At 41.5% G+C, this 144,179-nt stretch overlaps 1 protein-coding gene across 1 annotated transcript; it reads right to left on the bottom strand.

The window, feature by feature from the left end:
• Positions 1–7,661: 7,661 nt before the first annotated feature.
• On the bottom strand, positions 7,662–79,561 carry Dcdc1 (doublecortin domain containing 1). The gene is given in 21 exon segments (XM_085696728.2): positions 7,662–8,285; positions 10,956–11,106; positions 20,375–20,551; positions 21,769–21,905; positions 28,154–28,255; positions 28,971–29,102; positions 32,308–32,509; positions 34,170–34,373; positions 38,351–38,533; positions 41,137–41,304; positions 43,520–43,613; positions 48,837–49,037; positions 50,607–50,628; positions 50,631–50,743; positions 54,000–54,159; positions 55,824–55,959; positions 57,479–57,578; positions 60,867–60,959; positions 63,364–63,542; positions 70,390–70,512; positions 79,417–79,561. Coding segments are annotated over 20 exon segments (2,718 nt in total). The 5' UTR covers positions 70,426–70,512; positions 79,417–79,561; the 3' UTR covers positions 7,662–8,157.
• Positions 79,562–144,179: the final 64,618 nt, after the last annotated feature.

Here is a 144,179-nt window from a genome sequence, read left to right on the forward strand (position 1 = left end):
TTCTTTTTGTAGTAGACAGTAATTATCACAGAGACCCACACTGGTCTGTTTAGCCCTAAAGGTTACTTTTATATTGTACCCCCCTCCCTTCAAGGCTCAGGGATTGTCACAGAGGAGGAGGCAGAGAGATCCTAAGAGCCAGAGGAAGTGGATGACCGTAGTGGAGCCGTGTTTTCTGCATGCAACGGGCAGGGCAGTCACACATATGAATTGACAGTAGCTGAAACTGCATGCACAGGACTCCCAAGACAGACAAAGTCCCAGCATGGTGGAAGCAGGTGGCCAGGAAACTCCATCCTCATTGAGGAACTGCTGGCAACTGATGGCTGCTGGGAGGAAACCCCACTTTCTTGAAGGATGTGGCCCGCCAGGGGCTATTCGTGCTTCAGCAGGTACCACGGCATCCATGTATACACAGGCAGCAATACCAAGTGGGCTCTGTCGAGTATGTCAATGACAGGAAAGGAGAGAGAAGAAGAAAATGGAGAGGAGGAGTGTACATGAATCTGGAGAAGGATAGCGGAACTCTGGGTAGGGGAGGAACGGAACGGGGGTGAAATGAGAGTGGACTTGAGCAAAATACATCGTGTGCATGTGTGAAATTGCCAATTCTTAAAAAGGAAAAGAGACTAGCGAGGAGAAAGACTAGGGGCAGAAAGTGTGCCATGGGGAGTTATAAAGTGTTGGTTTCATCCCGATGACTGATGACTGGCCTGAAGACAGCGAAGGTAAGTAATTTCACAGCCAGAAGAACCCTAGGAGTCCCGCTTCAGCCATAATAGAAGTTGCAAGTGGAAATCAGCCTCTGTTGTAGCTTCAGTTCCCGAATCAAACTGAGGACCCGGTATGTGGCTCCCATCTGAGTCTGTCAGGCACTGCCGTTGTGGTTTACATAAACTTTCCAAACACATAGCTTTAGTTATATGCACAGATGTGGATCATATAAACTTTTCATGTGAACTATGCTTTACCTACCAACACTTCTCCGTGGCTGTCCTGCGGCATGAGAAGGGGTTATCCTCAGTGGAAGGCTAGCCTAGGATGCGTGAGATCACACATCAAACGAAACCAAACAAAAGCTATCAGAAACAACAGAATATTGGGATGGCCGTGGGACACAGCCACGGGCTCATCTTGAACAGAGGCCTCCGAGAAGCTTGAGTTCTAGGGCTGCTGTGTTTCTTCACTGCCCTGATCACCCTGGCAAACCTCCAACCCCCCAAAGAGGTGGAGTATTTTGTGGACTTGTATCCTGAACATCTGCTACAGTTTCCCTATTAGCTGCCCTTATTAGCCACTGGAGCTCCCAATTATATGTTGATTGTGTAGTGCGGTGACAAAACCTTTTGTATGTTGTGGGTGTTGACCAAGGCAGAGGTGTTAAACTGCATCTCACACATTCTTGCTGCTTCAAAAAACGTGGCCACTAGAAAATGCTGAGTGACTCGTGGTTCCTTTCCAGTCCTGCTAGACAACCATACCCTTCATCTTCCTTCACCCTTCCGTGGCTTGGTAAGAGATCCCTCAAGGACCACGTGCTAAGGACCTGGTGCTCAGCGTGGGCATTATTAAGCGTTCTTTAGGAGGTGAATCCTACCAGAAGGAAGTGAGGTCACTGGGGGCCTGGCAGGGGATACTAGGGCCTTCGCTCTTTCTGGTTTTGCTTCCCGTGTGCCATGAGGTGAGCAACTTTGCTTTACCATGTGTTTGCTCTGTGATGCCCTACACAACCCAGGGCAACAGGTCCAAGTGACCTTAGATTGACACCTCCAAAACTATGAGCCCCAAATGAATCTTCTATCATCTAACTAGAACTTTCTGTAACAGTGCAATGCTCACACAGGTCTTCTGAGCATGTCAGTCTCTTTCCTGAATATTATCTCTGTTTAGGAGTGTCATTGATGTGTCATGAAGACTTAGAGAAGGCTTTCTGTCATACATTAAGTAGCTCACCCCTCACCTGGTCCGTAATTATTCTCTAACTCATTTTGACATAAGAAAATTTTTGATCAGTTTCTTTATTACACAGAATTACTTTATGGGATGTGTAGAACTTCTGAGTGTCTCCTACCCACACAGCATGTGCTCCATGGGGATGGAAATCCCATGTGTCTTATTCACCTTTGCATGTGCAGTACTTTAACAGAAAGCACACACAGACATACATACACACACGTACACACAAACATACACAAATACACAAAGACACAGACACACATGCATGGCTAAATACACGACTCATGAATCAAATCTTTAAAATACTAATTTTCTTTGCGTTTTCTACACAAAGAAAGTGGCTTCTAAAGAAGTGGCTTGGACTGCTACATTAACGGAGCCAGACAAACACTAGAGAGGATAACCTTCCCTGCCCAGGTAGCTCCTATACTGAATGAAGGCTCTCAGCTAGGGAAAGCAGAAATCCTGTTTTCATTCCAGATCTTTCTTTATCTCTCTTCTTATAAAACTGTATTTAAAAACCGTTTTTTTTTTTACCGACTTCAAAATTACCCTGCTTCTTGTATCTGTCCCATGACTCTGACATTATTTCTGCGACCTCTGAAATGGCACTGTTATTGTCACCGAGGCTGCCTAATTAATATGAGAAGCGGTCATGCCTGTGATTTTGTTATTCCTCCCAATATCTAGGTCTAGTCCCAGCCTCTTAGGTGGTTGGTTCTGTCCCAAACCATTTAAATATGGACATAATGGCTAACACTTGCAATTTCAGCACTATTGAGGCTGAGGCAGGAGGATTGCTGTGAAGTCATGGGGTGTGTGAGCTCCACAATGAGCTCTACACTAGCCTGAGTTAAGTGAGAGACCCTGTCTCAATAACCCAACTTAGAAAGCTGAAAGACTATCTCTCTCATTGTTTAAAGAAATAACAATAAGCACACACATGGGCAATTAGGTCCAGTCCCTCACACTCAGCAAAGGGTCTAGCAGGGACTGGACAGTGGTCTTCAGGTTGGGACTTCCAGCTTGGGCCACCAGCTCACAGTAAACAGCACACTCCTCGGCAAGCCCTGAACTCCTGACAAAGCTCTTTCAACTGTGGCGACTTCCCATACTTCTCAGGCGCCAGATAAAATGTCATAGGCAGGAGCTGGGGTCATGACGTCTACCGAGGGGCCTAGAAATCTGCATTTCCACCAGGCTTTCCAGGTTCTTCCGTGTGCACTAAAGTATGGAAACTATTAGGGAAGCATCCCTTGTTTAGTCACGGGTTCTGGGGAGGATTTTTATCTCTTTATTTGTGTATCCGCTCATGTGTGTATGCATGCTTGTTTGGACATGCACCTGTAAGGAGGCCAGAGGACAACTTTGGATGTTGTCACTCAGGAGTTGTTTACCTTATTTTGAGGCAGAATCTCTTCTAAACCTGGAGCTCACCAATTAGGCAAGATCAGCCCTTCAACAAACCCCATCTCCCCATCTCCAGCACTGGGATTACAACTGTACACCACCAAACCCAGGTTTAAACATGTTCTTTGTTTCAATTAACATAATCACACCCATTTTTCCCATTAATTTTCCTCATATGTCCTTTTCTCTTATGTCTCTCCCCCCGCCTCAAATTCATAGTCTTTTTCTTTGATTATCTATATATATATAGATATATGATATCATTACATATATTTGTACATACAGGTGTGTATGTGTACAAATACATACATACAACCTGACAAGTCCCTTTACTGTTGCTTGTACGTATCTGATTTAAAGGTTGACCAGTGATCTTTGTTCTCTGCATTTTAATCAGTTGTGGCTTTCTGTAATGGGTTCTGTCTATTGCAAAGAGAAGTTTCTTTGCTGAGAGGGAAGAACTACATTTATCTGTGCACGTAAGTATTTAGAATGAATGTAGCTAGGAATCAGGCTGGTTTAGCAAAGTGATGGTTGTAGGATCTCTTCTGAGATCCATGACTTCACTAGCCCCGGGTAGTTGCCTGGGTTTCTGGTGCCAGGCACAATTTTTCTCCTGTTGAGCAGGCCGTAAGTCCAACTGACTGCCAAGATAGGACTAACGCTATTGCACCTTTAGGGATATCTTTCCAGGTGGGTCATTGCTATGGCCCACACCCAGCTTTTTTACATGGGTTCTAGGCATCAAATTCTCAAATCCTCATGCTTGGAGGGCAAAGGCGCTTTTCCAATTAAGTCACCTTCTTAGCTAGATTTAAATTTTTTGGAATAAAAAATCAGACTTGAAATTTCTTAGAGGACAAAAGACCAAAGACTAGGAGGGGTAGGGAAGGGGAGGGAAAAGAGTGATAGGAAGACAACAGATAGGATTCAAGTCTCACACTCTGGGAGGCACTAACCTGAGAGCCCCAGCACATTCCCATCTTCAAGCTCGCCCCTTGAGAAACACAGCCACCAGTGGTGGTCCTGAAGTTGGTCCAGCTGGCCAGGTGTCATGGCTGCACTGACGCTCTTCAGCATTCACATCTGTGCTTCGGCATCAAAGTTAGCGTTCAATCTGTCACCTCTGCTGTACAATTAACTAAGGAGTACCTCGTCTGACAGCTTGGTCAGACCTGTCTATCCCGAAGCTGTCAGTGCCTGTCTTAGTTAGATTTCTATTGCTGTGAAGAGACACCATGACCACAACATCTCTTAGAAGGAAAACGTTTAATTGAGGGAGCTCGCTTACTGCTTCAGAGGTTCAGTCCATTGTCACTGTGGCAGGGAGCCTGGTGCCATACAAGCAGACGTGGAGCTGGAGGAATAGTTGAGAGTCCTACATCTTGCAACAGGAAGTTGACTGAGATGCTGTGTGGTATCCTGAGCATATGAAACCTCACAGCCCGCCTCTACAGTGACACACTCCCTCCAACAAGGCCATACCCATTCCAACAAAGCTGCACCTTCTAATAGTGCCTATGAGATTATGGAGGCCAATTCAAATCACATTCACATTACCACACTATCCTTCGGAAACCCTTGAGATTCCAGTGTTTAATGAACCACGAACAACAGCATATTCAATTCAGAATCACCATCGACTTACCTTATGAGCATAACTTTGGGCCTCTGCTCTTTTTCTCCCCTCCCACTCAGTAGCATGGGGACACCAGCACTTCCTCTCTCCTCCTGTATTTCTGTTTGTATAGGTAGCACAGTGTGACAGCCTGTAATACTTTTGCATTACAGGCTGGGAGAATGAAAAGATACTGTGGCTTGAGAGTGGGAACCCTCTGAATATGTTCTGCTACTTGGAAGGTCCACTGGCTTTTAGCAGCGTCAGTTTGGAGTGGGCTGTGTCGAACCTAATTTGCAGTTGCTTATGACTTTGCAGCCTCATACCAAGCCATGCAGGCAGAATTCTGGTTCGTCGTGTTGAGAATGAAACTGCTGTTTTCTGGTTCAGGTTACCTAGCCTTGGTGGTGGTGGCGGGGGGAGTCTGTTCAGAGCCAGCAGGAAGCTGGAGTCCCTGGCCTAATAGACACAACTGTCCAAGGGCCCAGATTCTGTTTAGTTGAGAAGATTTGCATCTGATTTCGTTAGATCTAGAATGACACAGACTTGTACGCTCTGATCATATTCTCCTATATGATGCCAGCGCCTGAACAGCTCAGTGGAAAATCACAAATCTCTCGGTGATATCCAGCACATTAGAGCTGTCCCTACGTTAGCCTACAAAGGTCACAGCACCCAGGGGCCATGGTTTCTAAGGGAATTTGTGGCAAAAGAGGACAAATCTACCTTCATGTCTTCTTGGGTTTGCTATCTCTTTGTTTTGTTGATCTGTAAAATTGTATTTAGTGAATATGAGCAATCAAGAAAAAATAGAAATTCGTAGTAACTACATTGAAATACCTTGGCGATTTGAAGCATTGCAGAGTCCTGTCTCACAAAGCACACAGACGCACTCAGGTGGAAGGTTCAGTTACAGTCATGTAACTCACATGTGTCCTGCGTGTTATCAGCGCTGTTAGAATTCTAGTTCTCCTGAAAGTAATTGCCAGTGCAGGTGTCTGTGGTTGACTCCTGGCTCACCTGGTGAGCCAACAGGGACTGTGTTTCCGGCGAAGGCTAGAGCCTGGAGGGTTCGGCTTTAGTATCTGGTAATAAGTGGCTCTCAGTTGATAAAAAAAATACTGAAATCTGACATATGTATGAAATTGATTCAAATTTGATAAACATGTCTCCAGAGGAACTGACTGCATTTATTAGAAGCTCAGGACAAGTCACTGAGTTAAAATAGCATTTTCCTGCAGTCCTTGCGGAGGGGTAATAACTGCTCCCCAGGTAGACTGAAGCCAGTCAAGAGAGGCAATCAGAAGGGGAAGCTCTGAGCGTTCTAGCTTTATGGAAGTCAGTGCTGACTATGAACGCTGCAGATATTCCAGGCAAGCTGTCATCCCCAGTGTGAGTGTGACTGCCTCGCTAGTAAGATGTGATGTGTTGATGGCTGTTAGGTTACATCTGAAATCCCATTTGCTGGCAATAGAGAAGCTCACTTAAGGCTTTTGCCTGATGTCTCCTGGTGCTTGATAGGACGTTGTGTGATATTCTCAATTTTCGCTTCAGGCCCGTTCCCGTGCAACAGCGAAGACTTCACAAGAATTTGCACATTTGATCTAGGCGAATGATACTGTTTTTACAGCAAGGCAACTTTTCCCTGGCAGTAAATGATAGGTGCTTCTGCACCTAAAGCAATGCATGTGTTTCCACAGAATTTTGAAAAAAAAATGTTTATTTTCTTCATGGGGGTTGTGACCAAGTCATTTCACCGCAAGGAAAGACCCAGTTGGTGGGAGTCTTGATGGGCCACTGTCAGGCCGTGGGCAAAACAGAAAAAAGAAAAGCAAAGTAAAAGCAACGTGTGCACACAGCTGCCCTGGGCCACCTTTGCTTCTGTCACATCACACGAGAAGTGTCTGCCCCAGGGAGAAGAACTGCTGCTCACCTGACACCTGAGATTTGGCCAGCACGGTGTCCCAGGCAGCAGGGATTTTTTCATCCAGCCCTGCTGATCTGCAGACTGGGACTAAATACCAGGCCTTTTGCAGTTGCCAAGAGCCCCCTTCAGTAGAAATGACACATTGTCTTTCTGTACCACGTTAAAGTGGGGAATTGAGCGGGGAGCCTGGCTGTGCTGTGGTGTGTGTATACATCTAGCCGTTCTGGCAGAACCATGTCTGGTAAGGAGGAAGACAGGGAGGAGGGGCGGTTCCCTGACACATCCCACCAGCAACAGAAGCAAACTCAGGCCTGGCACCGACTCGCCTTTTATTTTTTAAATGGTCTTTCCTCTTCCCAGGAACAAATTAACAGGTAAATTCCTCTTGTCCCATGGAAGTGGCATTAAGACTTCAGAGACACACATATTCACACCTCTCTTCCTTACATGAACTTTCTTTGAAATACTGTGTTTAGATCCTTCCTCCGTTTTTATATTGAGGATATAGTCTATGACATATATCATATTCTTACTACCAATCAGTCACTATAACCACCCACCTTCAGTCTCATGAGTGACACCTAACTGTGCCCCGAGAGAGGCCTGCAGAAACTGTGGAAAAACTGGGGAAGAAGAGACACCATTGTGTGGTTTTGGTAGCCACCAGCCGTTCCAGTTTTACTGGGTATGTGAGGGATTCTAACAGAAGCCCCAAAATCAGAGTAATGAAGCCAGAAAATGCCACTTGAATTCAGGGTCCAATGGTCAAGAGTCACTTTATTATCAATGTCCTAACTAGCTAGCTAGCTAGCTAGATACATACATACATACATACATACATACAAACATATGCATAGACGTATGTTCCTTGATACTTACTTTCCAGCAACTTTTATTTTCTCGAAGCAAGTTCACCTAAGCCGGTCATCTTCCTTGCATTATTTGTCTTGTTTCGTTGCCGTTCCAGGAGCAGACTCGAGGCATCCAAAGCTACTTCACATACAATGTGGAAACTAATAACCTTTGAAGGAGACCGAGGGAGCTGGGGCATAGCTCAGGACGCTTGACACACCGCTCAAGTGTATGTCCAACAGCTAGGTTCAAATCTCATCGGAGGGTGGGAATAAAAGGGAAGCTATGTACAGGTTAAAAGGGACAAAAACGGTGATGGCATAACTAGCCCTTGAGAATCTACACATAGCTATATCCAGAAAATACAGCACATGATATGGAGCTCTTCTTGAAATTAGTTGTATGACTGCAGGAGAGACAGAAGCTTCGTTGATGGGGATACTACAATATCTGTGGCTTCGCGGCCCTGCTGCCTCCGGATTCTGGCATAATTCGCTTTGATTTCCACCAGCTGCTTCTTTTCTGTTAAAAGAAAAGCACATAGCTATTCAGAGACAGGTCAACGTGTCTATAGAGTTCAAGTATAGAATTAACGTGCCAGATGATGAGGGCATCCAGGCCCCCTCGGCGATCCTTGCGTTTTCAGCACACACTTCCTGTGCTCACACTGTCAGGTGCGTGTTGCTGTTCTTTGGACGTCTGTGCAATCGGGGGCACTAGAGTGTGGTGATACCTTGTTTGTGCTCTAACAAATAAAGCTTGCCAGGAGATCCGAGTGTGGAGCTAGCCACTAGTTAACCACAGAGGCCAGGCAATGGTGGCACACACCTTTAATCCCAGCACTTGAATCTCATGCGTTTGCTCCCAGTAATTGGGAGGCACAAGCCTTTATTCCCAGCACTAGGAAAGATGGAGACAGGAAGAGAGACTACTGGGCAGAGAGAGAAATATAAGGTGGGAGGAGCCAGGAGTCCAGCCTCTTTCAGGTTGAGGAGTTGACGGGATAAGAAATGGCTGTGGCATGCTCTTTTGTCTTTCTGATCTTTCAGCATTTACCCAGATTTCTGATTCCAGGTTTTTATTCTAAGACCAGTTAGAGTTCACACTACACTAGAGAGGACTTTCTTCCAAACAACACAATGTCTCAACGGGAAGTTCACATAGGGGTGTGCTACAAAGACCAAGTCCACTGAAAAGATGGGAATCCAGGCACTGCGAACAGCACTTGGCCTTTACTGCAAAGGACAGAAAGTATTCTTAACAGTGTTGAGGATGTGAGAAAAAGACACCATCCAGAATGCTTCTGTTTTGTTTTGCCAAATGAAATTCATTTTAAAAATCAATATACTACATCCTCCTGTTAAATAATTTTTGCATTATTATGTATGAAATAATTAATTATCATGCTTTGAGATACCCAGAATGTCTTATTTTCTCACACATCCTTTAACTAGTAGGTCACAGGAAAAAAATCACATGTGGAATGATTAATTAGCTAAACATCTCATAATGAATAAAATACATCCATAAACATTTCTCTTTATTTTTCAAGTATTTGGAAAATGTAGATTCCTGTGAGATGATACTTTTCTTTAACTTCATGGAAACAACAAAATGGCTTCAAAAAAAATCAGGTTTGAAGAAATAATTAAATTTGCTTCTGTGACCAATCATACTGCCCAGAATAGACATGACTCACTTCTGTGACCAATCATGTGGCTTAGACAGTCATGATTTATTTACTGGAAAGAATTCAGGCGATTGGGGGAAGCCACAAACCCTTCACCAGGAAGGTGACATGGAGCACAATTTCCACAGGCCAGGAGCCAGGTTTGTCTTCACAGAAATGTGTGCTTATAAAACGGAAGATTTGAAAATGAATGTTTGTCTGCACAGACTTCTAGACGTGCTTAGCAAAGAGAAAAATGGTGGGGAGACTACTATTAGAATTTCTCATTTTCTCTCTCCCCCTCACAGATTTTACTGGGGAAGATTTTACTGGGGATTTACTTGCTCCCGGGAAGGCAGTCCGGATTTTCCTGGGGGGGGGGGGGGGGGTTGGACACTCTTTGTGATAACTCTCCGAAGCAGGCATAGCTTCATTCAACAGTCAGACCCAGCGAGCAGAGCACTACGAAGCCAGGAGGCAGGAGGCCCGTGATGAGAGCAGGAAAGCTGTTAACTTTTACATACGACAACAAACTTTGCCGTTTCTGAATGCATCTAAGTGGCCGCATGCATACTGAGTTGAGGTGCCAGGCAATGGTGGAGAGAAAGAAAACAGAATATGAAGAAAGCAAAGCCTGGGACTTTGTTCAGAAGGAAGGATATGCTGAGGGGGCCTCTGTGCCATCCCTCCGAACAGTGCTAGTGTTCCCAATAAATCTGTGTCTCCCCAGTTTTTGACAAGCAATTCTATACTTTAGTCTCTTCTGGCCTAAATGTGAGGATATTGTCTCCAACTGTCTTAAAACCTTTCCGTTCACCCAGCTTATATATAAACATAGTAATTCTATGGTTCATTTTTAACAGAAAAACTGCAATATTTTTATTATAGGGATATCAGATCATTTTCCCTAATATTTTAATTTTCTTTATATAATAACATGTCTTTTGGAATTTTCTAAAAATTATATTTTTGCTAGTATCTTCCTGGGGGCTTGAAATTCTTCAGGATAAGCAGTATAAAAGACTAGAGCTCATTTTGTAAACATGTTCTTTCCATTTCTGTCGTTTATCAATGAAAATAATTAGGAAATAAGGAGCTTATTAAAACTAACACAAACTCACTTTCCCCAGAGAATGGGAATCTGGAAACTGAGAAATTACAATAATGAAGCATTGTTTCAATTGATTCACATAGTAAGATGGCAACAGGAACCTCACTTTCCTATTATAACTAAGGAAATGGCTTCACACCTGGGTATCAATATCTCTGCAAATGGGACTGCGTGGGGCCCAAGGCTCACTGAAGCTTGGTTGAGTTCCTTAGAGTAAACCATGCTGACAATGGTTTTTCAGGCACACACAGATGTGAACGTCACCTTCATCACATGGAATAGCCCAGCATGAGGAGCGTAATTACTAAAATCATTCAACAGTGTTCAGAGTTCAGCAGGCAAGGACTCCGCAAAGAAGGCTAAATGCTTTAACTCTTCAAGACCTTGATAACAGAGGAGGTGTCACCCATACCTTTTGAGGTTATAAAGCCACGTCCTGTAGACACGCAGACAATCATATCCTTCTCTATGCTGTCCCATGACTGAATGAGCTCCCCATTTGAGGTGTACAGGGTTTTGGCTGGGTGGGACATTTTCAGACGGGCAGTGCACTCATCCAGCAGCTGAAACACAAAGGGACAGCCATATTTGAATGACAAATATCTCAAAAATAGTTATTAAAACTCTTTTTATTGAGACAAGGTTTCATGTAATACAGGCTCTTAGCCTCCAACTCTTTATGTGGCTGAAGATGATCTTGAACTTCTGATCCTCCTTCTTCTACCTTTCAAGAGCTGGAATTACAGGCGTGCACCACCAGGCTGGGTTTCTGTGTTACCGGTCTCAGGGCTTCATGAATATTGGGCAAACACTCCACCAATGGAACTGTATCTCAATCCTCTAAAGCAGTGGTTCTCAACCTTCCTAATGCTGTGACTCTTTAATACAGTTCCACTGAGTCCCAATCATATAATTATCTCACTGCTATTCCATAACTGTAAGTTTGCTATTGTTATGAATTGTAATATAAATATCTGATATGCGGGATATCTGATGTATGACCCCCCCCAATTGAGAACCACTGCCCTAAAGAATTGCTTTTCAGGGAATTCTATCCTTACTTAAACATTCATTCAGTTATACTTTTTGGACATAGGAAGTAAGGAGGGCATTGAAGAATGGCACACAGAGAGTGTCTGCTGACATGCTTTAAAGTGAGGGGACTCCAGTGGTCTTCGGGGAAGTTTCCTTATAGGCATAATTTTTTTTTTCACAGATGAAGGCATCTTGATGTTTAAGAAATTTCTAAATACAACAAATCTTGGATTAGTCTGGACATGACAAAATAGCTTCATTCTTTTTCCTTTTTTCCCCAATTTTTTGCTTAATGACCAAAGAACTAGACATACAAATAGTGAGAAAACCCAGACCCTATCCTTTGTTTCATAAACAGAAAGTCTGGAAAATTGATAGAGGCTGTATATTTTATCAGTTAAAACACTTAATAAACATAGAATCACTGAATGAGAGAAATCTTAATATAGAACATACTTTGTAACTGAGATGATATTCAAAGCAGGTTCCAGAGTGTAAGAAGTACCTTTTCTCAGTGGGTAGGAATTATTTTATCCTTAGGAAGCTTTGGTCAATCAAATAATGAAGAACTCAATAATAAAAATGAGAGCATTTAAATGAAAAGGTAAATAGTAAACTTTAGAGCATTAATAATGTTTCTGTTTACTAAAATTAGACATCCAGAAAATACAGTGGATGAAAATTTATTCCCAAATGAAACCAAACAGAAATAATTATTTTTAAAATGTGAGTTCGTTTTATGAGACCTATACAATTTTACTGATGGACCAAAAATCTGATTCCATGCACATAAAACTGCCACAAATCTGACTGTGAAAAGTTGTCAATCACAAAAGTTGTCAATTTTCATGAAGTTGATTAATAGTCTTGTACAGCTGCAGTCAAAACGCCCATGTGATGATTTTATAGGGGGAAAAGGACTTCCATAATTTGTTTACAAGATGCAATAAACAATAATCCTGCAGTAAAATACAATAGCGAAATGAAATAGTGAGTAACTGTCACTTTCAGGAGCAAACTATGTTATAAATTGCCAATAGTTTTAAAAGCATTAATTCTGCAGCCCACTTAGCAGCAGGGTGATCTCTACAAGAGTGTAGTGCCTTCTAAACCGGCATTGCAGCCCCACAGGGACCAAGGCTAGCCAATAAACAAAGCTGAGAGAATCATTTTAAACCAACAAAGATGAAAATATTTTCAATTAAATTTTCACCAGAAAAGCATCCACATAGTTGTTAAAAGAAAAACAAACATAAAAATTTAAAGTAAAAAATCCCCGAATCTTGTTATAACCTTGATATAGTGAAGAATTATCTAAAAATCTTAAAAGCAACAAATAAACATATCATTGATTACTTCTTGTATGTTTTCTAAAAAAAGAAAAAAATAGACAAGTGGAAAGTCGGATGCGTGCCACCACAGGTCTGATAGTCACATGAAATGACAGAAAAAGAAATGTCTCATCAATATGCAAAATGTATCCAATAGCAAACTGCAGAATTTAATAAGAGACCTGGAGAACTCATGGTGTTATATTGTTCTTCAGAACAGAATGCTCTGAATGAAGAAAACACAAAACCTGTCAATATTCTCTGTATAAGTCACTGAGACAAATAAGGTAATATCAGCCTTTACCATCTCTCTTCAGTCATGTGTGTGTGTGTGTGTGTGTGTGTGTGTGTGTGTGTGTGTGTGTGTGTGTGTGTACAAATGCACATAGGTGCCCATGTGTGGAAACCAGACACCAACCTTGGATGCAATATGTCACTTCCCACCTTTTCTTTAACATAACTTTTTTATTGATTCTTTGGGAATTTCACACTGTACACCCTAATCCCATTCATTTCCCAATTCTTCCATGTTTACCCTCTGCCCTTGTAACCTCTCCCGAAAAAAGAAAATTTACAAAAAAGAAAAAGAAAAACTTTTCGCTTCTCTGTCCTTCCTGCCTTTCCATCATATATTTGTCATAGTGGCCTTGGGCGCTGTGGTGTGTCACAGAGTAGACCCTTTTGTTCAAACAGATTTACTTGCAAATGTTCATTGTAATGAGTTGTAGGTCTGGTTCAAGACCACCAGCTCCTGGTATGCCATCAATACTGGACCCTCACCAAAACTTCTCCCAGATATCCTGCTGTTGCCCTGAGTCTTGGAGATTACTGAGTCTTGGAGATTACTGTGGTTACACTTCACACACTCCAGCAGGTCATAGATGGAGTAGATGCTGGAGTGTGCTAACTCAAAGCCTTGGATGTGGGCCAGGATGGTTGCTGAGTTAGTCAGTATGGGCCAGCTCTCCTTGTGGTGAGAGGTGAGACCAGTTCTGCCTTGTGGCAGACAGCAGGGGCTAGGGGGGGAAGCTCCCATGCTATTGGGGCCAATTATGAAGGTTGGGAGCTCTTCCACTGAGGTGGCTGGTGAGAGAAAGGACCTGTTCCCCCATGCCAAGGCCATCATGGCCAGCTCTCCCATAGTGTCCAGTGATAATATGGGCCACTGACATCAACACAGATTCCAGCTGCTGTAGGACCACAGACCCAGATAATGGCCCTCAACCACAGCTCAGTCCAGACATTCCATGGTACTGGTATTGCCCTGTGGCAACATGGCCCTTGGACACTAACAGTCTTAATTTCCACTTCAACCATCTTTGAAGATGAAACCTCAAAGAGACACGTGAGGTTAAACATGGGTATGAAGGAGGGGCTTAACCTAACAGGGATGGTTTCTTTATAAGAAACAACAAAGCCCCTTTTTCTGTCACACAAAGAAAAGGTTGTGCAAGAACAGAGCTAGAAGGGGGCCCTTAGCAAGCAGTGGGAAGACGTGTTGGCAGAAGCAGGAGGTTGCTAGTCACGCTAGAACCACAGTCAGAAAAGCCCCAGTGAACAGGAAGTCAAGCTATCTATAAACTCTCATCCCCAGAGACCTACTTCCTTCAGGAGGTGGGGCCTCCTGAAGGTTCTACAGCCTTCTCAGACAGTGCCACCTGCTCGGGACCAGGTGTCTGAAGGTTCTACAGCCTTCTCAATCAGTGCCACCTGCTCGGGACCAGGTATCTGAAGGTTCTACAGCCTTCTCAGACAGTGCCACCTGCTCGGGACCAGGTGTCTGAAGGTTCTACAGCCTTCTCAATCAGTGCCACCTGCTTGGGACCAGGTGTCTGAAGGTTCTACAGCCTTCTCAATCAGTGCCAGTGTCTGAAGGTTCTACAGCCTTCTCAATCAGTGCCACCTGCTCGGGACCAGGTGTCTGAAGGTTCTACAGCCTTCTCAATCAGTGCCACCTGCTTGGGACCAGGTGTCTGAAGGTTCTACAGCCTTCTCAGACAGTGCCACCTGCTCGGGACCAGGTGTCTGAAGGTTCTACAACCTTCTCAGACAGTGCCACCTGCTCGGGACCAGGTGTCTGAAGGTTCTACAGCCTTCTCAGACAGTGCCGCCTGCTAGGGACCAGGTGTCCAAACACCTAAGCCTGAGAAGGGAAAAACCACAACACATCGCAAGAAGACAGTCATCCATCTCCCTACCCCTTGATGTAAGTGTCGTCTGCTTACCACACCCATCAACGCCAACACTCATGCCTGTGCTTGGCCCTTCTCCGCATTAACACTTCCTCTGCCTGAGCTGCTGATGTATCACTCCTTTCTCAGGTTCTGTCAGAGGAGGCAACAGACTCCTTTGTGTTGTTGTCCATTATCTGAGGGATAAAGTCTCCTTCCCTTGATGGCTGAACTGAACTTCCACTAACCCGACCTTCATCTCATTTGTTAGCCCTTCTCCAAGGAGGTGATCAGTTCCCTTATCACAGAAGAACAATCTGACTCCATCATAACAAACCCAGAGCATACAAACACACATGAAAGAAAAATAAAAGTAACCCATGATCCAGCCCAATCAAAAATGAATACTGGGAGCAGTTAAGTCCTTCCTCGCTGCTTTCAATTTACAGTGTATGTGCATATAGAATCTAATTCCATGTGCCTTACATTATGTTTATTTTACTTAGTGTATCTCAGCCATATTTGTTGTTTTTATTCTCTCCTAAAGTTCATTTTAATTGAGTTATGATATTTTTTCCTATGTGCTATAATTCACTTAACCAATTTCCGATTGATAAGCTTAGAATTGCTCCTAGTTTATCTCTATTGAAAACACTTCTGTGATTAATATCTCTAGCAAACAAACTTTGTATAGGTTCACGAAATGATCTTGGGGCGGGTTATGGTTCGAGTGTGAAACACCACCCCACAGTCTCATGGGCTTTAACACCGTTCCTCAACTGGTGGCTGCAGTTAGAGGAATCTTTAAGAAGCAAGGCCTTGCTGGCTGAAGTAGGGCTCTAGGGATGGGTCTTTGAAAGTTCTCTGCTTCCTTATCTGCTGAAATGCGAGAAACAACATGTACATGTTCCTGACACCATGGCCTCCATGATGGAGCGCTGCTATGACGGACTTAACCATGTGCTTAAACCAAGTCTTTCTCTCATAAGTGCGCCTGCCCATTATTTTGTCACGGTGACAAAGAAGCTAATGTAGATACATTCCGAAGTGCATTTTCTTATGAGATGTATAACCAAGTGTGTCTTCTCTAAAACGTTCAGTTTCCATCAACATGAGAGTGCCTATTTCTCTGTACCCAGCTAAAGCCTGAATATATTTTCATACTCTTTATCAACTTGAGGAGACAGCCTCGAAGGAGACAGATTAGAGGCTACTTCTCTGAGAGCTGGTGAAAGAGAGATTAAGAAGAGTAAAACAAAAAAAAACAGGACTTTATCTAAAGAAAGGAACAGAGACAGGCTGATTCTGAAATTCACAAAAGAAGTAGAAGGTCCTGGAATGAGCAAAGACAGTATAGTATGTACAACGGTATACTCAGTATAGTATGTATACTCGGAGGAGCCAGCTGAACACAGCCGCCATGGCACAGCCTTAGTCAAGAAGAGGACTCAGAAGCTGTCTCCAAAAGGTAACCCGGATGAAACAGTCAGTCCTAGCCCCAGAGCAAGCCCACAGTCTTCACAGGCTTTAGTCTAGCTACAAGATGTGATCAACCGTGGGGAAAAATCCAATCTGATCACATCATGTGACTCAGAGGTCAGTGGCCCAGGGCTATTTTGAAACAGGATGTATGGTTAAAACCTGGCTACCCTAAGGACCTGAGAGCAGGGCACATCCTCAGGATAGGGAGCCTTGATTTGGTCGGACACAGAACCCGTGTGGAAGAAGGCTCTGCGAGGCAGTGGTAGAGTACAGGCCATCAGTGAGCTGAAAGATGAAGGTAGCAGGGGGCAGGCTCTGGCTGGGAAGTACACAGAGGAAAAACAGGCCCACTGAAAGTGACCCAAGACAGATCAGATCCAAAAATCACCCTGGGGTTTAATAGCTCTGAGCCAGCAGGTAGGTCAAATTCTGGGACCAACTCTCTGTCATCCTCTGACGTTGCAGGGGTTTATACCCACAGGGCCAGCAACCCTCCTGTAGGGTGTCTGGTAGACAGGAGACCCTGAAAGTACAAAGGCAGGCAGGCTTTCTGCCTGCACTCACCACAGTACTGAGGTACTAGATTCTTCCATCAAAAAGTGGGCTAATGAATTGAATAGACCATTATCAAAAGAAAACATATAAATGACCAGCAAATACCATATGATGTATTTTATATCTTTAGTCACCAGGGAAAGAAGAATAACTACCACCAAGAAAATAAATAACAGCAAGCATTGGAGAAGATGGGGGTGGAGAAGATGGGGGTGGGCAGGAGCCTTTATATGTGACTGGTAGGAATATAAAGTTGTGAAACCATTATGAAGATCAATATGGAGGGTCCTCACAAAACTGAAGTTTGAACAAAATGGCTCAGCTATTCCATACACAGGTATACAGCCAAAGGACACTGAGTCAGCACACCACAGAGGTACTTACGCCTCCACATTCACAAAAGCTAGTGAATGGAACCAACCTAGGTGTCTACCCATCAGCAGATGAACGAATAAAGAAAATGTAGCACATGCGCACAAAGAGATATTATGCAAACATAAATAATAATGAAATTACGACATTGGCAGAATAACGGATGCAACTGTAAATCATATTAAACAAGTTTATGACAGACTCCAGAAGGCAAATGTTGCATGTTTCCTCAGACATGGAACCTAATTTTTAAATTATATACGAGGATGCATATATGTATGTGTCTATGTTTGGAGATCATGGAACTAGAAGGGGTCAGGAGAGGGAAGTAATGGAATTTAGGGGATACAGAAGTTAGAGAGAGCACAGAGTACACGTGAAAGGGAAACAAATGAGGACTACTGTGAAGAACGGGGACCAGGGGAGTGGAGTAGAGAGAGAGGCTAGTGGAGGGGGGAACTGAGAACAAAGTACAACACACATGTATGAAGACACCCCGAGGGCTGGCAGGTGGTGGTGAAGGCCTTTAATCCCAGCACTCTGACGCAGAGACAGGTGAATCTGTGAGTTCAAGGCCAGCCTGGTCTACAGAGGGTGTTCCAAAATAGCCAGGGCTACACAGAGAAACCCTGTCTCAAAAAACCAAAAGCTAACCAACTGAACTAACCACCAAACAAAAAAACACCACCACCACCATCCAAAAAAAAAAAAAAGAAAAGAAAAGAAAAAAAACTCCCTGAAGAAATCAACCCAATACTTTTTATGCTAACTTAAAAATTAATTTAAAGATAGTAACAAAGACCAGTATATAATTTATATTAAAGAAACCTGTCAAATATAGTCAATATTGCCAAGAATGTCATTAAAGCACATATACTTGTTTTGACATAATGGATTGCTTTGTTCTAGAATATAATAATCTACATTAAATAACGTGCCTCTGAGTGTAATGAGTCTTTGTCATCCTGACATCATAATTTAATGAGATCCTGTAGCACATGCTCTCCCCTAGTGATGTTAACCTGTCAATTACACAGTGCTTTCAAAGTTTATAAATGTCTACTCACAGACATAAATTAAAATGATACTTCACAGCTTCTAGCCCTGTAACTTCCATATATAAAGTTCATGAAAGTTATATGATCATGGAACCGTAGTTAGGGAGTGCCTTTCATTCTGGAAGAGTGTGAGCCGCATGAATCAGAAAACCAGCTTCTGACTAGATAGACCCATACGTCATCTTTGGAAAATTCCTTGTGAGTTGCGTCACACTGTCTAATAGGCAACTTTCCTATTATCCACGTTCATTTCTCTGTTGGCTAATCACTGCCTAGTCTTTCACGACTTGATTGCCTTTAGTTACCAAGGCTAAGAGCTCTCTCAGAAGCAGCATCAACATTTGACTCTTGTTTCTTTCTTTTTTATGTTTTTTAATTAAAAAGATTTTTTTCCCATTTTACATACTAACTTTAGTTCCTCCTCCCCTCCTCCTACCATCTTCCCCCACCTCCCTCTGGTCCCACTCCGGTCCCACTCCATCCACAGCTCGGAGCCTGAACTGGCCTTGACTACCCTAATTGTCCTCAAAGAGTTTACTACACCCAGTAAGGGATGGGAGCAGAGGCAGAACTCCCCAGCCCAGCACTGGGCTGACTGCTTCTGAAGAGAACAGAGAGAACAGAGAGTGGCCATTTCAGCCACTCTTCAGAGTCTCTCTAGGAAGTCGGCTTTCACTTTTTTGAAAATAACCATTTTTTTCTCGTCCAGGTATACAAAGCATTTTCCCTTTATTGCTCATCGTGAATGTTGTACATTTTCACCTCATTTTTCAAGAGCAGCAAGTTAGCCATCAGCTTCTGAGATGTGACTGCACTCAGGATTCTTTCAGTGAAGAGAGGCTTTGAGCCTGGAGCATCCCTGCAGGCCAGCTCAACTGAGATGCCTCTGCAATCCCAGAACCTTCATCGACTTGGTGAACTTCCTAGACCTTTCTATTGCATCTTTCTATTGCACCCCACCCCTGCTCCTGGCATTATTTCTGTCTCTCCTCCCAGGAAAGTCTATGCTAATCCTTCACAGAGGAAAACAGGCAAAGCAGTGTTAGCATCACCATTGCAGCCAAAGACTTTAGGAATGTCTAGTATTTTGCCTAGTATTTAAACCTACTTGCCCCTTGCTTCTTTTCCACTTAAAGACTAAGACCAAAGCGCCAAACTTTAGATTTATATTCTTCAAATTGGAAACAATTCGGGGGCAGCTGCTTGCCTCCTCAAGCCAGAGCTTTATCTCTGGGAAGCAGGAATTCTGTCGGGCCAGGATAGCGGGTCGTGAGACTACGACAGGCTTTCTGTAAGAACCACAGCCGCTCTTCCGTAAAGAACATCTCTGGGGAATAAGTCACAGCAGGGAGCAGAACGACTCTTTTGTGAGCTAGATTTAAGATGCATGAGAAAAACCATTTTAAGTAAAATAAACTGGGTCCCACTTAGCCCCGGCTGGCCTCCAGCTCACCATTACAGCTAAAGACGACCTTTAGCTCCTCGCCTCCCGCCTCCACCTCTCAAGTGCTGGAATTAGAAGCTTGGGCCATCATTTCCACTCGTAAGTGATTTTAAAGGGCAGTCTTGGTCTGGAGTGTGTGCAATTGGCCATGTGTCCTATTCGAACACACACACACACACACACACACACACACACACACTCTTCAGATAACGTTAGACATGTGCACACAGGTGATCACGTTCAATACCTGACCAGCCTTGTAGGGCAGTTTTATTCCCATTGGACAAATGAGGGAAGTTCATTAACTTGCCTGATCTGCCAACCTAGAGAAGTCAAAGTCGGGGTCTGATTCCAGGCCTGTTAGACATTCACATTAGACTTACCTCTGAAATAGTGCTGGCCCAGGCATAAGCACCGTTGTCAGGTCTGCCTCCATTCTGGTAGGCCCACACTCGTTTCACGCACGGAACCCAGTGCAGGCTGCGCTTCTGGATTACTTTACGTTGACTTGCAATCAGAGAGCACCTGGGCTGTAGTTCTTGGCCTTCAGAAAGTTGCACCTGTTAAGGAAAGCCCAGAGAATATTTCATATGGAGCACGATTTGGTGTGCAAAGGGAATCTGGTGGAAGCCAGAAATGCCATGTAATCACAATGTATACCAATGTATATGTATTCTAGTAAGTGTGGCATGCCCAGACCTCTCCTGCCATAAACTTGGGTGAATTCTCCTTGCTTCCATGAAGCTACTGGGGTAATAACAGAGACAAACTCACTTAGATAAAGCATCTAACTAATTTGCAATGCTGAGAAATGAAGGGCGATATGTTTCTGGATGTGTGTGTGGTGTTTCTCCTACAGGAGTCGTCTCTTCAATTAACGAGTGAGGTTTTGATGCAGAACCACAGCTCCGTTTTCCCTTGCTCAGCGATGCTTAGGGGACTGTGTGTAGCAAGTCCTAGCTCCCTAGTTTCTGAAATGCAGCTGCCACCTTCTTGCTTTGCCAAGCCCTCGCCTGGCAGCCCCTCATCCTACCTCAAGCATATCCTAGCACAATGCTTGTTTACTCATTCCCTGACTGCGGACTGATCCTTCTGAGCTTGGCAAGGAGTCAAGTCTCCAGCAATGTCAGCTTCCTCACTCCAGGCACCCTGATTTAGACATACACTTAAAATTTGCACTGAACACATGTCGTGAGTTGGATAAGCCCCGCTAAAATAGCGGCAAAGAGTTGGATGAAGAATTTCCCGAAGCATGCAGCTTCCCCCAGTCTCTATCGCTGATCCTGCCTCAGCAGCTGACCTTTCTCTTTTCAAATGTTTTATGTCCGGCCATCTTGACTGAGTAACCAATTGGCCGAAACCACTTTTTCATCTTCTTCCTTCTAAATATCTCCATTGTGATCGGCATTGTGTGGCTTGCTCTTTTTACATATGGAGTAGCACCCGCAGGAATGACGACTAATGAAGCCATAAGGTTCAACTTGACTACACTCAGTGTAATTACCTCTGTACATATCCACTGGGCCTTTCTCTCCTCTTTGCTAAGGTCATAATTTCTGGTCTCCATTCAAATAAAACAGACGTTCATGAGAGCTGGCTGTCTCCAGGATAGCTACTCTCCAAATGCCAACTCGTTGCTTGGCATATGGTTATGGTGGTCATAACTGCCTAGCTGCTGAGAGCATATTAATAGCGTGATGTAAAAATTCAACACGATACTTATCCATGCTGCTAGCAGGGGCAGAGTCCTTCATGTCTGGGACCCCAAGGAGCATACCTCGGTCTCTCGTATACGCTCCATGAGCTTCATCTCCTCTTGAGTCTGCTCGGTCCAGCCTCCCTCCATCACGACCGGCTGCAGAGGGCTTTGGGTGGGCACCATGGTGGCTGGCTGACAGGCTGTCACACGCCGCCCTGGAAAGAGGTACCAAAAGATGTTGCTTCTGAAGGTAGGTTTCCAAGTTTTAGGGGAATTGGACTGACTTTCCAGGCAAAAATTGTTCCACCCAGGGGCAGTAAATAGGCTATAAAATACTAAAAATAACGTAAAAGCCAAGATGACTAAGGTGATAATATTCAGCAATATTCAAGTGCAGGGCTTTAAATGGCCGTGACTGTACAGATGGAAAAGGAGGAGAGCGTGCTGACTTCCACCTGGCCCCGACACGGCATCTGCGATCTGGTTCAGCAGTAATTTAGTCAAATAGAATTCACGACCTCACTCCACTCCCATCATTTCTTCCAGTCTCAGAGCATATGTTTTGTTCTCTCCACTAATAACAAGCCTTCCCCCACAATTAGCCTCACAGCCTGGGGATTAAGTATTTCTACAATAATATTAACAGAAGAGATGGGAGCCCCGTTTTCTTTTCTATCTAATAACACCCCCTGAGCACAATTTGCTTCTGATGCCTCTGCGGAGTCCTTTTCGCTGTTGAAAAGCTGGAGGAAGAGAAAGTATTTGTTGGAATACTGTGTTCTGAAGAACTGCAGGCATAAATTATTAAGTGTGGTGACTAGGGTGTATGCATTACTTCACGACCACTTTGAATCCTTATATAGGATTTTCAGTCATGCTTATACGGTATCGCTTTCTCTCTCTGAGTTGAAGGTGAGTACGGCTCCGAGTCCTCTACTGCTTTCTAAACTTCTGAAATAAACAAGTTATGTTTCATGTTGTGTATTTTGTGCTTCTTTCAGTGAGCCCTTGTTTTAAGTTCAGTAAGGAAGGAAAATGGTAAAAAAATGATAATACCTACAAACTGTGAATGTATAAACGATATATAGATAATATAGATAACAGAAACTCAAGCTTCCATGAAGGCTGAGGCAGAAGGATGGTGAGTTTGAGACCTCTCTGAGCAAAAGCCAGGCTAGCCAGAGCAATTCTAGCATACCTCAAAATTTAAAAAAAAATCTAAATTAAAAAGGGTTGAAGGCACAGTCCAATGCTGTCATGCTTACTTCACACATTCAAGACTCGGGATTCGATTCCCAACACTTAATAAACAAACTGAGAAAGGAGGCTTTGGCAGGAGCTGCTGCCCTAAGGTTCAACAAGGGTCTCTAAGGAGGCCAATCCGCAAGTAAACTAGAGAGCTAGGAAAATGAATGAAAGTCTCAACTTTGCTGCCAAGACCCTGTCAATTTGAAGATTCTCAAATGATGGCTACAAACAAAACTCTTGAAATAATTCAGGACTTGCAGAGGATAAAGACCGTGTGTCTTTGCAGCTAAAATTGATGAGACGATCTAGCAATAAAAATACATGATGGCAATGACTTCTCCGGGAAGCAAGCACACAACATAGCTCATCACACTGCACGTGCTGTCTGTGAATGTAGAAAAGCATAATCCAGAGCGGTCGGTAGGTCACAGGGACGGCATCACTAGGTAACAAGCTTTGGACCACAGCAATCTTAACACAAATTCATAAAAGTCAGTTTTCATCCAATTTTATTCACAGAGTGCAGATAATATTAATTTATGAAACATACATTTTAATGGATGATACCCTAACAAATATCATATTTAGAATGCACAGTGGGCATTTAAATTTTGTTCAGATACACAGAGTTCAGCAATAGCTTCTCATTTACACAGCCGAAGGGCAGTAGCTGAAAAATGGAACCTGAGAACTAGATTACACGGCCTTCAGTTCTGTCACCTTGCTTCCAGAGGTCCTAAGCTAACAAATACATTAGCACCATAATGCTCATGAAAGTGCACAAAAGGCTTCAGCCAGTGGAAAGTTTTTCATAAGCTATTGTAATTTACATATGTAAAGATAGCATAAACTGAAGCCAAGCAAAGGGGTTATGTATAAATTATTTTATTTTTTGTTATGGTTTATATATATTCTACTTTATTTTCCACGAAACTGGGGTTAGCGATGAGCTGGCTGTTGGGGACATGAGACTGGGGTTAGCGATGAGCTGGCTGTTGGGGACATGCCTCTTTCCTCCTCCTACCGTTCCATCTGAAGGAGGTGGAGCTCTACTGACAGCAGATGGCTTGTCCCACTGGAAGTTGGGAAAAACAAGCAGAGGGTTCCTCTCCCATTTTCGGTTTTCTCTTAGAAGCTAGAGTGTGAGTGCTTTGCTGCTGTTTCACATGGCTCTGCTCATCAATTCTCCACCCCTTATTGGGGCACCCACCCTTTTCAATATCTGTGTCTGGGAAAGGATTTTGGCTATCAGAGCCACCTGGTTCATATGCAGCAAGGGCGATACTTGCTCTGATTTGTAATACTTAGATTAATTAATTTAAAAAGCCACGTTAGGAAATATATTTTCTTCTCAGAAACGTAGGTATCATTATTTATTTTCTACTTTGTGTTAATCATGTAATAACTATTTGACAAAAGCTACACAATCACAAAATTGTTACAAAATAATTACTATTATTAATAGTACTGATCATACTTACAAATAAAAACCAATCAGCTTAGTATAGTTTTTTGTACACAGTATTTGCTGCAATGACCAACAAACATTTATACCTCCTGTTCTAGGCAACCCTCAAGATGTATAAAATTAAGCAGTGGTCAATGCCTACAATCCCAGAATTTAGGATTCTGAGACCAAGAGATCATGACTTAGAGACTCTTCTCCTTCCCTCCTTCTCTCCTTCCTTCCCTCCCTCCTCTGTCTCTGTGTGTGTGTGTGTGTGTGTGTGTGTGTGTGTGTGTGTGTGAGAGAGAGAGAGAGAGAGAGAGAGAGAAGGGTGTGGGGGGAGAGAACAATTAATAGGTACTGCTGTTACCTGAGCTAAATGTAGTAGCATTTCATTTGCATTTCAATAAATAAAACTTGCCTGAAAATCAGAAAAGTAAAAGAAAAAGCCACACTGGCCAGCCTTACAGACCAGGTACTAGTGATACCTTTAATCCCAGTAGCCAAAATGACTCACATCTTTAATCCCAGTAGCCACACTATCTTGCCATAGATACCGGGCAGTAGTGGTGCACGTCCTTAATCCCAGAACTAGAGAGGATTATAAAACAGGCGGAGACAGCTCTCAGTCTCATCCTGAGGTTTCCTGGAGGCAGGATCACCATTTTCGGACTGAGGTCAAGGTAAGAGCCAGTACCAGGCTACTTTGCTTTTTTGGTCTTCAGTTTGAACCTTTATATCTGTCTCTGAGTTTTTATGAATTGTGCTTCAGCTAAGACTTGATTACCATTTATCCTGATAATCCTTGTAGCTAGTATAGGCTTTTCATGAGAGAAATACATATAATTATGCGTAACAGCAGAATACATGCCAGTTTTTAGGGGGAGACAAAAATTAGCATTGAATCTGAGGAGAAAGTACATCTGTGGATAACTCCATAATGGACATCCACTAACAAACATACATCAACTGTTTAAGTGTTGGTGCTGTGGATGATGCCAAACTACATTTAAATGTCTTTTTGCAAATTACAGTTAAAGTTGAAAGCATAATGGTAAACCCAGAATTCAGCAAAGGCAATTTTTCAGATGCTGTTTTCAGTAATGTTGCTTTCTACCAATTTAAGTCAGTAAAGAAATGAAGCTTGGAAGATTCCCTGCAGTGAATGAATTGAAATTCCATTCATTTCTTTTTCAATCATGCTACGACTAGTCAGAGACACACTAGACGAGTAGAACATTTCTCATCTGAGGAGGATAGTCCCAGGAACAAAGAATTACCATAATATCTTGAGGGCCATGGGGGTTCAAGATGTGACAAATTGCTTTACCCCAGGATTAGAATGCATTGTTTGGGGTACCCCTGGAAAAAAAGTAAAAATAACAACGAGGGAGAATCTAAGAGGGTCAGAGGGGAAAAACTTGAAGTAGAGGGAATTAAATTTTCTCAAGATCCCCAAATTTTGAAAGTATATGATAAATCTAGAAAACTCCTGGGTGGAGTGAGCAAGGAAACAGGAGACCTTATAGACAGTGGGATCATGGAGGCCCGTATGAACGCGGCCCAGACTTGTTTCTAAGGGTGCTAGGGAGCCTCAGCGGCCCTTATATCTGGGCTACCTTAACATCTTTGTGTTTTCACACAATCATTTCAACTCTAGAGACTCACCCTTGCTCATAGTGCCTGAGTACTGAGTTGGTGGCCTAACTGCTGAGCCCCTGTAATCTTGGTTCTCTTTGAGGTTGGTATGTATAGCCTTAGGCTGCAACATCTTTGTTATAGGGGCTTACTGAAACTGATGGCTGCCAGAGTGATCCCTCCCATCCATCTCTGTCTTTATTATAATCCCATCTGCATGCTAAAAGACAACCTTCTTGTGCCAGTACAGTTGGTAGTTGCTATGGTAACAACCTGAAGGAATCATAGGAGGGAAAGGAAATGATGCCTGAGTTCCACGAAAATCTCTGCTCATTCCCAGGAAAGACAGGACTGTTTCTCACTCGTGGTTCTTCTCCTTCCTCACACCCCCCTCCATCTATCTTACTCCATCAGTCATTTCCCAACTTTAAGACTTTACTTGAGGTTTATCTCCCATTTCTCAGGGTCTTGGTCAAGAAGGAAAGCCTTCTTCAGTTATGAGTTGGTGCTCAGTATTATTCTTAGTTCCCAACTGTGAGTGGGGAAAGGGACCCAATTTCTGGAAAACAACAACATGAGAGAAGCTGGGAGCCATCAGATGGATGCTGCCGAGACTTGAAGCTGGAAGACCAGTTAGTTAGATAGAAACTGTTCCACTAACCCTGTCATAGACGCTCTGTTTGAATTTGATAAAGGCGGAGAAGACTCCTCCAGTTAGCTTCTCTGTAGCTATGATAAAACACTGACCAGAAGCAACCTGGGGAGTTGATCTGGCTTGCAGTTTATAGTCTTCCAGAAGGAAAACAAGGCAGGAACTCAAGGCAGAAGGCTGAAGCATTAACCATGAAGAAATGCTGCTTGCTGGCTTGCTCCCTGTGGCTTGCTCAGCTTGCTTTATTATAAAATTTAGCAACACCTAGCCAGCGGTGGCATAGCCTCGGTGGGCCAGGCCCTTGGACACCAGTCACTAATCAAGAAAGTGCCCCACAGACATCCCTTAGGCCCAGCTGATGGAGCCAGTTCCTCAGTTAGGTTCCTTCTTCGTGGGTGACTACTTTTTGTCAAGTCGACAGAAACCAACCAGCTCATAGACTTAAAGGGGTTGAAATTCTTTAGAGCTCAATGCAACTCAGGGCACAAGATTTTCTAAAGACTCACTTGGGCACAAGTGGCAAGGGGGTGACAACAAGGATGACTTGCAGGTTCCTGGTAGAGAATGTCTGGATGGACGGTGGCAGAGCTTCTGGTAGCGGAGACTAGAGAGTCATTGGTGCTTAGGTGACATAACAGCTCGAGTCTGAACTTGTCCCCGAATACTCAGTCCACAATGTCTAGTAGCAGGGATAGCAGACATTTGGAGTAGTCACAAAAAGTTTTTTTACATTGGCTATCCCAAAGCCAGGGCTGCTTTTACATTGAGAACTATATGTGCTGTTGTTGAAGCAAGACTCAAGGGCTTAAGACACAAGCCAATGTTTATAATCAGGAGCTGAAATTCTGTGATTACAAAGATTGAAATGCATTCCTTCCTAGACTCAAGCCCACAGGACACTGATTCTCTCCGAACAATCACCTGCATCCCAAGTGCTCGAAAAAGTATGAAGTCAGGAACCTGAGATTCTGCAGGGAGAACGATGGAGGAGGACACACACTGGCCACTGTTAGCTTTGACTGTGAAAAGCATATCTCATGCTGTATTAAGAGGGTCCTTGGCTCACTGTACATGACCTTGAGGATTTCAGTACTGCTCTGTTCTAATTGCTAAAATGAAAAATGTCCCATAAATAAACATTATCTCCAGTACTAAAATACCAACGAATAACTGCTTAAATATGTAGGTCTTGTTTTATTTATTCCTAAAGTTTCTATAGTGTCAGTTAAGGGAGCATTTCAAACGCAAGGACAGACAACCCTTACTTTTCTCAGTGCAAATGCAAGTCATGGGGTATTCCTTTTAATATAAAATTTACAGATATAAAACCAGTACCTAATGGCAATGCTAATAGATTTTACACCTTGTTCTAATTTACACAGCATAATGTTTCTGTAACACGTATTGGCTAACTATTTGGTATCAAGCAGTTGTTCCATTTGGAATTAAACACAATGACTAACCTTATCCACACTGACCTTTCAACTGCCGCATCTTGTGTCTCATGGTGTCTAAATCAGTCAAAATTTGGTCCTTCTTTATCCAATTTTGTTTCTTTAATTTTTCTGAGTTCGGTGAAACTACAGTAAAGAAATAATGTTTTGCATAGTGCTCTTTTGTCAAGAATAACTTATCATAGGTACCAATAACTTACAAAGCGCTTTCAGCTTCAAGAGACAGATTGAGTTAGAAAGATGTAATTAAAAGAGGTAAGGGCTGTTAAAAGAAGCTTCGTTTGGAAGATGAGAAAGCTTAGGGCATTTCTGTATGGAACAGAGGCGGGCTAGGAAGGCAATCAAAACTGCTTTATTGTATAGATTTACCATATGCAATAGCCATATTTCATTTTCTGCTTCTACCAACTGTTTGGTAGTGATGAAAGCCTGGCTTGGGACCATTCATTTTTTTTAAACATCCACCTACTGCCTAAAGGGTACAATTCCTAAAAATGAAAATGTGCAGACAGGTCGTCCTCAGTGTGAATTAAACTCATTTGTTACTTTCTAATGGATACCATTATTCTCCGCCTTATAGACCAAGTATCTCTTTATCAACTAAATTAGACATTTCTCTGTGCAGAATAATCCATTCCAGTAAGAGAAAAACAAGCAATTGTGTAAATATGTGTATATAGCTGTCTGTGCACGAGTATTAATTGACTGATTGGCTCTCTGCATAAATACAATATCCTTATGGTGACATTATACATACTTAATTCACTTCTTCATGACATAAAACTTATTTCCCCCTTTTTATACATGCTGTCTAAAAGGCAGCAAAACAGAAATGCCTTACCATTTAGAGGCAGGAATGGCTCACCACAAGACACCCAAATTGCAATAGGACTTTTGAGGATCTGAGCAAGCAAAGATTTATCTATGCCCTCCAAACAATCCAATCCGTTTCCCATTCTCATTCTTGAGTGTTCTGGGAAAGAAGCAACATGTTTACTCTTGTCAGTTAATAAGGAATGAATATCCTTTATGAATTCATTTGCTCAAACTATTTTCTTCTTCATTGATGACTTTCTTCTTTTTTGATGACTTTCATAGTTATTATGAAAACTGGAGCCAATTCATGCATTTAGTCAGAAATGTCACAGACCACCGAAAAATCGAACATCCTCCCAAATACTTTAAAATGAAATAAATCTATAAGAAGTAACTGAAACGCGTGAAGTTTAGTGGCGTTGCGGGACCGCAGCAGAACGGGGTGATTTTAGCAGATGTGTTCTTCCTGCTTCCTGCCCTGTAAGCACCGTGTCGAACAACTTCAGCTATTTCTTTAAAGTTCTTCTGTGGAAATTAATGGCATAATACCGAAACTCAACTCCATCCAGGAGCAGACCGCGGATGGTGCTGCCCTGCCCCAGGATGTGTTTTAGAATATGGGAGAAGAAAGGATGCCGTAAATAGATAAGCTCTGGTCGTCCTGCTGAGCGCCATCCTCCTGGCGGTCATGAGCAATGACTTCACTCTGTTCCTCAAGGAGACGTTTAAAAAGAATTCGAAAGACTGCGTTTGGGATGATTACCTTTATAACACTAAGTAGAGGGAGAGCCATGTGCTTTGAAAACCATCCAGGCACAAGTTGTTCAAACCATTGTTTCTTAAAACTCATGGGAAAATCAAACAACATAATATACACAATTACAATAAATAAAAGTCGTGACTGTTTCAGAGATACCAGCCAAGCACTGGTCTAAAATATGTTTATATTCACAAGGACCAAATATGAATTATATGAAAAAATATTAAATATTTATTCAAGTAAATATGCATACAAACATGCATATATTGCATATTTACCCATTTGTGCTTTGAATGTGTTCATTCATAAATTAAAGTACAGAAAATTAATGGTCGACATGATGTTCTTAGAGGGTAGGATTCTTTCACTGACTTATTTATTCATTTATATGGTGTGTGCATATGTTTGGGCATGATTGCCTGTGTAGGTACATGTGTCAGCATGAGGCTGGTTTGGGAATATCACCCTCTATCATTATCCATCCTAATTTTGAAACAGGCTCTCTCACGGACCTTGGTGATTGCTCTTTCAGTGAGATTGGCCGTATAAGGCCCCAGAATTTACCTGTCCGCATCTTTCAAGCCTAGGGTTATGGATGTGTACTACCTTGGGTGCTGGGGACCTGAACCCAGGTCTTCACGCCTGCACAGCCAGTATTTGACCCACTGAGCTGTTTCCCCAGCCCTGAGATGGGGATTTAAATAATACCATGACATTGGGAGAGCTCCTTTTCTTGTGGCTGGGACCAAGCCCTTTCTAAAGGAGCTTCGCACAGACTTTGTCTCTCCTGTCTATCAACTTTCTGCCAGGTGACAACCAGCACCTCTGCCTTGTGGGAGATACAGCTCTTGATCTTCCCAGTGAATCAACCCTGCCAGTGCCTAGATTTGAACTTCCTGGTCTCTGTGAAAAACATATTTTGGTTTTATAATTGCCTCATCCACTAGAAAAGAATATTCCCAGAGCTGCACAAAGAAACACAGGCTAGTCTGTAGGTTCTTTACTTCGGCAACTGGGTTCAAGATGATCTGAATTGAGTGCGTGAGTACATTGGGGTTGGAGGTTCACTTAGTTCTTATTCTGACTCAGGTGGTGACTGTGTCTTGTCCCATTGGTGGAAGCTAGGCCAAACCCCACAGCCTGGTTAATTCACTGCTGGTGAAGAAAGCAAGGGTGTGGTCAAGTCTCAGAAATGTCTGATATCCAGCAGTGGGCAAACAGGAACGTACTACGTTTTCACAAGATGGGGGAAATTTATAGACTATTGGTAGGTCAGCCATCTCTGATGAAACAAAATGTTTCTCACACTGTAGTGTTTTATTATAATAGAACAAAAAGGGAGAAAACAAAAATCACAAGCAGATACATTCTGTTGTGAACAAAAGCTCCTGAATAGAAACCAGGTCTACAGAGACAGACTGACTAATTAGAACGTCAGTACTGGGCAGGGATTGGAGAGCTGCAGGTCCAGAGGGTAATCATCTTATCTCGGGCTGGTTCCAGCCCTCCAGAACGGCCATTCCTCACCCACCCGTGTCTGAACTAACATTGTGTGGACAGCAGTAAAAACATTTTAAAACCTATTAACAGGCCAAGGCCACTAGCTTGCACCAATCCAAAAGCTAAGAATGTCGCCAGAGAGCATCTTGGACTTATAAAAAAGCTTACTGCATCGCTGATGTACCCATCAATGTATTTTAAACTTGCCTTGATATATGACTTTCTTTGTCCTGTAAAACCATAAAATGGCTTCCATGTTGAAACATAAAATTTGGAGGAACATAAGGCTATGTTCCCTAGCTTTGACTACTCAAAATAACTCCAGAATAAACTATCTCTTAATCCCTTTAAGATAAGTTTTTCTTCTTTTAATCAGCATTTAATTTCTTTGCTTCTCATGAAAAGTCTGTAAGGAGAGTGATTATTGGCAAATCTAGGTACAGATGCGAGGACTGAGGTCGAGATGGGTTCAAGACCTTGACCTATGCCATTCAGCTGTATCTGGCAAACCTGGGATTTGAAACCTGCTATTCTGACTCCCAGACCAAAGTTTATAAGCTCTAAACCATGACTCTCAGGATCAAAGCAGAAAATCTCACACTGAGAGCACACTGTTGTGCCACACCTGGCAAGAAAGGAGCATCCACCAGAGCTTCTAGGGCTTCCCAGAGCAGGGGGAGCAGCAAGGTCAGGGAGGGAAAACAGGGCGGGAAAAGTAGAAGACAGAGACCTTCCCATCAACAGTGGGAAGAGAGCGGCGCTGGTCTAGCAACAACTTCCTCACTACTCCCAGGTGATTTGGGGTCTGAGATTTAGAACAAAACAATGTTAGTGCTTTACAAAGTAGTTAAATTTCCTACTGTTGTCAATTTTATGAATTGATATATTGGTTCAGTTCTAAAACTAGAATATATTATTTATTTATTTACTTTCTTATTAAGAAAGATAAGGACACTACGAAAATCTCACTTTCTCCGAACCACTTACAAAAGTCACTGGTATAATTTTGAAATCCTTGCTGTGGTGATTGAATGAATCATATTTAACTTTTTGATAACGGAGCATAAACATCACCAACTAATGCCCATAGAAGCTAACCAACCTTCTGTATTTTGAACAGCTGTCTCTTCTGTCTCAAGAGAATCTGTGCTTCTCTTTTGTGCCTCAGGGTGTCTCTGGGTGAGGGTCTCACCTATGGCCCACAGAACCAAGCCGCGCAAAGTGAGTATGTTGGTTCCATCTCTGGTGTAGACTTTAGAGGCTGCTCTAGAGAGTCCAAGCCGTTCCGTGCACTCTGCAAGAAGCTGCAAAGCATGAGTTGTAAGTAATGGATCGGAGGCACGTGAGAGCTGGCTGGGCAGTTACAAGCACCTACTGCTTTTGAGAGAACCCAGGTTCTGCTCCCAGTACCCGCATGATGGCTTCCATCTGCAGATGACTGCAATTTCAGGGCCCTTGTGTGACCTCTGAGGGTCCCAGACATGCATGGAGTGCCCTTGCATGCAGGCAGAACACAGAAAAATAAAAACAATTTTTAAGAAACACTAACAGGAAATAATGATGGCATTGAAATTATAACCAGTTGTCAGTCACTGTAGAAATCTGCAAAGCCCTTGTTTTCAGAAAACAGACCCTGAATAACTGGTGATGTTGATTTTTGAGTACAGGCAAGTTTTACATCTGTTTTCTCTAAGTTAATATGAGCTACACCTGGCTTTGAACATTCCCTGCTCTGGAGCTGAAGCCCAGCAGCTTATATACGGTGATACATTTTTCCATGAGACACTCTTGCTTAAAGTGTGTAGCATAGAAATCTCCTTCCATTTTGTCATATTATAAGATATAAAGTTGTAATACTGCAAACTGGTGAACAGTTTTTAATAAACAAATAGTTAACTTTCTAACCCAAACTCTCACACATTATGCCCTCCATTTTACAGATGGGAAAACAAATCTAAAAGCTGGCCTTGTCGGCCAACAAGATATTTCAGACTTAGGGTGCCTGCCACGGACCAGAAGGCCTGAGTTCAATCTCTGGGATCCATGACTGGAAGGAGGGTATCATCTCCCTCCAGTGGAAAGGGAAAGACAGGAGGCCAGTCTTGTAGCCTTGGGTAAATCTTGGGGTTAACTTTTGTACTTTGCTTTGTTCATTGAGCAATAGTTTTGTTTTGAAAAAATCTACTTTTGTTTTTAATTATGTCTGTGACTGTATGTCTCTGTGTGCCCATGACTTCAGATGCCCCAGGAAGCCAGAAGTGTATCAGATCCTAGTGAACTGGAGATACATACAGACTGTGTGGGCTACCCAAACTGATGTTCTCTCTAAGAGTAGTAGACACTCACAAACGTTGAACCATCTCTCCAGATCTGAACAACAAGATTTTAATAAGAAAAGCCAATTGTTTCTAACCCCAGAGGTGAGTGACAGGAAGGGGGTGGAAGAAGTTGGCAGAAAAAAATCACACTGTATAAGCCTATAAAATAGGTTATTAAAAGTATTAGGAGGGTTGTTGAGACAGAATCATCACTTTGGGGGCTCTCCTGTCATGACTACACAGTCTCTAAGGCAGTCACATAATCTCTAACAATTTAAGCACCCCCCATTTAAAAGTGAAGCGAAAGATCTTATCAACAAACACGTGCTCAGATGCTCTGAATGAGAGACAAATTTAATGTCCAAAATGAGGGCTACTAAAAAACAAACCAAACCAACCAAACAAAAACCATTCAGGTGGCATTAAACTTGCAGTGCAAGGGAACAAGGAGGAAAAAGACATTCTGTTCACCGTGAGGGTGAAGATAGCCTGGTGGTTCCATTTTCCATCCTCCTTTACACCTTTCTACTAGGTCCCTTGAAAACCAAGGGCTACTTGCTGCTCAGCTTTGAGGTACTTCTTGTCCAGAACTGCCACCACCATTACCTCTAAGGACACATATAGCATTTTATTCATAGCCACTTACCCCATGGAATGTTCCAGCCATAATCAACTTCCCGTTCCGATATCCATCCCCATTTTTGTATGCAATTACTTTCACTGCCTTTTGGTAGGAAGCTACCACGCCACTCTGGGATGTAGTGCATGTGCGTGCCTTCATCCATAAAGATGACAGACGCTCTTCGTAATATCTCAGAGTGTTTTCAGCTTCATAAGAAGATAAATCAGCCTTGTTTGTTTAAAAAAATAATCATTTACACAAATTGCATTGTTTCTGCTTCGTTATCTTGGCATATCTCTACTTCCCTTTTAAAGTCTGCATATGTATGTATGCGGGTGGACCTATATTTTTATAGTGTCTTCTTTATGTACTCTTGATACCTGGTGTGGAGGAGGAAGAGAATTGGGCCAAAATTCCTCAGTTCTCTTTCTAGTCCTCTCACTGGCTTTTGAGAAGTTGGTCTGTCTTTCTGACTTTCTTTTGTTTTCTTTAAATGTTGCTGTATGTTTGTTTGGGTTGCAGAAGAAAGGAAGCCAGGACCAAAGAGACCCTGGGATGGAAGTATGGGGATATGAACACTACAGATACTTTCTTAATGAACAACTCTAGAAGGAGGCCATCCATTGGTGGAAGACGAAAGAGGAGGGTAGGACATCCCTTAGAAAGCTTTCCCCAGCATCCTGACTAGGAGCCTGCCCAGATGCACAGGCACTGGCTGAGCTACTGTGGCATAGAGGAGTTCTTCCCAGTTACCTCTGCAAAACCAAATACCCTCAGGCTTCCTGATGACTGCTTCCTTTCTCCTTCCAGGTTACTACTTAGGGTGAATTCACTGCAACCTGTCACTGTCCACCTTTAGTATAAAACTGGGTTTGGGAGATAGAGGAGTGAGGACTGGAGTCAGGCAGGTGACACCTGAGGGGCACACCAGCCTGGCAGGCTGCCACATTTTAGGATTACCTCCTTTTTATTCTGTTGTTTAAATCCACCCCTCCCTAACCCCATCCCCATTTCTTTTACACTGTGATGTAGGAGTCCCCTCTGTGTGCTATGATTACCATTAATGAATAAAGAAACTGCTTTGGACCTATAGCAAGGCAGAACTTAGGCAGCAGGTTTGGTAGCAGCATTTTCTTGGGTGGGCTCTGTTTGCTAGAAGCAAGCAGAAGCATGGCTTCTTTTTTTTAAAAAAGAGAGATCTTACTGATTCAGTGGTAGTAGCCACTTGCACTTTCAAAACAGCAGTTTCCTGGCTGTGGGCCATGCTGCTAGCATGAACTCTGACTCTTTTGGGAAACTGAACATTTGAATTGGGTTTGTGAGCAACATGCTACAGCTTGCTTGGTGACAACATGGACCAGCTATGTACCTAGAGATGGGGCATTGTGCATGACTACTCAGGTGGGGCAAGCAGATAGTAACATATAAACCCTTGTAATGGTACAGCTTAAAGTTTTAAAAGCACTTAGCATTTTAAGAAGTGCTCCTTAAGCATGGGGACTTTGGGAGAGGGTTGAGGGGGAAGGGAGAGGTAGGAAGGGAAGCTGAGAAAAATGTAGAGCTCAATAGAAATAAAAATAAAGATAAAAGAAAGGTAACTCCATGTAACAGACCATAGATTAATAGAAATGGTTTAGTTTAAGCTGTAAGAGCTAAATTAGTAATAACCCTGAGCTATTGACAAGCAGCTAAAATTTTAAAAAGTGCTCCTTAACAATAAAGAATTACAGATACACAGTAAAACAGATTCAGACTGACAATGTTAGATAAATGGGCATAGGCTTAGAGGAGAGTAGACAAACAGTATAGATAGTTGAAAAAGAAGTAAATGGTTTTTAACAAAAGGATAAAGTCTTTAAAGGACAGAGTACAGACAGTCATAGATTAAAGTAGTAAAGATAATAAAATAAATATTAAAAAGGAATAGAGTAAAAACAAGCCGTGTAAAGATGAAATTCACAGAGAGTCTGGATTATGTATATTATTGTGTTATCTTTGAATTTTTTGACTATGAATGAGCTAAGTGCAGAGAGACATTTCATTAAATGGGCTGTTAAGCTAAACCAGCATGTATTATAAAGGTATCATGACTTCCAAATTTGGATCTAAATATATGTTGCTTTGAAAAAGAGGTTCTTCTCTTGTTTCCACAGAGGATGAGAACCTATGGAGACTGGTGTGGTTTGATGGAACAGAATCCCCCAAAGGTCTCCATGAACACTCCCAAAAATTGCTACATCCAACAATCAGCAGAAAGCAGTATGGAGAAAACTACACCCATATTCCCAAATCTTATCTATAAATGTTTCTTTTACATTTAAAGGGGGATATGCTATAGAGATTTGCATTGGTTTATTGATATAAATTTAAGGTCTATTTTGTTTATATATATATTTCTGCTCCTGGTTAAGGTATTGTGATTGGGTGGGTATCTCATTTAAAAATGTAATGTATAAAGAAATACAGGTAAATAGAGAATCATTTATAATAGTCAAGCTTGTAGTCATGCTAGTTAGATTTTCTAGATGTACAGAGTATTTCAGATTCTTCTATCCAGGGATTCTTCAAATCTTTTAAAGACTACAGAATATGGCATTTAAAGTGTTTCAAGAATTTAAGACTTTTCATGACAGTGACACACATGTGCTCCTGAAAGCACCAAATTACTTCAAGAGAAAGATGGACATTGAAGAGCCTCCTTATGGAGTTGGTTAGCCATTTGGGCAAGAAACTGCTTTTGCCTAGACTTCTTAACTGGACATGCAGGACCTACATAGAAATGACTGCTGAACTTGCCTAAAGGTGAGAATATTCTTCAGGGTTCCTGCTTCATGAAAGAGTTTGCTAGACATTCTGCAGGAAACAGCAAAAAGTGACTGACAAACTGCCAATATAGGCAGAACTGTCTTTGAAATTTCCTGCTTCCTGAAAAAGTCTGATGGATACTATGGGCCTGTAGGCTGAAGATGGATGCACCAACAATACAGAAGAACTTTTTGGGTGACTGTCCAGGTAGCAAGATGTCTCTATCAATTCTAGAGTTTCAGAAATTGCTTACAATGCACTTCCTGTTCACTTAGGTAATGTTATATCCTTCTGGAGTCTTTGGTGGAGTTGAAGAATTTATACTTATAGTTTTCCTTAGTTATGATAAAAGATAAAGTAGATATAAATATTGTAACAGTAATTCTTGTTTGATACTTGCTTGTTATATGTAACTTTACTATATTAAAGTTAAAAATCTTCCTTTTTATTTAAACAGAAAAGGGGAGGTGATGTGGGAATCACCCCTATGTGCTGTGATTACCATTAATGAACAAAGAAACTGTTTTGGACCTATAGCAAGTCAGAACTTAGGTAGGCAGGGAAAGCTAGACCAAATGCTAGGAGAAAAAAGGGCAGAGTCAGAGAGAAGCCATGGAGTCACCACCAGAGTCAAGCTGGAAACTTTAGCTGGTAAGCCACAGTCACGTGGTGATGCATAGATTAATAGAAATGGGTTAAAATAATATGTAAGAGTTAGCCAATAAGAAGCTAGAGCTAATGGGCCAAGCAGTAATTTAATTAATACAGTTTCTGTGTGATTATTTCAGGTCTAAGCTAGCCAGGCGGCTGGGAACCAATAAGCAGCCTCCTTCAACAACACTGCTCAAGTTGAAGGGAGGATTTTTCCTTTCTAAAATGGTGTCATTTTAAATTAAGGTCACAGAATGTGGCAGAGTTATTCCCTCACCGTCACCCCTAGGGCTTCTAAATGGTATTAGGCATGGATGCATGAATTCTGCCACCTAACCTGAACTGCTACTAACAGCAATGTGTCAAATCCTCCCTGAAATGCACCATGCTCATAAAAAAAGAGCTTCCCCTATCGACATAGGGCAAATGCTGCTGTGCCAAGCAAAGACTCAAAGTCACCTCCCGACCTAAAAGCTACACAAAGAGAAAGGAACGGTGTGTGCAGCCTGCAGCAGCAAAAGTACCCGATTCACTCCAAAGGCTGGACAGAACTATTAGAAGACAATGCAATTTAAATTGCAATTAAAATAAAGGAATCAATGTTGGCAGGATGGGAAGGTGCCTCTGAGGAAGATGAAGTGGACGCGTGGAGGTGAACCTAGATGTGAGGCCAAGCTAAATGCACCCAAATTTCCAAATAGTTATAGCGTGGGCAGTAGCAGAGCTCAGCTGGCTAAGTGGGGAAGTACCTTGGCAATGTTGATGACCTTGAATGGCCTTCGTGGCAAGGACTTCTGCTCTGAGCCAGAAACACAGAAGAATGGAGCGCCCGGAAGCAGCTGTTTCAACCCCTTCTCTGCTCGCATGGACTGTCCGCAGGCCTGGCAGAGCATCATTTTTTTCTTTCCATTGGGTGAGAGGTAACAGTATCCCTAAAACATCGGAAAAGATGCTTCCATGTGGGGCTCCTAAACCATACGGGCATTTTTGCAGAATTCTTCACAGCATGAGGAAAACACATTTGGCATCATCAAATGCTAAATTTTAAACCACAACCCAAATGCATTATTATGCTTCTTAATAATTAAGTTTTTTAAAAGTATTTATTTATTTGGTGTGTGTATGCTGGGAGCAGGGCACATATGGGTGGAGGTCAGAGGACACCTTGCAGGAATTGGTTCTCTCTTTCCATCATGTGGGTTGCACGGACTGAATTTGGATCTTCAGGTTTCTAAGCAAATGCTTTATCTGCTGAGCTAGCTTACCAGCCCGAGTAATTAAAAAATTTAAAATTATTCCTTAACTCTGCGATGACTATTCAATACTGGGAACCCTAACTTTTATACCAAATCAAGATCTCTTTGAAGAATGTCCAGTGCCTCTTCGGGAACAGAAAAACTACAATATAACATCTTGTATATAAGGGACATCTTGTTGTGCACAGAAACTAATCAATCCTGGAGTTAAGGAATAAAATTAAAAAATGCAAGGGCAAAAATAAAAATGTCCCAACTGACTCAAAGAAGGGCAATTTGAGACTAGAAAGAATGAGAATTCAAAAAGTTTCACTGGATTTGTGAAGCTGCAGGGTGATTGGTAAAGAAATTTCCCCAGACTATCTTGATACAAAATATATACCTTTAATAAACAGAAGTAAGACTTACAACAGCTTACACCAGAATTCAACCCATCCGTCCGGACACAGGAGCCAGGCGAAAAGAGAGCTAGCAGAGCGCGTTTGCAAGGTTTATAGGCAGGCTTTTGCCTGAGGGCGGCACGCCCCGAAAACAGAATATGATTGGCTGAACTCCCCTATCAGATTTGAGTATATAAGCTCCCAGGAGTTCATAACAAGGCTATTAATACAAGTAAAGAACGAAGGGGGAATGGGACCTCACTTGACATCATGCAAAAATAATCGTGGTTGGTAGGCATTGACTTGAAAACGTGGTTGTTAGTGTAGAAAATAATTTCTAAAGGTGGCTACAGTAAAACCATTCCAATGCTGTTTACATGTCCTTCCGACTGGTGACATTACCGACATTACCGCTCCTGGTACGGTGCTTTTCTCCTTCGCTCCTCTGTGTCTGTGAGCAAGCTATGTCCTTGACATTGGCCTAATGACTGCCGATGTAAGAGGCAAGCAGGTGCCTGAAAGCAGCTTGCACAGTAGCGCCTGGGTCTATAGCTACAGTTGGAGCCCTGAGGTTACACGGAACTCACTGGACCAAGCTTCTTGGAAGTGGAACGGTTGGAGAGTCAATGCATGTGGGAGACTCCATCTTGGACTATCCAATCCTCATACACTAAAAATCCACAAGATGATGACAGCCACTTTTGCAGCCCTTGTCAAGACCAGCAGAGTTACCCGGCAGAGCTCAACCCAAATTGTCACCTCACAAGGAATATACATTTTTTTCAATTAATGTACTATTAAGTGGATGTGCAAGAAAGAATCACTCATTTACCTGCCTTTCCTTTCAAACTGTATTTATGACTACTGAAATATTATAATGAGGTAACATTCTTGTTAAATTTTTAGCTAATTGATGTGGAAATAAAATTGACTGATTTGAAGCAAAATGATAACACTAGATGACTAGACATTGAGGAATTTCCAGACATGGGAATGAGAAGAAATTCCTTCAAACCATCATTAAAAACAGAAGTTAGGTATAGGCTTCAGAGACCTGAGTATCTGATACACACATGGGAATCTGTGAAGGCTCTGCAGAAATGGTAAGCATAGGTTTAACGACAACTTTAGTGTGCATCCTATTTACAGGGATCGTGGAGAAACAGAACCAAGCCAAATGGCATCACAAGACAGCAAATCCCAAGGCAGAGCATGTTGCCTGCCTATGGATCATGCTGTGAACATGATCCCACCTGAGGGCCTTTTCTCAGACTTGACTCAAACTACCAACGACAAAAATGAATTTTTAGGACAACCTAGAAAATTTGGTAAAAAATAGATTTTTATACTGCCCAAATGTCACTGTTTATTTTAGTAATTCTGACAATGGCATGATGATTTATGTCAAAAATGATCAAAATTATTAAACTGCATGCTTAATATAGACGTAAAATAATATATCTGGGATTAGCAAAAGTGTGCAAATCTTAATGAATGTGATGCGTAAATCAAGAATCACTGTACTACTGTCTGCTTTAGAATATGTATGAAATTTTCCACAGTAAAACAAGTAGTTTTAGATAGAGGGTGTAATTTATTCTACTTTCATAATTCTCTTTCATTCTTTCCTATTAAAAATCCCAGAGTCTAAGTGATCTCATCAAAAATCAGTATTCATGCCAGGCATGGCGGTGCACACCTGCAATCCCACCCTTGGAGGCTGAGAGAGGAGGGTTGCCAGTCAGAAGCCAGCTTGGGCTCTGTAGCAAGACCTTGTCTGAAGCAAGCAAATTAGTGTTCAGCCTTATGAACTTCAGCTTTCCCACGGGGGGAAAAAACCTCCTGCTTTATTAAATGACCCTATTTTTCTTCCATCTTTGGGAAGAGGGAAGTACTTACGGGTTGATCAATGTTTTCTTTAGTGACAGATGACGTACAAAGGCCGGAGGAATTGGCTGCTGTGATTTTCCGATCCAGGGCAGTGCTGTGAAAGGCTATGAATGTTCTCGTATTTGCCACGTAATGCCACTTTTGATTGGCAGCCCCATTGCTGTGTGGCTTGTATTTCTAAAAAATGAGAGAGTGACAAAATATGGACTCAGAGAGACAGGCGAGTTTTTAAGATGGAGCAGCAGGCGTTCTTTACTGGATAAATCTAGAAATACAGACAATTACTCATAACTTACTGTAAATGATAGTTACTGTCGATATTTAGGAATTATACACAAAACTACATAACATTAAACATACTTGATTCACAAAAGCAAAACCCAAAAAACAAACAAATTAAAATTTTGTAATTCCACTATTTTTGATTCTTAACACTATTTTGTGATTTTTTTCTGACATTTTAAAAGGACATTAATTATTTTTTAGAAAAATTATGCTTAGGAAATTAGGGAAATTACTAAATAATTGTACCTGCAGCACATTTTTAAAAACATTCTCTGTAATAAATAAATTGGCAGAATTTATAATAAATAAATGTGCATGTGTTTTATCTGTGTGTGTGTGCGCACGCGTGTATGTTTCTGTATGTGTATGTGTGTGCGTGTGTGTAAATTCATGAAAATATTTTAGGAAAAGTTTTTAGAATTATTATTGATTAGATCATTTAAAAGATTACGATACTGACCAAAAAAAGCATTTTTAAGAAACATTATTTGACTTTTTGCTTTCCCAACTGTTTGTGAATTTACCTATTGTTTTTATGTTCTTGCCCAACATGCACACACAATATCTCCCTAAACACCAACTCACTAAATGAAAAACACAATTTGTCGACATCTCGATATGTGTTTGACTGATATTCAAAGAAGTGAGTTTTTAAAAACCCAGCTTTTAAAATTCAGCTAAAAATGCAATAGAAACAAGATATGTGTTTTAATTCTATTGTTTGCATTGCTATAGAATGTGATTTTGTTATTTAATTATAGCATCCTATGAGTTATCTCAAGTGGAAGTAAATAGACATAAGCCGGCAGGTTAGCACCAGAAAAGCATATCATGATGCCTCAAGGAACTTTATAATTTATGATAACTACTGCGCCTGCCAAGATACAAGCAGCATTAAAGTTCTTAGCACTAATTAAGTGGGTCAGACAATGGAGGTCCCTCCGAGATCTGGAAAACCAAAGGCTAAATTCTCAAGCAACACAAAAAGATCTAGTGGCATTAACCGGAAGTGACTTGTTTCTACTTATAGAAACTTATATGTTTTTTCATGTACATCTTATTTAATACATAAAAATTGAATCACTGGTAATGGGAAGATAACTTGGAAGTTAGTCCAAATTACCTTATGATTAAGTTTATTCCTTATAAAATAAGACACATTGGGGGTGGCATTCATATCTCCAACTGTTATGAAAATGAGTAGGGAACGGAATGTGCAGCCGTGTGAGCCTTCACCTAGCTGTGGCCCATGTTGAAGAGGCACCTGATAGGAAACATGAAACGCTATGTGTGTTGTGTCTTCAGTACAAATGTCTAGTTCTTATTTATCACAAGGACAGAAACCTTAATTAAGCGAACTTCAGAATCTATCCAGATTGCTGTGTCCTGATTTGGGATTCCAAACTGCAAAACAAGTTTCCTCATTAAAAACACAGAATAAAGCAAATGTTATGTGGAGATGATTATGCCGTTTGATGGGAACCAGGGTGCAGCAAGGCGGATGCAGAGCTGGGACACTCCTAAGCTGTTCCTTGGCCTATCAGGGAGCATCACACGTCCATTTGTAAGTGTTTGGTTCTAAGGAAGGGCAACAGAAAAGAGCTTCAGGGTCTCTGCCCCAAACTCAAATGAAGCCTGCGTTAGAGGTACTGCAAGTGAGTTTCTTAGCAGAATTACCACTGTGGGCTCATGACCTCCCAAAAGAAGAATAAGGTCTTTTCCTCCAGTATCTATGCCATGGGGCCTTGCCTGTGCTCCCCATCAATAAATTTAGGTACACCAAGGAGCCATCACTCCCTGAGGTTGCAAGCTTTTGGAAATCTGTAGGGACAGTTTCTCCTGCTTGCCAGTGTGTGACTGTAATAACTGTCCCCACTTTTGACTACCAGCAAGCCTATATTCACCATTGGCCAGAATGAAACCAACTGAGGTATCTCAACATACTCAATTTGAAGTCCACGCAGGGTATTACAAAAGAATATTTTAACAGTGACATTCAAGACAACATTTTATGACAGCTATCCCTTTGCTCTGTAACAAAGGGCATGGAGTATCCCTGTAGCTTCCTGAAAGGGCATGGCTTCTTGTTGGCCTGTGTGTATCTTACCTGAATGATAACTGGATAGCCATGGGCTTCATTCTGAGCCTTGGTCATAGACACTGCCAGCACAAGGTCAGGGTTACTCACCAGGTGGAAGGTCCTTAAGAAGACAGAATTAGTCCCACTAAGTAACAGATTGTGGTTAATTTAATTTAATATTTAATGTAATGGAATTTCTATACATTTCTGCTATGTAGAAACCCAGGTTTCTTTAGGTCTCACCAGCTTATCAGAACAAATAATATAATATTATTTATGATAGTCTGATATAGATATTATCTCTATAATAATTTATGTAGAATGTATAAACAATAGTTTGTGTTTATCATGGTTTAATAATTCCTCATAATCTATGTACCCTATGTAACTTATGGTACGCTTTCTGTCTCTAGATTCTACCCACCCTGATACATCTTTATCGCCCATGCTGCTATTACTGAGAAGCATTGAAGATGAGGAAATGGAGTTTATAGTTTTACTGCCTGTGATGGAACCCTGGGTCCATCTCTTAGTACTGTATGACATTCACAAACTCCATGTTTCAATGTATCCATCTGTACACTGGAGTAATGTGCACCCTGTGGGAGTTGAGTGAGTCAATGCATATAAAAGTAAATACCATAAGGGAAATCATTAGTTGTAATTGTGCATTGCTGTGGCTTTTTAAAGTATTTTCCTGGGGCTGGGTTGATGGTTCAGCAGTCGAGAGCACGTACTTCTCTTACCGAGGACTCAAGTTCGGTTCCCAGCCCCCACACTGACGCACGACCACCTGTAACTCCAGTTGTGGGAGCTTGGGTGCCTTCTCTGACCTTCACTGGCACCTGCACTTATGTGCTCATTCCTACACGCAGAGACACACATAATGAATAAAATAAATATTAATATATATTTTTCTATTATTAAATTCTCATGTTTCCAAAGGAGAGTTTCGAAAACCCAAGATATATGTTGAGCATTTTAAAGATTTTATTGGTGTGTGTACTTGTATATGTTCATGTGTGTGTGTGCAAGCCTGTGGTGTCTAGAAGAGGGAGCTAATCACCATGGAGCTAGGGCTGTAAGCCATCCGATGTCTGTGCTAGGAACCAAACCCCAGTCCTCTGGGTTCTTAACTGCTAAGTCCTCTCTTTAGCCCCTATGCTAAGCTGTTTTTTAAGATGTATTTGTTTGTTTTCATGTGTATTTTGCCCACATGTTTGTCTGTATGCCATTTGCATGCCTGGGGCAGATGGAGGTCAGCAAAGGGTGCTGTATCCTCTGAAAGTGAAGGTATCGATGATTGTAAAGCACTGTGTGTGCTGGGGACAGAACCAGCGTCCTCTGTGAGAGCAACCAGGGCTCTCAACCGTGGGACCATTTCTCTGCCCCTCGGTTGAAATTTGAAAGAGATCTTGGAGCTAGTACAAATCCTGAGAAATTAATTTAAAATTACTTAGTGAAAATTATCGTGTCATTTTTCTTATATCACTTTGAAAAACTAAAACGAATATTCAAACAAAAAATTATTTCCCTGGATTTCATCTCTGTTTTTCTGAACATGGTTACATTAGAGACCAGTGGTGTCATTTCTGTCATTGAAAATATAAGTAACCTACCTTGAATATAAAATGTAATGGTGAGAATAAAAGGACAGAGAGAAAATAAGAATATTGTATGTATATATATACATATATAATATAGAATATATTTTTTCTAAAGTCTTAAAAACGTTCAGAAAGCTTATTCAATTTTCTGAGAATAAAAACGACACACCCTCATTGTAAAGAATCACAACGTTCTGGAAAATAGAAAACTTAAAATCCATCATAAGGGTGAAAGATGGTCATCTAATCTTACAATCTGTTTTCTCCTCCATAGTTAGTTAACGGGGTGCCACTGAATTTCCAAAATGGATATTTAATTTTTTGAAATGCCTCCTCAGCATTTGTCAGGGCTTTGTCCTACAAGACCTCACCTCTGTGGGCTCAGCTGTTTTCATACATGTGTATTTCTTACATGTGTCTTGGCACTCAATAATATCCAAATGATCAGATGATTGCTGATTTCCTGCAGTGACCCCGAGATGTCAAGATCAGCTACCTTAGCGTTCCACATTTTATTACCCAGAATAGATCCACTTATGACTTAATACTTGAAACTGCATTCATCTTGAGACCATTGGGGCACATTGTTTCCACCTTGCTCTTTTGTATATAGGGACTTCATGTAGAAGTTTCATAAGCATACGCTTCTTATAGAAAGGAAATACTTCTCTGCTATCGGCAAGTACCAATGAATGGTACTGTCAAAATAGGGGAAAACAAAAGCATTATAAAAGCCAGCTATCCCCACCAACTACCTCTCATTGTCCCATGTCTTGACATGGGATAGTCTCAAGATGGTCAAGCTGTAGAGTTTCAGAAGACTGAGACAGACTTCGGTGTTGCCCACGGCTAGAGCTTTCGGAGCTGCTCGTAGCCCATCAGCTAACAGCTTCAGGCAAATTTCTCTTCCTGTTTTTAACTGCCTTCCCTGCTCCTTTCTCTCCAGCACTGAGAAGAATCAATGACCGAGCTAACCAGGATTCAGAGCTACAGACATCTCTCTCACAGTGGCCATAGAAGCACTTCCAAGCTTGCCCAAGTCAGAGTCACATGGTCATTCCCCTTATGTTCACCTGCACTCAGCCATGCCTGCATCCAGATCTAAGAAAAATTCTGGGTTTTTAAATGGGGGTTCTCTGTGTGTAAACGTGTGTGTGTCTATAATTGTTTTGTGTGCTTTTACTTTGGCCCATTTTCTCTTGGTCGTTTGTTTGTTTTATCCTATTCTAGTTTGTTTTTTTTTTTATCTTGTTTGTTTTCTAAAGGGAGAGAGGAAGAAAGGATGTGAAGTTGGGTAGGTGAGGTGTTGGGGAAGATCTGGAAGGAGTTGGGGGAGGGAAAACCATATTAAGAATATGTCATATGAAATAGTCTATTTTCAAATTTTAAAAAAAGGCAATCACAGGAATTTTACCACAATGCAGAAAAACAAGTCAGAAAGATTCACTAAATATAGTGCACGCATCTTTGTATTCTAGGAGTCTAGCTCCAGAGGAACAAGAATCTTGATCTTTTTAGTTCTTTGCTGAAGTTCCACCCCTAAAACCATGCCTTCAATGACCCATAGCCTTCATCTGTGGTGCTCAGGATGCAGGATGGTATTTCAGTTTTCCTAACTTTGTTTACAGTTGCTTTGTATTCTAATATGTGGTCAGTTTTAAAGGAGGTCCATGGGTTGCTGAGAAGAAACTGTTTTCTTTAGTGTTTGGTGGAATACTCTGTAGATGTCTGTTAGGCCCATTTGATTTATGATAATTTCGAACTCCAGGGTTTCTTTATTTAGTTTTTGTCTGGATGGCCCGTCTGCTGGTGAGAGTGATGAACTGAAATCACTCACCAACACTGTGTCACGGTCAGTGGGAATTTTAGATGGAATAGCATTTCTTTTATGAAACTGGGTGCCTCACATCTGAGTTTGTAAATGTTAAGGGCTGTAACATTGTGGTAGATTTTCCCTCTAATGAACACGTAGTGTCAAATGAATGAGTGAATTGTGGTCCGTATAACTAGCCATTTGCAGGAATAAAAGTCTATTCTCCTAGCTCCTCATCACAGACAGCATAGCCTTGGTGCATGGGGTGAAGAAAGAGGCCTAGCAGCTCCATCCATCAGATCACTCTCCAGCTCCCTTAACTCACAACCTTGTTGTCTGTTGTACTCACCCTGGAAATAACAGAGTAGAGCTAACTCCTTTCCTGCCATGCCAGGATTGCTGATGCTGCCTCCCAAAGCTTATTCCGTCTCCCTCAAAGCACAGAGCCCAAACCATGGGCAGTCTGCTCCAAGAATACAATGAAAGTCACAGCTCCTTCCTATTAAGAAATATGTTGCACAATATAAAAAAATATATCCTGTACATTATGCAAAAGGCTGAGGGGTTCACTAGAGCTCCATGATAGGTCGTGGTGGAATTTTAGGTAGAGTAGTCCAAAAACTAGGAAGTTATATTTTCTTGTTAAATTAATGTTCAGACATACACATAACAAAGAGAAATGTGTGATAAAACATGAACCGAAACACTGCCAACATTTTATCTTGTTCCATCTATATCTCAGCTTTTGATACTTTTCTATTTACTAGAATTTATGATTTATTTATTATTGGTTCTGTGTTTACACAATAAATGCATGTCTACTATATGCATGCACATGTACGTTCAAGTGTCCACGGAGGTCAGAAGAGGATGTTGGCTCTTCCAGAGTTTGAAATAAAGACAGTTTGGGGCCCACTCTTCTGTGGGTGCTGGGAACTGAGCTCCGGTCCTCTGCAAGAGCAGCAAGTACTCATAACTGCTGAGCCATCTCTCTAAACCCTTGCTAGAATGCCTAAAACAAAGCTCATTTAACATCTCATATTTTTATCTCTAAATACAATATAAACTTAAGTGTCCAGGGCCCTCTTTTTATCTTAACACAGCCATTGACCAATTATGATATACAACACGATTAATAATATTTTCTTACTATAATCAAGTAGCCAAATTGTCTGATTTCTTCTGATCTTCTCAAGAAAACATTTGATCATTTTGAATATAGAGCCAAGGTCAGACACTGAATTAGGCTAATACATTTGATAAAGCAGGAGTCAATGCTCGCTGTATGACTAGGAATCACTTGTTCTTTTTATGAATGTGAAACTGGGAAGACGCCCATGTGAGGAGAGACAGGGAGAGGGATTGAATAAGCAAAGGTCCCAAAATACTTAAAAATTAGGAATACTTTAGAATTCATATCTGATTTCTTCCTGTCACAAAGAGAAATGAGATGAGTATCTAGTCTTGAGGCAATGGCCAGGTAAAACTAAGAAATAAATGATGTCTTATCTAATCTAACAGTTGTTAAGTTGTGGGTAGCTTACCTAAATTTTTTGTTTATGTCTCTGTCTCTTCTTTGACAAGAATAAAGAATTTTCACCAAGTAAAATAGAAAACCCAGTCCCTCAATTATATTCCTGCTCGCTATGTGGAGAGCAAGGCAGAACTCCGAGGGTCTTATTCGCAGTTGGATGGATATTATGTGTATTGAGTATTTGCACAGACGCCATGTGCACTCAGGGTCTGTGGAAGCCGGAAGAAGGCATCAGATCTTCTGAGAGTGGAGTTACAGATGGCAGTATACCACCATGTAGGGGCTGGGAATTGAACCCAGGTCCTCTGGGAAAAGAACCAGGGCTTGTTACCACTGAGCCATTGCTCCATCCAGTTTGGTGTATAAAACCTCACAATTCAGCGGGTTTACCTGCTTTCTTCCTTATGTGTCCAGCGCTGGTTCCCATCGTCAGATTTCTTCTCCACCAAAATGACCTCTGTGCCTGACCGGGGTTTGGAGCCCTGTACACCCAGGACCAGCTGAGGAGCGGCAAAGCTAATGATTCGCCCATTTCTGTATTCAAATTCCTGATGATGCAGCTTCTGCAATTTACTGTGCTTGGGGAAATGGCTAAGGTTAAGAAAAGCCTGTTAGTGACCTGAAAACGGCCCAGGAAGTGTATGCACTGGAGATGCTAAGTCCTGCTGGTCAGAGCTGCCTGTGGGCTGTATGCTAATTTGCAGTGATAAATAGAACCGAAGGACACCAGTGAGGCCATTGGTGATGTGCTTTTAAGTTGGAGTGGAAGGTGGAACCCTGTGGCTGGAGAGATGGGTCAGCAGTGATGCGTGCCGGCTGCTGCTTTAAAGGGTCTGAGCTTGGTCTGCAGCACCCACATGCAACAGTTAGCTCACAGACACCTCTAACCCCAGCTCCAGGGATCCAACACCCTCTTTTAGCCTCCACCAGCTTGCACTTACATATGGCACACTCACGCGCGCGCGCACACACACACACACACACACACAGAGGGGGGTCAATTCAAAAAAAATGTAAAGTAGAATCCTGAATTCATTTTATAAATGAAATAAATATTTATTTAAGAGAACATTTGAAAAAGTTGCCAGCTAAGAGAAAGGAAGCTCAGATGGAAAGCAGTATAGCTAAGGAAGAAAAGGTGAAATTCAAGCAAAATAAGGAGGCAGAGAAGAGGCATGCAGAATGAGAACAGAGAAATAACTGTGTTCTGTGCAAACTGAAATATTTTTTCTTCTTGCTGCTGGATTCTGGGCTCCAAAATTTCAGCAAAGAACTATCATAACAGAATAAGGAAACGCCAGGAAGTTAATTTAAAGAAATCTCTTATTTGGGCTGGAGAGGTTAAGAGCATTGCCTGCTCTTCCGAAGGTCCTGAATTCAATTCCCAGCAACCACATGGTGGCTCACAACCATCTGTAATGGGGTTTGGTGCCCTCTTCTGGCCTGCAGCATACAGACATACTATTGTATACACAATAAATAAACAAATATTTTTTTTAAAAAATGGTCTTATTTAAGGACCATAACATTAGGCAGATGTGTGACACATCACCAACATCGAAATACACTGACATATTAATCTAAAAGCTCTACTAAGCCTCCACTGTATGCGTGCTCTAATGGTAATGGCTAAATCTGTGGAAATTGGTTAACTCACATTTGCTAGTAGGCACTATAACATCAAGCAAATATCTAAAGATTATGGAAAAATACAATATATGTTATATTCCTAACATTTTACTGGATGACAACCAGAACAACAATGTTTAAAAGGAAAAATTGTATTTTCCTAGCTTCTTAAGGTATTAAGAACATCCTAGTTAAGGGTTTAGTAAGTTACCCACACGCTCATCCAATGAATACAAGCAATCAAATTCTATTCTAAGTTCTCAGGAGTCAAAGGTGGATGGAACTACCGGTTGGTAGAAAGAGTCCATCAGATACCCAAACATCATGTCAGCCTGCACAGAAGGAGCTGAGGGGTAAAGAACGTGCCCTTCCTACTAGTCACAGATGCTGTGATCGGCATCACAGGAGAAGAATGTGCATGCTGACACACACAGTCGCCAAAGTAAAGATGTTAAGAAATGTGCTTGTAGCAGCTCGAGGAGAGCTAAGACCAGACAGAACCTTCCAACAGCAATCCCATGCGAACTTTACCTGTGTTTCTTTGGGGGCTGCCCATTTTCTTTGGAAGGCTGTCACCATCAACAAGGTTGTACGAAGGGTCCTGCCAGGCATACTTGGGCATCCTGCAACAGGCTTCCAGGCGGAGATGGGCTCTCGCATGTGAATCTCTGTCAAGATGCAGGGGCAAAGTCAAGTCTAAGAGTGCTGATGTATATGTTCACAGAGTCTCCAGCTGTAGCCTGACCACAGCCTGCAGGATACTGGCACTTCTGCAGATCATGTTTTCATAGGGGGGCCTAGATTGGGAAACTCACTAGTGCACCTCTATTGGTAGACTCCTAGAAATAAAATCCCCCAACGCCGTAGTCCACAGCATTCATTATTGCTGTTTTAGTTAAGAATGTGGGTCCACGTATTATATTTCAAAGTTCTATCAAAGCCATTCAACAGTAGTTTGAGCAACTCAAGAGTGGACAGGAAATGACAGTCCCCACACTGGTGCTTAAGTGGCTCCTGATTTTGTACAAAGCGGCATAGCTCAGATGACCAGACTGCAGATGTTTACTCTGAAGATGATATTATGGAATCTTCCTCTCAATAGAGGAATCAAAAGTGACTCAAATCAGAGCTGCATGCCTGTTTTCCAACTGAGGAAAACACATGAAAACTTTAGGATATAACAGTGATTTTTAAATCTCAAGACAAAGGGGCAGGAGTAGCAGCCACTGTTCAGATCCGTGGATTCTGAACTCCAGGTTTTTCTTAGAACACATTTGCTTTGAGTAAGATCAGGACACAGCACTATGAAGACTGTTCTGCTGAGGGAGGTATAAACACACAGGCAAAACAGCATGCATATTTCAGTTCTAATATGTGACTTGGTAAATGAAAGTCTTTCTCTGGGATAGGCTGTGGTCGTCAAGGTAGTGGTGATAATTTGGTGTAAGCACCAGCATTATTAAACGACCGAATTCTTCCAGGGCAACTCTGGTGTTAACACATCTGGCTTTGCACTTTTCAGTGCCAGGGCCAGTGCTGCATATGGGTATGAGATTGGAGGGCAACCAAGGCCTCTTTCAGAGCCCAGGCAGCTTCCCTGGTCAGCATATCCCCAGTCGTTGAAAAGACGCCAGTGCCATCTTGTGTTTGAAACAGAAAACTCAGCTCCTCCACCCTCACCACACAAACTGTGTTCTACAGTCTACTGGGAATTTACCAGCCTTTGCTAGTCCCGGCAAACCAAATGCAGTCAAGTCAATTCTAGAAAAGCATTTCTAAAATCTATCTTGTTTAAATAATTAATCAACCAAACCTCTTATTCATAAGATACATATTCCCACTAGTTATTTATTCCTTTCACCAATATTTATCTAACTTCCAGTATATGCCAGATATAGAACTCTTTGTGCTGGGTACAGTAAAGAACAAGGCAAGCAAGGTCTTGGTTCACTATGCTCGCATTGTGTTGGGAAGAGGAAGATAGCAGACAAGGAAATGCGTAGCCACAGCTAGCTTCCCTGTGGAAGAAAACAGGATACTGCAGCAGGGAGTCGCTGTACTGCAATCTGTAATGCTTTAGAAGTGAAGCCAGACCCCTCTCCGAGGCCAGCTCAAAACTGAGGGCCCAGACGAATCCTGCTATTGAGGAAGAACATTCTAGTCAAAAGTAAATAAATAAATACAATTGAAAAAACCAAGAGAGGATTTGATTCATTTGAGGAACAGGAAGATGCTGACATGTCAGAGTGGGTAGTCAGAGACGTGGTTCCAGACAGAGCTCAGGAGTTAGGAAGGCACAGTCTCGGCAACACTGTGAGGAATGAGTAGGTCATCCCCACGTTCTGTGCTCTGGACTTGCTTCCCATCAGCAGGGATGTAGACCTAGTGCCCAGGCTCTTTCCCACACTGCTCCTTCCAGGCTTTCGCACACATCTCTCCACAGAACCCAGCAATAAAAAAAGCCTGCCTTTCAGCCCTGAAAACATACATACAAATAACATATGGACTGAGTGGGTTATATTTAGGAATATATATGTACATGCATACATGCATGTGAGAGAGAAAAAAGAGGTCATGAGTTTGAAAGAGAGCGAGGAAGGGCAAATGGGGGGTGTGAATGGAGGGAAGGGGAGGGAGCAATGTTGGAATCAAATACTAATCTCAAAAAGAGAAGAAAAGGTCCCTTTTAGATTTATGTTCGCAGATCTTGCTTGATGGATACCCTTTCTTAAATCACCTCAGTTCTCACAGCTAGATCCTCCAGAGACACAGAACGGGGGAGTCCAGAGAAATCACACAGGGACTCCAAAGATGTCTGACCGGTCAGGGAGGAAGGAACATGACAGAGGGTCATGAAGGTTATGTATCAAGGAAGCCCAATGGGGGCATTTGGGGAGAAGGTGACTGCGGCAGTGGGGGGGGGGGTAACTCATGATGGGATGGGTGTATGATAACACTGTAGCCAAACCCATGACTTTTCATGCCAACTCAAAATTAGATAACTAAAAACACAATTAAATAGATACAGAAGACATTGTCATTGGATGCAGCTCAAAGAACTAGTGAAAGTTATGTTCAAAGAGGGACAGCCAGGTCCATTGATAAGTGAGGACTGAAGGCCTGCCAGCTAGAAGTGGAGTTCACCACATGGAAGCATGAGTTCAAGGGGCAGAGATTTCTGAGAGTTAGTCATCTGTCTTAGTCAGGGTTCTCTTGCTGCGAAGCAACACCATGACCAAAAAGCACGTTGGGGAGGAAAGGGTTTATTTTGCTTATACTTCAGCATTCCTATTCGCCTCTGAAGGAAGTCAGGACAGGAACTCAAACAGGGCAGGAACATGGAGGCAGGAGCTGATGCGGAGGCCATGGAGGATGCTGCTTACTGACTTGCTTCTCATGGCTGCTCAGTCTGCGTTTTTACAGAACCCAGGACCAGCATCCCTGGGATGGCAATACCCAGCATGGACTGGGTCCTCCCCCAATGATCCCTAAATGAGAAAATGCCTTACAGATGGATCTCATTGAGGCATTTCCTCAGCTGAGGCTCCTTTCTCTCTGATGACCCTAGCTTGTGTCAAGTTGACATACAAAACCAGTCAGTAGAGTCATCAAAGCAGAACGAGCTGCCTTGTGAGCCAGTGGCACCCTGGACTCAGGGAATCTTTGAGACCCCGGGTCACAAAACCTGCCTGGGGTGTCTTTAAAAAGAATCATGGCATCGTAGCTGCTTTGCTGAAAGGAGCTGCAAGTGACGGTTAATACTCTAGGTGCATTAGTCTGTCAGAAACTAAGTGAGTGCTGTGTGACAAGTGATGGAGCTTCAGGGACATCTCTGAGTTCCCTGCATGGGCTCCACACTGCCTCAGGTGGAAGAGCTGCGGTCACACAGCACTGGCCCCTTTTCCAGCCACAGTGACGACTTACAGAGCATCTCTGGGAGCAATTCCTGGTATTAAAGCATCGTTTTGTATCTGAGTTCCCGCTGCTCCTTTCTCTTGCTTCTCTTCCTCAACAACGACTACAGGTTTATGCACAGCGAGCTTGCCCCCAGACACAAGGTCACTTCGGATGTCTAAAACGAGAGCTGAGAAGAAATGAACCAATTGCAAAGACATATTAGTCATGACTGAAGAGCACCAGGAATTCAAAATTACATACTCAATGAAGTGCAAAACCTTCAGCCTTTGGGCGTTCTTTAAACTAAGAAGCTGGACTTTAACTGGATGCTTGCTAATTCTTTCCTCTTGAGATTTACTTAGACAATAATACTAATAGTAGGTATTTCCGAGGTTAATTTAGTGATTCTCTATTCCAGTTATTCAAATAAGCTATAGATTTTCATATACGTCTTTAGATTGTTCTCTGAGATTCAGACTCAAGCATGAAATCCAGTACTGCGAAAGGTATATAAAACTGTGGAGGATAATGGTTTTTCCTTACTTTGGTAAGGGAAAGGGGAAGTCCACAAGGGAGAGAGAGAGATACTACAAGAAAAACTCAAAAGTCCAAAGGCAAGAGTAGGGGTAGGGGTGGCAGACGTCAACCACATGCTGTTACGCTGTTCCTCTGCCGCTGTCCATCTTGTTTGTTGAGCCAGGGCTCCCTATGGGGAACTGAGGCTGGCTGATTAGGCTGGTTCAGCTGACTAGTGCAGTCTCCGTCTCTGTCCCCAGTGCTGGGAGGGCAGGTTCTTGTAAGCACGCTTGACTTTTCACAAGCATGCAGGCAATCAGCCCCAGTGACTAGCGGTTTGCTGACTGAGTTGACTCCCCAGATGCTAACGACAGTTTTTGACATTCAAACAGCATACTGTCCCAAGACGACAACTATATAAGCCAAGAAATACAGCACTGGCGCATGCGTTTAACACAAGCCTTTCTCTCCTACTTAGTGTATAAAGAGTTTACCTTTCAGTATTGCCCTGCAGGGACAGAGGTAGAAGGCAGAGAATACTAGAAACCAGTGCAAGGAGATGTTTTTCCCCTTATAGGTGTCACTGTGGAAACACTAGGGAAACATCAGGCCTTTGTGACATGACCTCCCCCGCCCCTGCATGGCCACATGCATATGGACTTGGCTTTCTGGACATGCAGCTGACCTATCAATTGCCAAGAAGCTTTCTGGAAAGTTCCTAAAGTGATTGACAAACAAGGATAAGGTAGCTCTCTAGCCAGAAGTAAGCCAGCTACCACTTCCTGGTTCCAGAGAGTAAGACAGCAGGAAGGAGGCTGAACCAGGGAGGAAGCACATGGCCCACTCCCAGTCCTGTCTGGGCCAAACGATCAAGCACAGGTGACTGCAGACATAGACTTCAGCCTGGGAACTCAGGAACAAGATGATCTACGTCCCAAGTTCTTTCCTCTCAGCCAAGGGAGGGCTCTGCAGACTAGAAAGTTCTAAAGCCCTGCCTAAGAGATTGATGACATAAACAGATGGTACAACATTAAAACATGATTGGATATCTAATCCTCTTTCCTTGATGGGAATGCATGGGGCTCACAAATTACATATCTGTAAAACATAAAAGGAATTATGTTGAGTTGGTTTTTTTTAACCGTTGGCTCTTCTGAAGTATAGCAGGTAATAAAATATGCAACTATGTTAAATATACTTTAGTGAATGAGGCTAAAGAGCCATAAAGCAAGATGCAGAGGTGAGGCATGGACTCTCTGAATAAACATGATTTTAATATAAAGCCAGGTCATTAGATGTGTTGGGGTATGCAAGTAAGGTACTGCCAAAGCTTACCTTCCTCCTTGCACAATCTGCAAAAGGTTTTAATCTTGGAAACGTCAAACTCAAGGCTCCTGAGGAGGACTTGCTTCCTTTGTTGAGCGATGGAGAGGTCAGGATTAATCCAGGCTTCTCCACATGAAACGTATACCTATCAAAGAGATGTGTCTGGGAGCTGGTGTGGAAGGGATTGAAACAGCTCAGAGTAGAAGCAATCCCAGCAGTCAGGACCATATGGAGGGTGAACAGCCAAACTGCAGTGTCATGGACTACCACCCGGTAATGAAAAGGAACCAGCCACTGACAAAGGCACTGGTTCTGCAGAGTGCATGGCAGGCGGCACAGCCTTAACTGCATGCATAGACCCCAGGGCCTCTACCATGGCTGGCCAGTGATGCCAGCCTCTCATGCAGCACAGCATGGAGCAGGGAGAAAACAAAACAAAACAAAACAAACAAACAAACAAAACCATTCCACATCTTTTTTGCAACTCCTATAAGTCTATAGTCATTTACAAATAAAAAAAATTTCAAATATTTTTTTTTAATGGAAAGGAAGGTAAGGGGGAAGAACTGAAATGAAGGGATAATCAGAAGCTGGCCAAATGTGACCATGACCCAGATGTGAGCTGCCTGTACGTTTGGTAAATACAGATTTCCTGGGAAAGAGACTTGCCGATTTGTTTGTGTGGAGTCAGTGGCTAGTGTTTCCGTAGAGACCACATAGTCACCAAAGCCTAGGATCTCCAGCATCATGTACAAATAGAAACATAAGAAACAAAACTCTTAGAAGCGATAAGAGTTCGCATTCCACATAAAATCTACCGAAACGAAAGCAAGGCCCCTTCACCTGCTGCCTCTCACACTGTTCACTGAACATGGCTTTCAAACGCTCAAGAGGTTCTCAGATTCAGAGCACTAGCCAAGTTGCTGTATTTTATTTTGTTTTTGTCGCATTTGTGTGCATGCGTGTTGTTTTTCCTTGAGATGGTGTTTTCCTACACAAATCAGACGGGCCCAGAACTTACTATAGAGCCAACAGTGACCTTGAACTCACAACAATCCTCCTGTTTCAGTCTCTAGGAGTAGTGGGGTTACCAGCATGAGATTTTTATTCAAAGAGCTACAGGTGTCAATCAAGGCAAGGAATGTTTCCACCTACGCAGACATCTCTAATTCCAGAGAGGAGGGGGTGGGCAAGACTAGGCCCTGCAAGACTTTCCATTTCTCAGCTTTCTCTAGACTCCAATTAGAGGGTATGAAAATGTATACTTTTTGTTAAATCTGAGAAAGTAAGGAAATTAGTCATTTATAAGGAAATCATTAAATAGCTATAGATAGACTTCAAAAAGAGTTAAGGGTCTTGCTCTTTCAGCAACAGATGTAGAAACCAGAAGTGGTGAATAACTGGCCTGCCTTAGGCTCTGTAGTGAAGGAAAAGGTAGGCATGATAAACACATATGTATTGATCGTCTTGAGTCACACAAGCCTGACCCACTGCCTAGGAAGACTGCAATGCTACCGGTCAGCATTGGTTGTGGATGATTGACACCTTAGGGGGACTTCTGAGAAGGAGGAAGCATGGCGAGCCCGGAAGCCTTGCACGGAAGGATGCTCTTCTCAGCCTGTGCTCATCCACTCACGGTTCCAGGCCCACCCTCCCCTGCTTACCAGTTCATCTCTCTGCAGGTCACTCAGGGAAAAAATTTCCTTCCCCCTTTCATCGAAAAGTCTCCGGGCAGCAGAAGGTAAATCTAAAATTTCAGTGCACCTGCAACAAGAGATGTAGAAAATAATGTTGCATACAAGCGGCTTCCAGGAGTGAGGTAAGAAGGCAGAAGAAACCAAAGCCTGGCCATTAATGGCGACTCAAGAGCCAGCGTGTCCTTTTGACTCTCAGTTCCTGACTCTGGTTTGCGGACTTAAGAAATCGAAACTTTCTCAGCCTGTGTCTTACCTACATGGGGCCATTTCTTTGGCTTTAACTCATGTTCATCCTCCTACCTCAAATACGTTTCTTGGCTTTTTCAGTTGCTCTCCAAAGTCACCAAAGCCACACCTGCCATCAAGCAGTTCCTCATCTTCCTCCCCCAGAAGTGATTGCAACCAGGATGTTGGCCTAGTTAAATGTTATCATTGATCACTCCCCAAGCTTCACACAGTATTTTGTGGTCACTGAGATGAATGCCATACACTCTTGACTCCTGGAGGAGTTGCCTACCCGGTCAAGAGTGAGGACAGGCCATCTACTGGCTCTCAGCATGGTACAGTGGGTACTGTTGTGGGCAATGGTCAGTGTCTCTCAAGAGCAAAGGAAAACAATGGATCCCTTCCTGCAGGGACTTTACCTAAGGAAGTGACATTGGCTTGGACTTGAAAGCATGAATCGTTCTTTAAGAGGGGGTGTGTGGGTGTTAACAAAGGGAGAAAGAAGAAAGGGGGCAGACAAGACTGTGGCTGGGGAGGGGAAAGGAGAGTACAGAAGGAAAGAGGAAAAAGGATCAACATTAATGATATGTGAAAAGCCCATAAGGGGAGCATATTATTTTATAGGCTTACTTAAAAATACAGACATACATACTTTACTCACATATGCATGTATACAGTTCAAATGTAGTTATACAACGTGGGGTGATATTTTCCCCAAGAGTCATAGACTATCTGACAAAAACCCCTATTACAGGCATTGAAAACCCTATTTTTGGCTAGGGGTTCCCAAGAGACCCCGAAAACAATATAGACTATTGCGCTAGCCCTAGATTTCTTCGGAACGCAAGGGTAAGGCCCAGCTACAGAAGACACCTCACACTTCAGACACAACTTGAAGGAATCCAGCTGTAACTGCCATGGAAGCCTCCTCTTCGTGTCCAGCTCTCATAATATCAGCAGGAACTTTGCAAGGCATTGATAACCCCATCCAACTATAAAGCCTTGGCTACAACAAAGGCTTGGCCAGTAAGATGCCTTCAGTGGGACTACTATGTGTGTGTGTGTGTGTGTGTGTGTGTGTGTGTGTGGGTAACTAACAGCTGTCTAATTGAAATTAAAGCCCATTCAATAGGAGGGAATTCATGCTTAGTATTGTAAACCTAGCGAACCCCCTATGGCTGGAGAGGTCATGGGCCCTAGAGGAGAACCCACTACTGCCATTTTTCTACACCAATATAATTTCTTACTGCACTCACTCTAAATACTAGACCTCATACCCAAAGATAAGTGCAGCGCCCACCCGTCATCAGAGAAGCTTCTTTTTGAAGTAGACAGAGGCTACTACAAAGATCCACCACTGGGAAAATGTCAGAGGGTAAGTGACAAAGGGTGTCTAGCCCTATTTGGGAGATGTACCATACAACCTAAGGATCAGGAAATGCCATGGAATATGGGGGCAGAGAGACTGTAAGGGTCAGGGAACATGGATGCCTGCTAAGATGGTGTGTTCTAGATCTGACCATGATGCAGCACTCATGGTATAGCAATAGTATAGTTGCTTAAACAATACCTGCATAATGGCCATATCAATTAATACGCCAACACAGGTGGGAGAAATTCCAGAAGGTCCCACCCTAGATGAAGAGTTATAAGCTAATCACTATCTGCTAAGAGCGGCAGAATCAGTTTTCTCCATGGATGAGCCCCCAGATAGGCTATCTAATACTAAGTTGTCATCACTAAACACATGTACATATGAAAAACAATAAAAGGACTCAGTAGGGGTGTGTGTGTGGGGGGGGGGTGTGTGTGTGCAAAACAATAACAATAATAAGAAAAGGAAAGGTTGAACTTGACAGATGAGAAGGAGGAGTTGGGAGGGAAGAAGGAAGGTAGAAATGAAATTCTCAAAAAATAAAAAAATTAAATTAAAAATAAAATAGAAGAATTAAGGCTGGGCCAAGGTGTATGAATGGGTTGGGGGATCTGACGAGCCTATAAAGAAGATAGCAGCAGCTTGAAGTATTCTGGATTCTAGAATAGCATACCTGAGTTCTAGTTCATGGAAAGTCACTGAAGGGATTGGAGCATAGGTTTCCTTGCCTTTAGCTATGCCTAAACCCTAGGGAGGGAGAAATAGAGCTAACAGATGGGCTGGATCATTCATTTCCTAAAGAATATTGTTGGGATGAAGGTCTTGACATACACTGCTGATGCTACATGTACCACTGTAGGGAGCCAGAAATGACTTTGTGCTCCTCAGCAAGACTTCAAACGAAACATTCTAACTCTTATTTCCTACATCAACATTCAACAATTAAGCAGATAACGAGACCAGTGATGTCCTTGAGGTGGTCGTAAAAGGAAATAAGCCAAGTACATCGTCTCACGCTCAATTTGATGAAGTGGTGTACACTGAGTGAGATCCCTCACGTGCAACAGTGGTGGGATCGCCCTGCTTCTGTTTGGCTGAGACCACAACAGCTAATGCAATGCCTTTTCATCTCCTGCACTGATATCCTTGCATATCTGCTTGGTAATGGCAAAGCCCATGGGAGAGCAACATTTGTCCCTCACTCGTATTTTCCTAGAGTGAATTCTCACCTGTGGGAACACCCAGCGTTAGGACAGTTGAGTCGCAGGAGAAGGGATGGGTGGCTAATTAATCTGTCTTTACCCTTTGTTCTGTTTTGAAGTCCTAGCTTTGGAGCTGAATTTGGCCCTTCTGGGCAGGCTGCAGAGGGCTGAGACAGGCAGTTTTCTGTGCACTTCTTCCTCTTTCTAGTTTCCATGCTAGCCAGAATCAAAGTGTAGAGTAGGAAACAACTGGCCTCTAACACCTTATAATGAATATGTCTTCCAGACTCAGATTATCTAGATTTAAATGCCTGGATTCTGTTATTCTGGTTTCTGGAATTTTCTAATCTTGCATTTTTGAGGGAGATTTTATAAATTGGCTTTGTCCTCCTTTCACAATATATACTATATATATTTTATATATGATTAAAATGTCTACAATCATTATATTCACAATTTATGTATAGAAATGTTTTGTGTGCTCTCTGTTAAGTGTGACTACACAAGCATTCTCATGTAAAACACACTTGCATTTCAAATAGTAAACATTTACCTCTCCAAAAGGTGGTGAAATTCAGTCTGGTTTCTTTCTGCTTCAGAATAGTTTGCAGCATGGCTTTTCTCCTTTCTTTCAGCATTAACATTTCTGCAAACAATAATTCAAGGCATGCACATGTTATGTGACACGGTTGATTAGTGACAGCATGTCTTAATGTGTGGGAAAGTGGTGAGACCTTAACTGATAATGATTTGCTGCCAATAATCTGCCTTTATTTAAAAGATACAATTTCAAAATTTTATATAAGTAAATATTAAACTTCATGTTTTATAATTAAATATAAATTTTCATACTGTATACTGAATGATATGGTGCGCTAAAGAAGCATATATTCTGTGAAGGATTTGTAAAAAAATATATATCTGCAATATTTCGAACCTTTTTTCATGGTGCTGAAAACTCTAAAATGTAAATAAATGAAACTTAAAGATGACATTCATTTTTCTCTATAGTGTTTTATTTACTTAATGGTTTTATTATTCTAAACAAATTTTAAATGATGATGATCAGAAAAAGGATGTTGATAGAGATATTGGAATGCTTAAAGATCTTCCTTCAAATCTTCAAGTCAGAGACCTGTTCTGTGTAGTTTTATAAACACTGTATTTTAGGAAATGAAAAATGGATCAAATATGGTTAATCACTCATGAGTGCTGCTGTGGCGCCCCCTGTAGGCCTTTAATGGTTGTATTAAAGTGGCTCTCTAATGCTTTAATCCTTGATGTGACAGAGCAGGCAGCACACAGACAGAGGTAAGCAACAGCACAGCAGGTGATCACGACGCCGAGAGGCAGGGCTGTCTTCCTCAGTCTTTGTCAAAGGTGGTGTCAACAGTATCGGCAAACCCTCCAAACCATCTCAGTGGGTTGTTACACAACCGAAGGACAGCAGGTAGCCAGAGCAGGATGGCGCTAAAATAGATTTCTATCTCTATTCTAGCATAATACACATGCATACAAACATACATACATACATACATACATACATACTCACAATAGCTCAACTTTATAAAATAAATAATCTTATGTGAATGTGAGCAAATATTTCACGTGTCATTCAAATCTTTTCTTCTGGAAGATACTGAAGTTGGGTCTGTTAAAGAGAGCCCAATAAGATGCCAGTACACAGACTCTAATATGTCCCTTCTTGAGTATGTCTTTCTAACTAAACCTTTTGTCAGCCAGTATTTCCTCACAGCTCTGGGACTTGCTATAGATGACCCTGCACAAAGCTGTCTCAGTCAGCAAAGGAAGACTGAGCTCTCCTTGGGAGAATAATTTTGTCAAGTGGATGTCAGGTTATTTTAATTATTTGGGCAAAAGTAATTTGGGCTGAACAAAGTGGCGCGTTACTATCTGCATACTTGACAGCTCAACACGTTGTTCGACGAGCAGAGCATTCGGACAATGGCCAGTTCACATCCTCTCTGCCAAGATAGATGTTCAAATTTGCTAATCTCTCAAAATACTTCTGAATTCCTTGAGTGAGCTAAGCATCTTACACACTAAGGTAATAGATGCTTTTTGTGTATAATTCATAATTACAATTAAAGGTACAAAAATAAGATTAAAAAAGCATAAATGTAGAAAGGGGAAGAAATGATGTGTTAGCTTCGGGTGTGAGCGAAAAGTCACACTCTCTTTAAGGGCATTACCCTCTCATCTTACATTGAGCAGAATGAGCTAATTATGAGATGTATGCGTCAAAGATTTCAATTTCAGGCTTGACTTTACTTTGAAGATTAATTTTTTACTTTATCATCTTTACAGGCAGTTCAGTGGACAGCCAATCTGAAAGTTACTCATTGTTCAGTGATGTATGAAGTATATTTAATCGATGTGAAGAGAGTAATATTAAACTATTATCAGCAGCCTCAGATATCCTAAAGATCTCAGAAGAAAGGTCAAGAGGTAACATTGCTGGTAATTATATGAGAAACAATGTGTTTAACTCATTCTTCCCACCAAAGCTCTCCCACAATCCATAAAATCGAAACATACAGCAGGCGATTGGTCTCCAGTGGTAGAGAAACATAGGCTGTCTGGGATGACTTATTTGTAGATCAGTGTTCTCCTAGTACTTAAGAGAACTGTGGTCTTAAATAATCCAAAGATAGATGAATAGTTACTTACAATAATCATTAAGCAATTTAAATTCCAAATTTAACAAGCATATTGTAAATTTACTTGTATCTACATGTGCTTGTAGAACTCGAACAAAAGCACTACCTGAAAACGTAGAGAGAGCTGTTTGAACTGCAGCCACTACTCCTGTCTAATGCATTCTTCTGTTCGTGTGTGGAAGAAAACAGAGGACAGTTCAAGTTCCTGATAAAGAAACTAAAGAAAACCATGTCTGTTTTCATCTTCAAATGGGACCTTTTTTGTACATAAATATATAATCCTTCCAGGAAACATTGAAGCTGAAGCCTGGCACCTGTAGAAGCTGGGAAGTGTCCTGGAAGGTCAGTGGGAATGGGTGTTGTACTTACTGTAGTCTCCATCTCGGTGAGACATCTGGGCCCATAACAAGGGGTCTGCTCTTTCTCCTGTCTCCATTCCTCAGGATTTGGAGTCTCACAGGGACAAACTGCTCTGGTGTCTTACAAACCGGCCTCTTCATGGCAGGGCTGTTTGGCACCAGTAGACCTTCTATTGGTCAATCAAATGCCTTCAAAAATGAATGAAAGAACAATAAATAATATGAGTCTTGTGGACCTTCAATTCTTCATCCGTTCAGCAAAAATTGGACATCTGAGCCATTCCAAAAAACTGTCGGTATTTTTTGCATAAAAAATCCAGTGATTTTTTTTTAAATTTAAAATTGATCACTTTTTAAAAAGTATCCAACTTTTTAAATTTAAACTTGATCATTTTTTTAAACTATCAAAGGAAAGAAGCATTCTAGAAAAGCAGAAGTTAGTTAACCTCAAGTATCTTTGGTTTCCCTTCTGTGTGAAGTATTTTTAGCCAGTGTGAAGGAAATGAAGAACGTGTGAAAAGGAATTTTACAATAGCCTGAAATTATATCATCTTGAACTCCATGAAGGCGGCAGAGCAGACTACACGGGCGGGGGGAGGGGTATTAAGAACCAGACTAAGATGATGAAGTAATAACAAACACATTTCAAACATTTCCTTTGCGGAATTTATATTATTTGTGACTTTATATTACTTGACTAAACTTTTACTCATATCATTAATTCACCCACTCTTCAAATAATTACTGATTATTTATTTGGGGAACAAAGTAAAATCGTAAGTTGGACAGAATAATCTATACATTGAAGAACAGCAGAGCCTTGCTTAGACATCAGCTGGAAAATCCTGGTAACGAAGGCAGGAGATACAGGGACCTCATAAGAGGAGACCCTGACTCAGTAAGGGCTCACCACAGTGCCGAAGCCTTAGGATATAGTTGTAATACTGGGTCAATCCAATTGGGGTATTTTGTTTTGTTTGTTTGGGTGCTGGGGGCACAGCGCTGTTGGTAAGAGTGCTGGCCTCCATGCACCAAAGGATTGGTAGTAGCGTGCTTATCAGATACGAGGATGAGTGGAGCTGATGTGTGGGAAATAATGAAACTAAGGTTGGCTCAGGAGCACGCTGGGATGGCTGGGGATCAAACTGCTATCTACAGAGATTGAGAGGAGCAAGCAGAGTAAACGGAAGAGACTGTGGTCAAAGACGATGTCCAGCAAAAGACAAGCTTGCTGTTACCCGTCCTTTCCTTCCTCTCTGTCATTCTTTCTTCTGTCCGTCCCCCTGCATTAACTCACCTGGAGACATCATGCCCATTCTGAAAACTGTCAGGATCCACCCTGGTTTGTGAGTGCCATTCTCTTCAGCATGCCAGTTTGTCCACCATGCCCAGTATACTCCATCTGGCGACACTCCTTATCTGGTAAATCTCGGTCGGTATCCTGTCTTCTTTGCATATTGACTTTTGTTGACCCTCTGCCATTTCTTATACATTTAAGTCAGCTTTTCAAAATTTGTTTGGTGTACAGATGTTCTATGTACACTTAAGAAAGTCCCATTTTGCTACGTTTTTAGGATGTAAGATGGGGCATGGTGATAGCTCAGAAACTGGAGGAGAACTTAGCTTCAATCTGAAGCATCTCCATTAAAGTGCTAGACAGATGTTGGGTCGTACAAAACTCTTTTAATTGTATTTGTGTTTATATTACTTGTGTTTTCATCATTTATGTGTCAATTACATTCATTAATTTTCTCATTTAAATTTAAGCTTACATTCCCGCATAAAGGTCAACTGACATTTATTCAAACCAGCCCCTGTGTATTTCAGTGTCTATAGATTGCTGAATTCAGTGAGCTAAGAGTTTCCTTAAGATACTTGCAGATATTTGTAACTGGAATTAGCATACAAAGTTCTTTTAGTATCCTCATCAGTGGTGGTATCAATGTTTTCCTACTCTTGTGAAATGAACTGGAAGATATTTCTTTGCTTTTTGTTTTCTGAATTTTTTGTTTGTTATGAGCTTAGTTCAACGAATCAGAAAAATGAGGCCATGGTGGAGCTGTGGGTTAACTTTTTTCCCATGGCTGATGGATCACTCATGTTGCCTGTCTCCTTTTAATTAAATTTGTGTTGCTCTCAGGAGAGTGTTGTGTGTGTGCAGTGGTGTGCTAGAGATCAGAGGACAGCTCACCAGGCAGCGCAGTTCTCTCCTTATGCCGTGTGGGTCCTAGGGATGGACGAGCACCTTGATCCAGGGAACCAGCCCACCAGCCCCTTTGCTCTCTTCTTGACTCCTTTTTAATAATTTTTTTTGTTTAAAAATTTGACCATCTTATTAATTACTATAATTATTAGCATATAGTTATTTATAATATCCCTTTACCTTCCCAAGTAGCGATACAGGTATATCCTCTTTTATTCTTAAAATTATTTCTTTTCTCCAAATTTTCTTATAAGTATGGCTATACATACATTTTTTATTAATATTTTCAAAGAACAGATTGTCTTTTGTTCAGATGTTTCTGTGTATATGTGCCATCTAGTCTGGTCTGTCAGTTTTGAATTTTATGATTTATTTTATTTCTTCTTTCTAATTTTTGCATATTTTGCGGTATTGGTGCTCAAACACAGGGCCTTATGCATGCTAGGAATGTACTCCAGCACCGAGCTACATTTCTAGCCCACTACCTAATCCCTAACCGTTCATTCTTCCTGTTATTCTCCTAACTCCATAAACCGAATGCTGTTTTTGTTAGTTTTTAGTTTTTCCTGCTTCTCAATTCTAAGCTAATGAGAAACGCTGTCTATAAAAAGAACAAATAGAAACTCCACGAGGACAGAAATCTAAGGTTACTTTCTGGTTTATACACACACACACACACACACACACACACACACACAAACACACACACACACACAGGTGCAAACACAGATTCATTTCACACTGATATTTGAGTGTAAAATGACTAACATTTCTCCTTTTTTGAATCATGGAAGGGGAAAACAAGCGAAATGATTCTCTCTCACTGTTAGCCTGTGTGCTTGCGAGTTTATAGAGAAAGGGTTTGGAACTATGAGTTTCTTGACACCTCATTGTGACTGAATGAGAGCGGCTGACACCATAGGGTGATATATTTGAATGATTGGTCCTATTTGGGGGAACTGTTTGGGAGGGAGCAGGAGGTATGATCTTGTTGGAGGAGACGTAACTGAGGGTGGGCTTTGAAATTTCAAAAGTCCACCCCGTTCCCTGTTAACTTTCTCTCTGCTTTATGGTTATGGCTCAAGATATGAGCTCTTAGGTATTCCTTTGATCTGATCTGACCCTTGGCCATTATGGACTCTCACCCTCTGAAACTGTAAAGTCAAATCAAATGTTTTCTTTTTAAGTTGGCTTGGTCATTATCATAGCAATATCAAAGTAATTTCGACATTATATTTCTGAGGAACAAATCTGAGATGTGATAGTTTTGATTTATTTAGCCTCCAGGTTGCCTCTGACAGTGGTAGTTCAGCTCAGTGGATGCTCTACCACCTTCAAGTGGTTTCTCTGACTTCTAGGTAGAAGGAAGAAACCCCAAAGATCACTTTCCCCTACCCCTCTCTCAGAGTAAGACATCAAAGAAACAGCCAGAAATGAAAAATTAGCTTTCTAAATATCTGAGCTACTAACATCAATTCTTCCTTTTATGATACTTTAATTCTTGAGTGGGTGAGATGGCTCATCATGTAAAAGTGCTGGTCACCAAAGCTGATGAGCTGGGTTCAATCCCCTGGACCCACACTGTAGAAGGAGAGAACTGACTCCTACAGGTTGTCCTCTGACTTTCATAGGAACTTCCAAGGGAAACACACGGTACCATCACACACAGACACACATACACACACACCCACACACACACACACACACAGAGAGGAAGAAATGTAAATAAAATATTAAAATATCTTAATTCTTGTTCTTACAAGTTCTTTAATTGGCTTTTGTTTGTTTTTCTAAGACAAAGTTTCACTATGGAGTCCTGGCTGACATGGTACCATCTATGTAGCCCAGGGTGGTCTTAAACTTATCACAATCTTCCTGCCTCAGCGTCCCAAGTGCTAGGATCGTAGATAGGGGTTTGCCATTATGCCTGCTTTCCCATTCAAGACATTGACTTTGTCTTTCATGCAAATAGAGAAATACGGCCTCAGGATAATGATGGACAACAAAAACATGCTTAATTAAACTGGCTGCGGCTGTTTCTCCCCCTCCATTTTCTCGGTTGGAATTCTGGCCTTCCCCCTCATTTCTTTATTGGTCTTCTCTGTGCTCAGGCCTTTCTCCAGCGTGGCTGCATTGTCAGGAGAACCCTGAGGGGCCCTGGTGCGCCTTTAAGTGGGTAATTCCCCTTGCTTTCCCTTTAACTCATTTCACACACAGATGAGCGGGTTCAGAAGTGAGCTCATAACCGATGACTTCACCTTCTCTAAAACACTGGCCCCTCTTCGTTGGTTAGTAATAATCTAATCTTCGTCTCTCTTGCTTGTTCATTAAAGGCTGCATTCCTCCCCATTTCCTTTTTTAAAAATTGTTTGAGTTTGCTTGACATTTTGAAAGACGGTGCACCATTGGTGAGAGAGTTCCTGGTCCGTGTGTAGACACATCACCCTGTCTTACATCTTCAGATACCCGTCATGTTTACCTTTACATCTTTGGTCACTGAAAAGTCATATCTCAACAGATTAATAAAACATGTACTTTTAACTTTCTTCTATCGTTGGTCTATCTGAATAGATATATTTTAATTTAGTAGTTTTAAGATCATTATCCTGTTATGCAAACCAAAATCTTAACTCTCGTTAAACTTGCTAATTCTAACGATATCATCCCTGAATAGGAAAATCCCATTATTCCTTGTCTTTGGAGATTTAAAACTTAATTTCTCAATTTATAACTTTTCTTCAAGGTTTTAGAAAATAACCTGAGAGCGCATTCCTATAAACTATTCCTAAATAAACTAAACATTCCTGAATAAAATAAACAGACTAAAACCATTGGTTTGTTTAGAATAAGCCAAAAGAATGTGTTAGTTCTCTGTGTTTTTATCATGATTAATATGTTATAAAACAATGATGTCCTGTATGCACGAAATTTTGTACTTTACTACTACATTTTATTAAATGTTATTAATTTCCTTTTAGGATAATGAGCATCCAGAAGAGGCGTTTGCATGGGAAGGGTTCTCAGATCAGCTGTCTGGTGCAGCACGTATGCAGCCTGAGGCACAAGGAAGACAGCTTCGTGTTCCTACAGGGCTTGTGTTTCTCACCACTTCCGTTCATCATCACTGTGTTGAATCACTCTTGCCATGAAATTAAAAGAACTGGATACTCATTCAGTTCAGTGATTGTTAAATGCTTTCCCTAGATTCAATATTGTGACTCAATGTTCAGGCCCCTCCAGGCTATGAAGCCTGGCTCGCTTTTCCTGGACAGGCAGCCTTCACTACTTAAACACAAAGCTTGTTACATAGGTTTCGTGTCTCTCCTCACTCCACTCTTTATTCAGCATGCCGGCCTCCTTTCTCTGCCTTGTTTTCTCTTCTCTTACAGCCTGTCCTTAAACTGTAAGATTTGGGACTCAGAAACCACATCTATTTTCCTATTCTCCTCCCGAAACCTAAAACATTACAAACAATAGATACAACATAAAACTGGAGATCAGATCCAGAATAAAATTAATGAACACATGCCCAAAGTGTTTTGAATTCCACAACAGGAATGTCAAACTTCCAAATCAATTATGTGAAGAAGGACTTGGAAATATGGGTTTTTCAAATGAAATGGACGCAGGCTTGAAGTGAAATGGGTTGTGTTTAATTTGAGTTCTCTGCTTGCTAAGTACTTTTTTCCTCCAAACATTTCAAGAAGCAGCAGGACCCCAAAACCCAGTCATTTTGGAAGATGCAGTCCATCCATCTAACTCTAGCTAATTTAATGCCTCAGTTCTTTCTCTTCATTTTACAAGTAAGGGCCAAAGAATTTGGGGGTATAGTCTGACAAGAACAAGGGTGCCGCAGAGGCACATTTAGACAGGTGAGACTTCACTTTTAGGCACCAACTAAATGAAAGGCAAGCAGGCCAGAAGGAAAGTAACCTTAGGTGGAGGACCTGAGCTGTAAGGTGAAAACTTTAGAATAAGTGGAAATATATTGACTGCATGCAAAAATGTCAATATCTTGTGGAGACTTGAGATACAACTTAAATATATGACAAAGAATTCCTTATATCAGAAATCATAAGGTTGAAACTAACTATTTTAATGGTCCTATTACTTGAGAGAAGATAAAACATGTTTATTAATTTTGCATTTTGGTCATTTGTTTATGCAAGTTAGAATGTTTAGGATAGTTACAATAACACTGCCCCTCCAAAAAGAATGAATAATAGAAAAAACAATGTACAACCTAATATATGGAGAAAAACGCCATCAGGACAAAAAAAAAATCCATGATATAATAGAAGACTGAGGTGAAGGGAAGATAAGGCATGAAAAGTAGAAAGTCAGGTCCACATGTAGTTAGGACAGACAAGGCTAGACGCTTTAGTTTAGAGAGGACATTGGCAGACAAACTTCATAAGTTGAGTATTGGGCCCATCCATTCGAAGAATACACAAAACCAAAGTGCAAAATGATGGAAAGAAAACACGCACGACATACAATAAACAAAACTTTAAGATGTTTTCAGCATCACTGAATACTGATCTTTTTATTAGAAGTAGACAGTTTCTACATAAAGACAAGACTGACTAAAGCAGACTACTCTGATCCTATGTGTGCCTAGGACCTGTGTTTCAAAGTTTAGCAAGTAAAACGTGAGGGATCGCAAGAGAAAACCAGCTCAGTTTGTTCCCACAGGAAACATTCACACACTTCTTTTCAGTAATCAACAGAATTAACAATATTTTTTTAAAATAGTGAAATAAAAAGGTACATGGCATTTTCAGAAGCCTGATCAGATACCGGATCTTAAAACATAAAATAAAGCCATACAACCTCATTAAGCTGGCAACTGGGAAGGACTAGCCACATGTAGTGAGCTTGTTCCACAGAGGATTCTCAACTTTGGAGTGTTTCCATTGGCAGGGCTTTCTGGTACTGTTATGCTTTATGGCCCACCTAGAATGAAACAGAAAACAAAAGCGAGATGTAGCAAGGTTAAAGGTCATTCCACAGTCTGAGGTTCACTGAATATCTGCTATGTGCCAGAAAAAGACTCAACTGGAATTAAGATTCCCAGTCTGTTCATTTGCTATTTCTAAGAATATGAATGAATGTTTTAGAAATAAATTAACTAATTGTAAAAAGAAGGAAACTAATTAAATTGAGTCAAAGTTGGCAATGCCATAACAGAAAAAAAACTAAGGCAAAATACAAAGTATCAAAGTCATTTTACAATGACAGTGGCATACATAATAACACATAGGTAGAAAAACCAGTGGAAATAGAAAAATTCAGTGAAACTCCTTGGTGGTCAAAGGAAAACTAATGTGCACACACTTATTGTGGGAGGAATTATGACATTTCCAGTAGACTTCAAACTATTAGGTGAATTTTAACTATATGTGCGTGCATGTATGTGTGTGTGTTTATAGTAGTGAGCATTGAATCCAGGGCCTCCCACATGCTAGGCAAATCTGCAGCCTGTAAGTTTTTAAGCAATAAGGCATACACCTGCTACCCGGGCACTCAGGAGGCTGGGGCAGGAGGATCACAAAGCCACTCAGGGATATGCAGAAAGATCTTATTTTGAAACTAAAAATTAATTAAAGTATTCTATCATTGAAATTAGTAAACGTAATTGTTACTACTTATACATATTATAGTCTGCTTTCAGAGAATGTCCTTCTCAGCAACTCCTATAGTATTAAAAATATTTGCATCACATGAAAAAAGTAAACTTCAATATAGTCACATATGGGCAGTATAAACCTGATGACTTAAATTTGGATCCTCAGAACCTACATAGAAGCCAGACACAGTAACCTGTGTCTGTAGGCCCAACACTCCTACAGTAGCCCATGACTGTAAACCCAACACTCCTACAGTAGCCCATGGTTGTAAATCCAACACTCCTACAGTAGCCCATGGCTGTAAACCCAGCACTCCTACAGTAGTCCGTGGCTGTAAACCCAGCACTGCTACAGAGATGAGACAGACACAGGGCATTACCCCAGAGGCTTGCAACCCAGCTCACTGGAGTACATAATCAGCAGCAAACAAGACAGACCCCACCTAAAGTGTAAGAGGGGAGACCAACACCCAATCTGACTTATACACATACACATGGAGACATGTGTATGCCCTCATACATGAACAAATACACACCCACTGTTCATTCATCCAGACACAAAAATAAACAAAACATTCTTTAATTTACATGGATCACGGTAAATGACACACACAGAAAAGTACAAATTTTACAATATCAACAACATACTATTCTTAAAAGCACAGTATCTTACTCAAAATGCTATTTTGCCAGTTGGAGAAAAAAATGATCAATAGCTATTTGGTAAGCAGTTAAAATTATGTCTGTGGAAATTTGTATGACATACCTAGAATTACAGCCAAAGCAAATTTATACTCTAAAGGCATGTTTGTGAGTTAAATAGAGGGGCTGGCAAGATGACTCAGCAGTTAAGAACATGGTTGTTCTTCCTAAGGACCTGGGTTCAAGTCTCAGCATCCACAGGGTGGCTTACAACATTTGAGGCTAGCAGCAGGTCCAGGGAACCCAATGGTCTCTGAGGTCTCTGAGGTCTCTGTACACATGTGGTGCACAGATATGCATGCAAGCAGAACACCCACACACAGAAAATATAGTTAAATAAATCTAACCAAAAAAAGAGCTAGAGAAGGCAAATCAATAAAACACTCTATTAAATAATTATTTTTTAAAAAAATTTGAACTGTACCATATAAAATATTTGGGAAAATATAATATCCAAATAGAACTAAAAATTTAGAAAATAAAACTTCAGTAGAATAGTTGAACAAATATTTTAAAATAAAAATATAGTAAAAATAGCAAAATCTTTGATTATGATAATTGTTTATAGTTTCTTAAATTCCCAAATTAGTTTTCAATGTAAGTGTTTTTTTTAAATATTAAGTATGAGAAACAATTATTTTTAAGAAAACTAGAATTCTTACGTCTCTTGCAAATAAGTACAGATTAATAAAATTACAACAAAGATAAAATAGAAAATCAAACTAAGCATTTGCTATAGAAAAGATTAAAAGTGAGGGTAGAGTGTGCATGTGAATATTACTGGTGTAAGAACCCTGTTAACTAGGGGGAAGCATGGTCCTGCTCCGCTCCATGTTAGACTGCATGGGACAGGGAGACCCACATGCGTGCCAGGGTCTGTCCTGGGCTCCAAGGAGAAAACATAGGCGTGCCAGGCGTCACAAGCACAATTATGGTGAGCAAATGGATGGAGTAGTATGGCGGCGAGGGCAGGGAAGAGGGAGAGAGGGAGAGGTGTCAGGCCTGACGTTCCAGAGAAAGGGGGTGTAGATTAAGGAAAGAAATAGATGAGAAACAGAAGATAGAGTTGGAAGGGCATCAAGAGAGACCAGCCCCAAGGTTATTTTGATTTTTTGTTTTGTTTTGTTTTTAATTTATTTTTATTTTTTTTTCGACACAGGGTTTCTCTGTATAACTGCCTTAGCTGTCCTGGAACTGGAACTAGCTCTTAAAGATCAGGCTGGCCTTGAACTCACAGAGATCTGCCTGCCTGTGCCCCCCAAGTGCTGGGATTAAAGGCTTGTGCCACCACCGCCCAGTGACCAGTCCCAAGTTTACTTTTTATATACCGCAATCAAAACGGAATGGAAGGGCACTGGACTCCCATGACACAATGAACAAGCAAGCGTGATAACCTCCTCACATCTCAAAACACCTGATGACCACGGCCTAGTAAAACATCTTGTAGATTGGCCTTTGGAGAGTAGCCACACTCTTGGTCAATCATCTGTCCATCCTTGAGGAGCAAAATTAGAGCTGACCACTCTGACCTTTGGTCAAGAAGGAACAGATTCAGAACTGTGGCCCTCACAGAGGGAAAGGAGAGAATGGTCCATGTCCCGTGGACATGGCGTATCTGAAGAGGGGAAAGCGGTTAAGAGCAGGCAGAGGTGGGTGACTTGATTGTCACCCACGGCCGTGGTGATATCTGTGCTAGGGCTGCTTGTGGGGCCCACATTTGGCTGCTTCTGTGGTGTTGATGTTCATGGCTCCTGAACCACCAGAGGCTGAGAGGATAGGGCTGAACAGAATCCGCCCTGGCCCTCACTGGCTGCGGCACTAGGGAGAACAATTCCCGCCCCTCACCGGCTGAAGCACTCAGGAGAGAGGATCCTACACCTCACCTGGGCAGCGCAGTAGAACTGACCCTGTTTGTGGGCATGGGCGAGGTGGCTCTGCGGGCGGGCGGGCATAAGAATGGGAGAGCGGGTCCGGCCACTCTCATCTGCTACGTGGTGACACGGGAGAGAAAACCCGCCCTCCTTCCCTTGCCCCTTCCCCACCTGCAGGACCAGGGAAGCTGACCCAACCCCTCACTGGCGCTCAAGGAGAACAGGCTCTGTGCCTCACCTAGGCAGCACGGTAGAGCTCACCCTGTAGACAGCAGTGCAGGTGAGCCAACTCTGAGGGCAAGAGAGTGGGCTAGCTGGTACCGCCTCCCTCGTCTGTTGTCTGGTGGCAGGGGCAAGGGAAAGATGCCATCCTCCCTCACCCCTTCTGCCTCCAGCTGGCGAGGGAGCTGACTCTCCTGTATATCAGCTGCAGCACTCAGCAAAGCAGGCTCTGCATCTCATCTGGGCAACATGGTAGAGCTGACACTATTGACAGAGGAGCAGGAAGACCAGTCTTGAGAAGGTGACCATGGGCGGTCGGGCCAGTCTCCTTATCTGCCATATAGCAGCATGGGTGGGGTAGAGATGCTCTACCACCGACTCAACATCTGTGACAGATGGGAGAGCTGGTCCTGGGGTCATAGGGGAGGGAGAGCTGCCCTGACCCTGCCAGCTGCAGCACTTGGGAGAGCAGGCTCTGCTCCTCACCAGGGCAGCACAGTAGAGTTGACCCTATTGACAGAGGTACATGTGAGCTGGCCCCGAGAATGTGAGCTTGGGAGATCTGCCCCATCCCTCACTTGCCATGTGGTGGTATGGGTTGGGGAGAGATGCCCTCCACCCCTGCCATCCCTTACTGTCTCTGGTAGGTGGCAGAGTTTGTCCAGAGGTCATAAGCTATCCCTGCCCCTTACCAGCTCCAGCACTTGGGAGAGTGGCCACCGTACCTTGGCTGGACAACACAGTAGAGCTGGCCTTGCCGGTGTAGATGTGGAAGAGCTGACCCCGAGAGCATGAAAGCAAGAGGACTGACCCTGCTCCTTGCTCCTTGCAGCAAGGGGTGAACTAGAAGTGGCAATGCCAGAGAGCTCACCTTGGTCATGAGGACAGGGAAGAGCTAGAAGACTAACCAACCCTGCAAACTACCCAAGCCCATAACCAGGATTATGAGTTGGTGGTGCGGGAGAATTGTCTATATTCTGTCAATCATGTTTTAAATAAAGGTTGATTGGCCAGGCAGGAAGTATAGGCAGGAAAACCAGACAGGAAGTAGAGGTGATGCAATGAGAACAGGAGAATTCTGGGAAGGAGGAAGCTGATTCCTCCTAGTCCCGCACAGACCACCGAGGAAGCAGGATGTGACCTGCCAGCTGAAAAAGGGATCGAGTCATATGGCTAAAATAGATCAGAATAATGAGTTAATATAAGTCATAAGAGCTAATAAGAAGCCTGCGCTAATGGGCCAATCAGCTTATAACTTATGAAGATCTCTGTGTGATTTTCTTTGGGGCTAAACAGTTGTGGGAACTGGGCAGGACAGAAAACCCCAACAAGCCGGCCCCTCATGTTACAAGTAGATTCATGCCAATATTCACCCCATCTATGATCTACTGGAGGACATGAAGGGGCCAGACCTGCAGACCCAATGCTGCAGGATCTCCATGACACAGGGTGACAACAGGCTATCCAAGAGGAGTACCATTGAGGGTCCAGTATTGATGGTGTAGCAGAAACCAGAGATCTCAAACCAGACCAATGACTCTCTGCCACAAACACTTGCAATCAAAAATACATGGACAAGAAGGTAAACTGTGTGGCTCACTGTGTCACACTACAGTTTCCATGGTGGGAATGTTTTCTTTCTTTATTCTTTTATTTCTCTTAAATTTTATTTTATTTTGCGGGGGAGGTTGTAAAGGCAGAGGGTAGATAGAGAGGGATGGGAAACTGACTGGGATCAAGATGCATGATGTGAAAGACAAAGAATAAGTAAAAAGAAAGTTAAAAGGAATTCTGATCATGTAATTTCTGAAAATATTCAGACTTGGAATACAGATAAATACAGATAAAGGAAGTAGAAAGCATGTATGTTCTCACCCACATAATTTAACAGGTCATGGAAAAGAGCATGTCTGAGCTATATAAACATTCTAAACCACGGCATAGGGGAAGCCAATTAATTATTTATATGACAGGTTGAAAACCTTCATAATAAATTCAGTCACTGGTTATTTAAGAAGAAATACAACAATGTTATTTATAATTAAAGATATAGCACTATTAATATATCAATATTAATAAGATATAATATTATGGCAGGAGACTAATCACTGTATATAAGTCAAACTGATCCCAAGGATAAAATTATGGACAGTTCTTAATTTAATCCATTACTGAGAGTAAATGATACAGAAACAGGACATCATCCATACTTTCCAAGCAGAGATGGTGATCTGTAGAGACAGGAAAATTTCTAAGGTCATCCAGCCCCATCAAAACTACATATAATATCTGTCTTATGTGGAAGAACCCGGCTTTTCAGCCATCCTTCAACAAACATAAAGTGCCAGAAACCAAGAGATGACAACATTTCCAACCAACCAAGAGGTGTCAAGCTGGGAGCCAGCTCTCAGGAGCCAGGGTGGTGATGGGACACGCCCATTTCCTTGGTGGAACCTTGCATGTATTGTCTGAACATTCTCTATCATCTTCCTCATACCGATCTCTGATGGTTAGCTGCAGAAAAGGCAGCAGACATCCAGTTACCTGGAAGGGAGTCTAAAGAGAACTAGAGACTGAACAGGTCAAGGGTTACAGAACAACCCCAGATGGCAGTAAGCTCCTGCTGCCACAAGCTGGGGTGGTAGGAACATGTGTTTTTAACTCATGTCGGTTTTATTTTCTGTTTTGGATGCCTAACCATCTCTAAGAACCTGGTTTCTGGGCTGGAGAGATGGCTCAGTGGTTAAGAGTACTGACTGCTCTTGCAGAGGACCCGGGTTCAATTCCAGCACCCACATGGCAGCTCACAACTGTCTGAAGATCCAGTTTCAGGGGATCTGACACCTTCACACCAATGCACATAAAATAAAGTTAAATAAACCACAAAAAAAATATAAAAAAAAGAACCTGGTTTCTTTGACACATTTTTATGTGGCATTTTATCCTCCACACATCAAATCACCCTGGGCACAGAGGTAGGAAGCCTGTAGATCTCATTCTTCCTAGCTTTCCTATACTAATCTTTTCCATACACCTCTCCCCCAAATATCCCAGATATTTAGAAACACCAGCTATCCCGAACCATTGCATTTATCACATTCTCATTCTCCCAACCTTCTGGTTCCTTTCACACCCATGCAAGACTCACAGTCTGCCAGTACAGCCCCTCTTGTTTTATTCTCTGTCTATTGCCCTCATGATAGCTGAGCTACCAATACCACGCATTTGCATAGTTCGGTGCTTGCAATTCCCGTACTCAAGAGAGTCCAGGCATAGGGGCAGCACGTGCCTGCTGACTGACTGCCTAGAGAAGTGATAGCGCAATACTTTTGCCTTCAAGTTATTTTTATTTGACTAGCTTTATTGTTGCTGATGGGAAGGCTATCTTAAGTAAAGATTTTATTTCAGAACAGTAAGCATTGCAAAACATTAGCTACTGATAGAGACTCAGGCTGAGTCACAAAGGCTGGCTCTCAAACATGTTAGCACTTCTCAGCTTGCACCAGAGCGCTGTGTTCCCACTTCCTATAGCTATGAACAACAGTGGCAAACATCACTCAAGAAGGCAGGCACTTTGAAAAAACATGTAGATAAAAGAGTTGTGTAAATATATTCATATGTGGTCAGTGATTAGGAATTTTGCTTTGGGTATAAAAGGGCTATAAGATATAAATCTTCAGTATTCACTGAGAGCCCTCCTGATTCTATCTTCTGTCTTTCTTTCTCTTCCTCTCTTTCTTTCTCTTCCTTCCTTCCTCTCTTCCTTCCTTCCTTCCTTTCTTCCTTTCTTTCTTTTTTTGAGACAGTGTTTCTCTGTAGCTTTGGCACCTGTCTTGTAGACCAGGCTGGTCTCAGACTCACAGAGATTCACCTCCCTAGTGCTGGGATTAAAGGCGTGCACCACCACCTCCCAGGCTGTCTTTCTTTCTTAATCCTCGCTCCCCTATTCAAGTTGGCTGGCCCCAACACTCACATGCACACGCACACGCACACGCACACGCACACGCACACGCACACGCACACACACACACACACACACCACATTGAGGATGTAAACCTTGTTGTAGGCAATTATTTACTAGGAAGGTAAAATTAAAACACCAAAACAGGGGTATGGACTACTGAACTCTTTAAATGACCATATTCTCAAAAAAATCTGTTACCATTTACAAAAAAAAAGAAAGAAAAGTCTAAACTAAATCAAATTCGCTTGATCATGTTGTATGCTGGGTATAGGACTGGATCTTTGCTGGGGCTTGAATGTGAATGATCCACACTGATCATGTGGCACACCTGATCCATTGCTCCACTTCGTACACTTGACCCACTTGATACACTCAGTACACTTGCTCTACTGGGTACGCTCAATCCACTTGGTCCACTCGATCCACTGGGCATACTTGACCCACTTGTTACTAAACTTGATCCACCTTGGTACACTTGATGGTGGTGTTGTTTTTGGAGGTGAGAGAACCTTTGAAATAGGCCTGTGTAAGGTCTTGAAGGATTTCTGTCCTACCCGGTCCTGCAGCCAGTCAGTCCCAAAAGAAAAAAGGGGGGGGTGCTGTATGTCTTGTACCCTGTTACTTTTATTGTTTAAATAAAATGCTGATTGACCAGTAGCCAGGCAGGAAGTATAGGCGGGGTGACCAGAATACGAGAATTATGGGAAGTGGAAAGGCTGAGTCTACAGTTGTCACCCAGACACAGAGGGAACAAGATGAGAATGCCTTGCTGATAAAAGGTACCAAGACATGTGGCTAACACAGACAAGAATCATGGGCTAATTTAAGGTGTAAAAATTAGTTAATAAGAAACTTGAGCTAATAGGCCAACCAGTTTATGATTAATGTAGACCTCTGTGTGTTTCTTTGAGACTAAACAGCTGTAGGATCGGATGGGACAGAAACTTCTGCCAACAAAGAAAGAACCCATGGGTGCTGCCAGTGCTTAGGAGCCAGCTTCACAAGAATACCAGAACATGGCTGACTACCACAAACCCTAGATACCAGACACAGAACCACAGTACTTGGTGCTTGCCTTACTGAGTTTTGATCTTGCATTTGGTCTAATCTTTCTAAAGTTCCTTTACTTTTTTCTGAAATGGGATTGTTTATCCTGTGTCACTGTATATCACAAATATCTAATTTTTAAATTTTTTTAGAACTTTCAGGGACTCACAGTTAAGAGAGTGCCCTGAGTTTCAGTAGAAACTTTGAAGTCTTGAATAGTATCAGTGTTGGAATGTTAAGAATATGGGGGGCTTATGGACTTGGACTGAATGTACTTTGTTGTATATGGTGACCATGAGCATATGGTTGCCTGCATAGAATATTATGGTTTGGATGTAGAATGCTCCTCACCGATGAATGTATTTGGTCCCTAGCAAGCAGTGCTCATTTGGGATGTTGAGGAAACTTGTAGACATGGTCCTACCTGGAGGATGTACTACCATAAGGGCATGTCTCGATGGCTGTCAGCTGGCCTCTCAACTTCTTGTCAGCCATTGTGATACAAGCAGACATATGTTCCTTCCACCGCTGAGTGACCTGCTGTTGCCACTGTGCTGTCCCTGCCAGGGTGGACCAGTAACCTCTGGAATGTAAACCAACAATAAGCCTTCCCTTCCTGAAGTGGTTTATGTCATGTGTTTTTGTCCAAGTGAGAAGCAACATCTAAGTTACTAAGTACTATCTAATCTTCAAGTGTGAAGACTCGAATACAGAACCTTGACTCCACACACATATGCAGCTTACATCTTATAGACAGGCTTGGTTCTAAAAATATCACTCCGTAGTCAATTCCTGAAGTTTCTCAAGCAAGGAAAAAAAATTGTCATTCTGGTTGTAGTACCTCTGTAACTTCAGCTCATTAGGGTGTCTTTAAAACGAGCTGGCCAAGTTCAGCATCCGCCGCTGAACATTCCCACAGAGCAGAAGCCATTAGACTTCAGAGTTCTAACGCAGCATGAGCTTTTATGTAAAAGCGATAGACCTCTTAATATTCTGCATTATAAATGAAGCGCTGACAGACCCTTAGCTGTAATGGCACTAGCAGGCCCAGCTATAATGACAGTGCATGTGCGTAACATAAATTAGAACCCAGCATCAGAAAACGCTCAGAGCCGCAGTTTCAAGAGCGACCACTAGGTGGAGACAGCGTCTCGTGCAAAGCTTGCAGCAGGCTTCTTGGCTTGGAAAGTTTCTATTTAACACCTTCCATTTTTTTCCCCCTTAGTATTTCTACTCAAAGATTCATCTAAAACAAACTTCCAGGATGTGGAACCAAACTGAAAACACATATGGACACAAATTCCGTGTAGTAGTCAATGGTCTGAGGACTATTTTTCTATTTATGGCAAAATTCCACTTAATATGCTTTGGTGGCTGTCTCCTCCAGATACAAAAATACAACTGAAATTATAATATTCTTCCAAATTTATATAACTTCCAAAGTTAGAATATTCTTTCAAGCCAAAAAGGAACAAAATATGGGGTTATTCTTTAATATTATGGCTGGATGATATCGCCTCTCAAAAATGAAATCCAGAACTGACTCTATTTACTCTGATCTGATCAGTTTAGGCACAGCTCCAACATAAGGGCCTGTTGAATGCATTTCATGAAGGAGCAGAAGGTAGTAACCCTTGGGCTCATGTTTTCAGGGTCCAGCATCTTTGGCAAAGCTACAGTACTGTGACTGACGATAGATGTGTGTGAGAGACGCTCTCGGGATTGAGGAACAGAATAAAACAGACCCGAATGCGTCTCTCTTGGGATATCCTCTCAGGACACAATAACATTTTCAGACAACGTATTGAACTTGGCAATAAAATGATGCAGATGTAATTTGGATCGAATTCAGTAAGCCATGGGTGTTCAAACTCCAACCCAAATAAGCAGCATCTTACAAAGGAGCATGCCAAGTGTGGATTCATGTGCCATGACTCTTAGAGAAATCATTTAACTTTTTGCTTGATATGGAGACCTATTTATCCTCTTAACTGATCACTTTTCTGTTTTTAAGATTATCTGAACCACTAGGTTAGATCACCTAGAACTCATCTATAATTACAGCAGAAGGGCACGGTTCCTCAGAAACACTGAACAGCATGATTCCGTACAATACAATAACACATTTCACACATTGATTTTTGATAGAATTCATTTTAGGAGAATCACATTAAGTGCCCAATTTCTGAAAGAAAAAAAAAGAAACAGAAATGGATTGTAGAAGAAATAGCAATAATGTCTTACTTTGATGAGATTTGATAACAGCCCAACAAAATCCCATTAATTTGAATTGTAAGAAGCACTGTAAGGTTTGAGTCTTCTCCATACGGGAGAAATCATTCAGAAAAAGACAGACCTTGCACACGCTGACCTTGAACCCAGCCAAGGGTGAGAAGATCCGCTGCACACCTGCAAACTCGACTGTGACCCTTCAGTCTTCAAATACAACAGCACAGGAAGTCAGTTAAGCTACATTTACTTTGCAGTTTACACTGATTATTAAAGATAAACATAATGGCTTATATTAATAATTATTTTTAGGATATTCATTTTAAGTAATTTATTCCAGAAGAAACAAGACCCTGAAGAATACAGCATTATTATTCTGTGCTTCAAAATTTCATGGAGAAAATAGTTCATCTATTACATATTATTTTATGTTGGAGGTTTTTGCATTTATGTTATTTAATTATGTCAGTTTAATAACAGATATAAACTTTCATCATCTGTTACACCATACGCACCTTCGCTTTGTTTTTTACATTATTTTGATAATTTTCTTAAGTAGAAGCTGGATTCTAGTATCAATTAATAGGTAGGAATAATAAGCACATGGCCATGATCCACCTGAAGAAATTTGGAATTTATAGGAAGAGAAGTTGTTTCAACTATGACACTGGAAAAGATATTTATTTCGTTATAATTTTTCTGTCTCTATATTATATTCAATTAAAGATCACTGCAGTTATTTTAAAAGATGATTCATGCAGTGGGAGCTTGGGAGGGCTTATTAAGGATAAACATGAGCACCACACATGTATTGAGTCTAGGGAAAAAAATAGATACAAAGCTAGTCGTAACATCTCTTGGAAGTTTGGTTTTTGAAAATGTCTTTTACTTGCTCTATGTTGCTTTTCTAGTTGGGTGAGTTTCCCGGCTATTTAGATTCTGGATCCATAGGAGTAATCTATATTCAGCCCTAAAACCCTATCATTATCTCCTGTGCTCAGGGGGGTTCATACTTGGTGTAACAGCAAGTTCTCTTTGCAGCGGTGGTAAAGCCTCTACCGAGTGCAAGATTTGTAAGAAAAATAAATAACATAAAATAAAATAAAAGCTCTTCTTCTGAATGCTTGCTTGTGCTGGCATTCTGGGAGATCCTGGGCTGTTGGATCTGCTTCACATAGGGTAGCCTGGGTCTGTCACATCTTTGTGATGAGCCCTCTGAAGTTTCCCTATCTATGTTCTGCAAGTAAGGGAGAAGATACTGTCTATTGGGTCTCTGCGCTCCTCCTGTGCCTAGGCTAGAAGGACATCCCAGGAAATGCAAAGAATTTTGGAGTAACTCAACCTTCTGGAAAGTTAGTTATTTTTATAATTTATAATTTTTTGTTTTGTATGTCTTTGGATAGAATGCGGTACATTGTGTGGCACATGTGTACGTGTGAGTGTGTGTGTGCAGGTGAGCAAGTCTCTGTACACATACACGTAAGTATGTGTGTGTGCAGGTGAAAAAGTCTGTACACATACTCGTGTGTATGTGTGTGTGCAGGTGAGCAAGTCTCTGTACACATACCCGTGTGTACGTGTGTGTGCAGGTGAGCAAGTCTCTGTACACATACTTGTGTGTACGTGTGTGTGCAGGTGAGCAAGTCTCTGTACACATATTCGTGTGCATGTGTGTGTACAGGTGAGCAAGTCTCTGTATACATACTTATGTGTATGTGTGTGTGCAGGTGAGCAAGTCTCTGTACACATACTCATGTGTATGTGTGTGTGCAGGTGAGCAAGTCTCTGTACACACACCTGTTGAGGGAAAAGGAGGACGTTGCCTGTTTTGCTCTACCGCTCTCTGTCTCTCTTATTTGAGACAGAGGAAGCTGCCTCAGCTTAGCTTATTGGAGCTAGGCTGATGGCGAGCAAACCCAGCAATCCTCCTGTCTTCTGCCTTTCCCATAGTGCTGGGGTTCTAGGCATGTGCGACCATATTGATCTTTTTATAGACGTGCTAGAGATTTGAACTCATGTCTTCAAGCTTCTGCAGCAAGTCTTCTACCACTGAGACATTTCTCCAGCCTCAACATCAAAGCATTTCAAAGAGTTTACACGTGGAAATATGGTCTTAATACAATGTACGACAAACTATAGGGGAAAAGAAATGACATATTCGGCAAGAAGTATAGCAGATTGTCTTGAAGGAAAGAAACTATATGCTTCTTACATAGAAATTGGAGGAAGAAAAAGGTGGTTTCCTGATGTCTGGGATTGGGGATCATTCCAAGGTAGGTCTGTTTGCATACCCAGAGAACTGTGGGGTGGATTCTAACCAAGCTACTCAGCATGTGTCCCAGCAACTTGACAGACATGAAGAACGAGAGGGGTAGCATTCGGAAAGCACCTTGTCTTGAAAAATATTTCTCCAAATAGCTTTGAAAGTCTGTAGATAATCAATTGTCCATTTAGCTCTCTGTCAGCCAAAGATACCAGAAAAGAGATGTAACAAAGATCAGCAAGAAACTGAGAAGGAAAGAAGGCTACAGCATTGGCTCCACGTCAATCAAAAATTAGCTATCTAAGGAGGAGAAAAGATAGGGTCGGAAAGCTCCGAGGGCCGGGGAAGAACAAATATTAATGGAAGTCTACAAACATAAGGAAGTAACAAGGGTCCTTTGTCTAAAGTTGGTTTTGGTAAGCACCATCTACCACATGTTTAGCATCTGTATTTATAATGTAAAGGATTAAGGAACTGAGGCAGTTTCTAGCCTCAGTTTGTCCGAAAGAAAGTCCCAGTTTGTGGGAAAGAATGGACCAATAGAAGAAGGTCCAGGGACAGGGCGGGGCGGTGGGGGGGGGTTCAGTGTAAGCAAGATGTTTGCACAGATCTGCAGACACCTAGCCAAAGGCTCACTGATTCCCTCTGAGGAACGGAAAAGGTTAATGAAGAGGAAATGGAAGTTAGTCCTCAGGTCTCAGAAGAGAGAACTGCCCCCACGTATAGGTACATTGATTATATATTGCATAAATGGGTGAACTAAGTAACTATATTTAAAATCCAGGCAGAGAGGAATGGGAGAATGGCTCAGGCAGTAAAGTATTTGTCTTGTAGGCATGAGGACCTGAGTTTGTGTCCCCCAAACCTGTTAAAACTGCCCAACACATGCTTGTGCTTTAGTGCCAGGGAAGCAGAGGCAGAGGGATCCCTGGGGCTCTGGTCTGATTCTTGAACCCCTCACTCGCGAGACTCTAGAGAGAATGGGACCCACAGTTTTCTCTGCCCTACGCATATGTGCACGCCTCTATGCGTGCACCTGTGTGCACATGAACACACAATACAAGTGTAAGAGATAAACAAGGGGCTAGTTGGGGTGATGGCTTAGTAGATAAGGCATTTGCTGAGCAGGCGTCAATAGCAGGGTTCAAATTCCCAGAACCCACATAGAAACCTGTCAGGCTTGGAGGTCACTTGTAATACCAGGACTCAGGAGGCTGAGATAGGAATACCCTGGGCAAGCTGGCTAGCTGAGGCTATCTGAATCAGTTTGGTGAGAAACCCTGCTTCAACAAAACAATAATGCATAGTGATCCAAGGAAGGTACTCTGGACCTCCCACAAATACTACACACATTCACCCACATCTATGCTCCTATTTATACTCAAACATATACACAGCAACCACAGCAATGCATACTATCCTGATATATATATAGATAGATAGATAGATATCACAGAATAGTATATATATATATAATAAATAAGTTCAGCTGAGAATTGTGAGTTCCTCATTCAATATATATTGATCCTCAAGAACCTTGAATTCTTAAACCTTAAACCCAAGATGAGCAAACACAAACCTACAGACTTATACATTACCTAAGCACAGCAAGGGATGTCCTGTGTGAGATGGATCGCAAGGCCTACTCAAGATATTTTTCAAAACTGAGTCTCAACATCTCATTGAACAATCAATGTCTTTATTCTCAAATAAAGTTTTATTCATTTTTTTCAAGGCTGTTGCAGGGTGTCATGGCCATTGTCATCTGTGACAGTTGAAGTATGGTCTCTGAGCAGACACCCTCAGGTAATCCCCGGAATTTGTGAACATCACGAGATGATGCAAAATTCAAATTTTCAAACATGGCTAAGGACTTTAAGGTGGGGAAGTTGTCTGGGCTTAACTGGATGGACCTTGAATTAAATACAAATATTTTCATAAGAGAAAAGCAGAGGGACAGAATGTATTAGTACATGCTTGCAATCCAGCATTTGGGAGGTGGAGACAGGAAGATTAGGAGTTCAAGGTCATCCTCGGCTACGTAGAAAGTTCTAGACCAATTTGAAATAATGAAACATGTTTTCGAAACAAAATAAACCCACCGAACAGAAGAGGCAAACAGAAGAAAAATTGGCAGTACCAAAAATGAGAGGCTAATGTAACCACGGAAGCAAACATTGAGGTGATGAAGCAAGCATCCACATACGGAAAGACCATGTAGCATTTGTCTTTGGGGGCCTGGGTGAGCTCCCCAAGCATACTTTTCCCAGTTCCATCCATTTGTTTGCAAATTTCAGTTTTCAGACAGGCTATCACCGTTGTTCTGAGGTGAGCTTCAGAAGTAGTTGGTGAGATACTCTTTGTAAAGATAGCACACTCTTCAGTTGCGGGACGTTCTAGGAACCCATTTTGAACTGACCAGGAAACACTTGTCCTGCTAGCTAGCATTCACAGTGCCAGACAATGCTGCACAGACTTGAGGGGGAGAAAAGACACCAGTGACCTGCTCTGAACCCTAAAGGCTACCATAATGGATGTCTACTAGGCAGGATATATCCAACGCTGCAATAGAGGAAATACTGTTTGCAGGGTTGAGGTCTGCTTCACAGGAGGCATTCATTCTTGCTATAGTAAACATGACCAAATTCCGTGAGTCAGGCAGTCACAGGCCCCAGGGGAGAACCTAGGAATGCTGCTTGTCTAACACTCATGTTTTCAAACTCTCTAAATATTTATGTTTATATCCGTAGTCGTACGCTGCTCGCAACCTTGGTCAGAGAAATGTCTTATTGCAGTGGGTAACGGTGACTGCAGAGTATTGAACCTCGTCAAAAGAATGAGAATGAGTGTGGGGGCTCGGACATGAATGGACTTTATGTCATCGCTTCAGTTTTGAGCTCAGGGACTGGGGCAGAAGACAGGGCAGAAAGAAGGACAAGATAGAGAAGAGGAGGAGGCGTGCCGGGAAAGGCTGGTCTCTTGACGTGGCGTGGCTGTTATACCATGAATTCAGAGCCGCTATGGCTACTCTCACAAGTCCTCTGTGGGATCAAAAGAGCTGAAAATCTCATCCACACCAGGGAGGAGCTCCTGATGTCCCACTGCAAGCTGAGGACCTAAGGGCAGCTGATTGCTTCTGAGGGAGGGGCAGTCAGTTTTCTTTGGGAGGAGTAGCCATTAGTAGCTAGTCTATGATTTTATGGATGATCCCCCACACATGTGGCACTATATAGGCTTATTGGACCACTTTTTACAAAGACAAGAATTTGGAAAGGAGATCAAAGATTTGTTGAGGGGGAAGCTAAACAGAGAAGTACGGAATGAGTATGATCAAGACGCATTGTATACATGTATGGAATTTTCAAAAAGCAAAAGTTAATAACATTTAAAAAGCACGCCGCACATTTCTTAACTAAATCTTTACATTTAAACATTTAGGGTGCTTTTAAGATTTAGGTTTATATAAAACATTAAAGTGAATATATTCCCTCACTCACTCTCACCTTCTCGGTATATATCATAACTTCCTTAGGCCTTGAATATTTAGAAATGCAATTGCTAATATAAATAATATTACTATTTAAAATTATATATGCAAATTTCCATTTCATTTTGTAAAGGAATGGTACTCGATCTGAAAATTTCTATTAAAGACATTATTAGGCCAATACTTGTTTTTTAAACTATATTGTTTAAAAAGTCTCAACTCTGATGAGAAGCAACTAAAATAAATTTATGTTGCTTAATAAATAAAATAAGTTTATTTATTAAAATAAACTAAAATAAAAATATGAACTTCATTCAAAGCTCCATGGTATCCATGTCATTTGTCAGTGTCTTAGACATTCTGATGTGGGCAGGAGACTTTCGAAGACTGTCTCAGACCCATCTGGATTAGGTTCTTCTGTGTTACAGATAATTTTCACCAGTACCACTTACCACTCCTCTGGTAACTGTGCGATCATTTTTATTCTCTTTTCTAAAATGTAAGGTTGGTGAGAACTAATCTTAACCCTCGTGTTCATGGCTACATCTCCAGAGTCTAGTATACCATCTGAAACACAACATACAGGTGTTGAATTTTCTTTACTCTTTACTTTTTTTGGGGGGGGGCTCACCAACCAGCTCCCAAATAATTACACAGAGAATTATTCTTTCTTATGAATGTCCAGCCTTAGCTTAGTTTATTTCTAGCCAGCTTTTCTTAAAGTATTCCATCTACCTTTTGCCTCTTGGATTTTACCTTTTCCTGTTTCTGTATATCTTCTTTTTCCTTCTTCTGTGTCTGGTTGTGTAGATGTTGTGTCTGGCCCCTTACGTCATCCTTTCCTACTTACTTCTTGCTCCCTCCCTTCTCCTTTTTATTCCCTCTGCTTGGCTGCCCCACTTATCATTTTTCCTGCCTAGTTATTGGCCATTCACCTCTTTATTAGACCAACCAGGCATTTTAGGCAGGCAAAGTAACACAGCTTCACAGATTTAAACAAACACAACATAAAAGAATGCAACCCATCTTTGCATTATTAAAGAAACATTCCATAGCATAAACAAGTGTAATATATCTTAAACTAATATTTCACAGCATACAGGAGGTACTAAAGAAAGTCCTGTACATGGCAGAAGGATGACAGTTAGTAGGACATTCCTGAAACTCAGAATTTAGAAGCTCCACTGTTCGAGTTCGAACCCTATATTTGAAGGGACTTCTTCCCCCCAAAATGTCTTAATACCACCACAAATCATCAAGAGTTTATATACACCACACCTAAAGAATTCTCCTAAGAACAAGAGGGGTCCGGAACACGAAAGGAAAACTCACAGAATCAACTAACCTGGGCTCCTAGGAGCTCACAGGACTTAACTGACAACCAGAGAGCCTGCCTGGGACTGACCTAAGCTCTCTGCATATATGTTATAGTTGTGAAGCTTGGTGTTCTTGTGGGACTCCTAACAGTGGGAATAGGAACTGTCTCCAACTCTTTCACTGGCTTTTGGGACCCTAGTCTTCATACTGAGTCACCTTGCCCAGCCTCAATACATGCGAAGATGCTTAGTCTTACTGCAACTTGATATACAGTGCTTGTTAATATTCATGGGAGACCTGCCCTTTCCTAAACATAAATGGAAGGGGAATGGATTAGGAGGTTGGGAACAGAAGTGGGTGGGGAAGAGGACCTGGGAGGAGAGGAGGAAGGGGAAACCACAGCTGGGATGTAAAATAAATAATTTTTTTTAAAAAAAGAATTCTCCTAAGCATTAGGGGAATCTAAAAAGAATTATAAAAGTACAACATTTGCACAAAACAGACACGGAAGTAGGAGGTAGACTTTGAAAGAAGGTATTTGGAGGGAAGGAGAGAAGATGACAAGGGGCACTTTATCAAAGAACATGCACACACGCATATATATATATATATACACACACACATATATACATATATGTATGTATGTATGAACTTTTAAAAATAAATTTAAAATTTTAAATTTAACTCTTTTGTTGAGAATGTTTGGGCTATGTGTGAGACCTCTACCTCATTAAACAAAAGAAAGTAATGCTTAGATCTAGTAAGTTGTTCAGTAGTAAAACACTTGACTATTATACATGAGAACTTGGGGTCAATCATAAACACCTATATGCACACAAGACAAAGGAGAAGGAGAGAAGGAAGAAATGGAGGAAAGAAAAAAGGAAAGAAGGAAGGAAGGGAAAGAAAAGAAAGGAAGAGAGGAAGGAAAGAAAGAAAGAATTAAAGAGAGAAAGAATAGAAAAAGGAAAGAAAGAAAAATGAAAGAAAAAAGAAAAAAAGAGAAGGAAGGAAAGGTAGTCTTGACTTTTTGTTTGTAGGAAGGTGGGATACAAACAGGAAAGAGCTGCCACGCAGTTGGGCTGTCTAGTAGTCTTCATCAGCTAAACACAGCTACTGAAATGCAAAGCTGCATGCATTTGAATTAAACAGTGAAATTCTTTCTTCAGTCCGGTCTGTCTGTGACACAGCACAGCACAAGAGTCGGCAGCTCTGAGCTAGGAATGCAGACAGCTCACTCTTGGCAGAAGGCAGACTTCAGGGAGGACTTCCAACCTGAGCTGACTCTCACACCAACACAGAGCAGGCGACACGTTAGTAGAAACGCATCAAGGAATTTAAGCCGCAGTTAGAGGGGAACCTGATTGTCATATGCTGGTCATAATCCCTGACATGGAACTGTATTTGCCGACTGTTTGACTAAAATCTTCAGCAGCAGCTCATGAGACGTCTCCACTCAAGATTCTTTCTCTCCGTAACTTACACTTTCTTGGTGACAACTATTTAGCTGTTTGGCCTCCTCGCAGAATCGTGTTACGGGATCACAGCTGACCAGTTCTAGCTGTAAAGGCAACTGATTCCTTCTTTCCTTCTAGAGCCTCCCATCCCTCCCTTCATCCTACCCTATGCAATTAGTGCAAGACTATGGTGTCGCCGATGTGTCCTGAGCCTGAAGCCGGCAGGTACCCTGCCAATCACTGAGAGGGCAATAATCTCTCAAGGGCTTTCCCATCAAATTGTTTTCCAAGCTAGATTATGAGAGGACTCTGAAAGTGAGGTAGGTATTTATGGTAGGATTAGCTGCCCTATTAGCCTGTGTTACCGTATTGGATAGCTGCGAGGTTGCATAATCTTGTACTTCTGAATCTCTCCTCAGGCCTGGTCAGATGTGGGACACATGCATGTCAAGGGAATGTGTGGTCTGTCTGTTTTCTTTGTTTCTATTACTAGAGGTAGACAGGGAATGCTTCGCTTACCACTGCCAGGTTCAGACGACTCTGTTGTTAGACTGAAAGGAATTTACTGTTTAGTGTATGTGGTCCTAACACTTGAGGCCCAGGGAGACTTGTCCAGCTGGTTACAGGAAGCGTTCACGATAACCTTGGTTCTCCCCCTACAGCCCCGCAAATTATACAGTCCTCAAGAGGGCAAGTCTCCCAGTCACACATCAAGAGTCTGAGCGCCTGGAAGGTGAGTTACCATGTGACAGATAGGACTGCTGTCAGTAAATGACTGTCAGGTGTGCTTGCAATCAGAATGTGAGACGAGCCCCTCTCTCTGGTTGGCAGGGATCAGAGGAGGCTCAGTGCAGTCCTGAGTGAATGTGTGTTGTTGATGCAGTCACGGCCGTGCCAAAGGCCTCGGACCATGGGAAACTGGCTAAGCCATTTCCCCATGTGAGCGAGGCTCAGATGGGGTCAAAGCCTTCCTCAGGGAGTATGAGCAAATGACAGGCATGCACAAAACCTAGCAACTGTAGCTTCCTGCACCAGTTGCTTACAGCCTGAGACTGCTTGCCTACAAAGAGCTCCTACTGAGAACAGCTAACCCCACCCTGGTGGTGGACCAACTGAACACGCTGGGGTTCCGGGTTCCAGAGGCAGCAGGTCTTCCCTCAGAGTGTGCACACTTCCCCCGCCCCCAGCTTTGCTGTATGTGTGTCTGTGTTTCTGTTCTTCCTCATTTCCTTGCCACCTCTAGTCAGGGTTCCAAGGCCAAGCCAAGTAGGTGGTGCTGGTCTGCTCTGAGACCCAAGGAGCCGCGGCGTCTCTTATTGCCTCGGTTACTCTCAACGCATTCTTTGCCTTTGGTCCCTGGTGCCTCTCAGGGCTTTACCCAAAGCCAAAGCTCTCCATGAGCACAGCAAACAGCCCTCCTTTCTGCACAGCCTGTTGCTGTGGTTCTCACAGAGCTCGGCCTACAGGAAATAATTTTTGTTTCTGTTTTTGCCTGGAGGTTTGTTTCAGCGTGTCCCCCATGCCTAGAACGATATCTGTCACAGAGCCACCACTCAACATGTATTCCTAAAACGTTGGTCAACACTAGCCACCAGCCTAGGCAGCTGGAGCTGTCCTGGGCCCATACTTTAATCAGTGGGCAGTGAATGCAGGGAAGCAAGAGGAGGGCTCTACATGGGGTTTGTGCCTCTTTCACCTTCCCAACTATTCTCCAAGGCTTCACCTTGGGTATGGTACACTGGGGGCAAGACTATTTCTGCTTCACAGATTTTTAGAAAGACATCCTTAACTGTAAAGGCATAAGACAGTGTCTGGCTCACAGAGAGCTCCTCTGAATGTCTGACTCCCAGAACTGAATGTGACATTGGCAAATGATAGGAATGGTATATATCTCATGGCACTAATCATTATTAGAGAACATGTCATCGTCCATATCCCCGACAGGTTTGGTCTCTAAGATGCTGGTTCTTGTCAGTTTTAAGGACTAGCCACTGAGCTAACTAACAGCAAAACAACTCTGCCAAGAAAAAAGAGATTTCAAGCTTTGAAAAATGTTTGGACTAGGTTGCCAGAGTTGAGTCAAGTTAGAGGAACAGGAATTAAATAGGAAATGTCTAAGTTGGCAGGTGGAGACACCGGGTTCTCACCTTGACTTCCCTCTCTAATTCAGACACGTTCAGTGTTTCAGTCCTTTGCAGCGGATGCTCCAATAGAGCACACCTCTCCATCCCTGCTGTAACACTGTCTGGAAAGTCTACACGAGAACACTGACCAGCGGAAATACAGGAGCCATGGAGAGCTGGCTGGAAGCACAAAAAATTAACCTGTACGAGCTGGAAAATCACTGTGGTGATATCAATAAAGGCCATTCTGCATCTCTTATGTAGTGTTACAGTGGCCTTGCTTGTACACATTTTAACACATGCTTTAAGGTTTTATAACTTTTCTTACTATTGTGTCTCTAATTCTTAATCTCAAACAGAGAGAAGCTGCATGCCTAAATTTTCATGCAACTGAGTGGTGTATGGTCACCCTTCTCCTGGGCAAGTTCTGGGACTAGGTTTTGAACGCCAATGTTTGTCTCAGTGTGGTTGTTCTGCAAGCTTCTGCCAATGAGAAGATGCCACAACTTCTCCCAAGGTGTGTTAAACTTACACGCGCTTTGAACAAAACCCTCACATTTTAACCTCACTGCTTCAAAGGGATCCAGGCATATATTATCAGACGTTAGCAATTCAACAAAGTGAACACCCCGCATCTACCAAACTCCATAAACCTGGCTTCTCTCTCATGGGAGTCTGACTCATTCAAAAGATAAGCATTTGTCTGAAAATTAATAGCAACATTCTTTTGTTTCATATTATACATCTTTAAAGACCAAAGAAGCCTCAGGAATTAATTGTAGGCTTCTAATAAACACAATGATGTAATGACGTATTTAACATTATGGGTTTTTTGTTTGATTCCAAATAAATTGCAGATTTTTTTCTGGTGTGATACTAAAACAATTACCATTTTGCAAAAAGGATAATTAATCTGCAATTTTTTCACATTAGATCATATACCTCTAAAGAGTGCCCACGGCTTTGATAGTGTTCAGCTGCTGTGTATTTAGTTTTCATTTTTTCCACTGCTGCACCGCCCCATCAGTGCTGACATTTAAATGAGTGAGTATTCAACACAAATGTGTTCATTTGTACAGCATCCAATGCAGCCCCATGCTGAGATGATTGCTTCTGGGAGCCGTCCTCGGGTTCTCAAATAGGGGGGAAATGCCAGGCAAAATTTTATCAATTTACATTTTTCTGTGATTAATTTTTATGCAAATAAGGGCCCAACGTGCTCCCATCTCACCTGAATCATCCGGATCATCAAAGACAAATTGAGCATCACTTATTTAAAAAATAGGCTTTAAACTACAGCTGTGCTGGAAAACGCCGAGAGCGGGGCGTGGACTTCTCTAATATCACAGGAATGGATGAAAACAGGCCATTTGTGTGCATTCCATGTACCATACATGGGGAACTTAACACAGTCCGAAACAGTATGTCTCTGCTTTGAATAGTCTCTGGTCCTTGTAAACATTCAGTAGTGACAAGGACGTGGATGAAGCACCGTTTCCCAGGTTTCTGAAGAGCTAACTGTGTCTATTCTAGGAAACAAGAGCTATTGACCACCACATTTCCACCAATGTTCCTCTGCTTATAGATGAATGTATATCGCTAGAATGGAAAGCTAGAGCAAACAGGATGCCCTGGAGTGTGCAAACCATCTGAGGTTAGAGGGCTTGCACCGTGGGTTTTCTCTTGCATCGAACTGATCAGCAATTTCGAGTCCATTCTAATTCTATGTACAGTTCCCACTCAAGCAATAGGATTATTTGGCTCATGATCGGGATCCATTCAAATGGTAAAATCCTATTCAAGTTTAAAATTATAATATTCCTCAGTTTCTGAACTAAAAATAAAGGTCTTCTCCTTTATTTATCTCCTTTCTGAAATGAAATGAGCAGTGTGATTTATACCTAAACATTGGCCTGGCTTACAAGTACTAATGGAGCTCAATTTGGCATTTTTAAGGGAAAACTATTTTATTGCTTCTTATCTTTTTTAAATGCGCTTAGAGTTTTGTATACATGATTCAGTTATCAAAATTTGCGCCTCTCTTTCTCCCCCTCTCTGTGTGTGTGTCATGAGAATAATCACCAGAGCAGAAGTAAATTGTTGACAATTCTCCGAGAATGGAAACAGGCCACAGGGGGTAAAAATCTGGTTATCTGAATGGGCGACATAATCGAAGGTTCAGCTAAAGCTAGGGGGATCGTAGCATAAACAGCGCTCTTATTTCTACGGACAGATTCTCCCTTCCATGCAGTCCTGGAGGAAGTCCAGTCCTCTCCTTACTGCTGTGAGGAAAGTGCTGGACAGGAACAAGATTAGAATCTTAAAAGCTGTCCTGGGGAGCAAAATTACTGTGCAGGGTACAGGTGAGGAGGTAAAGGGGGCAAAAATAAATGGAGTTTATTCCACGGATTTTAGAGTTTATTTCGCAAAGACAGAAATAAAGATGTCTAAATCCGTAGTTGCAGTCACGCCCTGAGAGAGGGCTCTGAATGTGTGTGTGTGTGTATGTGTGTGTGCATGCGTGCGCTCACGCGCACGTGCGCGCATGAGCTCATGTGTGTTTACTGAATAGTGGCATTGGGCACTTTCCCTTATCAGTAAATGTGCCACTCAGTCCCACACGTCATGGAGCCATCACTTCAGAATCCTCTCTTCAGAAACAACCCGAAGAAGGAGACAAGATTTTTTTTTTTTTTGCTCACAAAACAATTTTTGTTCGATGAGCAAACAATGAGCAAGAATAGGCAGTTCCTATAACTCAGGTCTATTTAGTCTGATCTTGGGAGAGTTGCCTTAAACCAACCAGCACAGAACCCCATCCCCTATGATTCATGAACCGTTTGGGAGAAGAAGCAGCCATCCTTCAGAATCACAACAACTCATGTTCACAAACAAGCATGGGTACGACATGACTCCATCCACAATGACCCACAAGCTCTGCTGGGGACTGGGCAGCAGCTGTTTGGTTAAATGCAGGTCATCTGACTACCACACAGCTGTTTTCTTAAAGTCCAGGAAAATGTGCAATGTGAAAAGCAGTCTGTCGCTCACAGAGGCAAATTGGCACCTCCAAATGATGGGGAAGCTGCTCCCACGTGTGCGACATACGTTTGGGGTCAATGAGAGAAGGAAAAGACAACTACAGAATGGAGCTCACAAACTCAGGCAAGGAATACCGTAGGTCCTAAAAGAAGGGGCTTCTCTGGAGAGCTACAGGAGGTTTCAAAGCCTATGCACTTGACTTTGGCAGAAATTCTCCTCACAGACACTATAAGACCCCTCTTCCAGTTTTGAAGCCATCCCTTCTTTAAAAGTCTTCCCCAGGTCAGGGACATGGATGCCTCATTTTAAATGAGAAATGCTTTAGATGCTCCTTCCTAAACTTCAAGTCTCAGCATTGGAAACTGACTGCTGGTCTCTGAAGAAATCCACATCTCCATGGAGACTACTGAAGACATGCATGAATGCATGCACACACACACACACACACACACACACACACACACACACAGAGAGAGAGAGAGAGAGAGAGAGAGAGAGAGAGAGAGAGAGACTGGCTGACTGAAACACCGCGAGGGTGACATACACACACACACACACACACACACACAGACTGGCTGACTGAAACACCGCGAGGGTGACATACACACACACACACACACACACACAGACTGGCTGACTGAAACACCGCGAGGGTGACACACACACACACACACACACAGACTGGCTGACTGAAACACCGCGAGGGTGACACACACACACACACACACACACAGACTGGCTGACTGAAACACCGCGAGGGTGACACACACACACACACACACACACACACACAGACTGGCTGACTGAAACACCGCGAGGGTGACACACACACACACACACACACACACACACACACACACACACACAGACTGGCTGACTGAAACACCGTGAGGGTGACACACACACACACACACACAGACTGGCTGACTGAAACACCGCGAGGGTGGAGATGTGGAACGCTGCAGATGTAGAGTCAGAATTATCTTGGGTCATCCTTAGTGGCTTGATAACCGTTTATTACCAAACTCTCTGTTTGCGAGCGTTAGGCAAACTTTGAAATGCAGACCATTAACTCTCTTCAACTTTAAAGTTAAGATTATCATAGGCTGGCATCTGCAGCTCCCCAGCTGCCCAGTACCCTGCCTACCAGATGTCTTTAGCAGTGTATGTGACAAATGCATTGCCTTACATTATTCTTTTGTTCTGCGATGATCAATGTTCGCATCTTCCACAAGCGTTATGTGATCAAGGCAGTCTGAACCCATGTGTCTGGGTCATGGTTTCTCATATTTGGCTCAATATAAACCACCTATTGTCCTCTTTAGCACAAAGTGACGCTTTAATTAATGTCACAAAGTATCACAAATTTCAGGTTTGGTAGTAAGATTCTCTAACAGGACAATCCAAGAGTAGGAAAGAAAACTTCAGCAAGATATGGTACTTTGTCTATACTTCTAGTAGAATGCAACCCTCTGTCTCTGAATTTCAGATTAAAATACCTGTGAATTTCTCCTCCTCTCTGAATGAGTTTCCCCATCTTCACTAAGAAAATGATGTCATCGTGTTAAAACACTGAAATAAGGGAGTTTCCTTTTTCTCCATTTATGACACACCTATTTATGATATCTGTTTAATCAAGGCAATATTTACCTAAGTAAAATGCACAAATCTTAGAATTGTAGTCTAGTGATTTTCTTTTACACATTTAGATATGTGTGATGTGGGATTCCCCTCTGTATGCTGTGATTACCATCAATGAATAAAGAAATTGCTTTGGACCTACAGCAGGGCAGAACTTTGCTAGGTGGGGAAGACTAAACTGAATGCTGGGAGAAAGAAGGGTGGAGTCAGAGAGAAGCTATGGAGGAGCCACCACCAGAGACAAATGTGCTGAAACTTTGCTGGTAGGTCACACAATCTTGTGGTGATGCGCAGATTACTAGATATGGGTTAAATTACTATGTAAGAGCTATCCAATAAGAAGTTAGAGCTAACAGGCCAAGCAGTGATTTAATTAATACAGTTTCTGTGTGATTATTTCGTGTCTGAGCTGCTGAGCAGCTGGGAACCAACAAGCAGCCTCCTTACAACATGTGTGGAGTGGTGTGGCCTCAAGCAAGAGATAATTTCCATCATTTCTGCATATTCTCCAAAAGGCATATGCTATTAAAATTATATGAGCTGATATCAAGAAGTAAGATCAGGATAAATTAAGAAATTTGTCAAAGGTCAGTAAGTTTTAAACATATGATTGTTAGTCCTTATAGCACAAATCCCTTCTCTAAACTACAGTGTCTTATCAAAATAGAGGTCAGGAAAATCAGCACTTTCAGGGATAAGCTGTACCACCAAACTATGTCACATGACTAGCAAGAACATTTTATAAAGCAATTTACTAAGAATGACTTTCTGGTAGATTCAACATTTAAGAAAATACCATGCTATCCTTGGGACTGAGAAATCAGTATGAGGCTCAGCTGCAGTGAACTGAGAAAACTCAAACAATGGGGGATTAGACATGAGGTTTGCTTTCCTGTTACCCATAAACCTAGAGATTGTCAGCCCAAAATTGGTATGACATTGACTTATTGTGACTGAAATTGTGCCTTCTTTTCTCTCTACAGTCTCTTTATCTTTCCCTTCTTCCTATTGCCTACAGCCACTGCTGCAGTCCCAGGCAGCAAGATTGACAAGATGCAAATGACAAAGAATATCCCCCTAATAGTTTAGTCAATACCTTTCAAATACTCTTTTCAAAGATGTCGCATAATGGGTTCCACTTTTTATGTCACAGGAAATCTATATCTGCAACGGACACCAAAGCAGCTGGCATTTTTGACTACACTGAATTCAAATCCTAAAGAGGCAAGAAAAAAGGTAGAAATTTGGTAAACAATTAGTAGTTCCGTTTCGGGAAAAGAAAATGTACACAAGTAAGCACTTCGAGTGATATAAATATAGAAAACTGTAACTATAAAATAAAAAGTTCTGTTCATAACTAGGACATATTGTACTGAAAACAAAAAACAACAACAACAAACACCAGAATGGTCTGTGGGGCCTGGAGAATGGCTCATTAGTTACACATGCTCACTGCTTTGCAGAGGACCCCTGTTTGGGTCCAGTACACTTCTGGTGGTTCACAGCTGCCTGCCTTTCTCTTCTGGAGGACTCAATGCCCTTTTAATTCTTTTTTTCCTTTTTATTGATTCTTTGTGGATTTCACATCATGCATTCTGATCCCACTTACTCCCTTCTCCTCAAATCTGCCCTCTGCCCTTGTAACCTCCTCCCAAAATCAAAACCAAATTAAAAAAACAAAAGCTAAACAAAACAAAGAAAAGCAAAACAAAAATAAAAACAAAAACAGAAAAAAAGAATCTTGTTATGGAAATTATAGTGTGACCCATTGAGTCACATAGTTTACTCCTTAGTCCATTCGTCTTTATTTAAACTGTTCAGGGCAAGAGTCGTTGTTCTGACTTGAGGCCTCTGGTTTCTGCTACGCCACGCCACCGATAAAGGGCTCTCACAGGGCTCCACTTCGATATCCTGTTGTTTTGTGTCTTGGAGACCCTGCTGGTTTTGGATCTGTAGGTTCATCCCCTTCACCTGCTCACAGTTCATAGATTCAGTAGATGGGGGGTGGACCAACTCATAGTCCTGGTCCTGGGCCTGAGTGACAGCTGCGTTGATTGCCTCATTAGCTTTCCCTCATCATCACCCCCCAGGCGCGCTCTCCAGCACTGCCTCGGCTGGCTCAATGCAGCCTACAGCAAGGAGCAGCAAGGCCAGTTCTCCTGCTCTCAGGCCCTCAGATCTGCATCCCCTCACTCGTATTGCCAAGGCCAGCTCTGCTGTTTCGCTCAAGCAAAGAACAGGACGCTTTCTCTCGATTGCTGTAGGGAGCCTATGAGGGAGTGGCAGGATCAATTCTACTCCCATGCTTTAGGGGCTGGCTCAAGAACAGTGTCTGTTCTAGTGTGTTATGAAGGTGGGGTGCAGGGTACGGTTGCCTGTGTTGCCTGTGTGCTATAGCTGGTGAGGGGCAGGGCTCATTCTTCTGCCCTCAGGCCCTCATGCGAGTTGGCTCACCTGTGTCTCTGACCACAGGGTCACCTCTAGTGTGCTTCCCAGATGAGGTTCACACCTATGGAGGTGGTGGGAGGGGAGGCCATATTTTCCAATTGTAGGGGTGAGCTCTCTCCTGAAGGGGAGGGCCAGCTCACCTCCTGCAGTTTCCAGCAAGGGGCAGACCCACTGTCTCAGGGCCAGTGAAGAGCAGGCCAGCTCAACCCAGCATGGATCTAATGACCCCAGTGCTAACAAGGGCCATGGACATCACCACGGACCCCAGCTGTTGCAGGACCATGGACACAGACATGGCCCTTGGCAGCAGCTTGGGTAGAATGCCATCAAAGCCCCAGTGGCAGAACAAGCCACCCAGAACAGCACAGCCCCAGCAGCATCATGGTCCCAAGTCCCTGACCAGACCCCAGGCAACCACAGAGCCCCTGGTGGCAACTGGAGCCACAGACACCACCCAATACCCCAGCTTCTGAAGGGTTATGGACCCAGACACGGCCCTAGGCAGCAGCCCCTTCCAGGATATCCTCATGGTTCTAAGTGGCAGTACTGGTCGCCTTGGCCCCAGGCACAGCATGGGCCTCGGACACCAACATGGTCAAGGTGGCTAACTAGGCCCTGGCCATCCCCATGGTCCTCAGTGACAAAAGGAGCCTGGACATCGACTCAGACCCTGGCTGCTTTAGGACCACAGACCCAGACGTGGCCCTCTGTGGCAGCCCTAATCTGGATGACACCATGGCCCCAGATGACACCATGGCCCTGAGTGATAATGCAGGCCACTCAGATCAGGATGTTCCTGGTGACAACACAGCCTTCAGATGCCTCCTGGCCACAGGTTGTGGCCCAGGCCCCCTCCTCTCCCAGGCATCTTTGTGATCTTTGGTGGCAACATGGCCCATAGACCCTGGCTCTAAAAGGACCATGAACTTAGGCAAGGTCCTAGCAGCAGGCTCAATGGTCCCACGTGACAATGCAGGTCACTCAGACGGGCATGGCCCCTGCAGCAGCATGGCCCTCGGATACCAACATGGCTCCAGATGGTGGCCCAGTCTACACCCCTCCCCCTAGCATTGGTAGGGTCTTTGATGGTCTCAGGAGCCACAAACATCAACATCTACCACACTCGTGGTCTCTGGCACGAACATAGGTCAGGGACATCAACACAGACCCCAGTTGCGACAGGACCTTGGACCTACCTATACGTGGTTCTCAGCAACAGCTCAGACCAGGTTGTTACCATGGCCCCAGGTGGCTATGTAGGCCACTCAGATTGGCATGGCACTGTAGCAACACAGCCCTTGGATACCAGCAACATGGCCTCAGGTGGTGGCCCAGCCACAGGTTTATGCAAGGCCCCCATTGGTAACAAAATTCACAGACATCAACATAGGCTTCCTGGGCTGCTTCAGGGCCCAGGACCAAGACTTCTCCCTGGACTAGGGTGACCACCTAGCCATTCCCAACAGCTGTCTCCTCGCCACCCTCACCTCTTCATATCTGCCTATCTACCCTGCCCATGAACCATTTTGTTTCTCCCTATCTTCTACCCCCTCACCCTGTCCTCTCTCACTACATTAGTGCCTGACAGACCAGAGCCCCGAGCTCTTGGTTGGGTCACAGGTAATGCTGAATTGAGTACTGCCTGCCCCAGCCACCAGGAAATGCTGGAGTTGTTGCCTTTCTTCTCTTGATGCCCGGGCCTAGAAACCTCGAATCAATGCCCTTTTCTAATGTCCTTGGGCTCAGGAACACATGTGGTGCAAATGTATACATTAACACACACACACATATATACATAAAAGAAAAACAATTTCTCTTAAATGGTATTTTTAGGGATCATAGATATGGCTTAGCAGTAAAGAGCATTTCCTTCTCAGCCATGAAAACTAGACCTTGGTTTCTAGTACCCGTCAACCTTGGGTTGCTCTTAAGCACCTGTAACTACCTCTGAGGGGTCCGATACCCTTTTCTGGACTCTGTAGGAACTTTCACACTCATGCGTATGTGTGTGCATAAACACAAACACATACATACATTTGGCATGCCTTCCAAGTTGACCTAGCCCAGGTATCTCGTACTGTTTAAAATAGGAAAAATAGTGACTGAAAAAGTGGGATGCTGGATGCTGTGTGCTGTTTCTCTTGGGTTTTATTTGTTGGATTTGTTTGTTTGGTCTATTTTAAGGCAATGAAAATTCACAAATAAGAAGGCGTGCCTTGATAGATATTTTGTAATGTCTACAGTTTCAGGAATTGTTCTGAGCACTGAGAATACTGGCATGAACAAAACGCACCCTACTCATGTTGGGAGTTGATCATCAAGAAACAAACATCTGAAAATGCTGTTAAGCAGAGAATTAAATCAACATACCAGACAGAAACTGTGTGAGTGCTCTCACACACCAAAGAACTCTGAGAAAGAAGGAGGAAGACCGAGTTCCGTGGGGCTGGAGATCCAGCTACATGACAGCGCTAGATGGAGAAAGAACTCGGTGCTCAAGAGGAAGACGAAAGGCATAGAGCCCATCAGAAGCAGGTCAGTGAGGCCAGATGAGCTGGTGGGAGAGAGCATGGAGTGTCTTGTGAGTCAAGGTAAGGGGATTTTATTCTTAACCTGATGAAAAGTGTCCAGCATAAGTGAAATACGTGGTTTTCATTCAAAAGCAGTAACTGAAATCTGAGTGAAGAAGGGATGCGGGCCAAGGGGTAGTAAAGGAAGCAGAGATCAGTTAATTATCAGCTGTTGTAGAGCAAACTGTCTTGGCTGGGATAAGAAAATAAACAGATGAGGATCTGAACAACAACAACAAATGATGAACAGATTGTCCTGTTGAACTTGAGGGTGGGTGAACACAAAATTTGGTTGTGGTTGCTGAAGGAGCACGGAGAGCAAGGAAATTCTCAGCTATCCCGCCTGAGGGAAACATGGATAGAAAAAGCAGAGAATATTTAAGGGAAGGAAATGCTATTAGCATGTGGATGTGTTCAGCTTGAATCTCTACTGCACTTCCCAATACACATTTGGTATGACATTGCATGCGCGGTTGTGAAGAGATGGGAACTGGGGCTGTGGGTTTGAGACACAGTGCTACTTAAATGGCCTTTCGAACACAGAAGCAGACGAGAGCATCTAGGATATGCAGACAGTAGAGTGAAGAGGCTGGAGAGCCCTGAGGGTTCTGACATTTAGAATTTTTACCAACAAGAGGCCAGTGAGCAAAAGAGATTAGAAAAGACTGTCCTGTGAGGTTCAGAGGAAAACATTTCATAAGCAGGAGCAGGGTAATGAGTCAGGTGTCTTGAAGCAATGTAAGAACAGAAGGGAACCCACCTTCTTCCCAAAGTAAGAACAGAGAGCCCACGTCAGACGAAGATTAAGCAGTTATTTTGGGTTTCCGTATCTAGATGGATGTGATGGAAATACCTATCCAGAAGGTGGGTCACTCATACTCCTGAGGAAACACAGAAGTTAAACTGACACAGATCTCCCCTCTCCTCCCAAGTCAATCTGGCTGTCAGCTGCCTTCGCTGGAAGTTTGAGTGTGGTGGAGAACACTGAGGTTCTGATGCTCTTTCATTCTCATTCTCTATTGCACAGCAACACCAAATCGCTTCAAACTGTGCTCACTCAAGTTTCATTCAAAAGTTATATGTTCTCAGAAAATGTATTCAACAAAATCATAGAAGAAAACTTTCCCAATCGAAAGAACGATATGCATAAGATACAAGAAGCTTACAGAACACCAAACAGACTAGATCAAAACAACAACAACAACAACAAAAAATAATCAAAACACTAAACAGACACAATGAAGAAAGAATATTAAGAGCTGCAAAGGAAAAAGACCAAATAACATATAAAAGCAGACCTATCAAAATTACACCCAACTTCTCAGTGGAAACAATGAAAGCCAAAAAGTCCTGGTCAAGTGTTCTACAAACATTAAGAGACCACACAGATGCTATAGACTACTATACCCAGCAAAACTTTCAATCACCATAGATGGGCAAAACAAGATATTCCACGACAGAACCAGATTTAACCAATATCTAGTCAAAAGCCCAGCCCTACACAGAGTGGTAGAAGGAAATCTCCAACCCAAGGAAGTTGGTTACATCAACAAAAACACAGACAATTGATGGTCTTATAGCAGCAAATCCCAAAGAAGGGGAAAATGCACAAATAACATCACCAACAATGAAAACTAAAATAACAGGAGCTAGTAATCACTGGTCATTAATATTCCTTAATATAAATGGACTCAATTCACCTATAAAAAGATCGAGGCTAACAGATTGGTTGTGAAAACAGAATCCATCCTTCTGCTGCATACAAGAAACACACCTCACCCTCAAAGACAGGCATCATCTCAGAGTAAAAAGTTGGGAAAAAACTTACAATCAAATGGACCTAAGAAACAAGCAGATGTAGCTGTCCTAATATCCAACAAAATAGACTTCAAACTAAAATCAATCAAAAAAGGACAAATAAGGAAATTTATTATTAGTCACAGGAAAAATTCATCAAGATGAAATTTCAATACTGAACATCTATGACCCAAATAAAAGAGCACCCTCATATGTAAAAGAGACACTTCTAAAGCTTAAATCATAAATTAAACCACACACACTAATAGTGGGAGACTTCAACATCCTACTCTCAGCACTGGACAGGTCTGTCAGACAGAAAATTAACAGAGAAATAAGGGAAATAGCAGATGTTATGACTCAAATGGATTTAATAGACATCTATAGAACATTCCATCCAAACATAAAGGAATATGCCTTCCTTTCAGCACCTCATGGAACTGTCTCAAACAGTTTCAAAGCAAACCTGAACAGATACAAAAGAAATTGGAATAACCCCATGTATCTTATCAGATCACCACGGCTTAAAATTGGAATTCTATAGTAGCACTAATTCCAAAAAGCCCACAAACATATAGAAATGAAACAATGCCCATCAATGGGTTGAGGCAGAAATAAAGGAAGAAATTAAAGACTTCCTAAAATTTAATGAAATGATCACACAACATACCCAAATTTGTGGAACACAATGAAAACAGTGTTAAGAAGAAAGTTCATAGCACTAAATGCCTACATAAAGAAGCTGAAAAATCCCACAGTAGAGAGTTAACAGAACACCTGAAAACTAGAACAAAGAAAGAGGCAAACTCACCAAGAGAACTAGACAGCAGGAAAAAAATCAAATTGAGGATTGAAATCAACAAAATAGAAACAAAGAAAACAAAACAAAGAATCAATGAGACAAAGAGGTGGTTCCTTGAGAAAAATCAACAAAATAGACAAACCTTTATCCAAACTAACCAAAAGACACAGAGAGAATATCCAAATTAACAAAATCAGAAATGAAAAGGGGGAACATAACAACAAACATGAAAAAAATCTAGAGAATCATTAGGTCATATTTCAAAAACCTGTATTCCACAAAATTGGAAAACTTAAAAGAAATTGACAACTTTTTGGATAAATACCACTTACAAAAATTAAATCAAGACCAAGTAAGCAAATTAAATACACCTATAACTGCTAAAGAAATAGAAACAGTCCTCAAAATTCTTCCAATCAAAAAAAAAAAACCCAGGGCCAGATGCTTTCAGCATAGAATTCTACAAGATTTTTCAAGAAGAATTAATACCAATACTCTTCAAACTGTTTAACACAATAGGAACATAAGAAACATTGCCAAACTTTTTACAGGCTATAATTACCCTGTTACCCAAACCACACAAAGACATTACTAAGAAAAGAATTATTATTGAGACCAATCTCACTCATGAACATTGATGCAAAACTACTCAATGAATTACTGGCAAACCGAATCCAAGAACACATCAGAAAAATCATCTACCATGATCAAGTGGGCTTCATCCCAGAGATGCAGCGATGGTTCATCATACAAAAATCTGCCAATGTAATCCATCATATAAATAAACTGAAAAAAAACACATGATAATCTCATTAGATGCTGAAAAAGCCTTCGACAAAATACAACATCCCTTCCTGATTAAGGTCTTGGAGAGAGCAGGGATACAAAGAACATACCCAAACATAGTAACGGCAATATACAGCAAGCCAACAGTCAACATCAAACTAAATGGAGAGACACTCCCAGCGATCCCACTGAAATCAGGAACAAGACAAGGTTATCTACTCTCTCCATATCTATTCAATATAGTTTTTGAGCTTCTTGCTAAAGAAATAAGACAGCAAAAGAAGACTAAGGGGATACAAATCTGAAAAGAAGAAGTTAAACTCTCACTATTTGCTGATGATATGATAGTTTACATAAGCAACCCCAAAAATTCTACCAAGGAACTTCTACACCTCATAAAAAACACCTTCAGTAATATAGCAGGATACAAGATTAATTTGAAAAAAATCAATAGCCTTCCTTTACACAGATAATAAATAGGCTGAGAAAGAAATCAAAGAAATATCACACTTCACCATAGGTACAAATAACATAATTTATCTTGGAGTAACTCTAACCAAACAAGTGGAAGACTTGTATGGCAGGAACTTTAAATCTTTGAAGAAAGAAATTGAAAAAGACACCAGAAAATGGAAAGATATTCCATGTTCTTGGGTAGGTAGAACGAACATAGTAAAAATGGCAATCTTACCAAAAGTAATCTACAGATTCAATGCAATGCCCATAAAAATCCCAGCAAAGATTTTCACAAACCTCAAAAGAACAATACTCAACTTCATATGGAAAAACAAAAAACCAAGGATAGCCAAAACAGTCATATACAATAAATGCACTTCTGAAGGCATCACAATTCCTGACTTCAAACTCTACTACAGAGCTACAGTACTGAAAACAGCCTGGTATTGGCATAAGAACAGACAGGAGAACCAATAGAACTGAATAGAAGACCTGGATATTAATCCACACACCTATAAACACCTGATTCTTGACAAAGAAGCAAAAAAATATAAAATGGAAAAAAGAAAGCATATTCAATAAATGGTGCTGACAAAACTAGATAACAACATGAAGAAGAATGAAAATAGATCCATATCTATCACCATGCACCAAACTCAAGTCCAAAAGGATCAAAGATCTCAACATAAAACCAACCACACTGAACCGCACAGAAGAGAAAGTAGGACTTGAATGAATTGACACAGGAGACCACTTCCTAAATAGAACCCCTGGAGCACAGACACTGAGAGAAACAATCAAAAAATGGGACCTCCTGAGACTGAGAAGCTTCTGTAAAGCAAAGGACATGATCAACAAGACAAAACAGCAACCTACAGAATAGAAAAGATCTTCATGAACCCCACAACAGACAGAGGGCTGATCTCCAAAATATACAAAGAACTCAAGAAATTGGTCATCAAAAGAACAAATATTCTAATCTAAAAAATGGGGTAAAGGCCTAAACAGAGAATTCTCAACAGAGGAATCTAAAATAGCTGAAAGACACTTAAGGAAATGGTCAACATCCTTAGTCATCGGAGAAATGCAAATCAAAACAACTCTGAGATTCCATCTTACTCCTGTAAGAATGACCAAGATAAAAAACCACTGATGACAACTTATGTTGGAGAGGATGTGGGGTAAAGGGAACACTCCTACATTGCTGGTGGGAGTGCAAACCAGTACAGCCCATTTGGACATCAATATGGAGATATTAGAAAATTAGAAAACAACCTACCTCAAGACCCAGTAATACCACTTTTGGGTGTATACCCAAAGGATGCTCAATCATACTACAAGGACATGTGCTCAATTATGTTCATAGAAGCATTGTTTGTCATAGCCAGTACCTGGAAACAACCTAAATTCCCCTTGACCAAAGAATGGATCAGGAAAATGTGGTTCATTTACACAATGGAGTACTACACAGCAGAAAAAAAAATGATGGTATCTTGAAATTTGTAGGCAAATGGATGGATCTAGAAAACATCATATTGAGTGAGGTAACCCAGATCCAGAAAGACAAATATCATATGTACTCACAACAAAGAGGACCATAAAAGAGACATACATGGATCAAATCTTCATGGGATGTAGAAAAAGACAAGATCTCCTGAGTTAATTGGGAGTATGGGGATCATGGGAGAGGGTAGAAGAGGAGGAAAGTGGAGAAAAATACATAGCTCAATAAAAACAATTAAAACTTTCTTAAAAATTAAAAATAACAGAAAAAATCTTTAAAAAGAGTAAAAAACAAATGCTATGTGTTCTCTTCAGCACTTACACAGGAGAAAGGAACATATTTGTACCTTTTAATTCTATAGCACTAGGTAGCATAAACTATTTCTGTTTAAATATATCCAATAATGTTAGTCTTGGAAAATTTCTTTGAATAATATCCAATATTGTACATTCATATTATTTTCCATTTTATAAAAAATCCATTTACTAAAATTGGTTGCCGCAAAATGAAAAAGAAAAAGAAAATCTAGTTTGCCATTAATCTTATAATGTGAAGTGGAAAACTTTAGGCATTTGGGTTTTGATGGACCGGAAGTTGTGATTGGTGGGAAGAGGAGGTGCAAGAAAGACCTGGGTCTCTTGTCTGAATAGCTGAGCATGGCTGGTGTGCATGTGTGTGCACCTGAGTCTAAGATACTGGAAATGGGAAAAGGGTATCAAGTATGAGTCCTCCAGCCAGCCCCCAAATCTATCATGCATTTCAGGTGCGACGGAGGTGCTTCCTCAGAAGGTGCTGTGCAACATAATGTATACACAGTGCTGGATTTCAGTGTTGAAAGGCATTTCAGTGCTGACATGTCAAGAACGGGGAATGAGCACACACACAGCACACACACACACACACACAACATACAGTTGAATTTATATGTGAAATATATAGTATATTTGTTTCGCTAGGAAAATTAAAAATATTTATATATTCTACTGCTGTGAAATCTCATTAGAATATTAGAATACATATTCCCCAAGGAACATATTTGAGCATCCTGACTATAAACCTAAGGAGACACACCATTCCATGCCATTGGAAGCATTGGTAACACAAGAAGTCATAGGAAGAGTCTCTCAGGAGCAGGGGAGCCTTGGCATTGTGGGAGTACCTGTGGCAGAGCGGACATCTTCCTTCCGAGTCCTACTCTCACAGAGGACCAGGATACTACCAGAGGACTGCCCACACACACTAGGAAACATCAGGAACAGCCCAGGTGACCTAGGGAATGATCTTATGAAAGACAAAAGGTTTGGGAACTAAGCAGGTGAGGCCCTTAGCCAGGAAACACAAGCATTTGCCGGGTGACCTTATCTTGACTTCAGGCTAATGAGGACCGAGGACATGAGGGTCACAGTCATACCAAAGCACATGTGTTTATATGTACAGTTCCATGTTTATTTGGTTCTTGCTAATGGCATTAAGCTGTTTGCACGGTAGAGCTATACTTCAGCAGTTACTGAGTAGAGACATGCCACGGGTAGACAGTTTCACTAACATTAACTGCGTTAGTGCAGCGAGGCAAACCTACGTTCAAGCAAGTGGCATGGGTGAGAACTTTCCATTCTTGTGACATTTTCCAGGCCAGTGGACTTGAAATTGTGCCATTCGAAAATAACTCCGGGGTGGGACGCTCTTTAGGATAATGCGGGCACACTTAAGTGAGAATCCGAGGGGAAGCTGATGTGAGCAGGCTGTAATATTACTGGTATAAGAATAGGTGCTGCCACGGATGGGGCAGATGACAAATGGGCTTGCTGAGGGAAGACTAAGGACACCCCTGAAACCCGGAGGAGGCAGGCCTGAAGCAGCAGGTGCTTGGCTGTAATGAAAGCTCAATGAAAGCTCAGACCTTCGAGAGCAGACAGAAGAACGCTTGAGCAAGCTGCCTTGCTCCTTGAGGAGGAGGGAGGCGCAGTCACAGAAGGGCCAGCATTAGGCAGATGAGGATCAAAACACAATAATACACACAGTAATGATAACTGGAAAGAAAGACCGAAGGCCCAGAGCACGAATCAGGAGGGCTGGAAGCAGGAGGTGTGGGCCTGGCTGTCTGATTGTCACTCGTTGCTGAGGTCATTAAATTTGCCACGGTAGCCCAGGGCTGGAAACCTCCTCCCCGTTTTCTCCTGATGCCCTTGTTTTCTCCGGCATAAAAATATTTCCCAAACAAACCTGTCTTGGAGCTGTCTCATGGGGACTTGAGGATTTGCTAGGCACAGTCCCAAGACAGGTTGGTTTGGAAAATATTTTTCCAACAAATTTCCAAGTAACTTTTCTCTACAGAATATGAATGGAAAAGTCAATTTTCTCATAGAAACGTGATACTAGAAAAGCTTTTTTTTTTAACTTTAGGAGGGTAGTAATTTAAACTTACTATAATGAAGAGTTTGGACAAAACAAGAAGAAAACAATACACTGGTCTCTGTATTATTCATTCAGCAAGAAGTACCTGGACTTCTTCTATACTACTGAATATTATTGCAAAAAAATTAAAAATAAAATTTAAAAGATGTCCTTTCCATCTTATGTATAGAAACAAAATGCATTATCAAATGCCTTCCTTTAGGGAGCCAGAAGAAAAACATAAATAAAATTATGCTTACTTTTATAATATCTAAGTTGAGGCTCACCACAGTGAAGCATATCTTTAATCCCAGGACTTAGGAGACAGAGGTAAATGGATTTCTGTGAGTTGAGGCCATGGTGGTCTAACAGTGAGTTCCAAATCAATCAGAGCTACACAGTAAGACCTATCTCCAACAACAAACAAACAAAAAATTCCACCTCAGCTGAATATATTTTAACTGTGAAATGAAAACGTCAAATATCAGCTCATTTAAAAGAAAATGATATATTGTCCTTTTAATCCAAATTTACTTGTGAGTTAGAGTTATAAATAATACATCCGAAAGATCAAGACCCTGTCAGGGTGACCATCGGAATAATGGTAAATCCATTGTGGAGAAAACCTCATGACCAACAACAAAGTGGGACAGGCTCCTCATGGGATGATATCCTGACCTCCAGGGAACCTTTAAACCCAGGCTAAGCGAGATAACACAGACCAAGACAGGTACCATCCTGACTTCTCAAACTCTGCCTGATCAAGGTGAGTCTCCAAACTCACCCAGGCTAGAGTGAACTCTGAAGGAGGGCCGCTTCCCAGTGACTGCTCAGACACAACCCAGGCTCTTAGCCCGCCCTTGCTCCACGGTGAAGGGATAGCTCATGTCCTGGCAGTTCCCAGAAGGTGCGCTTTAAAGACTCATGGAGCATCCTTAGGGCTGAGATGCACATGCCGGAGGAAGACAAATGTGATAACCTCCAAAAAGACTGAAACAGCGAAAGTCCTACAGCAGATATGGAGCAGTCACTAAGACAATGATGGAGTTAGGGATAATGTTACTGCTGGGTTGTCAGTACTAGTCTCGCCACAAAGAACATAACAGAGACCCCCTCACACAGGAATATTAAGAAGATGGAGGCTGAGTCTGAATTTCATTTAAAGAGTAATGCACTGCTAATAGTGAATTGAATTAGCCAATTTGATCATTTATTTTTACCAGGTAAGTTAACTTTGATTTTTTTCAAGAAGGATTCATAATAATATTTTATTTATTAAAATCTAGAATGGCATTCCACATAAAATACTATTTAGTTGTCTAAAAACTATCAAGTGCCGAAAATCAGTATTAAATGTTATACCTTCACAACACAGTTTGCATTTTTTTCTTCTAAAGAATTTACAGATTAAAGAAAAAGTGTCAAAAGAAACGTTAAAATATTTTGAAGTAAAATACTTTAAGTTAATACAAATTTTTAAGTGAGTTGATTAAATGAAAATAAAAGCATCAAGTGTGGAAGACACAAATAATAAAGAGAAAATTTGAGAGAAATTAATAACATTCAATGTTTATATTTCTAAAGAAAAATAAGGTAAATAATTAAGCCTTCCAAATTAAGATACTATAAAAAGAAGAGCAAATTAATTCCAAGCAAGCAGAAACGGGAAATGATGAAAATTAGAGATCTTTATAAATAAATAAATTTAAAAAATTAGGGCACGGACCAATGAAATAGCAGGGAAAAAAATGAATGAGGCAAAAGCCTCATTCTAAAAGCAGTGCATGTCTAGTCAGACTAACAAGGAAAATTAATACATAGAATTATCAGAAATTAAATGACTGCACAGCTGTTAATCCTGCAGACACTGAAAATGTCAGCACATATTGCAATGCTCTACAGCGATGCTCTACAGCAAAGCGCTACAGCGATGCTCTACAGCGATGCTCTACAGCGATGCTCTACAGCGATGCTCTACAGCGATGCTCTACAGCGATGCTCTACAGCGATGAATCTGACAACTTAGAGGGAATGTGCCAGCTATCTGAACAGCATAAACCATGCAATTCATTCAAAATGAAATACACAGCATTCATATCTCTACGTAAGGCATGAGATTGGCAGTGAGCACTCCTGGTAAATGAAAAAACTCCGCTCACAGCACTTCAAAGTTTACCAAATACTGCTCTAATGCTATCACCTTTTTCAGAAATTTAAAGGTGATAAGAAAACTTCCCATCTAGTCTCTAAGGGCCAGCACCATCTCAATCCCAAATCTCAACAAGGATCTTCAAAGAACAGAAAACATCCCAGCTGCTTGGAAAGTTAAGGCAGTACAACCCCAAGTTCAATGCCTGCCTGGGCTATGGAAGTCAAGACTACTGGTGCAACTTAGTGAGACCCTGTCTCAAAATACAAAAGGAACAAAAAAAAACAAACAAACAAAGCAAAATCTCAGAAAACTACAGGCCAACATGGACAGAGATGCAAAATGGAAAAATCTTCAATAAAACACTGAGAAAGCAGCTCCAGCTGTTTAATAGGGAAGTGGTGATCAAAATGTCTGTAATAGATTAGATTTATTTTACGAATCCTGATTCGGCACTGAGAGTCAGTGTCTTAGGGTTAGTATCATTTTGAAAAGACACAATGACCACATCACCTCTTATAAAGGAAAACATTTAATATGGGAGCTTACAGTTTCAGAGGTTTTGTCCATTATCCTCATGGTGGGACATGGTGACATGCAGGCAGACATAGTGTTGAAGCCGAGAGTCCTACATTTTGATTGGCAGCAACAAGATGTGAGCTAAACCACTAGGTGTGGCTTGAGCATATATGAGACCTCAGAGTCCGCCTTCACAGTAACTCACTTTCTCTAACAGGGCCATACCTACTTTAGCAAAGCCACACCTCCAAATAGTGTCATTCCCTAGGAGCTTATGGGGGTCAATTACATTCAAACTACCACAGCTGGTGTAATTTTCTGTTTTAGACTAATAAGAGAAACCTGCTACCATCTCGATTTAAGGGCCTAATGAAATGATGTAGTGGGTAGAGAAGCTTGCTGCCAAGCCTGGGATCTGATCTTGATCCCCCAAGACCCACGTGGTGCACGGAGAGAACAGACTCCTGCAAGTTATCTTTTAACCTCCATCTGTGCCCCATACATGACGGTGCACATGCGTACACACAGTAAGTAAATAAAATAAGTAAAGATAATAAAATTGTTTTCTAAACTATAAAAATCTAAAAGCATGAATGATAAAAAGGTTTTAGTGAAATAGAAATAGGATGGAAATAATTTATCATATGTTATTATCATAACAACAAAATCTAGAGCTAACATCATACTATAGTCAGGAATGCGATGATCTTCCCCTAACATCAAAGCTGAAACAGATTTCTTCCCTCATTGTTACTACCCAGTGTGGCACTGGAATTGCTTTTCTAAGGCCTGTGGGTGATGGGAATGAGAGGTAAGCCTCTTGGAAGAATAGACGGTCCCAACCCACAGACAGCAAGGAAGTTCGCATGGAAAACTAGAGAATCTGCAACAGAGCTTCTTTCTAGAACTAGCGAGAGTTCACAGGGTTGCAAGACGTGATCAAGAATGAAAGCCAACTACATTCCTACAGACCAGCGGTGAAAAGCTGTGATTTGAAACTAAATAGTTCACTTGCAATTACACAGACTATTAAGAGAAAATACTTACAAACACATCTTTTAAAATTTGTGCAGTGTTTATGTGATGAAAATTACAAAACACCAGTAGAAAAAGTGATCTAAGTAAATGAAAAGATACGACATACTTATGAGCGAGACAAGTTAATATTGCTAAGTGCTGATTATTTACAATTTGTTCTACAGAGTCAATGTGATGTCAATTAGAATGAAAATTCAAATATTTTTTAGGATCTTGACAAACTGCTTCTAACATTTATTTAGAACATCAAAGAACTCAGAATAGTCAGAGAAGAGTTCTGTGAAAGACCACTGTGGGTCTGTATTAAAGTCTGACTGAAGAGGCACACAATCAACAGAATAGGAAGCCATAATAGGACAGGATGGAATATATTTACCACAAGCATAGCAAAGCAGATAGCTGTAATCCTATCATTAGGGACACAGAGGCAGAAGAGTCTGGTGGTCAGGGCCTGACTAGAATAGTGAGACATCATCTCATATAGGCAACAGTAACAAAATAAATCATTTGAAAAACTAAACTATTACATTTATAAAGTCCACAATTAACACTATTGTACTTTCACTGCTTACGGAGTTTTCATGAAAAGATATAAGGACCCCATACTACCTTTACAATTCTGTGAATCCAAAATTATATTAAAATATTGCTTACAATTTAATTTCCGTAGGTGGTCTAATTGAAAGATATCATGCTTTCATTTCCAGGATAGTGAACAAATTCTTTATTGTTATCAATGTGACAACCTGTGAACCCAACATGAACTTGGAAATCAAGAATTAACTACGATTTCTAGTCCTACCCACAACCCAATGGCTGGGGAACCCCAGGGATTCAATTTCCTCAGAATTTAAACAAAGACCTTAGACAACATGACTCCTATATGCTTCTTCAGTCTTCATAGTAAACAGGGATAATGGATTTTCCAAAGCACAAGGACTCAAAATACTTTGTGATATAATATGTATATATCTCAAGCTCATGAATGATAACGAGCTATCTTAAGAAGACACAGAGACAGTCTTACGACACTGGCAAGGCAGATCAAGCCACAGAGGACTGAAGCTTACGTACTCATTGTTCTCTTAGTTGTGAAGTGAACCCATCTCATTCATCGCCAGGCGGAAGGACATGCTTGGCCACATACAACAGCTCTCGCTAAGAGGACCTGTCTATCCAGCCTACAGGGTGCTCACGCCCATCATCACTTATCAGTGAGAGACACATGCTAGTGCACTTGCTCACTCGGTTAGTGACAACTCTTCCACATACACACTGGATGGCTTAATTCTACTATGTTAAATTATGAATCTGTTCACCGTCACATTTTCTATATTAAATGAAGATCAAAAATACCTAAGAAAATTTAGGCTAATTGTCTTCGATACTGTTTTTACTCTTTATTATAATATTGTAACCTCTTTCTCATAAGCAGTTTGGAGTTGCTATGGCTACACAACAGCATCTTATGAGGTGAGTATACTTTCCCTTCTACATCCACCATTGTCTGAGAGGCCAGCCTCCAGCAGCACAGGATTTTGAGAAGAATCCATGGAGTCAGCGTAAGATAGACATTTTTTTTCTGAGGGGAGTTTAGGAAAAGAAACACTCACTCTCCTCTTGGCTTCCTTCTTTATTCCTTGTTCTCTCTTCACCTCACATTCTTCTACAGCTTTAATATCCCAACACTTTTTCAGACAGCAAAGAAGTCACAGGAAGGATTCATTCCATTTCTCAAGTGAATGATTATAGGTAAAAACATGTTTTCCATTCCCCTTACATGATTAAAAACAGAGTCATCCCAATATTGCACATATAATATATCTAGATCATGAGCGAGCAAGAAGTATTTTTCTCAGTCAACTCTTGCATTGGCAGATTACAAGTTAAGGTTACAAAGAAAGAATCAATTGGTTCATGATGAAAGGTAATCTTACAAGGAATTTTAAGGGAGGCATAAACCTCAACTTTTATACATAAAAACCAGTCAGTCAGCTGAACTGTTAGTCTCCAGGATGCACACCCATTCATCAATAGCAAAAGTTGAGGTCAGGGATTGGTGCAAGAAATTAATCACTACTTTTCATTATTAACCAGACTTAGCAAGGAGAGCTAGCAACAATCAGATCATTCTGTATCTTCGACCCTAGCCTAATGAGTCAGATAGCTCAGCTATGTGTCCTTGTGAACTCTAGCTTGTTTTCTGGGGTTATTTATCTTAAAACTATTAGCAAAGCATCTGGTCCAACCTAAAGTTATTTTGAAGCTTTGTTTTTAGCTAATGGTACATGACTGCCTCTTTTCAGCATTAAGAGAATGAGAACCATCCTGGCTCCTGGACTCAAATATTTTCCTTTTATTCATTAACCTGAGCAGCTCCTAAAGCAGAATTTACAGGCCTTAGCTCTGAAACATATCCTTGTATTTATTTCTATCCATCAAAACTCTGCATAGTCTACTATTATTATTATCAAATTAGACAGTACAGCTTAGGGAGGGGTCCTCTTCTTGATAGTCCACAGGTAAAAATACCCAGTAGAATGGAATGTTTCCAAGAGGTAAACACACTATATTACAGGCAGAGGAGATCTCCCCACATCCACTCACACTAGCTGGATACCAGAGAAACAGAGCTGCGGCCAACACGTAAAGGCACAGCAGAAGCAAAAGACATCCCAGGGTCTGCAGTCCTGTGGCCTTGCATAAACAAGATTGGCCCGTCAGAGAGTTTCCTCCTGGTGGACTGACACCTGGAACTTCAGTTGCCACCCACTGCTCCTCTGGCATGGCCATTGGCATACGTCTTCAAAGGAAGCTTACCAAGAATGACACAGAAACAACCACAAACTCTCTTTCTCTAGAGGTCAGTGTTCTTTTCTATGACGTCAAATGGTACTTTACACTCACAGACAGACGTTTGCATTAGATTTGGAAATCCGGGTGGATCTCAGTGAGTCTGTACTGTAAACATGCAAGATGCCCTCCTCCTCATCAAAGCAGGTGCTGATTGGGTGGCTTGCTATAGTAATGAGGTGTTGTTGGTGGCTGGCGAGTCATATTGGTAGGCAGCATGAACATTTCTAATGCCGTGGTAAAAAAGAAGCCATGCCTGTGTAGTGTTTTGATAAAAACAACAGCAACCAAACTGACTTGAGTTTTGATGACTTAGGAAGTAGCCAAACACAATGTGTGAATTCTATTTTGGGGAAGTATAGCGTTGATACAATTTCAAGCACAGAAAACTTACTTATACCAAAAAGCTTCCCGAAGTCCTTCACCCAGAATCACTAGTGCACAGATATATAGAGATTGTGCCGAGATACTGTGAGGCTCTATGTACTAACACTCAATAACATTCATTAGTGAATTCTGCATCATTTATTGGTAGACACGGCAGAAATGGTGATTTCCTAAGTTCATCCTCCCTCAGAGCCTATCAGTTAACCCTCTACTATAAAGAGGACTTCTCTCGTCTGTCTTTTATTGACCATTTATCTGTCAATATTGACTCAAATACCCCACCCCTATGCTAAGCAGCCCCTTTCGCCTTTTGACACTTTACACAATAACCAGGGCTGCATTTGAGGAGGATTCTTTCTGCTCCATGTCTTCAAAGCATATTAAGGTTAACATTATCGTGAAGGATTTTGAAGATGCTTTTAAGCCACATTAAGTAGGTTTTCCAAAATTTCCTTTGCTTTTAGGAGCAAACTGACACTGCCTTCAGAACATTTTGAGGCAAAAACTCTGTTCTTCTGTTTGAACAGAAATGCTAACAAATCTTTTCACTGCTTGGAAAGTCCTGTCTAGACACATTACCCTGTCACAGCACAAAATCTCTGTTTTGCTCTCTATCTGGGGCTACGGTTAATTACATGAAGAGACAGGCGCTGAGCAGCCTTAAGGCTCTCCCTGCCACCGCAGCGAGGCTGAGCTCCGCTCAACAAGCAGATAGGAAGTGGAGACAAATGCGGCTTGACAAGTCAGCGCATCCGCGCACCTAGGGTTAGCAAACACGCAGGCCGCGCTGTGTTCCCAAGAAAAAACAGAGGTGAATCGAGCAGATTGCTTCTGACAGAAATCATATCACAGCCACACTTCCAGAACAAGTCCGTGTGAATGAAATGATACACTTTCTGTTTCCCATCTTCCCCTTTCACGGGCAGCAAGGCTAGCCAAGGTACATTGAGGGTGACAGCCCGATGCAAGGTGCTTAGCGGGCTCTCCCAAGCTCACTTTCCCTTCGGAGAGATGAAAGAATCAGCCGCAGTCCATTGATTTGCACACTGCAGCTATTCTTCTGATTCCAGGGCATTTCCAGTCTCCTAAATACCGGCTTCAGGGCCCAGCAAGTGTTGTGTCCATAGAGAAAGCTGGAGACGTGGATAGCCTTTGCAGGGCCAGCAAGCGTTTATAAATTAGACTTCTGTAAAGCGCTCTAAGCAATGCTTAGCTGGCTAATTAATTTCCTAAGTATAACCTCGTGTCTGAACATTATTTAACTTAAAGGCCGTCTATGACTTATCCTCAAAAATTAACAGATACAGAAATTATACAAAAATAAAAGCAAGTTCTTCACAACTGGAGTAATTAGGAGGAAAAGGAATATTTTTGACTAATACAGAAATAATTATAAAAATATTCCCCTGTTCGTTGTTGTTGTGAATTTGGATAGTTCTTTTCAAAGCAGAATTAAATTGTTTCAATATATTTTAACACTTTATTTCATTTTATTTCTAGGAGATCCTTATATGCTATATCACAGACAAAAAGAACCAAACAATTATGTTGTTCTAACATAACTGTTGTTTTCAGGAGTCAAGATAGGACGCCTACTATGAGCCCAACTATTGGATGAAAGCCCACTAATGATAGTCCCCTAAGGAGAGGAGGCGAGTATGTCACAGAGAGTTCCATCCTGACCAAATGAACTACATATACATTGAGACCTGCGGTTTGCAGGAAGTCGTTGACTGTGATGGTTGTGTTTGCTTTAAGCAACTTTTGGCTATTTCTTCAATTTTCTTGCATAGTCTCCGTTTTAACCACACTTGAGTGGTACTATGTGAGAGGGCACAGAAGTATGGTAGCAAACATGGGAGGCCAAGGCGGGGACCTGCGAGTTCCCAGCACGCTCAAGCCACGTGGAGACTGGCCCTGAACGAGCAGCGATCTAACTGTAAACTCTTGTCTCCCATTACTATCTTCGCGTTGCCCTCTGATAGCAGGAGACTCACGCCAACCTTGCCCCTAGAGATTTTTCAGACGAGAACTTTCCCTCCTTTTGGTTCAGTAACTCATGCTTCTCCTCTGGGTCAGGCTGAGATGTCAATCATGGGATCATCTTCTCCCCTGCTGCTTCCCCGACTCCCTTTTTACGTTGTGCACCCCATGTTCCACCTGACCCCGTACTAATTACACTGTGTTTCTCTGCACTTCTCACCACTGTCCCCACCGTACTTAGATTTGGAACCAGGGGAATAAATTATAGAGCACAACCGAGAGAACCTTCTGCTTGCATTATTTATTCAAATGCTTCCCGACGTCTCCCTCTCTGGTCTGAAAAATCTTTGTGGGCAAGGCTGGCGTGAGTATCCTCCCAGCCGAGGGGCCGTGAAGAGTGGAAGGCGGGGAAAGAGGCGCAGCGGGACAGCGTGAAGAAGAGACAGCCTGAACGAGGCTGCCCATTGCCATCCGTGGATTTAAACAGGGAAGGGACAGACAAGAGCTGTGTTTTAGGCAAAGTAATATCGTGGGAAATGTGTTAAGCGCGGGGAGGTGGTGAGCAATAGAAAACAAGAAAAAAAAAATTCAAGCAGATGGATCTGATTGTCCCATAAATTGACTTTGCTTGGGTGAGGGAGGGTAGAGATGGAGGCTAGGTTCATTCTTGGCCAGTTTGTGGATGTCGAGCGTGTGAACTTCTGGAGGTTTAATAGGTGGGATTTTTAAATACTGAGATTGGATTTCTAGGGAATATCAAAGTAAATGTCCAATTGTTTATTGAATAAGCACAACTTCTCCCAAATCCTTTATGAGGTGAATGTATGAGAGTCGTTGTGAACGCCGAAGACAATGCGTACTTATTTTTATGCTCGAATGGTCATGAAATGCGCTGTATAAAATTTTATTCCCAAATAGTTTACAAAATCTTGTTAGTTGTTGCCACATTTGTGTTCAGCATCCAGAACATCATATTGATCTACGCTATAAGAAACTAATTTCGAATGTCCGAGTGGAAAGACATGACTTTGATCTGTACGTTTGTGGGATGCCATGTCTAGAGGCTGCCGGGGCATTCTCCTCTGAAAGTAAAGACTACAGACCATATCAGCTGCCCGAGCGGAGGTCCCCTCTTCACCTGTTAGTACAAGTGTAACTGTTATCATGTGCCTTTACTTCTTTGTGCCTGTTCCCCCATACATGTGAGACAACATAAAACACATAGCAGTTGGGAAGAATGCTCAGTGGGTAACGTGTCTGTCACACAAACACGGGTACTGAATTTCAGTCCCCAACATATATGGAAAAGCTAGGCATGACACTGCAGATCTGAAACCCCCTGCTGAGGAAGTAGAGACTGGCAGATCCTGGAATCTCACTGGCCAGTCGGTCTAGCAAGTCAGTGAGCTTTCTCGTGGTTAGAGAGCCTGTCTCAAAGAATACGGTAAGAGCAATAAAAGAAGAAACCCTATGTTGACTTCTGACCTCCACAATTAGACACACACACATGTACATGTGTGTGCAAAATAATAACACCTCCCTTATTGTGGTACTGTATAATTTAAAATAGATAATATGTGTACAATCTATTATAAGGGCTCATTAATGCTAACAAGAATTGAATATATGCCTTTCATTTTCCACACATTTTTAGCATGCCTGGATGAATAATACTTGGTTCTCCCTGAACCTATCACGCTCAGAAATAAATAAAGAATATTAAAGCAAGTCCATGCATGGAAACATGTACCTGTATGACCATCACCCATGAGGCTACAGCAGAGGAACTGGGAGTTTAAGGGCCAGCCTGAGTTACAGAGCAAGACCCCCAAAGTCAGAGAGGGGGAGGGAGGGAAAAAGGGAAGTAACAAAGGAGAGAAGAGGGGATTGAGAGGGGGGAGAGGGAAGAAATATTAAATATATTTTCTTAGATATCTGATAAAGCTCTTTGTGCAATATTAGACATATTTTCAATATAATTAAAATACAAAACTGACTTTCTATCATTATTCATACATAAATATATACATGCAACACATATCATATTACATTTTTTATGTTAAATGACATAATTAAAACATGTTATTCCTATATAACTTCTTTATTGGACATGTTCTGTTCTTCAAGCAGTTAACTAAGCCTTAGTCACCCATGTTTTCTCAATTTTGTGTTATTGTTTATTTTTTGCTGACTGTCTTATTAAAAAACTCACCCTTCTAAAGATGCCTTTATTTAAAAGGAAGTACTCACCTCATGTTGAATGTTTGATTTAAGGAAGCTACATGAAGAAACAAACTCGATACATGGAGAAAACACATCTGACAAAGTATTTAAGACCCTTGTATTTAGCAAGAAGAATGTGCAATGTTGTTCTAACAATTAGTGATTGTGTGGTCCGCCTCAACACAGCCCCATTAGCTGTCCAGACCTATTTTCCTCTGTGAATCATTCTCCACTTTTTCTGTTCCTTTCCACACCCAGGTCCGTGTAAAACACAGAACCTTCCAATCTGTCACACTGAAAATACATCTGATCCATCTCCAGCAAGGTTCATGCTATTATAAACAGTTCTTTAATTATCTCAAATCATTTAGATCAACAAAAATAGGCTATATGCAGAAAAGCTTGCTGGCAGAAAAAGATTGAAAGCAATACTCACTCCACTTTTATGGTTCAACTCCAAGACATCCCCTAGAGACTCATGTTTTCAATGTTTGTTGTCCCTGCTGGTGGTGCTATGGTACCTTTAGGAGGTGGGGCCTGGCTGAGAAAATAGGTCACTAGGGGTGTTATTAGCTCTGTTCCAGTTCCTTGTTCCAACCGATCTCTGCAGCTTGGTTATTGTGAAATAGCTTCATGTGAGATTAAAATATTCCATCCTACAGGAAGTTTCTTAAACAAGAAGGTAAACAGTAAAAAGTCACATCAGGAAGCGCCCCCCCCCTTCAACTGACCAGATTCATTAGCTCCTCCCTGACAGAGTGAGCAATAAAAGATGTGATGCCTCTCAGATAAACAAAGTCAAGCTACAGAAAAGACACTTGAGATCAGGTCAGCTGCCTGGGAGAACGAGAAACCAGACCAGATACCTGGAAGAGGCTTAGACCAACTGAGTCACCTGTCTTTGAGTCATTTCTCCTCCTGTAAGTAACTTATGAGTAACCCCAATAATACTCATTGGTTCACTAATTTGGACTTTGGTGGTATTCATACTTTTGTTTTCTGTTGGTTCCCTATTTGGGGTGAGTAGAAGTGTGTGCGGCATCTTCCCAGGGAACGTCTCATTACACAGCACTGGTCCACAGCTGTTTTGGGCTCCCAAGAGGGGCAAAGTCACTTCTGACACCATTCCTTCTCTGCTACAGTGCAGGGACACCTCCGTTTAGCCACGAGCCTAACTAGACTTTTTCCTTCCTGGAACTACTTCTAGTGGGTACTTTCTTACTGTGTTAGGAAAGTGACTAAGGAAATAACTCACAGAGAATGTATAATCCCCCGAGGGGACAGAACATGGGCCTGTGATGCTGAGATGCAGGAAGTAGTATAGGGTTCAATATGAGGTTTCTCTTACTTGCAGATCTTCCCCTCCATCTTCACTTCAACCAATGACCAGAAGAGGCTCCCTGAGGTCATGGCTACCTAACACAAAGCTATGCAAAACATCTTTCTTTATCCCTGAACACTTCTGGCTTCTATTCACTTTAAGAGTATATAGTGATCCCCCTCAGGAATCTTCCATGGTCATTGGTTTTTAGTTGGCCAACACGTTAACACAGTTCTTCTTCTGAAAGGGACCCTTGAACCTACAGACTCCGGTTTTTGCTAGATCAAACCTCTTCATTGCAAATCACCTAATGTCTCCATTTCAACTCTCTCTGATATGTTTTTCATGCATATTTCCTGACACCGATCCATTCAATGGCCTTTATTCCCTTATTTTTCATATTTCTATTGTTAAAAATATAGGATATCACTTATTTCTTGGAACTCGATGTACACTTAGTCAGCTGATTCCACAGAAGACTGCTCACTTCACAGTCACTCACCCCATACAACTCTGTTTGTTTGCTCCCTGATTCTTTACCCTCCAGGAGTTACTTAGCACTATTACCCCAAAAAGGACACAAATATTTTCAGGGCTCTCCTCTGTGTTGATCATTCTTAAATCTCTGATTGCTAAGTCTATCTACTAATAAAAGTGAAGGCTATGGAATCAGATGACCTAAATATACCTACATATTCCACAACATATTTTAGTTGTATAATCAAAAATGTTGAACATTTCTGTTACTCTAATTCTTTGTTTCAAATGAAGAAAATTAAAATGCATATATCATAAAGTAGCAGCTAAAATTTAATGAAATAATCTATGTAGTAAACAATATTTTGTCTTAATAATGGTAAACAGTCAATAAATATCAACTTTTCAATAATGATAACAAAGGAAAAAATACAGTTTTCAAACTTAACATGAATGTAAGGAAAGACAAGTGTGGTGGTTTGAATGAAAACAGCTCCAAAAGGCCCATGGGAGAGGCACTTGGAGGAAGGATGTCGCTGAGGGTGGTCTTTTACGTTTCAGATGCTCTCTCTTTTGCTGTCTGCCAATCTGGGTACAGAACTCTGAACTATTCTCCCACGTCATGACTGCCTGTGTGACACCATGCTTCCAGTCATGGCAATAGTGGGCTAAACCTCTGAACTTTAAGTCAGTCCAATTAAATGCTTTTCTTGGTAAGAGTGTCCATGGCCACTGCATCTATTCACAGCCATAAATCAAGTGACTAAGTAATTCAATCAATCAAAAGAGCCTTGTGCTTTAAAATTAGTGCAGTCTCATTGATTTAAAATCATAGTGCTGCTATGAGTTGATGATATTATCTCTACTATTCACATCTAGAGGGCAAGTTTTGACTATTTTCTTACTATACAGCTCTTCTCTCTGCTACTTGTTTTTTATTCTTATTTTTTCCCCATCTATTTTGAAAATCAAAACATAGAACTTAGGGATGAGGGGTGTGTTTGATACCAGCGAAAAGATCGTCATGGGGCTAGCTTCTAAGTACATATTTTCATTTTTAATGTCTTTAATTTTCATGGGCATCTTTAACATGCTTGGCTTTATTACTCTTGAGCATATTTTAAAATTCAATAATTATTTAAAATGGTGTGGCCATCTTGTTTAAAAACACATGTGTGTTTAGGAAGAAAGAATAAGACAGAAGACACATTCTTGAGGAACTGGAATACTGAAGAAGAAAAATGGAGATTTAGGAAATCACTCACTGATACAGAGGGATTGTGCAGAGCTCAGATAATGCAAGGAACCTGATTCCAAAGTATAGTGGACTCAGCCATGAGGCTGCATTGAAATGGAATAGCTGATGAGTAATAAATGTGGCTTCCTGACACTTGCCTGTGAAGAGTCTACTGGAAACTGAATGAGAGACCTTCTATGTTCCATTCTGTCAAACAATTTGTCTGCATTTTGTCCATGTTCTGGTGTCCTGTGACCATTTTTTCCTGGAAAGACATGAATAAACATCTACTCATCCAGATAGGGAGCCCACCACAAGCAAACAAGCAAATGCCCCCACAGTCCAACTTGGTTTGACTTACAGGAACAATATGTGAACAGTTGCTTACAGGAGCAGAAGTGACTCAAAGACAGCTGTATCATCAAAGATCACCAAAGCATGGGTGAAAGCACCCCAAAAACAGGCCTGGAGTTTGCTACACTGCAGCTATCTCAACAGAATGTCCTTTCCAGGTGATTCAGTTGGTTTGAGCCTCTTCTACGCAGCAAGCTTTTGTTTCTTCTAGGCAGTTTGAATTCTGTTTCTTATTAGCTGCTGTACTTTTCTGACATCTTTTCTCAGCAGTCTTTACTGTTTATATGTTGTTGAGGAGGGAGGAGCCTAGTGAATCTGTTCAGCTTCAGGAACTTCTGGAAGCTATTTTAAGTTGTTGACTTCCTGTCTTATTGAGTTCTCTGCAGCATCTCACTTTCACCTCCTCTTTATACACATCCTGTCTTAAAACATTTCCTTCCAAAATGGAAGGATTTAGTCTCAGAGAAAGCTGTTACACAACACCTGGAGTTTTAGTAAGGCTGAACCTGTAAATTATGAACTTATTAATTTAGTAAAGGCTATCTTAAGACAGCAAACTGTTTAGGCTGTGGCAATTATTTCTGGCTGTGCTTAGTCTTTACAATAAGAATGATAATTTTTAAAAGCAATGAAGAAATATTTGAAAAGACATGCCATGTGGTCCAAAAAGGAGAAAGCCCAGAGTTGTAGATAAGGAGCTTGTGGTTGTTAAAGAGACTAGTGTTATCAAAGAGATGTCAGGCATTCTACATCGGGACAATAAAAAATTGCCCATACTTCACCCCAGGGTATAACATTGTAAACTAATCTAAAAATCTTTCCTTTGAGAAGACAGAGATGTCAGGGTACCTTGCTTGCACAGTGCTGCCTATGTTTTCTTTCTTTGTTTTCTTAGAGAAAGTCACCAAGCATTCAGAGGACATTGTAACCATAGCACATGATGCTAGTTTTGCAAGCATGCAAAATACATGAGTTATGGGGTCAGGGAAGCTTTTACCAAGATCCCAATGATAAGCCTAGAAGGCTAGGTAATATGGGATTCCCCATAGGGGGCCCGTGGGAAGGCAATGTGTGAAACTGTAAGGACAAAGCTACCATTATACCGGAGACTCCAGGATGCTAGTGATGACAGAATGGGAAATCTGTCAAGGATGTGAGAGGAGTCAGCCAAAGAGCAAGAGCAGGGGAGAGAGAGAGAGAGAGAGAGAGAGAGAGAGAGAGAGAGAGAGAGAGAGAGAGAGCAGGTTGCACAAGAGAAGGCTGCAGGAGTGGGACTGTGTAAGACTACTGCAGTCACAATGACACTATGCATACTGTTATAATTCAGTGTTTACCTTTCTGGGTTTTAGTATTACTGTGGTCTAATTCTTTCTTGTTATTTTCTTGTACCTACATTTTATTTTTTAAGAAAATTGGGGGAACTTATATATTTCAATTTTATGCGTGGGGGTGTTTGCCTGCATACACATCTGTGTACCAAGCACATGTGTGTGCCTGGTGCTGAGGGAGGCCAAAAGAGAACATTGAATCCCCTAGAACCAGAGTGACTGGTGGTTGCAAGCCAACAAGTGGGTGCTGGGAACCTAATCCAGTACCTCAGGAAGGACACCAGTGCTCTTAGCAGCTGAGCCAGCCCTCCCACTGCTGCTCTCATTTAGGAGAGGATTATTTATTTTGTGCCTCTGTGTTTTGGAAGCGTGCCATTTGCTTTGTTTTACAAAGGCTCACAGCTGAGAGTTTTCCATGAATCTGAGAGACTTTGAGCTAACTTTTGAATAATGCTGGAACTGGTAAGACGGCAGAAACTCCTGATTTCAACTAAACCCTTTTCATAATCTAAGTAGGACTCAATTCTTTGGAGGGCAGGGAAGGAAGGGTATTAGGTTAAAGATGATATATTTGGGTATCGAACTGATAACAGTTGTAGCTGTGATGGCTAATCCTCATTGTTATTTTAGCTGGATTGAGAATATCCTAAGAGATTGGTAATACACCCCTCCAGATGTGTCTGCAACAATGACGAATGGGGGTGGCACCATCACAAGGGCTAGGGGACTGAAGAGAATTTAAAGGGGAAAGGGAGAAAGTCAGCGCGTCAACCACATTCTTTTCTCTGCCATGAAGTCACCTGTCCACCACATCCCCTACCAACATGATGTTCTGCCTCACAATGGACCCAAAAACATAGAGTCAGAAACTGTACCGAACTGAATCCTTTGAAATCACCTGCCAAAATCATCACTTTCCCCTCAAAACAAATTCCTCTAGATTTCCCTGTACATTTCAAACATTTTATAATTAAAAAAGGAGGGGTCTATCTCATTATTATAGATGCACACAGAGATATACACATATATATTTTCAGTTGGTTAAGAACATAAAGACACAAAGGCAAACTGTAACATATTTAAAAGATACTTAGCAAAATTGAAATGATATACTAAGTATTTCCAAATAAAAATTTAAATGAAAGATACAAAAATCAACCTTAAAAGAAAATATTTGCAAATCTTATTAAGTTATTTGTTTTTAATCACTGTCAATCCATAAGCAAAATGCAGACAACATATTAGGACAGGTGAAGACATGGAAAGGGAACAAGAGAATAGGAATCCTGTTGTGGAATATTTGTTGAAGATTTGTTTGTACTGTAGGATATCTTTTTAATGATGCAAAGATGTGTTGCATTCTTTTATGCTGCATTTGTTTAACTCTGTGAAGCTGGATTACTTTGTCTGCCTTAAATTCCTTATGGGGCAGCTGAATGACCAATAGCTACTCATGAAAATGGAAAGGAAGAAGATGTAGGAGGAGAATTCAGGGAGGAGAGAGAACAAGGAGCCAGAAAAAGAAGGAGAGGAGGACATCAGGGGCCAGGCACCCAGCCACAAAGTCAGATACGGAATAAGAAGGAAAGAAAAGATACACAGAAATAGAGAAAGGTAAAAGCCCAGATGCGAAAGGTAGATGAGATAATTTAAGCTAAGAAAAGTTGGCAAGAAACAAGTCAAGCTATGGCTGGTCATTCATAAAAAAGAATAACCCTCCATGTATTTATTTGGGATCTGGGTGGCAGAACCCCAAAGAATGAAGAATTAAAAACAACAACAACAAAAACCAACAAAAAAAAAAAAAGCCAGTATGCATCATGCTGTCAAAAGGTGCCCCTCCTCCTTGTTACAGAAGAGCATGGGAAGTACACTTTGAAATTTATCAGGTCGTCCATAGTAACCCACCCCCCGCCCCGACTCTTTTTCCCTTGGGGGAAGCCAGCTGAGATCTCATAAGCCATAAGCAGCTCCATGGTCAATGAGGCTGAGTGACCAGGAAAGAACAAAAGAGGTCTCGTGCCAACATGACTAAATGTCTGGCCTCAGAAGTGGGTCCTCCAGCTACACTCTGGTCTTCAGATGATGGATAACCTGAGCTTGAACTACAGCATCATGAAAGATTCGGAGACAGAGTCACCTAGCAAGTCCACCCCAAATTCCTGATTCTAAGAAACTGTTAGACCATTAACTGATTCTTATCTTAGGTCATTAAGTTTGGGGTACCTTCCCTTATCACTAATATACTATTCCATTCAAAACTATCTTTAAAGCCAACTGCTAAGTTACCTGTTGATCTGATGCCAAAGGTTTCATTGTGTGGGGCTTAATAGCAAGCATTCTTAACCACAACCACCAGTGAATCAGCTGAAACGTAACCAGTTTTCTCAGTAGTATTTAATGTTCTATAAGCATGACTTTTAAGAGCAATGAATATTGCAATAATTAATTATCTGCTATTCATTAATACCCCAATATTCTAAAGAAAATTGTTTTAGAAGGCCCTCAATTGTGATTTAAATTTTATTTATTATCTTAAATGCCAGAGCCATTTTATGCCTTCTTATTTTGAATCTTATGTAAGTTATATTTAGCATTTAAAATTTTCCTTGTTTTGCTTTGTTGGTCAGGCCTTTTCTTGTTAAACAGCTTTTTAGCTATATCAAAGATTGCTTCTGAGTAATAACGGGTTTTCACTGAAAATCTCATCCTTCCTTCCCTCCGACCCATCAGCTGCTCCCCTGCTCTCCTCTCAGCTGCTCATGTTATTAATTGTTTGATTTTCTTCTTCTTCTTCTTCTTCTTCTTCTTCTTCTTCTTCTTCTTCTTCTCCTTCTCCTTCTCCTTCTCCTTCTCCTTCTCCTTCTCCTTCTCCTTCTCCTTCTCCTTCTCCTTCTCCTTCTCCTTCTCCTTTTTTCTTGTAGATCGTTCCCCACTTTGGTATTTTACTGACTATGAAGAGCCCATCTAATGGTATGGAAAGCCACAGTTCTACCACCCTCATGGAGTTGTGTCTTTCCATCATTACCTGCTGAAATTCTAAAGATGCCACAACTTAAATTCTACTCGAGAGATAACTGTGGAAGGGGTAAGAAAAGGGTGGTTGTTTCGGGTGTGGGGATTAAAGCAGGTACGACAGAAAGATGCAGGCATCCTGATCAACACGCTCTCAAAAGAAACTGTCATTTATAGTAGGCTTAATTAAAGTTGCAACTTTAGGGCACAAATGGATTCCAGGTAAGTAGAGCCACTGGTTGACAGCCACAGTGTAGGGGGCCTTGATGGATATCAGTGGTTGGAATGGTTTTTTTTTTTATTTTTTTTTTACTTTCTGACTACAGTTTTGTCTCCCTCTTCTCTCCCCAGTCCCTTCCTTCATCTCCCCACTGCCCTCCCATTCCACACCTCCTCCATTTCTCTTCAGAAAAGGGCAGGTCTCCCATGATTATCAACCAAAAATGGAGTATTAAGCTGCAGTGAGACGAGGCACCTCCCTTACTAAGACTGAACAAAATGTATGAGAAAAGGGTCCCAAAAGTCAGTAAATGTATTCAGAGGGCCTATGTCAATCTTGTCCGGGCTCCCTGGTTGCCAGTTCAGTCTCTGTGAGCCCCTATGAGCCCAGTTTTGTTGATTCTGAGGATTTCTTGTGGTGTCCTTTACCCCTCTAACTCCTACAATCCTTCTTCCCCTTTTTCTGCAAGGGGAACCTAATGTTTAGCTGTGGGTCTCCGCATCTGTTTACATCAGTTGCTGGGCTAGGCACCAATCTATGAATATAGCAGAGTATCATTAGGAATCATATTATTGACTCTTTTCTGTCGTGTTTGATTCTATCCTGGGTCTCTGGGACACCCAGTTTCTGGTTCTTGGCCATTTAGGCAGTTAGGAATGGCCTTGTTTTCATGGTGTGGGTCTCAAACTGGACCACTTGGTTGGTCACTTCCATAGTTTCTGTGTCACCTTTACCCCAGTACATCTTCTGGCAGGACAAATTGTAGGTCATACATATTACACCTGTCAGATTGGCTAAGATCAAAGACACAAGTGACAGCTTGTGCTGGAGAGGATGTGGACTAAGGGAATCACTCCTCTACTGCTGGTGGGAGTGAAAATTTGTATAGCTACTTTGGCAATCAGTATGGCAGTTTCTCAGAAAAATGGGAACCGATCTACTTCAAGACCCAACTATACCACTCCTGGGCATATAGCTAAAGGACACTCCATCAAATCATAAAGACAGTTGTTCAACTATGTTCAATGCAGCATTATTTTTAATAGCCAGAAACTGAAACAACCTGGTACCTCAACTGAAGAATTGAAAGAAAATGTGGTATATTTACACAATGGAGTAAACTCAGCAGTTAAAAATAATGACATCATAAAATTTGCAGGCAAATGGATGAACCTTAAAAAAAATCATTCCAAGTGAGGTAACCCAGACTCAGAAAGATAAACACGGTATGTGCTCACTTATAAGTGGATATTAGTCATAAAGTATAAGCAAACTATAATCCACAGTCCCAGAGAGGCTAAGTAACAAGAAGGACTCAATGAAGGATGCAGGAATCTCCCTTGGAAGGGGAAATAGAGTAACATCAAGGGTAGAGGGTGGTTAGGGATGGGAATAGCAAGGATCAGGTGGGAGAAAGATGGAGGAAGAAATACTGGAAGAAACAACTAGAATTGGAAGACATCTTGGGGACGAACTAGACACCTAGTACAATGGAAATTTCCAGGAATTTAAAAGATGACCCTAGCTAAGATTCCCAGCAATAGGGTATATGGAGCCTGAACTGGCCATCCCTTCCAGTGGAAGGACTAGGACTCAGTGACAGGAACTTAAAAAGAAGACCTGAGGACAGTAACTAATGATGGCTACTAAAGTCCTTAGACATCTACAGTATACACAAAAGTCAAAATATTATTTTAATATCATCTATAATCTTATGATGTGGGAGTCCCCTCTATGTGCTGTAGTTACCATTAATGAGTAAAGAAACTTCCTTGGCCTGTTGATAGGGCAGAGCTTAGGTAGGCGGGAAAGATGGAGCTGAATTCTGGGAGGAAGAAGGCAGAGTCAGGGAGACGCCATAGATCTGCCACCAGAGATAGACGTGCTGGAACTTTGCTGGTAGGCCATGACCTCATGGTGATTCACAGATTAATGGAGATGGGTTAAATTAAGATGTAAGAGTTAGCCAATAAGAAGTTAGAGCTAATGGATCAAGCAGTGATTTAATTAATACAGTTTCTGTGTGGTTATTTCTGGGCTAAACTAGCAGGGTGGCTGGGATGAACAAGCGAACCTCTCCTCCTACAATTTTAAACATCTTTTACTATGTGAAATGTATCCAAATACTGAGATTTATTTTTTAAGAAAGCAAATTGAAAGTAGCTAGAAAATGAGTGAGTTTTGATGCCATGTTTTCTACTTTTTACCTGAAAAATCTCATCTAGCTTCCATGGACCTTTTCCTTAGACTTAACATTTGAATTAAAACAACCCCATTAAAGAGTAGTAACAATAATTAAATGGGATCATTTGTATGTGTTATAAAGAAAGTACTCAATTAAAGCCAGGTGTAGTGGACATACCTATAATTTCATCTTTCAAGAGACAGAGTACAAGGCTAGACTAGACTACATAGCAGAAAGAAAAAGAGAAAGATATGATTAGGGAAACAAAAAAAACCAAGAGAATTAAGTATGGAATTAATGATAGTTCTTTTAGATTACTCAAGTAAACAGTGAAAAACAAAACTAACATTAATAAAAACACATTAGAATTCTTTCATATAATACAATTTCATTAGTTCGCAAATCTTAAGGTTAACATTTAAAAATTGGCAAAGTTTAATGCAAGGGCATATGTAAAATCATGTATGTAGAAGAGATTGACAAGCTAATACAAAACTAGATTACAGAATGTAAATCATATATATAATATTATGCTTAAAAACAGAAAACAAATTAATTAACTATATGACATGGATTGGGGTGGTAACATCAAAGAACTTTCAAAGACAGATGTTGGCATTTGAATTGGTTTTTAGGGAGAAGTACATGACTCAGTCAGTGCCATGCAGAGGACATGCATGTAAAGGCCTCCAATCCTGAAACACATTGGCATCTAACAATGATGTCCACTTTGCAAGAGGGAGCAGCACAAGCTCTCTAACAGGAATGCCTGCATCCACCTATAGATCAGCGCATCCAAGGTGTGGCTTGAGCTTCCGGATTTTAAAGGTCCCAGGGCATTCATCAACCCAAGTACACACACGCACACACACACATACTCACACATAGGCACGTACTTACACACACATGCATGCACACATGCACAAAAGGGTGGGGATCAGGAGCGTGTTCATTTCCTGTGACTTGATCTGTCTGGCTGAAGACTGGCAGAAATAATAGGAGATGAACCTAAAACACCATGCCACCGAACACGAATGCTACACTCTCATCCAAGTATTGTTTGTTTTACTGCAATTGTGTATGTGTAATATTCGTGTGTGCGCGCACATGTATGCATGGGTTCGTGAACGTGGTTTGGACCTTGCTTGTACATCTGTGGAGGTCAGAGGACAACCTTGGATGTTGCTGCTCACCTTCAACCACAAGGTCTCTTGTCCAATTATTTGTCAGACACCATGGTTCCTGAAATTCCAGGATGTGTGCTATCACAGTGCAGGAATACTGGGATTCTAGACATGTGCTGTTATGCCTGGGCTTATGTGGCCTCTGGGGATTTAAGCACAGGTCTTAATGCTTGAGCAGTGAGCATTTATCCACTGCTTCACCTCCCCAGCCTGGAATTTTCTACACTTTTTACAAAGCAACCTGTTGTTCAGTTTCTCCTTTCTTGATAAGGAAGGCTTTAGAAGATCAGCCTGCTTTCAGACAACTTTCCAAATAGTAACAAGTTTTCATAATTTGTATCTTCTATCTTACAAATTAATTAGAAAGCACTAGAAATGAGCAAATTGTCTTAAAACACATCGAATAATGTTTCAGCATATCTTCAAAGAAGGTGTAAGACATATTTAATAAGAGTGAAGTTGTCTCTATTGCTCTAAAGCCTCACAAAAGAAAACCCTATTGTTCTGTTTCTCTTTCCCTAATCAAGAAGTTTTAGGTGGCCCATCTGCTTTTGTAATAGATTTTCAAATTGTATACATTTTCATGAAAGAAGGCCAAGGAAGGCCATGTGGAAGTAGAATGGGTGAGGTGAGGAAAGTTTCAGTGGGGATTCAGCCGTGAGGAAGAACACTAGAGATGGGGTGTGAACTATTAAGAAGGGAGGCATTTGTGAGAGCAAAGTCAAGCTTTTCTACAGTGTACAAGCAAGAGTGAACTCTAACTCAGCCATCTAGTAACGGACCTTAGATAGTGACATCATTCTCTCATCAGTTTACCTATGAAATGAGGCCTGGAGAGATGGCTCAGAGGTTAAGAGCACTGACTGCTCTTCCAGGGGTCCTGAGTTCAATTTCCATCAATGACATGGTGGCTCCCAGCCATCTGTAATGAGATCTGGTGCCCTCTTCTGGCCTGCAAGCATATAGGCAGACAGAACACAGTATACATAATAAATAAATAAATCTTTAAAAAATTCAGCCTCATTGGCTTGTGTAGTTTTTACAGAGTGAGCTTGCTGAAAATAACAGCTCAGATCAATAGAAGGATCTTAATAAGTGCAGACACTTTTATCATTAAGGTCTCAAAAAGAGAGATATGAAGATCACAGTGAAGGGTGGCAAAGGGTAAATGGCCACCTGTGTAGAGGCAAAGACTCTTTGAGGTGAGAAATGTAAAGAGCTAAGAATATGACATATATGATACATTCATAGATTGCAGTGAACTCTACAAAGTTAACAGGGTGTTGTACTAAAAAGTTCCAGGGTTAATACATGAACAGAGGATGTTTAAAGTTGACAACAATGGTAGTGTAGTAGGAGGTGTGGGCTCCTTGTTCCATCCTGCCCGGCTAGTGTACACCCAAAATAATTACATGGAAATCTGTATTAATTAAATTGCTGTCTGGCCCATTAGCTCTAGCCTCTTATTGGCTAACTCTCACATATTAGTTTAACCCATCTCCATTAACGTGTATCACCACTTGACTGTGGCTTACCGGCATGAGTCTAATAAGCATCCGTCTTGGGTAGGAGAAGCATGGCGTCTGCCACACTTCCCTTCTTCCCAGCATTCTGTTCTGTCTACTCCGCCCATCTAAGAGCTGCCCTATCAAAAGCCTAAGCCAGTCTCTTTATTCAACCAATGAAAGCAACACACAAATACAGAAGGAACTCCTACACCAGGTAGCAAAGAAAGTCTACAAGAGTTGCTTCAGATGAATTGTCCAAGCAAACTCTCTTTTGCTTTACTTTTCACATGCTGTGTAACCGATGTGATCTTTTAGAATTTAAATTGGGTCACTCCTTATTACAGTGATTCATGGCTCTCTATTTGATCTTAAAATTATATCCACGTTGGGGGCTGGAGAGATGGCTCAGTGGTTAAGAGCATTGCCTGCTCTTCCAAAGGTCTTGAGTTCAATTCCCAGCAACCATATGGTGGCTCACAACCATCTGTAATGAGATCTGGTGCCCTCTATGGCCTGCATGCAGATATTGAATGCATAATAAATGAATAAATTTTTTTTAAAAAAAATTATATCCAAGCTATCAGAATCTACAGGCACCATTAGTAAGATCAAGTGATAGGAGATAGCAGAATTAACAAAAACTTGTCTATCTGTCTGCTTCTTTCCCCCTTATTAGGGTGAATTTATCAGTCATACTAAATTAGAGTTTACATTAATGTAGTGTGACCTCATCTTAAGTTGATTACACCTGCAAAGATTCTATTTCTAATCAAGTTCACATTCATGGGCATTTAGAGTTTGGGCTTTAGCATGTCTTCTGACATAAGTCAACCTATATGACCTTTGCTAGTTGATGCTGCTTTATTTTTACTGTGTCCCCTAATATTAAATTCCACAGCATATGAAGATCTTGGCTCTGCTAGTAACTCCTGTTTATATAGTTATTAGCTCACATATTATGTCCCTCCTCCCCCATCTCTCCATCTCACTCTCTCTCACACACACACATACACACTCTTCCTCTTCCTCTCTCTCTGTCTCTCTCTCTCTCTCATTTTACTTACCAACTACATACAAATATTGCAAGGACAGGAAAGATGTTTTCTCTTTCCTTTGTTTTCTTGTGACACACTTATGTGCTTATAACACACTCACACACTAGGGACTACAGGAGAGCTCAGATGAATGACATTATAAAAGACAAACATTTGACATGTAGGCTTTACAAGCATCCATCCATCATAACAACCTTTCAGTTAGTTAAGGGGAGGTTCCCCAAGTCAGTCAAAGTGTGAGAATCCAAAGTCACATTATCAGTACCACACAGCCAAGGCACCTCTTTAAGGAAGGATCAAGAACAAGAAAGAATAAACTTGGCCCTAAAAGTAGTGATAATTGCATGGCAGGAAGGCAATCTCGCCTTCAGCTTTGTGTCCAGCTGTCCAGAAGTGTGGCCAGCCTCTGCCTTAGTTTATAATTATGGATGAAGAAGTTATCATTAGAATTGTATTGTTTTTATCCAAAGCAAAGCGTATGCATATATCTCCACATATGTATGCAAAATGACCTCTAATTAAAGCAAAATCTTGGGATTATCAAACATTTAAACCAACAAATGACACCAGAATGTGAACTGCAGTACAATATGGTAATTGGCTGCTGCCACCATTCCATCATGGACAATCAAAGCAGAACAAGGAACAACGAGGAAGAGACTCAGTCAGTGCAAGAAAAGTAAAAGCAGAAGGAAACCCAGGATGGGAAAGGGAGAGCCATGGAAAGAGAAGATTCAAAAAGAAAAACAATAGCTTAAGCACCTAATCTAAGAAAATAAAATTGCATACTTTACAGAATGACGCCCACGTGGATAACTGCATCCACAGAAAGCCTGAGAAAGCTTGGGAAAGAATAGAGTAAAGCATGCTTTCTTGGTAGCAGCAATTTCTTGGGTCTGCTCTGCTTGCTAGAGGCAAGCAAGCATTCTCATTTAAAAGAGGCTTCTAAGGGGAGGAAGAATGGTTGGAGCCAGAGGGGCTGAGGACACCACAAGAAAATCACAGATCAACTAACCTGGGTTCATGGGACTCACAGAGACTGAACCACCAACCAGATTCATAGCATACAGAGGGGAATCCCATGACAATATTGTAATTTATTAATGTTGTAAAAATTATGTGGTAAATTAATCTATTTAGTGATATTTCCTGTACTATAAAGACTACAAGTTCATTATAAAATAATAGAGAAATAAAGAAAACATGTAAGGGATCAGTCTTAAGTCTCGCAGTCCCAGGATTCATAAGCAACCACTTCACCATTGTGATCTGTTTGCTTTCTTCATTTGCATTTACATATGCACATTCCATTCTGAAGGTCTTACCAATTAAAATTATAGAATAAACAAGTTGCCGATGCTGTAAAGAACTCTGAAAATGATATTTAATATTTCATAATCTTTCACTGCTCAGACATAATTCATTTAGCAATGCCCTTATAGGCCCTGTCTCGTGGTTTTCATTGCTGTGAAGAGACACCATGGCCATGACAATTCTTATAGAGGAAAACATTGAATTAGGGCTGACTTACAGTCAAGATGAGAAGCGTGGAGAGTCCTACATCTTGCAGGCAACAGAAAGCTGACTGAGACACTGGGTGGTATCCTGAGTTAAGGAAACCTTAAAACCCACCCCGACAGTGACACACTTCCTCCAAGACCATACTCACTCCAACAAAGCCATACCTCCTAATAGTACCACTCCTTATGAGATTATGGGGGTCAATTACATTCAAACTACCATAGAACCATACTTCATTTTCAAATCTTCATTAGCTTTAATAGCAGCAATATTTCTGTCTTATTTCTATTCGCTCCTCAGTTGTAAATTCCTCACATGTCACTTAGGTTTTGATGCTATTTAGTGTTAAGTTTGAAGCATTTTGTCACAGGCAAGGTTTACCGATTCTGAACATGAACTGTGTTTTCTGCGGTCACTCGGGCAAAGCATTCAAGAATGAACTTGATCAGAACTTAAAAAGGAGGAAACCAGCACTTAAGACGGTTATAGAAGGTGACCCAGGCTCTGTGGCTCAGCACTTAGGATGGCAGTCATGAGTTGAATGCCTAGCCTGAAAAACAATAAGACCATTCCCCTCAAAAAAATAAATCAAAAGAAAAATAACACAAAATATTACCTATAGAATGTGTGGAGATATTCCTTAAGAGGAACTCCTGACAGATATGGCTTTACCCAAAAGACTAAGATGAAGTTCCCAGCTCATCAACAAGAGGAAAAAAAAAGGTGAAATAAATTCTGCTGTGGGTTAAAAAGCGACAAGAATTCTAAAACAAATTACTCTTTTTGTTGTTGTTTGTTTGTTTGTTTTCTGAGACAGGGTTTCTCAGTGTAGCTTTGGAGCCTGTCCTAGAACTTACTTTATAGACCAGGCTGGCCTCAAATTCATGGATCTGGCTGTCTGTGCCTCCCACGTATTGGTATTAAAGGTGAGAGCCACCACTGTCCACTATGAACGAAACATCCCTACCATTATAGAGTTCAAGAATTAAATATTAAACATTCAAAATTGCTACGTATTATCAGTGAGGTGAAAATAATGGAATAAACAGCTACAAGAAATAAAATCTATAGTTAGACGCAAGACCACAGAGCCCTTGAGCGTAGGGAAGTTAGACTGAATGAACTAAGCAACTGTTTCTCAGTAAGGTACAAGTATAACATTGAATATGGCATTTTTTAGGTGAAATAAAGGATAAAGAATGTAAATATTTAGTAAGTCTTTTGCTAAGATGATCATGCCTGTCATCGTTTTGCCAGATAATGTATTTTATACTCACTCAAAGAAGTCATTTGAAACTGCAATAGATTGTAAAAAGTACAGATTTTAAGCTCATAAAAGCTAAAACTTAACTTTTACTACTATAAGTTCTTGTCATAACTTTCTGTGGCTGTCCAGTAGACATCTGTATCACAAAAGAAGAAACTGAGGCCTAGTGTGTGAATGGTGTAGCCAAATCTGACACATGGTACCATGGGCCACAGTGAGCCATCAAGAACCTGGGCTGTGGAACAGAACAATGAGATACCCGGCTTTAGAAAAGGAACCTTTAGAATCAAATATTGTTGTCTAGAAATGAATAGCAGAATCATATTAAATGCACAAAGTGCCCGGTTTTCTTTTTATAATCCTTGACAAATAAAGGAAGGAGAGTATTTGAAACCTGTAATAAACCATCTTAATTCAAATATCATTTAAGCCCATTAATCACCGGGAATTCATATGTGTATTTATCTCTAAAGGAACGCATAAAAGCTCTGTTATTCTTTTAGACGTAAAAGATAAAAGCGTAAAACCCAAAGAAAGGCCACAAATGTAGAATTACAATATTGCTGCCTTAATAACAATTCTTCACTAATAGAATACATGACATCGTACCTTTATAGAATAAAGACTGAATATAGCAGGAAACACACAATGGCTGTTACTTCGTAGATCAATTTAGTCTAACATAACAGATGATCACTGATCCCAAGACGTTATGGAATAGTAAACTTAAGATACTCGCTGCTTTTCAAGTTTATGTGACTATGATTATTTCATTTTCTTTTGTGCGTGCTCAAGTGTAGCTGTTATGTGACTACACATGAGAGAACCTGAAATTAATTTGTCTGTATGTGATCAGTGACTGCACAAACCCTTATGAGAGCTAACATGCTATGACAATAGTAATTTTGATAAAATTATAGCAAGTGCCGCACTTCCCTGCCATCTGGCTGTCTCCTCCGAGAGTCTTTGAGGTGCTTTTCTTTCTTGTTTATTTACTTGAACTACATTGTTCTGTAGTGGCAGAGTGTGTAACTTACCACTAGGGAAAGTTTTAGTGAGGCAAAAGGAAGATTGTCTTCAAGTGTAAATGCTGAAGTTTTCGTGAAATTAGGAGATTTTAGCCCTTTGTTGAAAGGGAAAAATACTCAAGAAAAAGTACATTTAGGAAGTTTCTTAATTCACTTACTGTACTTTTATTGTGTTCAATACTTATAGCACAATAAACCTGTTTAGGAAAAGCCTTCTTGAGTTTTGTCGGCAGTAATATGGCACTAAATTCGTAATCATTATTTGGATCTGTCTGTATCAAATTATCTTCAATTTGGTTACAAACTTCCTAAGTTTCCCATCAGCATGGAGCTATTTTTCATGAATGCTCGCTGTACCATTTGTATACCATTTGTATATGAGTTGGATTTTAATACATCCTGAACTGTTTTGTTCTGGAGTAAAGGCAATGAGCTGAAGAGTCAAGCAAGGATGTTGATGTATACCTCTAATCCAAGAAGGTTGAGACAGGAGTACCAACAAAGAGTTTAAGATGGACCTTGTCTCAAAAAAAATAAATAAATAAATTCATACTTGGAAACTGTTCTTCATGTGTTAAAGATCAGTTTTAAATCTAGAATTTTCTGTTTTATGTTGGTTGAACAATTTCTCTTTATGGTCATGTTGCCTAAATAATCTGCCTCCAAATTTGAAACACACAGGTCTACACTGGGCTTTAAAGAGCACAAAGATTGAGTGTGAGCCGAATGCCTATGAAATTCTTTTTCTAATGTAGTTAATGGTTAACTATTGTCACAAGGGAAATGCTTGTCATAATTTCCCATGGGTTAGGATCTACTTCCTTGACCTGTGAGAAAGAACACTTGTTGAAAGAAAGAGAGTGGAGGATTACAAAAAAGTGATCAATATGAACAAAATGGTCATTCAGAGGTGCCGTGATCATGTATGTAATCAGGACACTTGATTGTTCAGACTCGCGTGTTCCGTAGCCTAACACATGCTAAGGAAATGTGAAACCTCTCGACTCCGTTGGCATAAGGCTTTTCTTGTAGATGGTAGAAAACCGCTTAGCTGCAATCGTTCGGAACTAATTCCAGTCTTTGTTGAAGCATGCTGGGTTGGGAATTAGTGTCAAATGACAAAATGCCATGATTTCTTAAGAGCAGCCAAACTCAAGCTTCATGTGCCCACAATGCACTTGAATTAAAGTTTCCAGGACTCAGATGGAACCTCAGCTTTGTACTGCCACTGATATTCACATCCCAGTCTTAAAACTGCTGCCATTATTACCCCTGAGTTTTGAACAGGCATATCTTGGAGCCATCCTTGTTTATTTCCCTGTAATCCGAAGCAGGGTCTTACGCAATATTACATAGTAAAATAAAATATTCCAGGTCTCAGGTTTTAGAAATTGTAAACGACATTTAATACAGCTTTTTGTTTTTAGCAAAGATAACACCCTTAAAGTGACTTGTGGTCATCCAAACCTTCTCAAAAAACTTTCTTAGTGTGAACATATAACACCACAGATTGTGTTGATAATTCAGACATCTTTGTATGCAACCTGATGGCCCAATCTTACCTCATTTCTCCTCTTCTCATGATTTTAAAGTCCTGACCAAAAGCTAATGTATCATCTTGACATGTCTGCCATGGTGTTTGCCAGTTTCCAGTTCTCACTGCACCTTCCCTAGCAGATGCACCAAGGCTGTGTCACAGTTTCATGGCTGAGATGCAGCAGCTATTCAGTACCCTTTACACGGGTCCTGCTTTCATTGCTTGTTAACAGCATGATAAATCCAGGGTGGATTCAGAGAACATAAAAAAGACTTGGTTTTTTTTTTTTTTTTTTTTAGAAAGTTTGGAATGGAGAAACTGTAAGGCCAAACAGTAATTTATCTATTTGACAATTTTTCATCTTTTTTTTTCATCTTCCTGATGAAATATACACACAAGGGTTTTTTCCACCATAAAGTTGTAGTATTCATCTTGAGCATGGGCTTTTGACTCTATGGAATTTGTATACAGGGCTCTGGATAGGATTAGTAATCTCCCTCTGAACCTGAGGCTGTAGCAAACTAAAGGGCATGGCTGGAGACTAAGGACTATTAAAGAGTATGTTTTGCTTGTGGCACCACATTGTAAGAAGCATGCTCTCGGTTTACTCTGACTGAGCTAAGTCGAGCTTGCCTCTAGCCAAATGCTCCCTGGTGCAGGATAAGGTAGGTGTTACAGATTTCACATCTGACCTTATTAAATGGGAAGAATTGCTGCCTCTACACAGCCTTCGGTGAGGGGGGATTTGGAGCCCTTCTGTCTTCCACTTTCTAGCAACCTGCAGGAATAAGACTCAGCAGGGCTCTCCTTCTGCCAACACACAGGTCCAAGCATGTTACCTTCTGAAACCATGACTTTCTAAGGCAACAACTCAACGCCGTTCTCATGTGTTTTATGACCCTGAAAGTAAAAGTGCCTTTAAAATCATTTTTAAAAATGGGATAGAGGGAATTGAGAATGTATTTCTTAATACAAGTACAAAAACTTAAGTAGAGAAAGGGTTTCTGAGTCTGAAATGTTGCTTTCATGCTTAGTGGTGGCTCACACAGGGGGTAACACAGCCTCAGAGCGCGGTAGATGCCTCAGGTAGCAGTGGCTGTGGCTAGCAGTGTGCAGATGCCTGTGTTTGACATGTCAAAGAAACATGTAATTTGATGAGTCCTTTACTATATATCTTTTAAATTGCCTTAATTTTAGCAAGCCATTTGTGTCAGATGCTCTCAATTATCTCAAGTCTCACACAAACTTTCAGAATTGTATCACTGGCTGAAAAAATGTTGCTCTCAACTGAATCCACATTGAATGAAGCCCTTATGCACCACATTTTTACCCAATACTTAGTATAATAATATACATTTTGTCGTTTGCCTTTTTTAAAAATATGGAGCTACCATTTATGCTAACTCTCAGCAAAAAAAGAAATGGCTTATGTATTTTAAGGTTTGCCCTTTCAAATCAGATGCGTTATACTTCTCGCTAAAGAAAGACTGTAGGGAAAAAAATCCTGTCTCTTTACACATCTGCAGTAGGAAGTTTATTTCCATGGCTTTCATTCAGAGTCACGCTGACAAAGGAAGCCCCCTGCCCCATAAGATAGTAATTTTCATAATGCACACAGTTAAACTGCTAAAAGCAAAATCATCAAAATTCTCCAATTCTACTTCAATTTAAAATAAAATGCTGTGAAATACGGTTATTGTGGCTATGGACTTGAAAATAGAAAAGAAACATTTTTATATGTACTTGGACCAATGTTATGTATACAAGTCATCTTTTTTTCTGACAATTTTGAACTGCTTATCTTTCATAGGATTTCTTATGGCTATTTACATTTTCCCTCAGTGAAAATCAATTACCTTCTTGCAATAAGCCTCATTTGCTACCTTTGAGTATAATAGAAACACCATTAGGATGATGACATTACCCAAAAGAAGGGCACCACACAGTTGGTAGACATAAATTAAGGACCCTCTCACACATGCATTAGAAACACTGCTGTGACTGAAATATGCAGAAAGCCTGGATCTATTAGAGCTATTAGTGTGTGGGGGTGAAGACTACGAAGGGGGAGGGAAGCATCGGGGGAGTGTGATCTACTACTTTGACAAAATTATGTATTTCCTTTTTGGCCAGTGTCTGCCACTGATGCAATAAGCCTAGGCCTCCAGCTGAGCTGCGCTAGGAAATGCCACTGAGCATGGCCTGCTCGCTTCACTTCCCTCTGCCTGAGCAAGACACTGTCAGGAAGAAAGTGCATGTGCTCCGCCAAGCCCACTCCCCCTCTGTCACCCTGACCTCAGAGACTCGGCGAATGTCTGCCTGGGTGAAGCCTCCACTCAGGCAGAAAGCGGCTCCTGTGGATCAATTCATAGGATTTAGGGACATTTAACTTCCATCAAGCCCATATCACCTTATTGATATCTGAGGACTAACTCATTACTGAACATGAATGACCGTAGCATAGAGGGGTGTATGTTTCTAGGGAGAGAAAAAAAAAAACTAATCTGGGTATCCCCCTGTCTGAGACTGGGAAACCACATTTATACCCAGCTTTTTTTTTTTAAATTTAATTCGAGTTCTTATCAGTCTAAGTAAAACAAAATCGTAACACCCAATGGCCCTCAAGGTGTGAGTGAAAGAAGATTCCGTACCTCCTAAGGTGTCAAGGTTACGTGTTGGAAGCTTTGATGAGTTGTTTTCCCATTCATTTATCTTCACGTCAGTCTTCCAAGCACAGAAGGCTTCTGGACTCTTCTTCATTAAGAAATAAACAAACTTGGAGCCATGGACAGGAATTAGTTTTCAGATCACAGTTGGAAAGCCTACCGAGACAACTGACCTGAGCTTGCATGTGAGTTCTTAGACTCTGGATGGACAGCTAGGGAGCCTGCATCTGGGTGACAGTTGGGTAGCTTGGTCTCTTGTTGGGCCCCAAGCAGTGGGACCAGGACCCGTCCCTGATGCATGAGCTGACTCCTAGAAACTTATTCCTTATGGTGGAATGCCTTGCTTAGCCTTGATGCAGGGGGAGAAGCTTGTTCCTGCCTCAACCTAATAGGCCATGCTTTGTTGATTCCCAAAAGAGACCTTATCCCCTATTTGAATGTAGACCAAGTAGAGGAAAGGGATGGGGGCAGGGCAAAGAAGGGAGGTGGGAGGGAAAACTGTGGTTGATATGCAAAATAAAATACAAGGAAAGAAACGAATTAGTTTCAAGCAATAATTAATTTTCAAAGGTGTATATAGGACTGTAGAACCTGAAAAACTCCAGTAATTCTGGAAATCTCAAATAGCATAAACTAATGCTTGCTTTTAAAGGAGAGGTACTTAAAACTTTATTGTCATTAATGATTTCTCAAGTTCATAACACTATCCTTTGAAAAATAATTTTTTAAAGTTTACTAACTTGGCATTGGTTAAATGTCCAATATCACAGAGTCATTTATGTGCTTAATTAAGAATTAATGGACGAATTTTAGACATTTGCTTTTAGGGAAAATGTAATGAATAGAATTTTTAGAGATTTTATGCTGTCCATACAAGAATTTCAAAGTCAAAATGCTGAAGGTATCCCTGTACCAATCACTTACTGTTCTGTGGTAAAGGAAAAAATCAGAGCATAAACCTCTATGCACATAATCCTGTTCCCAGACATCACACGAGATCCAGAGGCCCCATCTGAGCTCACAAAGCAGCTGATCTCTGACTCCTCACATTCTGGTTAGAGTTTCATAACATGAAAAGGCAAGTTTCTCTGAAGTAACATTTCATCTCAATCTTGGTGTAACTAACATCCTCGCCCTAGGAAGGCTATGAGACTCACAGTGTGGACCCTTTAACTCCCCAGCTAACATATTCTTCTTTTTAAGTTACAGACAAAATTAACCAGGGGACCTCATTCCGTAGATGCATCGAGACCTCTTTTCCATGCTCGCAGTTCTGCCAATGCTATTTATTGTTCTTTAAAAATAATATGATGTTGGGAGTGCCCCGAGCGGCCTACAAGCCAGGCAGAAGCTGCCACCAGAGCGGTACAGGTTACCGGCGGTGGCAGAGCTGGTCCCGTCATGCAGCAGGGGAGTCAGGCAGGCAGGTGCGGTGGATAATAATAAACAGACATAAGGCTAGGCATAAAGGTAAACATTTATTACTTAAAGAAAGGGAGACATAAAGACATGGAGACAAACACAGAGAGAGACAGAAAATACGTGTGCACACGGCAAGAGACGGACAGAAAAGAGGAAAGCCAAGATGGCGAAGAGGTCAGAAGTGGCTGGAAGTGGGCGTGGTCCTTAAAGGGACCAGAGAGAGCATAAGGAATAACACTATTTTCCCAGGTGGATAAAGCAACTGGCAATGATAACACCACACACAAATTCCGTGCCGGAAAGAGTCGTGATGCAACCAGGCTCCCTTGGTTCAGCCTCCTTTGTGCCTAGATCCTGGCACGTGGAACCAAACCCACACGAGATCCAGCTTGCT

This window comes from Myodes glareolus, chromosome 10, assembly GCF_982192425.1.
Source record: "Myodes glareolus chromosome 10, mMyoGla1.1, whole genome shotgun sequence".
Lineage (NCBI taxonomy): Eukaryota > Metazoa > Chordata > Mammalia > Rodentia > Cricetidae > Myodes > Myodes glareolus.